Source organism: Phocoena sinus, chromosome 2 (genome assembly GCF_008692025.1).
Source record: "Phocoena sinus isolate mPhoSin1 chromosome 2, mPhoSin1.pri, whole genome shotgun sequence".
NCBI classification, from domain to species: domain Eukaryota; kingdom Metazoa; phylum Chordata; class Mammalia; order Artiodactyla; family Phocoenidae; genus Phocoena; species Phocoena sinus.
The window spans coordinates 63,459,038-63,583,147 of NC_045764.1; the positions used below are offsets into that span (position 1 = coordinate 63,459,038).

The following is a 124,110-nucleotide window of genomic DNA, read 5'->3' on the forward strand; positions in this document are numbered from 1 at the left end:
GCCAGAAGGAGAAGAACGAGAAAGGAACAGAAGAAATATCTGAAGTAGTAAGACTGAGAATTTTCCCCCAAATTGATGTCAGACACCAAACCACAGATCCAGGAATCTCAGAGAATATCAAAAGCAGGATAAATGCCAAAAAACAAAACAAACAAACAAAAAACACTACACCTAGGCATATCATATTTGTTTATTTATTTATTTATTTTTGGCTTCGTGGGGTCTTAATTGCAGCGTTCGGGATCTTTTCCTTGTGGTGCGTGGGCTTATTTGCCCTGGGGCATGTGGGATTTTAGTTCCCCGACCAGGGATTGAACAGGCATTCCCTGCATTGGAAGGCAGATTCTTAACCACTGGACCACCAGGGAAGTCCCTAGGCATATGATATTTTTGGGGTTTTTTTTTCTTTCTTTTTAAAATTTATTTTTTATTGGAGTAAAATTTCTTTACAATGTTGTGTTAGTTTCTTTTGTACAATGAAGTGAATCAGCTATATGTATACCTATATCTCCTCCCTCTTGGACCTCCCTCCCACCTCCGCCCGCCCCCCATCACACCCGTCTAGGTGGTCATAGAGCACTGAGCTGAGCTTCCTGTGCTTTATAGCATGTTCCTGATAGCTATCTATTTTACACACGGTATATATATATATGTCAATCCTAATCTCCCAATTTGTCCTACTCTCCCCTCCCCGCCCTCCATCCACATGTCTCTTCTCTATGTCTATATCTCTATTCCTGCCCTGAAAATAGGTTCATCTGTACCATTTTTCTAGATTCCACATATATGCGTTAATATACGATATTTGTTTTTCTCTTTCTGGCTTACTTCACTCTGTATGACAGATTCTAGGTCCATCCACATCTCTATAGACATATGATATTTAAACTGAAAAAAATCAAAGATAAAGAATCTTGGACTTCACTGCCGGCCAAGTGGTTAAGACTCCACGCTTCCAATGCAAGGGGCATGGGTTTGATCCCTGGTCGGGGAACTAAGATACCACATGCGGCGCAGCATGGCCAAAAAATAAAATAAATTAAATTAAATATTTTTTTAAAAAAGATAATGAACCCTGAAAGAAGCTGGGATGGGGGGGACACCTTACCAATAAAGGAGCAAAGAAAAGAATTACATCTGACTTCTCCTCAGAAACCATACAAGCAAGAAGAGAGTGGAGTGAAATATTTAAAGTGTTGAGAGAGAAAAGACCCTAACCTAGAATTCTGTAGCCTATGAAATTACCTTCAAAAGTGAAGAAGAGGGACTTCCCCGGTGGTGCAGTGGTTAAGAATCCGCCTGCCAATGCGGGGGACACGAGTTCAAGCCCTGGTCCGGGAAGATCCCACATGCCATGGAGCAAATAAGCCCATGCGCCACAACTACTGAGCCTGTGTTCTGGAGCCCACAAGCCACAACTACTGAGCCTGAGTGCCGCAACTACTGAAGCCCACGTGCCTAGAGCCCGTGCTCCACAACAAAGACAAGCCACCACAATAAGAAGTCCACGCACCGCAACAAAGAAGAGCCCCCACTCGTCACAACTAGAGGAAGCCCTCGTGCAGCAACGAAGACCCAACGCAGCCAAAAATAAATTTAAAAAAACAAAAGTGAAGGAGAAATAAGGGCTTTCCCAAACTAAAATTGACAGAATTTGTTGTCAATAAACCTGCCTTGCAAGAAATTTTAAATGAAGTTCTTCAGAGAGAAGGAAAATGATACAGGTCAGAAACTTTAAACTATATAAAGAAAGGAAGAGCATAAGAAAAGGAATAAGTGAAGGTAAAATAAACACTTTCATTTTTCTTATTCTTAATTGACATAGCAGGTAACAGTTTGTTCAAAATAACATCAACAATGTATCACTTATATATGCTTATGTGTATATACACACATATGCTTATGTTTGAGTGAAATTAATGACAGCAATGATATAAGTAACAGTAGAGAGGAGTTAGGATTATTCTGTTATTATTAGGTACCTGCACTACCTGTGAGCAGTAGAGTGTTATTTGAAAGTGGAAGTTGGATTAATTGTAAATGGATTTTGCAAACTCAAGGATAGCCACTATGGGCTTCCCTGGTGGCACAGTGGTTGAGAGTCCGCCCGCTGATGCAGGGGACACGGGTTCGTGCCCTGGTCTGGGAAGATCCCACATGCCGCGGAGTGGCTAGGCCCGTGAGCCATGGCCACCGAGCCTGCGCGTCCGGAGCCTGTGCTCCGCAGCGGGAGAGGCCGCAACAGTGAGAGGCCCGCGTACTGCAAAAAAAAAAAAAAAGGATAGCCACTAAAAAAAGTAATAAAAACAAGAAGTATAACTAGTATGCTATGAAAAGACAGAAAATGGAATCATATAATATGCTCAATTAGGACCAAAAAAGACAAAAATAGAGTGGAAGACAAAGATAGGAACAATAAACAAGGGCGACAAATAGAAAATAGTAACAAACATTGTAGATATTAATCCAATCATATCAAAAATCAATTTAAACATCAATTGTCTAAATATACCGATTAGAAAACAGAGATTTTCAGAGTGAATAAAAAAGCAGCACCCAACTCTATGCTATCTAAAAGAAGCCCACTTTAAATAAAAAGACACACATAGATAAAAGGTAAAGGGATGAAGAAATATACCATGCTAACACTAATCAAATGAAAGCAGGAGTAGTTTTATTAAGTTCAGAAAGAGCAGGCTTTAGAGAAAGTAAAGTTACAAGGGATAAAGAAGGGTGTTACATAACGATGAAAGGGTCAATATTTTAAGACACAGCAATCTTAATGTGTATGCACCTAACAAAAGAACATGAGGCAGATACTGATAAAACTGCAAGAAGAAATAGATTAATCCATTATCATAGTTGGAGACCACAACACTCTTCAGAAATGGACAGATCTAGCAGGCAGAACATGAGTGAGGACATCATCAATCAACTGGATATAACTGCCAACTCTAAACTACTTCATCCAACAGCAGGAGCATTTTTCTTAAGCTCATGTGGAACATTCACTAAGATGGACCACGCTCTGGGCCATAAAACACACCTTAAAAATTTTTAAATATTAAAATTATACTATGTATGCTCCCAGATCATGATGGAATTAAACTAAAATTCAACATTAGAAAGATAGCTGGAAAATCCCCAAACACTTGGAGATTAAATAACACACTTCTAAACAACAACACATGGATCAAAGAAGGAACTTCGAGAAATTTTTTTTAAGAGAAATTTTGAAATAGTGTGAACTAAATGAAAATACAACTGGCCAAAATTTGTAGGGTGCAGTGAAAGCAGTGCTTAGAGGGAAATTTATAGTATTGAATGCATGTATTAGTAAAGAAAAAAGATCTAAAATCAATAACCTATGCTTCCACCTTAGGAAACTAGAAAAAGAAGGGCAAATTAAATGCAAAGGAAGCAGAAGGAAAAAATTAATAAAAATTAGAGTAGATATAAATGAAAAAAATTTATAAAAATTAGAGCAGAAAATCAGTGAAAAGAAATGAACATTTCTTTACATGTGGAATTCCTATTTGCAGGTACCAAAATAATTTTGCTGGCTTTTCTGTTTCTTTCGTTCCTTCTATGCTCATTCCATCTGGTAGTTTTGGGGTTTCCTTACTTTGGCCAAAGGACCCACTCCAGAGTCAGGTCTCATAAGATGGTATTTCAGATTTCCTGTTCTGTTCTGACCCAGTTAATGAACCAATGCACAGCTTGGTTGAGCAAGGTTGTACTTGTATCCTTTTACCTCTTTTGGTCTGTGGTTCCAAATAAGCTACAACCCCAGTCTGTGCTTGGCAGTAGCTTTTGTTTAGCTTCTTTTCTTTGATTTTTTTAAAATTCTATTTATTTTTTGGCTGTGTTGGGTCTTCGTTGCTGCACGCGGGCTTTCTCTAGTTGCAGCGAGTGGGGGCTACTCTTCGTTGCAGTGCATGGCCTTCTCATTACGGTGGCTTCCCTTGTTGTGGAGCATGGGCTCTAGGCAGGTGGACTTCAGTTGTTGTGGTGCGTGGGCTCAGTAGTTGTGGCTCGTGAGCTCTAGAGCGCAGGCTCAGTAGTTGTGGTGCACGGGCTTGGTTGCTTCACGGTATGTGGGATCTTCCTGGGCCAGGGCTCAAAACCATGTCCCCTGCATCGGCAGGGAGATTCTTAACCACTGTGCCACCAGGGAAGCCCTCAGCTTCTTTTCTTAAGTCCCAAGTTTGAGCTAGAGCTGTGAATCTGGCTCTAGTCCATACCTTGAGAAGCATTTCTGGTCCTTTTCACTCCACAGGACTTGTCTTCCTGTCTTCCTGTTCACCTCTGCTTACTTTTGGACTTAGAGCCCATTAGGTCTATGGCTTAACTCAATCATAGCTTTGTGGGTTTTGTTATTTTTCCAGTCTGTGAAAATGCTTGCCTTGTTTTGACCTGGCTATACATATATATGCCTCCCTCACCCCCGTATCCCTCTCCACTTCATCTATCATGTAATGTATCTGGAGCAGAAGGGATGTATCAAAGGGTCATTTAATGAGCTATCTTATTGGAAGTCTACTTAAGTTTTTTAAAGGAATTTTCTACAAGCAAAGAAAGAGAGAAGAAAATAGAGCATTCAGTTTCTAAAGGAGCAGCAAAAGACTATGCTTAAAGATCATTCTCTGATAGTAAAGTAGAAACTTAGTTATAATTATTGCCTATTCTCCTGTAATAGCCAGGGTCTTGATCGTTACTCTCTGAATACCTAGCATCCTCCCTTCTCATTCACACCTGCTTCCTTCTTCTCACCCCACTTAAAACTTCCATTCCCTGAAGAGTCATCAGTACTCAGCTCCCTGTCAATTTAGTCATATAATTATAGTATTCAAACTGAATTATAAATAATTCTTGTGAACTCAGTAAGTTCTTAATTAGTCAATATGTGGGGTATACTTAGCAGGTGAGTGGTGATGGGAGGAGGGGGAGTTGGACTTGACTACATGTCTATTCTTACAACAAACAAAGGCCCAGGAACAGCCTGAAGAGCCTCGGAAATGAGGTCCCTTGAAGTAACGAGACACCAGTCACTCTGCAATAACTAAGATCGCCAACATGGAGAAAAGGAGCCAACATGGAGAAAAGGGTTTTCTAAGGCAGGGTCAAAATGGGGTGTGTGTATATACGTGCTTTTGTGTGTGTCTCTATGGGTGGGTGCACACATGCATGTGCTGCTAAACTCCTACCTTTAGGAATAAAAGCAGAAGTATTAACCTAACAGTCTTCTGGTCATCATCTGGAAATGTTTGGGAATGACTGACCAGGGACCAGGATTATAAGAACTGTTAAGTTTGTTTTCTACAAAGGTTACCAGTGACTCTCTAAATTAAAACAAAAGGATCCCAGGGCTTATCTTTTTTTTAAATTAATTAATTTAGCTTTAAAATTTTTGGCTGTGTTCGATCTTCTTTGCTGCACGCAGACTTTAGTTATGGTGAGCGGGGGCTACTCTTTGTTGCAGTGCATGGGCTTCTCATTGCAGTGGCTTCTCTTGTTGCAGAGCACGGGCTCTAGGCGTGCAGGCTTCAGTAGTTGTGGCTCACAGGCTCAGCAGCTGTGGCTTGCGGGCTCTAGAGTGCAGGTTCAGTAGCTGTGGCGTATGGGCTTAGTTGCTCCGTGGCATGTGGGATCTTCCTGGACCAGGGATCGAACCCGTGTCCCCTGCATTGGCAGGTGGATTCTTAACCACTGCGCCACCAGGGAAGTCCTGGGCTTATCTTTAAGAGCAGCAAGGGGTGAAACTGGACACTATAGTCCATTCCATTGCCAGGCTTGAGAAGAAGAAGAATGGACCTCAACAAACAAAAGAGTAGTGGCAGCTACTAAAGGAATAAAGGACAAGATGAAGGTCAGGGACCTTCTGCATGGAATCTGGTCTAAGTTTAAAAGGGATCGTTAGCCATCAAAAGATCCATGTGATTGCCTGAATTCCCCCACCCTTACTCAGTCTTAAACAGTACACAAAACATGGAAAAAATTTTAACTTTGTCCACGTATATACTTAGGCTGAAGCAAGTCCTTTAGCCTCATTTTGCTCAGTAAAACATAATCTAAGGAATCAAAAGAGTCATAGGCCTATCAAGAATCTGATTGAATGTATGGCCCTCTTCACAGAAAAGAGCATACACAAGTTTCGTACAGAATTTCAGAGTTTATGGGTGCTTGGTTAACATAACCTCTAGCTTAGGGAGAAGCAGTTGGTTTACCTAATAGACTGTAAGGTTTTCAAATTAACAATCTTCATAAGATGTGGGATGTCATGGATTCCCCAGAATCTACCCAGCACCTCTCACCTCCTTTGGGTGGTAGGTGTTATCTCCATTGTTGTTCATTCCATTTCTGGTAATGATCGCCAATTAGATTCAACAATATTATTCAGATGCCTTCCATCCTGGGTATTCCCAAAGCCACACACGATAAAGAGAATTTCAAACAAAATTTGGTGACATTTTTCTACATTGACCATTCTGGTCTATGAAATCCCTGATGCCCAAAGAGAGCTCTGATCCACGCACTGCATCTATTGCTAGTTTCTTTCATTAATGACCCTAAACACTGATGTTTTCTTTTAGAAACTTTTTCTCGGGTGAGTTTCCATTATTTTCTTTATGACTACCATACATATTTTAGATGCAACATACACAAAGGACATTTCATCAGCTTTAATGCTCTCTCCTTCAGCAATATGGCCATGGTATTAGGAGAGCTTCCTCGAATTTGCACAATCATTCCCTACTCAGTGAGCTTCTCCTCCCCTGTTTTAAGACAGGAAGTAGTTGGGTTATCCCATCACCATCACAGTTCTGTACTTGATAGTTTTTTCTCTTTCTCATGTGTAGATTCTGTCTGAAACCCTGACTCAGCATCTTCAGCAGACGATACTGTAGTCACTGAACCAATCCCCAGCCTTGACTTGTCTATGGGAACTGCAGTGACATTTTGATCAAGGGGAGGAGATCTGGAAGTTATGTGGTTGAGGAAGGAGATAATCCCTAGGGGGAGAGAAGAATTCGAGGTGAGTTTCAAGAGACAGATGGCCTTTTGGCTTTTAAAATTCTAACTCATTCTTTAAATACTCAGCTCAAAATGCCTCTTTTCAGTGAAGCCAACCCTCTTTCCCCCAGCAGGCTTCCATTATCCTTCTGTGCTTCCATTTCATTATTGTACTTCTTACATGGTTGGAACGAAGCTAGAACCTCCTGGATGCAAATCATAGTTTCACTACTTTCTGTGTTGTCTTAAGCAAGTTACTCAACCTGTCTGTGCCTCAGTTAGTGGTAGAACAGTTTACTAATTCTAACTTTTCAGACTCCAAAATCCATGCTTTTTGGCCACGTCACGCGGCACGCAGGATCTTAGTTCCCCAACCTGTGATCCAACCCGTACCCCCTGCACTGGAAGCACAGAGTCTTAACCATTGGACCGCCAGGGAATTCCCAATCCGTGCTTTCTTTACCATACCACTCTGTTTTTGATGTATAAGTGTTCTTAACAGGAACAGCTAGTGTTTTTACTTCTCTTAGATTCCACCTCCCTTCCAAGAAGTGATTTCCCCTTCTATCCTTCTAGCATAAAGCAGGGAGGGGACTGACTCACCAGCAAACATGTATAAGAAGTCACTCCCCCAATTAATATGATAGGTCCATAGGAGAGCTGATTCCATGGCATCCCTGGAATGCCAGTGCACCTGTGCCAGAAACAGGATGAGGCAGAGGAGCAAGCAGGAGGCTAGGAGCAGAAGAAAATACGTCATATCCCTCAGTGTCTTCAATCTGCCTCGACAGCCACCCCCAACTCTTCGTCTACTTCCAGACACCATATTGTATAGAAAGGATAAAGAAGATAAGAATTCAAGGACTGACCAAGGTGGGAGAGAGAAGGGGCCTGGCATAAGTTAACTAATGGATGTTTTTGTGTTTTTTTGCAGTACGCGGGCCTCTCACTGTTGTGGCCTCTCCTGTTGCGGAGCACAGGCTCCGGACGGGCAGGCTCAGCGGCCATGGCTCACGGGCCCAGCTGCTCCGCGGCATGTGGGATCTTCCCGGCCCGGGGCACGAACCCGTGTCCCCTGCATCGGCAGGCGGACTCCCAACCACTGCGCCACCAGGGAAGCCCACTAATGGATGTTTTATACAATAAGACAAGGCAGGTAGCTGGCAACTTGATGTAATAATGAAGAAGAGAAAAGGGACAAGAAAAAGAGGATGAAAGCCCACACAGAGGAACTATGTTCCCTCAACAATTTTACCATAGTATTACCCTGCCATCTAGGTCTGTACCTGAGATGAAGCTGAGCATGGATACCTTCAGATCCAAGTTAGGAGTCATTCTTCCTCTTCTAGGGAGGCAAGTTCTGAAGAGCCAGCCAAGAGCAACAAGTATGGTGAGGACAGAGATGAGGAAGAAGGCCCTGGAATATTGGAGGTAATCTGCCAAGGAGATGGAGAAAGGAAAGGCCTGGTTAGTCCAGTGGGGGACCTCTCCTTAAGAAAACCAGACAGAGTCTTAGAGAAGGGAGTGAAGACGAAAGAGGATGAAGCTGAGCTTGCTATGTGGCAACCAGGGCACAAATAAGGATCTTCTTTCCCAGCTCTTCATTGATACTTGGAATTTTTCACTATGAAGGCAAAACCTTCACTTTAGAACTAAAGGTAATATACAAATAGTTCTGGGTACATTAACACATTAACTTAGATGTAAACTAGCTTATAAGAGGTGTGACTCTAACATCGCAACACAAATTTAACCTTTTTCTTGTTCCTAATTCTAATTCTAAAAGTAATACATGTTCAATATCAGCATTGGAGAGACTAGAAAAGTACCTAGAAGCAGCAGGAATTCAGCCACAATCCCACTACCCAAAGACAACCATTGTTAGCATTTTATTTGGCTTCTTTCTGGTATTTTTCTATCCTCTGTACACAGTGGATATGATACTGAATTTCGTGATTTTTGAGAGGATTATATGGTAAGATTTTTCCCAGATCACCTGCTGTAAACATCATATTTAATAGCTACAAGATAGTCTATCATATCAACGTACTTTGCTCAGTGATTTTATCGCTGTTGGAGTTTGTTCCTATTTGTTTTTTCTCTTTCAAATGTATCTGGCGTGTACAGTCCCTGTCAGCCTGTGACTATAAAATGAAGTCACATTTACCTGAACTCCCATACTGTAATGATTTCAAGACCCAATTTACTGGACTGCAGGAATTTAACACCCCACAAATATCTCCTTTTTTTCCTGAGAGTCTCTCAAGGTCCCATCTCACATGTGTTTGAGGACAGGTCTGCTAAAGTTATTTGGCTCCAATGCCCTTACCCTAGTGCCACAACACTCCTTCTCTCTCCTATCTCTTGGCTCCAGAGCTCTGCTCTCTTTGGCAGAAGAGGGAGCATGCCAACCCATACTTTTGGCTACCATATCCCTAAGGAATAGATCCTTCCCTTGACTTCCCCAGCAACGTTTTACAGATTTAAGAAATAGAGTAACTTACAATTACACATAGATGTATGTTTCTGAGATACCACGGATCCGCCACTATCTTCAATATCCTTTATAGCAGGGGTCCCCAATCCCCGGGCACCTGTTAGGAGCCGGGCCACACAGCAGGTGGTGAGCAGCAGACGAGCAAGTGAAGCTTCATCTGCCGCTCCCCATCGCTCACATTACCGCCTGAACCATTCCCCCCCTCGAAAAATTGTCTTCCACGAAACCGGTCTCTGGTGTCAAAAAGGCTGGGGACCACTGCTTTATAGGGTGCCTCCTGGTCTAGCTTATTTTCTGTCTCAATGTAACAAGGGCCAGGTCATCCCTACCACTGAAAATTCTCTAAGCACTTCAGTGTCTAAGAATCCAAGTCCATCTTCCAAGTAACCCAGAGAGAAGAGTACCAAGCTTATCCCAGTTGACAAACTGCCTCTTAAGTCTTATTTTGTTCTGTAGAACACATCACTGGCTAACACAATCGATAAGTGATTTCCATTAAGAGAAATCACACTCCTACCCACAGAGGTCAGGTGCTATGTGGCCCCAACAAGTTAGCCACATTAAAACATGATAACCCAAGGGCAGCACGTTTTCTGAAAACTGGGTCATTCAGAATTAGCCAGTCAGAACCATCAGCCTAGACTGAGCTGCATGAAGCCCAGTGTGATAGGCATCTTTTGCAGTATTGAGCCCCCAGTCCCCCATGGGCCTTAGCAGTCCCTGTCTAGAGCCCTGGATCCTTGCCTATAGATCCCTTGACTATAGCTAGTAGGACCAAGGAAGGGCACCAATTTAACTCTGATCCTTGGATATCTGGATTTGGGACTGCTTGATGCTAATTTCCTCTTTTGCTTGCTTGAACCAAGAAGATCTAAAGCTGGCCTGGTATATCCCCTTTTTCAGGCACTTACATACTAATAAACAGGAAAAGCTGAGCTGTAGAGATAAAATAAAGCATAAACAAAGTTGAGTGACAAAGGAGCTCTGGAGAGACTGAGTGACTGTCTGGCTTGATTTTCTTTGCCTGAGATCACAGCCTCTTCTGGAATTCCCTGAGGTCCAGAAAACTTCCTGCCTTTGGGAGTCTATGAGATGCTTCTGAGTCATTATAAAGAAGTTCGCTCTTTAGCTTATGCTATTTCAAATGGGTTCTGATATTTAGAAAACAAAAGAGTACTAAGATATCCAGTCCAACGTCTGTCTAAGATATGTTACAGTCCAGTCTTTCTTCTACCACGAGGGGAAGAATGGACCTTCACGTTCTTCTTACAATCTTCTCAGTCTTAGCTGCTCACCTCCTGAAAACTCCACAAACAAGATCACTCACAAGTCCACAGGAACAACTAAATATCTGCAGTGCCTCAAAGGAACCAAGTCTACCAGTCATAAAGATACGCAAAAAATTATCTAAGCAAACGAACTAAACACTTAGCTTCAGAGTCTAAAACAGCTGCATTTGGTTGACTTCATAGTCTTTTAAAATTCATGTAACAAAACAAAACAAAGGTGTGAAAGGTGAATTCAAGCCTCTACCTCCTGTAAGAGCAAATCCTATTTCAGCTTTTAAACAGCAATCTTTATAGCAGCTTACCCATTAATAAAAGGCCTTACTTGTATGTCTCAGTAAGAATAGAAAAGATCCTGGATGGATACCCAGAACCCTGGAGAGGAAGCTTTGAAATTTTCTTAGTATTTAGATTCCCTTGTAACCAGTTGGTACATCAGAATAAATCATCCCTACACAGCCTGTGGGTGTTTATTGTGTGATGGTTCCTGGGGTCCTGGCTCTGGACCAAAGACCTATGCTTTCTTCCCCCCCACTCTGCAAAAAGGACAGTTCAAGTTACTCTCTGTGGCAACACATTCTTTTACATTATGGTCTGATCTCACCTATGCTATGGGGGAAATTAGCAGAAAGGTCTGTTCCATGCTGTGACCTAGTAGTAAAAGTGAAGGACGGTGTCCTTTACTCGCATCCTTTCTTCATCCCATTACCAATAGCTACGGCACAGAGGCTATCAGTTATCTAGAACCAGGGGAAGACAGAGGCAGAGGAACAATGGCCTGAAGTAAGTCCAGGACAGAGGAACATGAGCACACATGTACTTGAGCCCACTTGAGATAGCCCCAGTGAAAGTCTCAGAAATGACTGGGGGGCTTCCCTGGTGGCACAGTGGTTAAGGATCCACCTGCCAATGCAGGGGACAGGGACACAGGCTCAAGCCGTGGTCCGGGAAGATCCCACATGCCACAGAGCAACTAAGCCCTTGTGCCACAGCTATTGAGCCTGTGTGCTCCAACTACTGAAGCCCCTGCGCCTAGAGGCCATGCTCCGCAACAAGAGAAGCCACCACAATGAGAAGCCTGCACACCACAACAAACAGTAGGCCCCGCTCTCTGAAAATAGAGAAAGCCCCCGCGCAGGAATGAAGACCCAATGCAGCCAATAAATAAATTTATAAAAAAAAAAAAAAAGAAAAGAAATGACTGGGGACTCCGTGGGAGAGGGGGTTAAATTCTTGCAATCCAGTAGGTAAAAGTTTGAAGTTCTTGAACTTGGGCAATAATCTATTTGGGCAATAATAACATATTATTGTTACAGGCTGATGAGGCCTGGACATACTGATTATATTTGGGGAATTCCTTATGAGATCTGTATTGCAGACTGATTACTGACCCTAGAATTAGGACTAGTTAACACTGGAAACAGGGTGGATACTTGACTTACAATTGTGTACTTAAGGACTCACTTAGTTGACATTCTCCAAACGATTAACAGCTGGCCTCAAAGGTGAATTCAAGGCTCCAAGAAATAAACTGCTTTAAGTGACAACATTTCAAGATTCTGACTCATTAAAGATGTAAACAATAATCTCAAGGCCTGAGGTTTAGCCTGGGTTACATAAATATAATCGCAGCTTAATTTTTATGCCTATATCTCTCACTCCATTTCTCTAGAAATGGAATTAGTGAGTGTAAATCTCTGAATGCACATAATCATATTGCTTTGGTTGTTCCTATTTATGTGTCCTCAGTGTGTATGGGAGTGTGCAGCATTGTGTATTACCATTTACAAATGTCTTTTAATGTCATGGCTGAAAAATCCTATCTCATCGTTCATTTGATTTGCCATTCTTTAATGGCTGACTGAGGTTAAAGTCATTTTCCCCATGTTTATTAGATATCTGTAGTTTCTGTTTTGTGAATTGTTTACAAAAAATTTATTTATTGGGGTATTTGTCTTTTTTGTAATAATAATTTGTATATAATATATATTAAGGCCATTAACCTTTTATCTTTCATATTTGTTGCAATTATTTTCTCTAGTTTTTATTTTCAGTTGAAGATGCAGTTGGATTCTCTGCCTGCCTTTGATTTTAGTTTCTTCCGAAGATCTCGCTTTACGATCCCGCTCCTTAGTTCCAAATATAAAGCGTGAGCCCACACCAAATAAGTGATGCTCCACTTCAGGGTTGGGCCTAGGTTCCCCCTCCCCCCAAATCTGGGACTCCTGTTTATCTGAGAAGTGAAATAAACACTTTACTCATGTATGCTTTCTTTCCCAATACCTGTTCTTTGTGTAAATGTTTCTCTTGCAGATGTTGGGGAAACTCTTTAGTGTAGTTTTAGCTTTCCTGTAAGTCTTAGTTCTGGTTGAAAAACCTCATGCATATGGTATCTTCTAGCCCTAGACATTTACTTTTAAATATTATGTGTTGCAACTTCAGATTTACTTAAATTCACATAAAATTTGACAATTTATTCTATAAATAGCTGGCATTTGTTATACTACATATCTGACATGCATTGAACTTCTCTTCTGTTGCTAGCACAAGAACAAACTGACCTTGAAAGTTAAATCTGATGGAGGTTGAGACACTTTGCTCTATCTCCCAGCTATGATCAATCACTTCTGTTTCTGCGAACCACATTAGAATAACAATCTCTTTGCATCACAGGAACAGATCATAAATGACAAACGAGTTCTTCCCAGAGGGTAAAGAGACTATCAACTCATAATTTGGGAGAGGAAACAACCTGGGGTAGAAGGGAGAAAGGGTACACCAAGGACACCAAAGAGAAGAACGGCCATGTTCACAATCTGGCTGAGATCCCTCCTAGACTTGGAGAGGTGAGGGGCAAAAGATCTTGGAGGAAGAAAGATGAAGGGCCATTGTGGCAGAAAACTCTGGAACTGTGGGGCCTGTGGCATTCAATTTAGTGGCACTCACAGGGTGGCTTGGGTGTGTGGCTCCAGCACAGCTCATGGTTGCATGAGATCCAGAGTCCTGCGTAGAGCTCAAGGCCATCGTTGATCACCAGGAACTGCACCCAGTTCAGTGGGGACATGCAGATCAGCATTAGGAGGCTAAAACCACAGAGGCTGCCACAGAACATTCGGATGTAGGTGTGTGTCTGATCCACATGCTGCTGCAGCCTCTGGGGTGGCATCAAGGCACTCGGATATTGGTTGGTAGGGAGGGTAGGCTACAAGGATGAGGGATGAGGGAGATATTGCCTACCCAAAAAGATAACCCTTGACCCCCAGGGTCTCCTGCTCTTTTCTGCCTCAAGTACCCCCACGTGGGTTCGATTGGTGGATAGCTTTCCCTACCCCTTCTATAAAAAACAAACATTTCTGGGTCATCTTTTCCCTATCTTTAGGACACTCTGTCTAGACCCGCCTTTAAACAAGTCCTCTTCTTCCCATCTGAACTACAATTGGGTACCTCCTCACCCTTTGGTATTTCCGGTACCCCTTGACTTTGGGAACCTTGGGACAGTAGAAGGTAAAGATTAATTGCTCCTTCCTCTCCATCTTGGCAGTCGGTTCACGTTCTAACTGCCACGGAACTTGTCTCAGCATGTCCTCATACACACAGACAGAATCCAAAGGGGTTGGAAACTGGGATCTATGGATCCCATTTCTCCTTCATACTCTGGGTCTGGTCAGACCAAGAAGAAATCATCACGTTCTAAGCATGTGCATGTATGTGTGATGCTCTTCACCCTCCTTCTCGGACTCCTCCTAACTCCTTTATTAAATAGATCCACAAATATTTTGTCACCAGTTGCTGTGTGTCAGTCAGGCTTTGTGATAGGTCCTGGGACATAAAGATAAAAGCAAATAAAAAAGGATAACTGATGTCTCCAGGACTCAATAGTTTGTGGTTATAATTTAAGATTATATGATCTTAATCTACCAAGATATATAAATACAAATATATTTATGTATATAGATATATCTCAGCAGCCCAGAATTCATGTTCTTGCCCCAATTTTAAGTGGAAGACGCCAGGTGTGTCTCATAGGTGGAAGAACCAGTCTGTCAGCCATAGGCCTTCATTCAGCATCCACCTTTGTTTTCCTTTTTTGCTCTGGTTCCCCCTCTTCAATACCCTCTACCCATGAAGCCATTCAAGGGTACAGCCTCTGCCAAGGCCACTGCTGACACAGGGCCTGTAAAAATGCCAGTATCCCTACCCCAGGGGGCTACCAGCCAACGTGCGGAAAGCTACCCCTCAAGATAATACAGCAGAGTTGGGTTGTGTGTGGAAGTGAAGAGGCTGGCCTTTCCCTGGCTCCACAGCAGCAAAACATACACCCAGAGTATCTCAAAATCTCCTTCTTAAACAACTCTCTCAACATTGGTCCTAACTCCTTTCCCCACAAGGGCTCAAAATCAGTCCAAGATGCTGAACAGATGTCATCCTGTTCCACAGCATGAACGTTGATTCAAACAAATGCCCGGCTGGATTACCAACTCTTGTTTTCCTAAGTTTGGGCTGAAGCAGAATGTCCCATCACACTTTTCTCCCAGGATACGCTCTCCCCACCCACCCCAACTGGTTGAAACCTATTCTTTATTTCAGCTGGTGGGAACGACTAGCTAGGTTACGTCCATGCTTTAGCAACATAGTCTTCCTTCTGCAAAAGTGTTACTTGACTCTCTGTCTCCTAGTACTTAGCCTGCTGCCTGAAAAGAATAGTATTTAATGTTGAATGAAGGAACGAGCAATGCATTTTTATATTAAATACAGAGGTTGATACAGAGAACAGAACGTTTAGCACTGTCAGAGGGAAATTAGGGAAGGTTTACTGGAAAAGACAATGTCTTAGCTGGATTTTAAAGGAATTTGACAAATAAACAAGGGGAAGGGAATGTGAAACCAAGAGAATGGTATGTCTCAAGGCAGAAAGCCATGAACACCATGAAGTTCTCAGGGCGCTAGAAGCAGGGTGGTTCTACTGGGTGCAAAATCAAAGATGAGGATTAAGGGTTGCGTATAGAGGTACGGGCTAGATCACAAAGAGTCTTATGCCATGCTATGCAATTATATTGTGAAGTTTTAATTGCTGGGATACTCTAGCCCTACTGGCATGATTATAAGAAAGACTTTTGCAGCTGCATCAAACTGACTTGTATGGCATATCTGTTAGATACACGTGTATGGCTAGAGAGCTAACATAGGCTGTGAACAGACAGGCCTGTGTTTCCATCCTGGTTGAGCATTTACTTAGTTCCGACACTTACTGGTCAAGTTCCTTTGGGAAATTTCCTTAACTTCACTGAGCTTCAGTTCCCTCATTTCTAAAACTGGGATAATAATCATTCCTGTCTCATAGAATTAATGTGAAGATGAAATGAGATAACACACATAACGCTCTTAGCACAGTGCCTTCATAACTGCACAATAAATATTAGTATTGATGGATATTGATATTATTGATAAATATACTATCAATGGTGAGCAATTAATATGTGCTTGCTAAATACTATCTACTATTATTATGTTTTAACTGTCTTTCCAAGATTGCTTGAGCATGGCCTTGGCACAGGCCACCGTGAGATAGATGAAATACTCGTGTTAATGGAAAGGATGCGTCACCCCTCACCCCTCTAGTAGCAGCACTAAACAAGCACATTACCAAAGAGATGATACTGATGTAAGGAGGTCATTTTGTGAACAGTGTCTGATTTGGCAAATGATGCAACCCTCTGGCTATTAAAGGAATGGGTCAGGCACCATTCAACTCCCAGGCCTATTTCAGCACTACCAAAAAGGCAGATGATCAGGCCAGCTTGGAACTTGCTAGGGCCTGGGATGCATATGACAAAACAAGCATTTATTCACAGCTTATGGCTGTGTATATTGTGATTCACCTACTTTAAAAAGCAATTTGGGGTCCCCAGTCTGTGCCACCACCTCCGCTTCCAGGCCGGTGGTGCCCCAGGGGAAGCATGGCCATGGACAGTGGACCGAATGCTTTGAGCACAGAATGATACTGTGTGGAGATGCTGCAGAAACAATATCATGATGGCTATTTATGTTCCCTGCTGCTCCCTGCAGAATCCCAAAGCTCTGCTCTTGCATTGAGGGCCTTCGATGTGGAACTGGCTCAGGCTGATTAAAGACTCGGCCTCTGAGAAAACAATTGGACTGATGTGAATGCAGTTTTGAAAAAAAAACTGTGGACTAAATATACTGTGATAATCCGCCCCATCAGCCTGTGGCTATTGAAATACAGCAGGTCTGCACACCAGCAGAGCAGGCCCTGTTTCTGGGCCCCAGATTGACTTCACAGAGCCCCAGTAAGATGGAAAGCCAGGGCCCCACATGAAGGACTGAGAAGAAAAAGTCGATGGGAAGCTGCTGTCAAAAGACATAATCTGACCAAAAAATGGCTTCTCAAAATCATTGATGAAGGAGAAAAAAGTTTGGATGACACAGCATATCATAATACACAGAAACTGTACAGTTATGCAGAAAACACACAGAGTGCTCTTCCTTATTTAAGACTAGAAGTACTGGGTATAAAGGATCTTGGTGCAGGTCATGCCACAAGTCACCCTGGAAAAGCACAAGAATTGTCATATACGTAAGAGCAATGTCCTATCATAGTGGCCGAAAAACGGTGTTCCTTCCCTCAGATATTTGTGTGTTTGACAAATACAGCACATGGTGTTTCACAAGAGGGTTTTCTACAGAAGAACCAATGATAAAAATGTGAGAGACATAATATACGTCATTACTAGCCGGGCATATTTGTACTTAAAGCATGCTAGGTCCTTCCACAAAGTGAAAGTGAAAACTTCCTGCCTTTCTTCAGGATGCTTTGGAGGACTATTTAAAGAAAATTCAATAGGTGGATTTTGATATATTCTACCCATCTTGATAGCAGAAAAATACATTACTTCCATTATCTTTGTATACTCAGTCATAGAGAAAAAGATATTAAAATAATTTTATGGTACTAAAAAAAAAAAGCAATTTTGGTTAGAAAAAACGTAATGTAACATCTTTGTGATCTTGAAGTAGACCAAGAATTTTTCTTTTTTTAAACAGGACACAAGGGACTTCCCTGGCAGTCCAGTGGTAAAGAATCTGTCTTCCTATGCAGGGGACGTGGGTTAGATCCCTGGTCGGGGAACTAAGATCCCCCACGCTGCGGGGCAACTAAGCCTGCGCGCCACAACTACTGAGCCCCGATGCCTCAACGAGAGAGCCCACGTGCTGCAAATTACAGAGCCCACGTGCTCTGGAGCCTGTGCACCACAACCAGAGAGAGAAAACCTGCATGCCACAACTGGAGAGAAGCCCATGCACTGCAACGAAGAGTCCACATGCCACAACTAAGACCCAACACAGCCAAGAAAGGAAGGAAGGAAGGAAGGAAGGAAGGAAGGAAGGAAGGAAGGAAGGAAGAAAGAAAGGCTAGCTATCAAAGCCTTATTTAAACAGGACATGAAAAAGCATTAACCACAAAGGAAAATTTTGATAAACTGAATTATGCTTAACTTAAGAACTTCTGTTCACCGGAAGATACCATTGAGAGAGTAAAAAGACAATCCACAGAGTGGGGTAAGATATTGCAACGTTTATATCTAACAAAGGGCTTGTAGCAAGAACATATTAAGAACTCTTACAAATCAATAGGAAAGAAAACAACCTACTAGGAGAATGAGCGAAGTCCTTAATTAATGCTTTGCGAGACATCAAAATGGGCAATAAACATATAAAAAGGTGCTCAATTTCATTAGTCATCAGGGAAATGCAAATTAAAACCACAATGCCATATCACTACACTTCCATCAGAATGGCTCAAATGAAAAAGTATTGGTAAGTATGTGGAGCAACTGGAACTCTCATACGCTTCTTTTGGTAGTGTAAATTGGTAGAATCACATTGAAAAACTACTTGACAGTATCTGCTGGAGCTGAATAAACACATGCCCTTTTCAAAGTACGTAGGTACGCAAAAGAAAAGTGTCCTTATGTCCACCAAAAGACATGTATAGTGCTCCCAGCAACACTTTTTATAATAGCCCCAAACTGGGAACTGCGCAGTTGCCCAGAGCAGAAGAATGGAAAATTGTGGTACATTCATACAAGGAAATACTGTACAGCAATATGAGTAATCTACAAGCACATGAAATATGGATAAATCTCATAAACGTAATGCTGAGCAAAAGAAGCCAGACACAAAAGAGTACATATGTATGATTCCACTCAAATGAAGGGCAAAACTGGCAAATCAGTGTTGTCAGAAGTCAGAAATACCCTTGGGAGAAAAATGACTAAGGACTAGGAGGGGACATGCAAGGGACTTTTGGGGTGTTGGAGATGTTCTATTTCTTGATCTGGGCACTGATTACCAGAGTTCTATATTTATGCTATACTTTAATAAAGAGTTAAAAAAATTAGATACATATATCGAGAATCTTTTTTTAAATCAAGAATCTTAAAAATGTATCTTTTGTCTTGGTAATTTCACCTCTAGGAATCTATAAAATCAATATTTTATTGTTATAGCTTATTTATATAACCTTATCTACTAGGACCTGTGCTAGGTGCTTTACATACATTAACTCACTTTTTTTTAAAATAAATTTATTTATTTATTTATTTAGGTTGTGTTGGGTCTTCATTGCATCTTCGTTGCCGCACACAGGCTCTCTCTAGTTGTGGTGAGTGGGGGCCACTCTTTGTTGCGGTGCGTGGGCTTCTCACTGCGGTGGCTTCTCTTGCTGTGGAGCACGGTCTCTAGTCGTAGTTGTGGCTCGCGGGCTCTTAGAGTGTAGGCTCAGGAGTTGTGGTGCACAGCCTTAGTTGCTCCGCAGCACGTAGGATCTTCCCGGACCAGGGCCCAAAACCATGTCCCCTGCATCGGCAGGCGGACTCTCAACCACTGCGCCACCAGGGAAGCCCTGATTGGACAGTTTTATTAAGGACACAGGGCGTGCTTATCTTACTCTTGACTTTAGTGGAATGAACTCTATTGCTTTTTGTTTCATATGTACATTCATTTTCATGTTAAAAAAGTTTCATTCTATTTCTATTTCATCAAGATTTCTAATTTAGAATAGCTGTATCAAATTCCTTCTGAACCTCTAGAATATGGTCTTTCTTTTTAACCTATTTAACATAAACATTGCCTTAATACACTTCATATTGTTTAACTAGTTTTGCATTCCTGTAGTAAAATATGTTTGGACAGGATATATTATTCTTCTGATATACTTCTAGGAGTATTTGTTTTTATAGTTGGCCCAAGAATTATTTAGAATTTTAAAAGTATATCTACATGTTTAGATTTTTTTCTCCCCCTTAATTTTGATACATTATGGTCAAAGAACATGTCCTATAAGATTCAAAAAAGTAATGTTTACCTTTTTGCCAATTTTTCTAAATGTCCTGTGGATATTTAATAACAACGTATGAGACACAAAATTTTAAATGTATTTGTGGGGGATATAAGATTCTAAACCTATTATAGTTAAGTTATTAATGATATCATTCAAGATGTTCCTATTCTTATTTTCTCTGCACTTGATAAAATATTCTCAGAGAAATGTTAAATGTCTCACTATGATTATAATTTTTGCTTTTCTCTTATATTTCTTCTGGTTTTTGCTTTATATATATATATATATATATATTTGTTAGGTGTCTAATGGTTTATGATGCCTCTCTTCTTTGTGAATTGTACCTTTTATCATTAAAAATATTCTTCTTTGTTTCATTTAACTTCTGTGTGTCTTGGGTTTTTTCACATGTTAATAAATGCCTTCCTTGCTCTCTTTTTTGTTTTCATTTTTCCGGTACTTCTCAGACCATTCTTTTAGTGTCATCATTTCGTTTTCACTTAAAATGTCTCTTATCAACAACATTTAGACTGTTCTTTGCTCAATTTGAGAGTCTTCGTCTTTTAATGGGGGGATCTAACCTATTTACATATAGGGTGATAGTTTAGATAGATTGGGCTTATTTCTACTGTCTTATTCTTTGTATTTTTGGTTAATTATATATTCATGTTACTTCTCCTGTACCTCTTATTTTTCCAGAATGATCCAGCTTCTTTTTCTGTAATGATGTGGAAGTCATGTATCCTGTTTCTATCTTGCTAGAGCTTATCTGTCAATTTTATTAGATACATCTAAAAAATTAATTTCAAGGCATCAACAGTAGCAATAAAAAGATAAATACTAATGTTGGAAGAGAGTAATGAAATGGGCATTTTTACACATTATTGGTGGGAATGTAAAATCTTATCCCATGTTTCCAGGTGTTTATAGTGAGGGGGTGGGGAAAGTAGCCCTGATTACGTGGCTTAAACCAGGGAGGGCCTGGGGCTATATCAGTCTCATCCAAGCTACCAAACTGTCGATGAAATTTCCAAATGAAAAGCCAAGTATTCTTGGTGAGAAAGGATGAAAACAGATGTTGGCATGGCAACCAGTACCCTCTACAATGGTCATTGTAGCATTGTTTACAACTGAGAAAACTTGGAAGCAACCTAAATGTGCATCACAGGGACCTGGTTAAATTACGGAACATGCGCACTATTCTTCTGTTCTTCTGGGGAGATCAAGAGAATCTTGATTTGGGAATTCCCTGGTGGTCCATTGGTTAGGATTAAGCTCTCTCACTGCCGGGGCCCCAGGTTCCCGGGTTTGATCACTGGTCAGGGAACTAAGAACCCGTATGCCTCACAGCGCGGCCAAAATTAATAGAATCTTGATTTGCACAGAGCTTTGGAAGATAGTGGGGGGTCTCCAGAGGCATAGATAGGAGAATAAGAAGACCCTGGGGCTAGAAAGTCATGGAAAATTTTGGGTCTTGTGCAATGAATGTCAAGTCATGAGGGAATAGATATTATAAGGAAGTTCAAGTAACTGACAAGCAAAGAGGAAAACTGACCAGAGGAGCAGATATTCAGAGAGGAACAGAAAAGTCATGAGTAGTCAGGCCCTTGATTTCTGCTCTTTCTGAGGTCTGGTTTTCTGCATTTTTGGGTTGTTACGCGTATCACTTCAGTAGACCTCCTTTTCCCTGAAATAACATGAGTCCCTATTCCTTGCAAGCAAAAGGCATGTCATGGAGATAAAATCAACATATTGTGACAGTGTGAGGGCTTATGACAGACCTGTATTTAAAGATAAGAGGCAAGTCAAATTATCTGGTAAGCCCTTTATCCTAATCTACATCTCTGAGCTCAGCCTACTCTACTAGCTGCCATCCCTCCTCTGTGCTCCTTTTGTCCCTCACAAACTTCTCTCTCACCAAAGTCCTCTTTCCCCCTAATTTTTAGCCTTCCTTCCTTTTTCTCTTGACTATTTCATATGATCTCAACTGTCATCTTTGAGCAGATGATGCCCAGAGCTCTCTTTTGAGCTCCCAGCCTGTATTTCCTTGGCCCTGCTGGACATTCCAACTCTGCTGTTCTTCCGTCTCCTCCAAAGCAGCATGTCTCAGAGCTCATTATCTTTTTTTCCAAAACTGGATCTTCCTTTTGTATTCAGTTAATGGCACCATGATTCCCTTGGGAAACCAGACTGGTACACCTTTTTCTCTCCTCTTTCCCTTGTCCCCATCCCTACTTCACCCAGTTAGTTGCTGAGTTCTGTCATTTTGTATCTGAAACATTACTGCATTTGACCCATATCCCCCTTTCCCACTGTCACTCCTTTTGCTCAGATCTGTTTTGTTTTTTAAAATTTTTTGGCCATGCTGCGTGGCATGTAGGATCTTAGTTCCCTGACCAGGGATTGAACCTGAGCCCCCTGCATTGGAAGCACGGAGTCTTAACCACTGGACCGCCAGGGAAGTCCCATCAGATCTACTGAATGTTCCCTCAGGGCTTTAGTTTTTCTAATTATCTGACCATAGAAAACCACCTGTGTAAATATCCAGGCAAATTTTTTTTTAAGTCTATGTGTAGGCTAGGGTTGGATAGATATAGGACAAGGCCAATTATTGCAAGAAATGTATGTCTAGAGTTAGGGAAAGTTGTTAAGAATTAGGGAGGGACTTCCCCAGTGGCACAGTGGTTAAGACTCCACGCTCTCAAAGTAGGGGGTCTGGATTCGATCCCTAGTCAGGGAACTAGATCCCACATGCATGCCGCAATTAAGAGTTCATATGCCACAACAAAGGAGTCCACAAGCTGCAACTAAGGAGCCCACCTACCGCAACTAAGGAGCCCACGAGCCACAACTAAGGAGCCTGCCTGCTGCAACTAAGACCCGGTGCAACCAAAAAAAAAAAAAAAAAAGAGTTAGGGAGTAAGCCTGAAAAGACAGCTAGAAAAATTATACGACTAAATAGGAGAGAAGAGGGGATAAGGCTCAAAATAAAAAAAACTAGACACAGAAATATTTTTAGTATCCCCAAGGAATGCTGTACATGTTTAGTAGTGGTAAATTGGGTAGCATTCTGTAATTCTGGAAACAGCATGGGAGGAGCTGGAGGTAACAGGGTATAGCAGAGGTAGAGATGGCTCCATGTGAATTGGGATGGGTCTAAAGAGAGTCAGGGAGCATAGATAATTTGGACCATCTCCACTTTTGTAAACTTTGACAAATTAAACAAAGCTTAAGTCTCACTGGTCTGGCTAGCCGATGTGGAAGAGGAAAAATGAAGCCATCGATCTCAGGTGAATTCGGGTCTGCATTTCCTGAGGCCCATAGCATGTGAGAATGGTCAGGTTGTTTTAGAGAGCTCTGAGCCAACAGGCTCAGCCTCAACCTCAACCACAGCCTCAGCCCCAATCTACCTGCACACGGCTTTCCCCATTTGATTCCTCCTATATACGTTAACGGATTAATCTGAGCAAATTTCAGCTCTGGTCTTGTCACTCTTCAGCTAAAGAAATTTCACTAGCTTCCCATAGACTCAAGAGTAAAATCCCAATACAATCTTCAGACTAGCTTTCAAGGAAGTATGATAGATGTAAAAGCAATAGATTTTGGCATAGAAGACCTGGGTCCAAATACTGGTTCTGACAACTATCTATGGGGCCTTGGTCAAGTTACTTTAATTATCAGAGCCTGCTTCCTCATCTGTAAAATGTAGCTGATACTCAATTTCACACAGTTGTTGTGAGAGATAAAGAAGATAACATGTATCTAGTACACAGTACCTTGATCAATAATTTCCTCCTTTCCTTACTTCATTACCCAGCTTCAACTTAGTTTTTCTAAAATTATTTTTATCCGTATTTCTCTTTATGCACTATTGGTTCTAGTAAAACAGAATTGCTCACATCCCTGGTATCACTCCAGATTCTTCAGAGATCTCTGCCTAGGTTCGTTTGCCATTTCATTCTATTCATTCAAAAATATCCATTAAATGACTATGATGTGCCAGGTGCTGTTCCAGAACCTGGGGATCTTAAAGTGAACAAGTTAGATGGAGTTTTCTTTCTAGACTGCAGTCCTTCTCCATGGATTGCTCTTTCCTCTACACAATGAAATTCTGTCTTTCGAAATTTAACACAAATGCTTCCTCATTCATTCAACAAATATTTGCTGAACACTTACTATGTGCAGATTCTTGGCTCAGGCAGTAAGGATACCACTGTGGAAAAGATGCCACTCATTCAGCATGTCGTCTGTGGAGAACATGGATAAGTAAAGAGGCTGCAATGAGGGTGCCATAAAGAAACATCCTAGAGGAGATGTCTAAGTGCTTCCCAAAGTTTCTCACATCAGAGCACACACAGGTGTTTGTTCTTGGCTGGAGATGACTGACCAGGATGTCTAGCTACCCCAGGCTCTGCCTGGCCGCCCCAAGGATAGAGGGGAGGGGGTGGTCACTGTCTCAACACACTGGTACTCCATTCACAACATACTTGTTGGTCTGGTCTAGGCTAAGACCTGAAGGATAAGTAGATGCTAAATAGGAGAAGAGATATTCTGGGCCTTTCACTTATTTAACAAGTCTTTATTAAGAATCTACTGTGTGCCAGACACTGTGCCCAGGGCTAGGAATACAACAGTGAACACAGAACCTGCCCTTAAGGAACTTTTACTTAAGGGATACGGACAAATGGACAGGCAATTACAATATTGAGGTAAGTGCTCTGATGGAGATAAGCTCAGAGGGCTATGGGATCTTACCCAGGTGTGAGAAGTCAGAGATTTACAGGGTGGTAAAATTTAACTTTAGACCTTCAAGTAAGTGGTGGGAGTGGGAGGTGGGAAAGGCATTCCAAGGAGAAGGGAATATGGTAGAAGTGAGATAATCACGGCACATTTTCACCTTGCTATCCCCCAAAACACTATGCTCAATATGCCATCTTCATCCACACCTCTATGCTTTGCCCATGCTCCCCTTCCCTGCCAACTCACGTTCTGGAAGCCAGCTCAAGCCACTTCCTCTTTGAAAGACTTCCCCAGGCAAAATTAGTCATTCCCTCCTCTCTCCTACACTGATGACTCTACTTTATGAACCAAAAATCTGGACAAATTGTCTGACAGTGAATTCTTTTTCTGATATGTAATTTTATTAGATGCTATAGATAACGGAAATTAAATCATGTTTTATTCATTTAACAAGCTGTCTTTAGTAAACAGAAAAACAGAGAAAACAACCAGATATTATATACTATATATTATCTGTGTCATTATTTTTGTTATTCATCTACTGTCAAAATTGATGGCAATGTTGTGTATATACGAATCTAAAGAGTTTATAATGTTAAATAACTGTTAATCTTTGCTACTATTTCTATGCTGGGCTCTGAACCTTTACTTGTATTATGATGATTTTTTTTAACTTTTAATGGTTGTTCATTACTTTTCTGATTGTCTGACATACTGTCAGAGAGAGGATAACTGGAATAATATGTTTGGAATCTTCTCTCAACAATAATCTCTAAGTATTTTCATTAGTAATTTTTACAGTCTCCTTATTTGGGTCCAGTTCCTTCATTTTGTGACTCTTCTATGTAAATTACTTCTCTCCTGGTACTGTGCTCTGATAATATAGTGATGAGCAAGGAAGACAGGGTCCCTGACTCAGTAAGTAACTGTGTTCTCAATGATCAGCCCTCAAGCCTCTCGTGTATTAACCCCTCTGCTTCTGAGCAGATCCACTATTTTCTGGATCTACAGCTCTCTTCCTTTCCCACTGCTATAGTTCAAGGTCTTATTATCTTCCACCTCCAATTAAAAAAAAAAAAAAAAAAAGCTCTGCCTAACTGGTTTCTTATCCATCCGACTATTCAACATGAGATTTCTAAAATGCAAATCTTTGGGCTGATTTTCAATTGCCCACAAAATTAAGTCCTGACTCTCGGACTTCTATGTAAACCCCTGCAGAACTTCTCTCTGGGTATAAGACCTGTCTTATCTCTGGGTATTGTCGAACTTGCACCCAAAGTTCAAGCAATGTCTTACTGCTTGCAGTAAGTACAGGACCTACCTGTTCGCGGAGTTTTGTCTGCGAGGAGAGGATCTGGGGGCGGTTACTAGGAGATTATCAACCATTAAAGGAAGAGCCTACACTAGAGGCTGGAAATGGGACGCCTCAAGCTTGCTGTGAAAGTACACATTTTTTCCCCAGTCGTAAGTAGATCCCATTTTTGTGATCTTATAATGCCCTCTCTAGCTGAGCCATTCTCACTACCTAATTCCAGACCCTTTCTGACCTACAGCATCAAAAGGAGCTGTGCTTTTAAGCCTCCATTTTTTTGTTTCTTAAGTTCCCTGGGCCTGGGACGTCCTGTACTTCCCAGCAGGCCTCGCGAGCCCTTATTCCGTGTTCGCGATTCGGGAAACTTTCTTTCTCGCTCGCCCACTCAGCCTCCCCACGTGGGGCTTCTACCCTCTGGTGCGCTTGTAGTTCTGTGACCGCAGGCCTGACACCTGCGGTGGTGCATTTAGCTACTGCTCCACCAGGCCCGTGAACCGCCTGCACCTGAACCATCACCGATGCCCCGCACCATCCACTGCACGCCACAGGAGCTCCGGGCTCACGCCGGGACTGTAGGGACGGGTAATCCGTCCTCCGGGGTCGCTGATGAAGAGCTGCCTCTGGTCACGTGACGCGCCCGTTATCACGCGGGGGCGGATCACCTGACCAGGGTGTCACGTGGCCCGGCCCACTGGGAGAGAGGAGACCGGCGGGCTATGGCAGGCTCCGCGCTCTGGTTTTCGCTGCTGCTGGCGGCAGCGTTCGCTGGGCGGGCGACGGCCCTGTGGCCATGGCCCCAGTACATCCAAACCTCCGAGCAGCGCTACACCATCTTCCCGTACACCTTCCAATTCCAGTACCACGTCAGTTCGGCCGCGCAGGTAGGCTGCTCCGTCCTCGACGAGGCCTTCCAACGCTACCGTGACCTGCTCTTCGGTTCCGTGTCCTTCCACTTTCCCCAACCCATGGGTGAGTCGGACCTGTCCCGTCTCGTTCCCGGGCTCCGAGAGGGCCTTCCTTGGGACAACTCCCCCAAACCTCCTGAAACGCCATTCCTTTGGCTTTTGACCAACCCTCTAGTCTATCTCAGTCCTCTAGCCTCCACTTCCACCTGCCCTTTTTCTCCAGCTGTCCTGTCAGCCTCCCCAAGGATTAGTCCCCCACCTCCATTCACTGAGCTGACTTCTGCGGCCAGGGCTTATCCGGAATCCTGCCCTCGGGCTATGTATTTCACCAAAAATGTCTGCTTTAGGACTACAGTTCATTCAGGATAGCAAATTACTGAAAATACGGTGCCACTAGACATCTGACCATGTTCAAGTGTCGAGGGTCCTAGTGAGGCTGTGACCAGGGCTGGGGAGAGGAGACCAGAGCTGACACTCAAAATTGGTTAAGACAAGACAAGAGAGATAAGCAAAATTACATAAAAGTATCTGACACATAACATATTAGGTAAATGTTTAAACTGTGAGAAAAATCATAGAACGCTTGCATAAGGAAATGTGTTTTGAGCAGCCACTTAAAGTGAAGTGGTGTATGTACAGAAATTGACCAGGACGGAAAGGACGGTATTCGAGGAAGGAAGGCAGGCTTAGGCAGAAGTACAAAGGGTTATGATTGAGCTCAAAGTTCTTGGCTGGTGTGTGTAGTGAGGGTGGGGGGCGCTAGGGAGGGGTGAGGTTGGGGCGAGTGTGGGATTGAAATGAAGAGTCGGGAGTGCTTTGGATATGGGTTTCATCTGAAATAGCAGGGGCTGGTAGTTTTCTTTAAGGCAGCTGCTGAAAATTGTGTTTGAGGATGGTTATTTCACAGCAAATAGAAGAGTAGACTCATGAATAGAGTCAGCAATGCAAACAAATAAAATTCTAGCTTATGGGCTTAACATTTAGAATTTTCTCGAAACTCTCCTGGAATCTAGTTCTCTGGTTATGAGGTATAGGTGTTTATGGAGGGAAGCCATATTTATGGTTGAGCCGTATGGTAGTGTCATTTTTTCTGGCATTTTAAGTATGCTTAAATTATTTTCAAAAGTTGTTATATGAAGGACTTCCCTGGTGGTGCAGTGGTTAAGAATCCACCTGCCAATGCAGGGGATATGGGTTCGAGCCCTGGTCCGGGAAGATCCCACATGCCGTGGAGCAGCTAAGCCCGTGCACCACAACTACTGAGCCTGTGCTCTAGAGCCCACGAACCACAGCTACTGAGCCCGTGTGTCACAACTGCTGAAGCCCGCACGCCTAGAGCCTGTGCTCCACAGCAAGAGAATCCACCACAACGAGAAGCCCGCCCATCACAACGAAGATTAGCCCACGCTCACCACAACTAGAGAAAGGCCACACACAGCAATGAAGACCCAATGCAGCCAAGAAATATAATTAATTTTTAAAAAGATGTTTAAAAAGTGTTGTCATTTGATATGTAGAATTAAAAGTATTTAATCAAAAAAATGGCACTTAGAGTGTGACAGATGATTTAGGGAAAGAAATAGCATCAAAGGTAGTTCTTCACTGGTAAGATGCATTAGGCCAAGGAGGACAAAAGGTATGCTCTTGTGTCCATGGTCGATCACATACTTCTCTGAGTCCTTCATGACAAGTAATAGAATGCTTCACATAAAACTGGCACTCAGAATATGTTTATTTTGGTATAGAAAAGTTAGGGACTGACTTAAATCTGTCTCCTAATTGGTGGTTTGGTATCTGCCTATTCCAGTGCTGGGCACTCAGTGGTTACAGGAAAAATATATGACCCAGTCCCAAGCTTTGCAGTCCAACTGGGGAATATGAAGCAAAAGGATACAGTGTGTTGAAAATGCTTAACAGACACAGGGAACTATATTCAATATCCTGTAATAAACCATAATGGAAAAGAATATGAAAAAGAATATATGTATCGATACATATGTATAACTGAATCACTTTGCTATACACCAGAAACTAACAAAACATTGTAAATCAAATATACTTTAAAATAAAAGGCTTAAAAGGTAATTAGAATGTTTACTAGTATTATATAAATTAGGATAATTTCTATGCTTCTAAAAATTAAGTCTTTACCTGCATTGCTATAGGACTAGAGTTGAATCAAGAAAAGAGAAATAGGTTATGTGACAATGGTGTGCTGTAAATTCCCTAATGAAACAGATTTAGAGACAGACAAGAAACTAAATACAATGTTTATTTCAATTTATTACCTCCCTGTAAATGAATTTGCTCTATTAGTTGAGGGGTCTTATCCACTGACGTAATGAAAGGTGTTTTGGAGGAACATTACCAAAGATAGACAAGTAACTTCTTTCTCTGAGGTTCCTCCTATGGAGTCTTCTCTTTGGAATACAGGTTCCTGGAGAGGCTTTCAAATGACTTGAGCCATAATCCTATTTCTGCAAAAAGAAGGAAGAATCTGTGGAGGAAAACAACATCAACAAAGCCCAAACTGTAGTATATTTCCCTATGGGGTTGGTTTTAGTAAAGAAAACAACATATGCAAGTTAAAACTTAGCTAAAGCTTCTCCTCCAGATAACTTCCTTCCTTGTAGGCTTTGGGCCAGTGTCTTTCTTTCTTTTTTTTTTTTTTAATATTTGAATTTTATTTATTTTTTATACAGCAGGTTCTTATGAGTTATCCATTTTTATTTATTTATTTATTTTTTTTTTTTTTATGCGTTACGCGGGCCTCTCACTGTTGTGGCCTCTCCCGTTGCGGAGGACAGGCTCCGGACGCGCAGGCTCAGCGGCCACGGCTCACGGGCCCAGCCGCTCCGCGGCATGTGGGATCTTCCCAGACCGGGGCACGAACCCGCGTCCCCTGCATCGGCAGGCGGACCCTCAACCACTGCGCCACCAGGGAAGCCCGAGTTATCCATTTTATACACATCAGTGTATACATGTCAATCCCAATCTCCCAATTCATCACACCCCCACCCCAACCCCCCGCCGCTTTCCCCCTTGGTGTCCATACGTTTGTTCTCTACATCTGTGTCTCTATTTCTGCCCTGCAAACCAGTTCATCTGTACCATTTTTCTAGGTTCCACATATATGTGTTAATATTTGTTTTTCTGACTTACTTCACTCTCTATGACAGTCTCTAGATCCATCCACACCTCTACAAATGACCCAATTTTGTTCCTTTTCATGGCTGAGTAATATTCCACTGTATATATGGACCACATTATCTTTACCCATTTGTCTGTCGATGGGCATTTAGGTAGCTTCCGTGTCCTGGCTATTGTAAATAGTGCTGCAGTGAACATTGGGGTGCATGTGTCTTTTTGAATTATAGTTGTCTCTGGGTATATGCCCAGTAGTGGGATTGCTAGGTCATATGGTAATTCTATTTTTAGTTTTTTAAGGAACCTCCATAGTGTTCTCCATAGTGGCTGTATCAATTTACATTCCCACCAACAGTGCAAGAGGGTTTCCTTTTCTTCACACCCTCTCCAGCATTTGTTGTTTGTAGATTTTCTGATGATGTCCATTCTGACTGGTGTGAGGTGATACCTCATTGTAGTTTTGATTTGCGTTTCTCTAATAATTAGTGATGTTGAGCAGCTTTTCATGTACTTCTTGGCCATCTGTATGTCTTTGGAGAAATGTCTTTTTAGGTCTTCTGCCCATTTTTGGATTGGGATGTTTGTTTTTTTAATATTGAGCTGCATGAGCTGTTTATATATTTGGGGGATTAATCCTTTGTCCGTTGATTCGTTTGCAAATATTTTCTCCCATTCTGAGGGTTGTCTTTTCGTCTTATTTGTAGTTTGCTTTGCAAAAGCTTTTAAATTTCATTAGGTCCCATTTGTTTATTTCTGTTTTTATTTCCATTACTCTAAGAGGTGGATCAAAAAAGATCTTGCTGTGATTTATGTCAAAGAGTGTTCTTCCTGTGTTTTCCTCTAGGAGTTTTATAGTGTCTGGTTGTACATTTAGGTCTCCAGTTCATTTTGAGTTTATTTTTGTGCATGGTGTTAGGGAGTGTTCTAATTTCATTCTTTTTTTTTTTACGGTACGCGGGCCTCTCACTGTTGTGACCGCTCCTGTTGCGGAGCACAGGCTCCGGACGCACAGGCTTAGCAGCCGTGGCTCACGGGCCCAGCCACTCCGCGGCGTGTGGGATCTTCCCGGACTGGGACACGAACCCGCGTCGCCTGCATCGGCAGGCAGACTCTCAACCACTGCACCACCAGGGAAGCCCTAATTTCATTCTTTTACATGTAGCTGTCCAGTTTTCCCAGCACCACTTATTGAAGAGACTGTCTTTTCTCCATTGTATATCCTTGCCTCCTTTGTCACAGAGTAGTCAGCCATAGGTGCATGGGTTTATCTCTGGGCTTTCTATCCTGTTCCATTGATCTATATTTCTGTTTTTGTTCCAGTACCATATTGTCTTGATTACTGTAACTTTGTAGTATAGTCTGAAGTCAGGGAGTCTTATTCCTCCAGCTCCATTTTTTTCCCTCAAGACTGCTTTGGCTATTTGGGGTCTTTTGTGTCTCCATACAAATTTTAAGATTTTTTGTTCCAGTTCTGTAAAAAATGCCATTGGTAATTTGATAGGGATTGCATTGAATCTGTAGATTGCTTTAGGTAGAATAGTCATTTTCGCAATGTTGATTCTTCCAATCCAAGAACATGGTATATCTCTCCATTTGTTTGTGTCATCTTTGATTTCTTTCATCAGTGTCTTATAGTTTTCAGAGTACAGGTCTTTTACCTCCTTAGGTAGGTTTATTCCTAGGTATTTTATTCTTTTTGTTGCAGTGGTGAATGGGATTATTTCCTTAATTTCTCTTTCTGATCTTTCATTGTTAGTGTATAGGAATGCAAGAGGTTTCTGTGCATTTATTTTGTATCGTGCAACTTTACCGAGTTCATTGATAAGCTCTAGTAGTTTTCTCGTGGCATCTTTAGGATTCTCTATGTATAGCATCTTGTCATCTGCAAACAGTGACAGTTTTACTTCTTCTTTTCCAATTTGTATTCTTTTATTTCTTTTCCTTCTCTGATTGCCATGGCTAGGACTTCTAAAACTATGTTGAAAATAGTGGCGAGAGTGGACATCCTTGTGTTGTTCCTGATCTTTGAGGAAATGCTTTCAGTTTTTCACCATTGAGAATGATGTTTGCTGTGGGTGTGTCATATATGGCCTTTATTATGTTGAGGTAGGTTGCCTCTCTTCCCACTTTCTGAAAAGTTTTTATCATAAATGGGTGTTGAATTTTGTCAAAAGCTTTTTCTGCATCTACTGAGATGATCACATGGTTTTTATTCTTCAATTTGTTAATATGGTGTATCACATTGATTTGCCTATACTAAAGAATCCTTGCATCCCTGGGATAAATCCCATTTGATCATGGTGTATGATCCTTTTAATGTGTTGTTGGATTCTGTTTGCTAATATTTTGTTGAGGATTTCTACATCTATATTCATCAGTGATATCGGTCTGTAATTTTCTTTTTTTGTAGTATCTTTGTCTGGTTTTGGTACCAGGGTGATTGTGGCCTCAAAGAATGAGTTTGGAGTGTTCCTTCTTCTACAATTTTTTGGAAGACTTTGAGAAGGATGGGTGTTAGCTCTTCTCTAAATGTTTGATAGAATTCACCTGTGAAGCCACCTTGTTCTGGACTTTTCTTTGTTGGAAGATTTTTAATCACAGTTTCAATTTCATTACTTGTAATTGGTCTCTTCATATTTTCTATTTCTTCCTGGTTCAGTCTTGGAAGGTTATACCTTTCTAAGAATTTGTCCATTTCTTCCAGGTTGTCCATTTTATTGGCATAGGGTTACTTGTAGTAGTCCCTTAGGATGCTTTGTATTTCTATGGTGTCTGTTGTAATTTCTCCTTTTTCTTTTCTTTTTTTTTTTTTTGCGGTATGCGGGCTTCTTCACTGTTGCAGCCTCTCCCGTTGCAGAGCACAGGCTCTGGACGCGCAGGCTCAGCGGCCATGGCTCACAGGCCCAGCCGCTCCGCGGCATGTGGGATCTTCCCAGACCAGGGCACGAACCCACCTGCCTCGGCAGGTGGACTCTCAACCACTGCGCTACCAGGGAAGCCCCTCTCCGTTTTCATTTTTAATTTTATTGATTTGAGTCCTCTCCCTCTTGATGAGTCTGGCTAATGGTTTATCAATTTTGTTTATCTTCTCAAAGAACCAGCTTGTGGTTTTATTGATCTTTGCTATTGTTTTCTTTGTTTCTATTTCATTTATTTCTGCTCTGATCTTTATGATTTCTTTCCTTCTGCTAACTTTGGGTTTTGTTTGTTTTTCTTTCTCTAGTTCCTTTAGGTGTCAGGTTAGATTGTTTATTTGAGATTTTCTTGTTTCTTGAGGTAGGCTTGTATAACTATAAACTTCCCTCTTAGAACTGCTTTTGCTGCATCCCATAGGTTTTGGATCATTGTGTTTTCATTGTCATTTGTCTCTAGGTATTTTTTGATTTCCTCTTTGATTTCTTCAGTGATGTCTTGGTTATTTAGTAACGTATTGTTTAGCCTCCATGTGTTTGTGTTTTTTAAGTTTTTTTCCCTGTAACTAATTTCTAATCTCATAGCGTTGTGGTCAGAAAAGATGCTTGAAATGATTTCAGTTTTCTTAAATTTACTGAGGCTTGATTTGTGACCCAAGATGTGACCTATCCTGGAGAATGTTCCATGTGCACTTGAGAAGAAAGTGTAATCTGCTGTTTTTGGATGGAATGTCCTATAAATATCAATTAAATCTATCTGCTCTATTGTGTCATTTAAAGCTTGTGTTTCCTTATTAATTTTGTTTGGATGATCTGTCCTTTCATGTAAGTGAGGTATTAAAGTCCCCCACTATTATCGTGTTACTGTCGATTTCCTCTTTTATAGCTGTTAGCAGTTGCCTTATGTATTGAGGTGCTCCTTGTTGGGTGCATATATATCTATGATTGTTATATCTTCTTCTCAGATTGATCCGTTGATCATTCCGTAGTGTCCTTCCTTTTCTCTTATAACATTCTTTATTTTAAAGTCTATTTTATCTGATATGAGTTGCTACTCCAGCTTTCTTTTTTTTTTGATTTATTTATTTTTAATTTTTGGCTGCATTGGCTGTTGTTGTGCACAGGGTTTTCTCTGGTTGCAGCAAGCAGGGGCTACTCTTCGTTGTGGTGTGCGGGCTTCTCATTGTGGTGATTTCTCTGGTTGTGGAGCACGGGCTCTAGGCGCACTGGCTTCAGTAGTCGTGGCACGCAGGCTCAGTACCTGTGGCTCGCGGGCTGTAGAGCGCAGGCTCAGTAGTTGTGGAACACGGGCTTAGTTGCTCCGCAGCATGTGGGATCTTCCTGGGCCAGGGCTCGAGCCCATGTCCCCTTCATTGGCAGGCGGATTCTTAACCATTGTGCCACCAGGGTAGCCCCTCCAGGTTTCTTTTGATTTCCATTTGCACGGAATATCTTTTTCCGTCCCCTCACTTTCAGTCTGTATGTGTCCCTAGGTCTGAAGTGGGTCTCTTGTAGACAGCATATATATGGGTCTTGTTTTTGTATCCATTCAGCGAGCCTGTGTCTTTTGGTTGGAGCATTTAATTCATTCACGTTTAAGGTAATTATCGGTATGTATGTTCCTATGACCATTTTCTCAATTGTTATGGGTTTGTTTTTGTAGGTCCTTTTCTTCTCTTGTGTTTCCCGCTTAGAGAAGTCCCTTTAGCATTTGTTGTAGAGCTGGTCTGGTGGTGCTGAATTCTCTTAGCTTTTACTTGTCTGTAAAGCTTTTGATTTCTCCATCGAATCAGAATGAGATCCTTGCTGGGTAGTGTAATCTTGGTTGTAGGTGCTTCCCTTTCATCACTTTAGATATATTGTGCCACTCCCTTCTGGCTTGTAGAGTTTCTGCTGAGAAATCAGCTGTTAACCTTAGGGGAGTTCCTCTATATGTTATTTGTCGTTTTTCCCTTGTTGCTTTCGATAATTGTTCTTTGTCTTTAATTTTTGTCACTTTGATTACTATGTGTCTTGGCATGTTTCTCCTTGGGTTTATCCTGCCTGGGACTGTCTGCGCTTCCTGGACTTGGGTGGCTATTTCCTTTCCCATGTTAGGGGAGTTTTCAACTATAATCTCTTCGAATATCTTCTTGGGTCCTTTCTCTCTCTCTTCTCCTTCTGGGACCCCTATAATGTGAATGTTGTTGCGTATAATGTTGTCCCAGAGGTCTCTTAGGCTGTCTTCTTTTTTTTTTTTTTTTTGCGGTACGCGGGTCTCTCACTGTTGTGTCCTCTCCCTTGCGGAGCACAGGCTCTGGACGCACAGGCTCAGTGGCCATGGCTCACGGGCCCAGCCACTCCGCAGCATGTGGGATCTTCCCGGACTGGGGTGTAAACCCATGTCCCCTGCATCGGGCGGACTCTCAACCACTGCGCCACCAGGGAAGCCCTGTCCTCATTTTTTTTCATTCTTTTTTTCTTTATTCTGTTCCATGGCAGTGAATTCCACCATTCTGTCTTCCAGGTCACTTATCCATTCTTCTGCCTCACTTATTCTGCTATTGATTCCTTCTAGTGTATTTTTCATTTTACTTTTTATATTGCTCATCTCTGTTTGTTCTTTAATTCTTCTAGGTCTTTATTAAACATTTCTTGCATCTTCTTGATTTTGCCTCCATTCTTTTTCCGAGTTCCTGGATCATCTTCACTATCATTATTCTGAATTCTTTTTCTGGAAGGTTGCCTATCTGCACTTCATTTGGTTGTTTTCTGGGGTTTTATCTTGTTCCTTCACCTGGTACAAAGTCCTCTGCCTTTTCATTTTGTCTATCTTTCTGTGAATGTGGTTTTCCTTCCACAGGCAGCAGAATTGTAGTTCTTCTTGCTTCTGCTGTCTGCCCTCTGGTGGATGAGGCTATCTAAGAGGCTTGTGCAAGCTTCCTGATGGGAGGGACTGGTGGTGGATAGAGCTGGGTGTTGCTCTGGTGGGCAGAGCTCAGTAAAACTTTAATCTGTTTGTCTGCTGATGGGTGGGGCTGGGTTCTTTGGCCTGAGGCAGCCCAACACTGGAGCCTGCCCAGCTCTTTGGTGAGGCTAATGGCGGACTCTGGGAAGGCTCACACCAAGGAGTACTTCCCAGAACTGTTGCCAGTGTCCTTGTCCCCATGGTGATCCACAGGCACCCCCCGCCTCTGCAGGAGACCCTCCAACACTAGCAAGTAGGTCTGGTTCAGTCTCCTATGGGGTCATTGCTCCTTCCTCTGGGTCCCGATGTGCACACTACTTTGTGTGTGCCCTCCAAGAGTGGAGTCTCTTTCCCCTAGTCCTGTTGAAGTCCTGCAGTCAAGTCCCGTTAGCCTTCAAAGTCTGATTCTCTAGGAATTACTCCTCCGGTTGCCAGACCCCCAGGTTGGGCAGCCTGACATGGGGCCCAGAACCTTCACTCCAGTGGGTGGACTTCTGTGGTATAAGTGTTCTCCAGTTTGTGAGTCACCCACCTAGCAGTTATGGGATTTGATTTTATTGTGATTACGCCCCTCCTGCCATCTCATTGTGGCTTCTCCTTTGTCTTTGGATGTGGGGTATCGTTTTTGGTGAGTTCCAGTGTCTTCCTGTTGATGATTGTTCAGCAGTTAGTTGTGATTCTGGTGCTCTCGCTAGAGGGAGTGAGCGCACGTCCTTCTACTCCACCATCTTGAAAGAATCTCTCCTCCAGTGTCTGTTTTTTTTTTTTAACTTTATTTATTTTTTGGCTGTGTTGGGTCTTCATTGCTGCACATGGGCTTTCTGTAGTTGCTGTGAGCAGGGGCTACTCTTTGTTGCAGTGCGTGGGCTTCTCATTGCAGTGGCTTCTCTTTTCGCGGAGCATGGGCTGTAGGCGCGCGGGCTTCAGTAGTTGTAGCGCATGGGCCTAGTAGCTCCGCAGCATGTGGGATCTTCCCTGACCAGGGCCCGAGCCCATGTCCTCTGCATTGGCAGGCAGATTCTTAACCACTGAGCCACCAGGGAAGTCCCATGGGCCAGTGTCTTTCTTTTTTTTTTTTTTAATTTTTTAAAATTTTTGGCTGCATTGGGTCTTCATTGTGGCATGTGGGCTTTCTCTAGTTGCAGCAAGCAGGGGCTACTCTTCATTGTGGTGTGCGGGCTTCTCATTGTGGTGGCTTCTCTTGTTGCAGAGCACGGGCTGTAGGCCTGTGGGGTTCAGTAGCTGTGGCACATGGGCTCAGTAGTTGCAGCTCACGGGCTCTATCTAGAGCACAGGCTCAGTAGTTGTGGCGCCCGGGCTTAGTTGCTCTGTGGCATGTGGGATCTTCCCGGACCAGGGCTCGAAGCCGTGTCCTCTGCATTGGCAGGCGGATTCTTAACCACTGCACCACCAGGGAAGTTCCATGGGTCAGTGTCTTTCTTAATCCAGCACAGCTTCTGGTTTTGATCTGATCCTGGAATTCAGTGAAGTTCATACTTAACATTTTCTAAAAAACAAGTCTAGTGTTGAGGTTCAACTCCATTCTGAGTCTTCCTCCAAGGGTTAGCTGTAGTCATTAATTGTAAATGATTTGTGGAAGTGTTTAGCATTTGCTACCTGTTTTGTAATTGACAGGTGTTTCTGCCAACTGGAGGGTGTGTGTTGCATGTTGTTAAACCTGTTAAATGGAATTATTTTAGATATTTGAATAAGCCTAGTTTTCTGTTTTGATTATTAAGCCACATCCTGTTTGCAAATCAAAGATCTGATTATCTGGGATTGCACCCAACTAATGTTGCGCCAAATACTTTTTGGGGTGCTTGATGGAGTTGATAAAGCCCAGGTAAAGTGACTAAATCTGATTATGTCATATGACTGCATTCTTCTTTGCTTTTCCTGAAACTAGTTGATTGAATCCATAGTCCTTAATGGTTATTATAAAGTTCCAATCCTGTTCTGATGTTCACACACACATCCATATGAGTTACTTAGGATGCCACTGTCCCTGAACAAAATAATTCCCACCACCCTTCCCCAGCCCTTTTATTCTAGAATGGAAGGAAGATTATTGTATGAGTATCTGCAGCCATTATCAATATTTGATTTGCTCATCCTCAGATATTAAGTGACCAAGTTAATAAGTGGCATAATTCATTATAATTTGAATCTCCTAAAATACCTCCTTTGGCCATTCCTTCTATACTTAACGCCCAGAACATAGTAGATACTTAATTATTTGTTGGCTATATTAAAATTAACTTAAAAGGGCTGCTTTGTATAAAAGTTTGTAAAAATGCGTCATGGTTTTTGTTTATTTCTAAGATCATCAAAAAGATGATTTGCAGGTTTCATTTAGAATTGATTGTCTCTTTCGAGTTTCAAATTTGGAATATAAGCATGTGACTCCACGGAAAGGAGGATCACACTATGCTGTGGTCCTAACTCAAGCTGCCCTTAACCCATCACAGAATTGGAGATGGATTGGAAATGCGTCTAGAGAGTGTAGGAAGAAAACCGATAAGGGGCAGCCTGGCTGGGGAGAAGAGTCATGCTGATCAGTTTTCTCCGCTCTAATTGGACTAGTGGCTGTGTACACTTTAACCTTTCCCATGACAAGGACAAGGCATAGTCCTGCAGAAGACTTACATATATTGTCTTAAAAGCAAAGAGAAAAGAATACAATGCAGGAAGAGAGTTTTGTAGTAGAATTATTTTTCTTGTGAAGGGGTATGCGGAGGACGCAGGGATACGTAAAGAGGAAAAAAAAATACAGTGATTTGGAAAGAATAGGTTGCAGGAGCATCGTTTTTAGTGAGGGGCGAAATAATTGTGTGCCATTTTGAATTCCTGGGCCTAGATTAGCTAGGCCTGCAGTCCTCAACCAGCCTCTCTTCTCACTGCTGAACCCAAGAAGCTCAGCTTGGTCAAGATGTGTGTGGGTAGTCTGGGCCTGGTTTATGAAAAATTCCAGTCTTATTTCCTTGAGCTATCGTTGCTTCCCCCTCACCCTGCTTGAAGACCTATCTCAGTAGAGGACTCAGGGTCTGAAACATGATTTATTCAGGAGTCAGCCAGAGAATGTTTATTAATCACTTCTTTAACTATGTGCCCTTGGCAAATCGCCTAACTTGCAAGCACCTACTGCTGCTTTTTTTTTTTTTATGTGCCTACATTCCAAGCATTTCTGAGGATAACAAGGAGATAATGATGAGTGTTTTTACAAACTTTGGAGGAGGATACACAGCAGAAGGAAGAACTTGGTGATTTTAAAAATGAAACAAAATACAAATAAAACGTCTAAGCCACAGAGCTGCCCTTCCTCCCATCTCCTTCCACTCCACTTCTCACCTCCACACGGAAGAGTGAAGCAGGGCAGCTTTTTCCAGTTGATACCTTCTTTTTTGATTTGTTTTTGTTTTTAACAGCAGGTGTGGGATTTTTTTTTTCTCCTTATAGCTACTCAGTCTTTCTGGGGCATGTTGTCGATTTCTTAGCCTGTTGAAGGCATAAACCTCAGTCCTTTTCCTAATGATTTGTCAACTGAAATAAAAATGCACAACGTGAGAGCTGTGAGTTTCAGTTTTATTTGGGGACTTACTGAGGACTGAAGCCCAGGAGACAGCCTCTCTAATAGCTCTGAGGAACTGCTCCAGAGAGGCAGCCGGGGAGGTCAGCAAGCATATATGTGATTTTGGAGAAAGGGGTACATGCAATCAAGCACACATCTTGGTAGAAGGTTGCTGTTGGTCACGAGGAACAGATATCTTAATGATTTTAGTGCTTTTCTAAATATGGAAAGATGCAAGAAATTGGCTTTATAAAATTTTCTCCTGAAAATATTTAACTATCTGAAGCCGTTTTCCCAGAGTCCAGAGTGCCTCATTCCTGATCTCTGCTCTGAACTCCTGTCAGGGTGTGTTGAAGGTCAGCAACTTTATTGGCTAATCACCCAATTCTTGTAGAGCTGGATGGTGAGTGACATTCTTCAGGTAACAATTATACAGAAGGAAAGGAGTTTTGCTGCCCAACCAATACTTCTTTTAGAAATGAAAGAGGTTACTCTTACGTTTCTGCATTTTCCAAAATTTCTTCTGCTGGCCCTAGAAACAAGTGACAAGATTAGAGTCAATGTGCATCACCAAGAGGTTTAACCAATTGGATGAGAAGCTTTCTCCCACCTTTGTGGGGCCACTGAACACAAGGTCAGCTGTATAATTGTTACCTAAAGAATGTCACTCGCCATCCAGCTCTACAAGGATTGGGTGATTAGCCACTGCAGTCGCTGACCTTCTCAACACACCCTGATAGGAGTTCAGAGCAGAGATCTGGAATGAGGCATTCTGTGCTCTGGGAAAAGGAGGAGGTTGGGTCTGTAGAGGTGAGAGGTGTATATGTGAAGGATTTTCTATGATCTTCCTCAAGGCTTATGGTTCTGTAATCTGTTGTAATAGAGAAATGGGTTTGCTTTTCTTCTCTATCCCTGGCTGTAGTGAATAAGACCTATTACTGGGTCAGGAACTTCTCTCCTTTATTTCCCCTGCATCCGTTTTAAGCTGCTGTTATTGCTTAAGCTCTCTGGCCATGCACTCAACCCTGATCTCTAGCCAGCAGTGGGGTGCTATCGCTGTGTCCACATCTTGAGGTTGGCTGCGGCTTGGGTCTGGTGTGGAGCTCTCTCCTCTGGAAGTGTATGCTCAGATGGCAGGGTGCTTGTCAGCTCGGGTGTCAGTAAGTAGCCTCCCTTTCTTTTGTAAAGCTTTGGGTTGGGAGCAAGGGAGATGGCTCACCAGGTACACTGTGTCCTGGATGAAAAGTTTAACTGCTGTCCTATTCAACCTTGTCCTGGTAGTAAGTAGTAACTAGGAACCCACATTTGTGGCTTTGGTCTTTTGACTAGGGCCACAATCCTAGTTTGAGGAAGCTTCAGAGTTCCAAGCCCATGTCCCTTTTATATGTTGGAGTGTCAGCCTGTTTGCCATACAGGGTGGCACCACACAGTAGTGGAGCCCTCAGGCTTCTGTAAGAAGCTCATGGAAAGCCCTCAGGGAAGCTGCTCTTATGGTGTGGTTATCCCACAAGGCACCCTGCCCCTGGGCTCCTCCAGCCAAGTGGCAAACATGACTTTTTAAGAAAAGGGAAGTAGGACTTCCCTGGTGGCGCAGTGGTTAAGAATCTGCCTGCCAAAGCAGGGGACACAGGTTCGAGCCCTGGTCCGGGAAGATCCCACATGCCACGGAGCAACTAAGCCCACGCGCCACAACTACTGAGCCTGTGCTCTAGAGCCCGCAAGCCACAACTACTGAGCCCACGCGCCTAGAGCCCATGCTCTGCAACAAGAGAAGCCACCGCAATGAGAAGCCTGCACACTGCAACAAAGAATAGCCCCCGCTTGCCGCAACTAGAGAAAGCCCATGTGCAGCAACGAACACCCAACGCAGCCAAAAAATAAATAAATATTTAAAAAGAAAGAAAAAGAAAAGGGAAGTAGAAAATGGAAGGACACTAGCATTTATTGAGTATCTGGCACTTGCTGTATGTTATGCCATCTAACCTTCATAACAGCTCTGTGAGATTGGTGTTATACTCATCTTTCAGAACTGAGACTCAAAGAGGTTAAGTAACATGTCCAGGGTTACACAGCTAGTAGTGGTGGAGCAGAAATTCCAGTCTGGTCTCTTTGTCTACCAAGATTTTGCTCTTTTCGCTGTGCAATTTTAGGGCAGTCTACTCATAAATACTTTTACCAAGCGTTATACCAATTAGCGATTTGGAAAACTACTGGCCTCTGGTAGGATTAAGCCCTGATCAGTAACTTCTGACAGCTAATTGCTTTAATCATTAGCACTCAAATTCTAAATACTTTGATCCCTGGCCCATTGTTTTCAGATTCCAGTAGTATTTCTAGCTGGCTTCCTCCCTTCCATTCATCCTTAGTACAAGCAGTTTTTATTAAGCAACAATAATTTGTCAGTAGCACTGGTTCAAGGAATATTAATGAGCTGCCCCTGTCCTTAAAGAATTTATAGTCGTATTCATACCAGAAACCTACAGTAATCAAAACGGTATGGTACTGGTACAAAAACAAACACATATTTCAATGGAACAGGATAGAGAGCCCAGAAATAAACAGGCGCACTTATGGTCAATTAATCTATGACAAAGGAGGCAAGAATATACAATGGAGAAAAGACAGTCTTTTCAAAAAGTGGTGCTGGGAAAACTGGACAGCTCCATGTAAAAGAACGAAATTACAACATTCTCTAACACCATACACAGAAATAAACTCAGAAAGGAATTAAAGATCTAAATGTAAGACTGGATGCTATTGAATGGGAGAAAATATTTGCAAATGATAATGACCGATAAGGGATTAATACCCAACATATGTAAACAGCTCATACAACTCAACATCAAAAAACAACCCAATATACAATAGCCCGGAGATGGAAAGAACCTAAGCGCCCATCATCGGACGAATGGATAAAGAAGATGTGGCACATATACACAATGGAATATTACTCAGCCTTAAAAAGAAATGAAATTGACCTATTTGTAATGAGATGGATAGACCTAGAGTCTGTCATACAGAGTGAAGTAAGTCAGAAAGAAAAAGACAAATACCGTATGCTAACACATATATATGGAATTTAAGGAAAAAAAATGTCATGAAGAGCCTAGGGGTAAGACAGGAATAAAGACGCAGACCTACTGGAGAACTGACTTGAGGATATGGGGAGGGGGAAGGGTGAGTTTTGACAGGGCGAGAGAGAGTCATGGACATATACACACTAACAAACGTAGTAAGGTAGATAGCTGGGGGGAAGCAGCCGCAAGGCAAAGGATATTAGCTCGGTGCTTTGTGACAGCCTGGAGGGGTGGGATGGGGAGAGTGGGAGGGAGGGAGACGCAAGAGGGAAGACATATGGGAACATATGTATATGTATAGCTGATTCACTTTGTTATAAAGCAGAAACTAACACACCATTGTAAAGCAATTATACCCCAATAAAGATGTTTTTAAAAAAAAAAATAAATTAATTAAAAAAAAAAAAAAACAACCCAATAAAAAAATGGGCAGAAGAAATGAATAGACATTTTTCCAAAGAGGAAATGCAGATAGCCAACAGACACATGAAAAGATGCTCAGTATTGCTAGTCATCAGGGAAATGCAAATCAAAACCATAATGAAGTATTACCTCACACCTGTCAGGATGGCTGTCATCAAAAAGAACACAAATAACAAATGTTGGCAAGGATGTGGAGAAAAGGGAATGCTTCTACACTGTTGGTGGGAATGTAAATTGGTGCAGCCACTGTGAAAAACTATGGAGGTTTCTCAAAAATTTCTATTTCTCTAAAAATAGAGCTACCATATGACCCAGCAGTTCCACTCCTGGGTATACATCTGAAAAAAACCAAAAACACTAATTAGAAAAGATACACGCAACCCAGTGTTCATAGCGGCATCATTTGCAATTGCCAAGATATGAAAGCAACCTAAGTGTCCATCAACAGATGAATGGCTAAAAAAGATGGTGTGTGTGTGTGTGTGTGTGTGTGTGTGTGTAGACACACACAGTGGAATACTACTCAGCCATACAAAAGAATGAAATTTTGTGATTTGTAGCAACATAGATGGACTTGGAGGGCATTATGCTAAGTGAAGTAAGTCAGACAGAGAAAGACAAGTACTGTATGATATCACTTATATGCAGAATCTAAAAAATACAATGAACAGTGAATACAACAAAAAAGAAGCAGACTCAGATATAGAGAACAAACTAGTGGTTAGCAGTGGGGAAGGGGGAGGGGCAGAATAGGGGTTGGGGAATGGGAGGTACAAACTATTGGGTATAAGATAGGCTCAAGGGTGTATTGTACAACACAGGGAATGTAGCCAGGTTACATTATTATTTTGTAATAACCTTAAATGGAAAGTAACCTTTAAAAGTATGAAATCTTTTTAATTAATTTTTTTTTTTTTTTTTTTTTTTTTTTTTTTGCGGTACGTGGGCCTCTCACTGTTGTGGCCTCTCCCGTTGCAGAGCATAGGCTCCAGACTTGCAGGCTCAGCGGCCATGGCTCATGGACCCAGCCGCTCCGAGGCATGTGGGATCTTCCCGGACCGGGGCACGAACCCGTGTCCCCTGCATTGGCAGGCGGACTCTCAACCACTGTGCCACCAGGGAAGCCCTAAATTAATTTTTTAAAAGACTTAAAAGAATTTACAATCTCTGGAAGTGGAAACACAGACATATGGTAAAGTGTGATTTTTGCTGATAACTGAGGTACAGGTGCTTTGGGAACACCTGACGTGTGTGCGTACAGGGGGTACATTTTGAGAAGACTTCCAGTAAGAGCTGTCTAATGAGATCTGAAAGGAGTTAATGGAGGTGGAGTTATTAATCCACACAGAAAGAAATGCATGTAGGAAAGGCCTTTAGGAACAAGCTTCCGTGACATATTCAAGAAACTCAAGGTCAGTGTGGTCAGTGTGAAGCACGCACTGAACTTGATGGATCAGCAAGTTCTGAAGCTAGTGAGGTGGTAGATGCAAGGTCATGAAATGGCCTGGTGAGCTCTGATGAAGAACATGAACTTTATCCTAAGGTCAAGGAAGGCCAATAAAAGCCATTAAGCAGGATAAGTGATGTGACTAAACTCTGGCTGCATTGGGGATTGGTGGGGAATGGGACTAGAGGCAGGAAACCCAGTTAAAAGGCTCTTATAGTGGTCTAGATAAGAGATAAGAGTGGCTGAAGTGGGTTGACAGCTGTACGGACAAAGAAAGCTAGAAGGACTGAAGAAAAACTTAGCAAGTGGATGTCCATTGACAGATAAATGGATAAAGAAGATGTGGTATATATACACAATGGAATATTACTCAGGCACAAAAAAGAATGAAATAATGCCATTTGCAGCAACCTGGATGGACCTAGAGATTATCATACTAAGTGAAGTAAATCAGACAGAGAAAGACAAATATCATATATGATATCACTTATATGTGGAGTCTTAAGAAATGATACAAATGAACTTATTTATAAGACAGAAACAGACTCACAGACATAGAAAACAAACTTATGGTTACCAAAGGGGAAAGGTGGGAGGAGGGATAAATTAGGAGGTTGGGATTAACATATACACACTACTATATATAAAATTGATAATCAACATGGACCTGCTGTATAGCACAGGGAACTCTATTCGATACTCTAATAACTTATAAAGGAAAAGAATCTGAAAAAGAATAGATACGTGTATATGTATAACTGAATCACTTTGTTGTACACCTGAAACTAACACAACATTGTAAATCAACTATACTGCAATATAAAATAAAAAAATTTTTAAAAAGAAAAAAAATTCAGGAAGTGGAATGCTTGAAGGTGGGGGTTATGATGGAGAGGGGGTGTGAGCATTGGCTCCAGATTTGTGATTTAGTAATTTGAATGTGTTCAGCTGCCATTCACAAGGATAGGGAAAACAGTAGGAGAGCAAGGGAAGGAGGGAAGGAGTGAAAAGAGAGAGAGACAGAGAGATTGATTAAGAGCTTTAGAGGCAGATGGGAATGATTAAAAGTCAGTTTGATTTTGGACCTGTTGAGTGTGAGGTGTCTGTTTTCTAGCAGACAGTTCGCTATATGGTACTGAACTAGCCTCCGGATGGAGAGGAAGACTGGAGACCGGAATCCAAAGTCTTGGGTAAATAAAGAAGTGACAGGAAGTTGCAGAGTGTCGTGACAAGGAGAGGCTCAAGATTTTACAGCTGAATGTCATGAGCCACAGAAGAGAGGTTGTTGTTGTTGTTGCTGCCCTCGATGGTAGAGGGTGGATGGGCTGGAAGCAGCCCCATAGCTCAGCCCCAGAATGTGAGAGGAGCTGCCGCTCAGAGCAAGTGGTAGGGGCAGCAGTATCCTGGGGAGAGCCAGGCTTCCATTAAGGAGGAAGTAGAAAAGGCTGTGGGTGTTGGTAATTGAATAACCATGGAGTAAGGCTCCAGAGGGTTGGCAGGGATGGATGATGTGTAGTACAGGTGGCTTGGTGGGGAAGAGGAAACAACCCTTAGAGAGATGGGAGTGTGGGCCCAGAAATGAGCAGAGGTGTTTATGTACTGGGCAGAGTGACAAAGGATGATAGCAATATGACACAGTAGACTTCCATGACTATAAAACCATGCCAAGGAAACAAGTTCCAGAGGCAAGCAAAAGTTCATGTATGTATGTGTATGTACGTATATATATATATATGTGAGAATTTACTATATGACAAAGGAAGCATTTCCAATCAAAAGTGAAAAGATGTATTAGTCAATAAATATGTAGGGATGACTGGTTATCCATTTGGAAAAATTTTAAATCTTTACCTCATGTCAAGCACAGAAGTAAATTCCAGGTGTATTCAAGATCTAAGGATATGCCGTAAAACTATTAGAAGGAATCAAAGGAATGATTCACGTAGTCCCAGGGTAGAGGAGGTCTTTCTAAGCAAGCCAATAAAGGAAACCATGAAGGAGAAGACTAACAGATTTGACTACATACAAATTAAAGCAAAAGAACCCATAGGTTAAAGGACAAAATGAGGCAAATATTTGCAACCTTAAAAGACAAGGTTAAAATCTAGAAACAGCTCTGCAAATCAATAAAAGAAAATTACCTTTAAAAAAAGTGCAATGGGGCTTCCCTGGTGGTGCAGTGGTTGAGAGTCTGCCTGCCGATGCAGGGGACACGGGTTTGTGCCCTGGTCCTGGAAGATCCCACATGCCGCGGAGCAGCTAGGCCCGTGAGCCATGGCCGCTGAGCCTGCGCATCCGGAGCCTGTGCTCCACAACGGGAGAGGCCACAACAGTGAGAGGCCTGCGTACTGCAAAAAAAAGTGCAAAGACAAATGAACTTATGTACAAAACAGAAACAGACTCATAGACATAGAGAACAGACTTGTGGTTGCCAATTGGGGTGGGTGGAGAGAGGGATGGATGGACTGGGAGTTTGGGATTGGTAGATGCAAACTATTACATGTGTTTGGATATTACATATGGAATGGATAAACAAGGTTCTACTGTATAGCACAGGGAACTATATCCAATCTCTTGAGATAAACCATAATGGGAAAGAATGTAAAAAAAAGAATGTATATGTATATATGTGTATAACTGAGTCATTTTGATGTACAGCTGAAATTAGCACATTGTAAATCAACTGTACTTCAATAAAAAAAATGTTTCTGTTGGAAAAAAAAAGTACAAAGAATATGACCAGTAAATACAAAGCAATGCTCAAATTCAATCATTATTAAAGAAATACAAATTAAAACAATGCTGTATTTCTTTATCAATCAGGCTGGCACAGATGAAAAAGAAGTGACATAGTCTAGTTTTGGAAGGATGAAAAGATGGGCCCATGTATTTTGGCTCAGATAAACTAGTAAGTAATTTGGAAGAGTAATTGGCAGCATCAAAACTAAAAACTTTAATATTTTTGGCCTAGAATTTCCACGTCTAGGAATTTTCCTACCAAAATCTCTCACAACTGCTTTAACAAAGAATATATATATGAATATTTACTAGAGCATTGTTTATAATATTGAAAACTTAGAAGCATTCCCAAATGTCCACAAAGAGGAGAGAAGTTAGGATTTTCACCTTTTTAAAAATAATTAATTAATTTATATTTTTGGCTGCATTTGGTCTTCGTTGCTGCACATGGGCTACCTCTAGTTGCGGTGAGTGGGGGCTACTCTTCGTTGCGGTGCGCGGGCTTCTCATTGTCGTAGCTTCTCTAGCTGTGGAGCACGGGCTCTAGGCACGTGGGCTTCAGTAGTTGTGGCACATGAGCTCAGTAGCTGTGGCTCGAAGGCTCTAGAGCGCAGGCTCAGTAGTTGTGGCACACGGGCTTAGTTGCTCCACGGCATGTGGCATCTTCCTGGACCAGGGCTCGAACCCGTGTTCCCTGCATTGGCAGGCAGATTCTTAACCTCTGCGCCACCAGGGAAGTCCCCCAGATTAAGTTTTAAAAGTAGAGGAAAAAAGAAAACTTTTAACTACAACTTTTACAAAAGAAGACAGAAAGGAGAATATTCAGGATTCACCTATGGGCTAGATGGATTGTATCAATATTTCTGAGTAGGTATTAGTAGTCTCTGGTGGGTGAAGAATCTTAGGACTTGTGGGAAGAGGCACCATGGTCTAGACTGAATCCAGCAGCACTATGGAGGGGCTCCAGGCTCAGGGCAGTTGGATTCTCAGACTCCCACTCTACAGGGAGAAGTCTGACAGGGGTGGTCTTGCCTCTTCCCTAGACACACCAATGCTCTTGTGTATCAGCTGCTTCCCAGGCTTGGAATACCTTTTCCCCTCTTGGTACCTGGCAAACACCAACTCAGTGTTCAAGGTCCTGCTCGTAGGTCCCCTTCCAAGGTTAAGCCTCCCTCTCTGCCTCCGGAAAGAGGCAACTATAATATCTACTGTAGCCTTTATCACACTGTTTTGTAATTGTTGTTTATATTCGTCTCTCCCACTAGACTGTGAACTCCTCAAGGGCAGGGACCAGGGCTTGTTTTTCCTTTTAACTGCCTCAGCACCTAGAACAGGTCCTGATGCACAGTAAGTGCTCCATGTATCGTGGTTGGAATGAGTGGGAAATGAATGATTCCAAGGGCTGTCATTAGGCCAAGTACAGGGAGAGGAAGCCTGGAGGCCACGCATATGAAGCTGGGAGTGGCGGGGAGGGGGAGGGTGGGGGTGGGGGCAAAGTGGGCGTGGAGAACCAGCGTTGGCCCCAGTGAGCAGAGTGCCAGGACTGTGGGGCAGGATAGACCTGAAAGAGTGGGATGTGCCAAAGGCTGGATTGACTTCCCTAGTTTCCACTCCAGAAGCCAAACCACATGCCACTTTATAACCAAAGCGAGTGGTGTTTTCTTTATGCTGCTGAGATTCTGTGAATTAAACACACTGATATGGTGGAAATGTTTTGATTCACAGAGGAGCAGGGTGGGTCGAGGGACAGGCTATTATGCACTGAGGTAAAGACGTGGCTTCTGGGTACCCTGTTGCCGGAATGAGTTCTCCCTTCCAGAGAAGTAGAAAGACCTGAATCTTCGGATTTGTGGACCTAGGAGTTTTCAGAGCAGTGTCTGAAAAGGCTCTTTCTGGATGTCTGGGTGTCTTTTTACTATTCCCCACCCCAGTCCCAGAACTTCAGAAATACTAGGTTTGGGTGTATAAAAGTAATCTCTACATTAACTGTTTGCCATTTATATCTGATTATTGTATAGCACAATCATTATGCATATGTAGCATTAAATATGCATTTAAAAAATTCTAGTGTCATTCATTTTTTTTCCAGCAAACATTTATTGAATGACTACCGTGTGTCAGGCACTGGGAATACAAAGACACTGAGATTGGTCCCTGCTGTTGAGGAACTCACAGCCTTGGGGAGGAGACAGACAAATAAACAGCCTATATTAAGATATCTTTTATGAAAAATGTATGTATATGTTGCTTCATGATCACATAGGAAGGTCTCTTAGGAAAGGGTGGGGGACTGATAGAAAGTTTTAGAAAAGGAAAAGCAGAGCTGTTTCTTAATCAGGTGAGATGTGGAGGCAATGAAAAGTTTGTTTCAATTGGAGGAAGCAATACATGCAGAGAAAAAGAGGGAGAAAATGTGGCATTTTCAGAGTTCTGTAAAGAGTTCATCGTGCTCCTGTGAGAGTTCCCCCACAGGAGCAGAGAAAGGTGAGGGTCGAGTTCATATAATCATCCAGCAGATTCTGCACTTTATCCTGAGAGCTGTGGGGAACCATTGTAGGCTTTTGAGCAGAGATTTTCATTATCTGATTTTCATATTAAAAGATCACAAAGGATAAGAGATGGAAATGGGATATATATGGAGGCAGGGAGAGCAACTGGGAGATTTTTTTTACAGTCCAGGTGAAAATTCACAAGAGGCTAAATTAAGGCATTGACCCAATGTGGGTGGGAAGATGGTGGTGATGTCAAGAGCCAGGAAGGATTCTGTAGTTATAACACTTAGTTGGGTCTTTCTTTTTAACTGCTGTAATCTCAGTGTTTAGCACAGGGTTTGGCACATAGACAGTCAATAAGTATGAGTGAATAAACTTGCGCTCTACTCAGAAGGATGGAAGAAGGAAGAGGTTTCTGGTCTGGGTAAATCAGTAGATGGTGCTGTTATCAAACTGAGAGAGAAGGTCAGCCAGGAAGAGGAATGAAGAGTTAGTTCAATTCCGTATTTAAGATTTGAAGTGCTTTTGAGACATTTGAGTGGAGGTACTGTATGACTCTAGAGCTCCAGAAGAGTTGGCATGGAAAGGTAGATCTGAGAATCATCAGTCTACCATGGGAGTGGATGACATTGTCCGGAGAGCGTATAAAGTAAGGAGAAAAAGAGAAGTCTGGAACCCTGGGGATACCAGCACGTAGGGGTGGGTGAAGGAAAAGGAGAATGAGGAAGCATGTTCAAGGAGTTAGGAGGAAAACCAAGACAGAGCAGTGTCCCTTAAGCTAAGGGAGTTTAGTTTCAAGAAGGTCAGGGCTGTCTGCTGTCTGATGCTGCCAAGAGGTCCTGAAAGTGTTAGTACCATGCTGCCTCTGTACAGCAGGGATTTTTGTCTGTTTTGATCACTGTTGTATCCCCAGCACAGAATAGCCTGGCTCATGGTAAGCGCTCAGTAAATAACTTGAATGAATGAATGAATTTGTTAAAAAGGATCCCTTGAATTTAGTTGCAGAACTACAGGCCCTTGGTGAAGGCATTTTCAAAGGAGTGATGGTGGAGGAAGCCAGATTATAGTGGACTGAGGAGTAGAAAGGAGGTCAGGAAGTGGCTACAAAGAGAGGACTAAGGATGGCCAACTTGATGAGCACCTCTCGTGTGCCGGGCACTGAGCTAAGCACTTCACACGCTTTAACTCATTTAATCTTCTCAACAGCCCAATGGGGTAGGTACTGTCATGATCACCAGATGGGGAACCTCCAGCTCAGAGGGGAAATAACTTGCTCAGGGTCCCACAGCTAGGAGTGTTAGAACCCAGATTTGAGCCCAGATCTGTCTGACTTTAAAATTCAGCACTGAACTGCTCAGGTTCCATTTCCTCTAGAGTTTCTTTTGTAACTGGAAGGAGAGAGAGAGAGTGACTGTTTGAGATGACCTGGAGTCAAGACTAGGAAAGACTTGCAAAGATTTTAATGCCGATGGGAGAGAATCAGCGAAAAGAAATAATTTGAAGGTTTTTGGGGGAAAGGGAGATAACTTATACAAGAGGAGCCTGAGGAGAGTTGCAGAGCACAGGTGAAGGGAAGCCCCTTCCACCAAGGTAGGAAAAGGAGACGGTGAAGACCAGGTGTGAGTTGCAGGTATTTTTGTCAGGGAGGAGCGGGGAAGGTAGAGGTGGATGATTGCTGATTGTCAGCTGAGAGTAAAGGAGGTTGTGATCCAGTTGTGGACTTGAAGAAAGTGGTACCAGTCTGAAATAGCTGTTGCAGAGAATAGAAAAAAGCAGTGGTGGAGAAGCAGATTTTCACGATTGGCATCAGGGGCCCAGCCAAGATGAGAGACCAGGATAGGTGCACGGAAGGCAGATGTTAGATTGATCCAGGTTGAGGGTTTTGCCCACTGTGTGCAACCGAAGACAGGGACAGGCTGTTGAGAGTACTGGCTAGATTGTGTTTGAGGTGATGGGTCACCACATCTAGGGTAGCAGTGAAGGAAGTGAGGATGGGAGAGGATTGAGAAAGGGAATGGAAGGATCATAGTACTGGCATCTGGACAAAGTACAACAGCGGGATTTTGGTAGTAAAAGGGTCTAGGATTCCCTTGTTCTTGAGTTCCACATCCAGAGCTGACCTGTGATGAATAAGGCTAAATTGTGCTAAAAAGAGGGCACAAGGGTAGAAGACTAACTGTGGTTATCTCTTCAGAGAAGAAGAGGGGTGCCAAAGATAACCTTTTTTTTCTTTCTGCTGTAAACACTTCTGGGCTGTTTGAATTTTTTTAACTTCTTAAATTTAAAAAAATACAAACTTTTCAATGAACCCAAAGAAAAGAGCAGGCGTCCATGAAAGTGGAGACGGGAGCAGTGGTCTAGAATGGGACCCCGGAGTATGTGACCTGTCTGTGGAATCACAAAGTCCTGGCTCTGAGGAGCTGCTGGGACCTGGTCCCACCCTGCCATTGTTTATCAGGGAGGAAGTGGGAGCCCCGAGACTCGCTCTGCTTGGCAGCAGCAGGGCCAGAACCAGAACTAACCCTTCCTGATCTCCCAGCTCAGTGCTCTGTTTTCCATGCTGCTTCCTGAGCACTTGAGGCTTCAGAATTTCCTGCTGTCCCGCCCGGGCTCATTGCGAGCGTTCCCGTGCGATTGCTGGTGAGCAGGCTCTTTGCCAGACCCTGCTTCCCACACCTCAGTTCTTCCCAGCGCAGGGTGTGTGGGTGTTTGTAGAGGCGGCTGGCTTGTCCCCTGCCTATTTCCTGTTCTCTTCAGAGTGGCAACTTGGAGGCGGAAAACCACAATGATGGTCTCTATTTACATCCTTTAAATGACCCAGTGTCCCTCCTGTTTTGTCAGCTCTCACATCACTGTGTCCCCTGGTCCTTCCTCCTCAGAGCTTGTTTAAGCAGCAGCCATGACTCTGTGTCTTCTTTATCAGCCCAAACCCACATGAGTCACTGAGAGCACTTAGGACGGGGCTTCTTCACCATGAGATTGGTGGTCAGGGGTGGAGGGATGAGCCCTTAAATTAAGGGCATTGTTCTAGGGGAAAAATCCTTTCATTTTTGTCAGATCTTCAAAGGAGTCTGGGACCTTCCCCACTAAGAGACCATGCATTTAGAGAATGGAGTATAGGTGTGTTTTAGAAAAACAAAAATATAATAACAACAGCAGTTAGATGTTTTCTTGTCTTCTAAGTAAGTTCAGATAAACCTGGTGTTTGTGCAGCCTCTCTCATCATCAGGACAGTGACCGTGGCAGTTGCATATGAATAGCTGTGATTTCTCCTCAGTTTGGTAGACTGAGGTCCAGAGGATTCAGACTATACAGCTCAGGACTTTTGTCCTCTTTTGCATGCCCGCCTGGGTAGATGTGCACATGAGCTCCCACACAATGATATTGGGGCTCCACAATGTGTGGGGTCAGGTGGGGATAAGGAGACAAGGGATGAGGCCGTGGTTGAAGGAAGGGATATTCTTTTATAGTTTTCTTCACGCCTGCCTCTCAGTGAAGTCCTCCTTGGTCTTTGGGGTTTGTAGAGATGGCCTGTCTGCTTAGAGAGCTTGGGATGGCCCTGCACATTCTGCTTTGAGCGTGCTCTCTGCCCTGAAAGTCTGGTTGTCCTCCTGTGTTGCGGGGATGAGTCTTCAGGGTTTAGAATGGAGTTGTGAGTTGGCCTGTCCCAGAATAGCCTCAGATTCTCTTCTGCCTCCAGGGTTTAAGCAGGTATTAGTGTGGGGCAACAGGGTATTTACAGGCAGGGGAAAGAATATGTCTGCTCATTGTGGTGGGAAAGGGCCCCTGATTGACTTGCTTCCTGGCTGGCCTGAAAGCCAAGATGTAGCCATGAGGTGTAGTGATCAGGAGATTTGAGCAGGCTTCCTTGAGATGGTTCAAGGTGCCTGGGTCCCTTCTGCCTAGAGTTAGATAACATTTGGGATTCCAGTTTGGTTTTGAATCCTCTCTCCCTGCTTTTTGCCAGGCCATCCTACCCCTGACTTTATAGTTCCATAGGAAGTCAGGGATGTTGTGGTGCCAGTGGGGATGAATGTGGCTCCAGAAAAAGAATAAGAGAGTGGGAGTTCACTGAGGTTCAGGCTTGGAGTGGTACAATCAGAACCACCCTGAAGGTCATGGAGAAGAACCAGTGGGAGGGTGGGAAGAGACAGTACATTCATGTTTTGGCTTTTTTTTTTTTCCCTGCGTAGACTGGGATGTGTTAAACTATATTAGATAGTATATAGTTGTCTCCTACTGGGTGGCTTTCCGCTGTTGGGAAGAAGTCTGCCTTGGACAGAGAACCTGTTTGGGAAGAGGAAGGAAGGAAGCAGGATGGGCTGGTGGCCACGTGCCTTTGCTGGAGCGCCCGCTAGGTCATCTCAGGCCTCCTTTGCATAGGAGATCCTCCTGTCATCTGCTTCATCTGCTCACATTAGCTCCTCAGCTCTTACAAAGTTGGAAGCTTTCATCTGGAGCCCTCCAGAGCAGTGCTACTTCAAGTGCCCGTCTGCAATGAGATGAGAAGCATACGCACCAGAATGTAAAACTGTTCCCTTCAACAAGAAAGCCTTGTTATGAAAAATTGTTAGACCTAAACAGTGTGTTTGCTCTGACATAGTTGCCTCACATTCTGGAGTCATGTAAGCTTCCTATCTGGTGACCCACCAGTAACACCGTCTGCAGATCAGCAGCTAATCTGCAGACCACACTTTGACTAGCAGTACTCTAGAGCCACCTTTAGTTCAGAAGCCGTTGTTGAGGTCTTGGAATCATGTGCTTGGCCTCTACAAGTCAGAAACAGAGAGCCCGGTTACAGAGAGCTGCTGCCAGGTCAGTCATACACGGGCCAGGCGGGTTACTAGGGAGAGCGGAGCACGACCGAAGTGACCAAGTTGAACAGATGACTAGGCAGTGCCAAGGGCAGATCCGTCCCCTCCCCCTTACCACAGGCACACAGGCTGAAGGGACCAGAGCCAGCAACCCTTCTGTAGGGCCTTAGTTTTGCCTGTTGTTTCTGGTGGCAGGTCAGCCTCACTGAGTTCATCCTGTCCTTGCAGGAAAACGGCATATGTCAGAGAAGAATTCGTTGGTTATCCTTGTTGTCACTCCTGGATGTGACCAGTTTCCTTCTTTGGAGTCTGTGGAGAATTGTAAGTACCGCCTTGTTCCCTGTTCGAGAAGAGAAAGCACTTGTTTGGAGCTGTAACTCCAGATGGCCTGGTCTAAGTTACGGATGCTACGCCTGGAGCCCTCCATGAGTGTGGGGACCAGGGCTCACCAAGTGCCCAGAGCGGTCAAAGGTGAATTTTTCTTATGCAGTCTAACCAGCATCTGACAGTTGGCTGTGAACATCACACTGGCTATTCACTGAGTCCCACAGGACACCTGCCTTCTGGACTGAATATAATCCCACTGGCATTTTAGGAACTTGTACACTTTGCTGATTTTCTCTAAGAGACCCTACCCTGGGAAGAGAAGGAGTTTTCGGCCGTTTGAACCGAGATGAAGTCAAGGCGTTGGTTCTGTGGCTGCCACCGACCTCTCTGAGCAGCAGCATTTGGGGACGTCTCAGTCTGCAAAGCGAACATTCAGGTCTTGGCTTCTTCCTTACATTCCTGATGGGGTAGCTGAAGCTTGGAGACAAAAGGACAGGAGGGTGATTCCAAAGGCTCTGGGAATGTCGTAACCTGGACTCACCCCTCCAAGCATCCCTCTCCCCTTCATACTTGGAGCTAAAGCCTGGCAGGAATTATGTTTCCGGTGGGGAAACTGACCCACAGGGTGGGTGGTGCTTTGTAGAGGAATCTGTATCCACCTGCCCCTCCTCACACACTGTCTTCCAGGGCCTCGGAGCCACTGGGTGACCACCCTCCCACTGTGGCCCCAGGCCTGAGTGCAGCCTTGCTTGCTCAGGGAACGCCTCCCCTTTGAAAGAAAAAACAAAATGTTAGCTTTTTTTTTTTTTTTTGGCAGTGCCATGCGGCATAAGGGATCTTAGTTCCCCGACCGGGGATCAGACCCACGCTGCAAGTGTGGAATCTTAACCACTGGACCACCAGGGAAGTCCCTTGTTGTTATTTTTTGTTTTATAATATATTGCATTTTTATTCCTAAATGAAAGAGAACTATCCATATATAACGGAAAACTCCGCATGGGTGACAGCTTATCTTTTTTTTTTGAATTTTATTTTATTTTTTGATACAGCAGGTTCTTGTTCATCTGTTTTATACATATTAGTGTATATATATCAATCCCAATCTCCCAGTTCATCCGACCACCACCACCACCACCCCTCCCTGCTTTTCCCCTTTGGTGTCCATACATTTGTTCTCTACATCTGTGTCTCTATTTCTGCCTTGCAGACTGGTTCATCTGTACCATTTTTCTAGATTCCACATATATGTGTTAATATACGATATTTGTTTTTTCTCTTTCTGACTTACTTCACTCTGTATGACAGTCTCTAGGTCCATTCATGTCTCTACAAATGACCCAATTTCGTTCTTTTTATGGCTGAGTAATCTTCCATAGTATATATATACCACATCTTCTTTATCCATTCATCTGTCAATGGACACTTAGGTTGCTTCCATGACCTGGGTATTGTAAATAGTGCTGCAGTGAACATTGGGGTGCATGTGTCTTTTTGAATTATGGTTTTCTCTGGGTATATGCCCAGTAGTGGGATTGCTGGATCATATGGTAATTCTATTTTTAGTTTTTTAAGGAACCTCCATACTGTTCTCTTGTTGTTATTTTCTAATCCAAGGATTTGCACAGAACATGTGATTGTAATCTGAGGGCAGAAATCCTTAACCAAATGGAGTCATTTCTGTCATTTCAGACACCCTGACCGTAAATGATGAGCAGTGTTTCCTCCTCTCAGAGACTGTCTGGGGCGCCCTCCGAGGTAACAAGATAGGGCTGACACTCGGAGAGAGAGAAGGATGATGTGGGAAGGTCGGCCCTGGTGGGGTAGGGGTCAGGACTAGGGGCCCAGCAAACACCCCCACCTTAGGAAGCTTGCTTTATGGACCAGTTGGAGTGTTTCCCCAGCTCCCTGAAGGGAGTATTCTTACAGCTGTCTCCAGAAGTTGACAGGTGTCAGCCTGTGCGGGGGCAGCCACTCCCCTGGGCAGGTGCTCTGGGGAAGCAGGGGGCAGGCAGCTGGGGAGAGAGGCCCACTCTGCCACAAGCACTGCTTGTTCAGCTCTCCTTTCAGACACATGATTGGAAAGGTTCTTTAAAAACTAGATCAAAAGGAATAGATAAATGTCAAAAAAGAGGTAAAGAGTGGTAAAATATGTAGAACTCTGTTATTTGGGGAGAAAATGAGAACTTTGCTAGCTAACGAGTGATAGGCCCCCCTGCCCTTCTTCTTGGCTTACTGAAAAGGTATTCGGTCCCTAGATACAGACTTAGCCAAACAACTCGACCGCTTCTGGTAAAAGGTCTGCTGGTGAACGATGAGAGAAATTCTCACTGAACTCCAAACGTTGTTTTGGTTTGTCTTTGTTCCCCAGCTTCTCCTCCCCTCCCCTGTGTTTTGGAGAAACAGCATGCCAACTCCCCTTTGTAGTTTTTGTGTGGGTGTTAACTATTAGGCAGGTTAAGGTAGGGGAGATCTGGGACCCCGAGTGCTAGGCGTCAGAGTCAGACTGGAGAGAAGCCCAGATGGTACACTGGAAGCCCGCCTCAAATGAGCTACTGAGTGACCATGAAAGTCTCACAAATTCTTAAATTCTGAAAATTTAGGATTCTGGGAATCCTTCACAGGGCTTCTGCTGGATTTTCAGAAGTGAGGCCCCAGCTGTTGAGAACATCTAGTGCTCTGGACTCAGCATGCCTGCCCTTGGGCTTTGCTGGAATCTAGGAGTCTGTGTCCAGTCTTCTGGGGCAGTTGTTGCCTGCCACACCTCAGCTCCCTATAGCTGGTTCTCTTCTCAGGCTCTGAAGAGGAAAAGTGGAGGCTTCTTTTTCTTCTGAGTCCAGCTGTGGACCCACAAGTTTCTGACTGAGTTTATGAAACTCAAGTCAATGATCACATTCTCACAATTCAGTCTGGGAGAAGTGAAGGGGCAGCAGATTGGGGACCCCTTTTTCTCAGCTCCCTTAGCTCCTAATGGGTATTATCCATGGAAAGCTTTAACCCCTTATGAGCTGGCCTGTCCCTGCGTCTGTCCTCATGGGCACACATCTTGGCCTCTCTTCTTAATATCTTTGTAAATTCAAGGCTTAGGAAGTATAGATAAGAGGCGTGTGGGTTAGTGTATTGCTAGGAGGGGCACAAAAACCCCTCATGCTGCCACCTCCCCAAATAAAATACAGAGTAAAAATAGATACTGGCTTCCTACTATCCCCTTTTCGTAACTGTTGAGAAAACCATCAAGCCTACACTAGATCCCCTCTCACTGTGTGCCCAAGCACTGTGCCGTGCCACATGGGAACCTTCCAAATGGTTCCAACTCTTTACCTACCTCCCTAAGTCTTTATATCTGCCTCTCTACTTCCCTGCAGGTCTGGAGACTTTTAGCCAGCTTGTTTGGAGATCTCCTGAGGGCACGGTGAGTGTGGGCCCTCAAAAAGGGCTCCTTTTAAATCTCTGGGGGACACACACACACACAAAAAAAATCTATGGGGTTTACTCCCAATGTTGAGAGTCCTGGAAATATCTTATTTTACCTTAAACAGAGTCCTGGTGGCTTGAGATGGCCCCAAAAAAGAGTATTCAAGGAGATATGGATGGAAACTGGTTTGGTAGATTTTGCCAGTTGGGGTATAACTTAGCTCCCCTGAGTCACTGTTTAGAAATGACCTTGAGACCACACTGCTTTGAAGAAAATATTAACAGTCAGTGAAAATTTGGAATGTGTGGGCTGAGTGGTATGTGGGACACCTGTGTTTGGCTGGCATGGGACAGTTGCTCTCTGGACAGGTACCTGCTTATGGTCATTGAGGTAGAGGTGTGTGGTGTTTGTGGAGACAGTTACCCTGCAGAACAGTCACAGGTTGGCTTTTCAGGGATCTTGGAAGACTTTTCTCATCCCCCTCCACCCCACTGGTGAATTTCCTTTGAATCTTAACATGTTCAGTGTTTGGTCCACACAGTTCTATATCAACAAGACGGAGATTGAGGACTTCCCCCGCTTCCCTCACAGGGGCTTGTTGTTGGATACGTCTCGCCATTACCTGCCACTGGCTAGCATCCTGGACACTCTGGTACGCAGGCCTTAAGGCCTTCTTTGCCCTCAGGGTTCTGGGGTAATGGGACAACAGATAGATCAGGTGCCATATTCTTAAAGAGTTACAGAGAGAATGTGCATAACTTAATGAGCTCCCGGGAAAAATGTAAAAGATGACCTGCTCCAAGATTCAAAAAAATAACAAGAGTGATTTAAACCTACCCCATTTGGCTACTGAGGACCAATGTCCAGGCTATCTCCAGCGATGCAGGAAGTGGTTTGGGGAATTGACTAAGCAGAGCTAACTTTAGTTAGTACAAAGCCATAGGAAAGAGATGTTCAAAAGCCTTAGCTGGGGATGTTCCTCACTGTCTTGAATTTGATGGGCAGTCTTACCTGACAGTTGCTGATCTAGCTCACGTGTCTAACTTTTCCTTTGCTCTCCTGATGGAACCAAAGAAGTGGACACATCCACCAGTTTTGGCATCTGAGATTTATGGATTATGGGGCTACTAAATTCACAACAGACCTCACCGTCTGGATAAACACTAGTCAGACAACCCAAAACAAATGGCAGGAGGAAATACTAGTTTTCAGGGTATTGTGGGGCTTTCTGAAGACCCCAGGGTACCACGGAGCTGCAGCCCTCCTCTCGATGTGACCATAACTCATCCCCCAAAGAGGAGATACTACTTCTGTCAGCCATCTTCGCATGTGCAGGGTCTTCCCCTTCCCTCCAGGCCAGGCGCAACCCGATGCGAAGGTTTGATAGGGAGAACCCGTGAACACTTAGCAGGAAGCTGGGCAGGTCGAGCCTGTTAACGTGTGTGGAGCAGCCTGCCAAGCTTGGGGCTGAAGCCGGAGAAGTTGTACTGAGTTAACTGTGCGTGCTCTGACCTACAGGATGTCATGGCATACAATAAATTCAACGTGTTCCACTGGCATCTGGTCGATGACTCTTCCTTCCCATATGAGAGCTTCACTTTTCCAAACCTCACGAAAAAGGTATGCCTTAATTTCGTCCAGACCAAGTTGATGGCTTGAAGTCTGAACCTGGCTATGGCGCCCTGCTGGCAAGGACACCAGCTCTCCTCCTAACCAGCCAGTTTTAGGGACACACTGACATATAGGGGGCGGGCACTGGATTTGGAGTCAGGAGACCTGAGTTCAGGTCCAAACTACACCATTAATTTGCTCTGTGACCTTCAGGAGAGAATCTCTCCTGGTCCCATCTTCTTTTTATTTATCTATATTTGGTTAGCTGGGCATAATAACTACCTTATTCATCTCACTGGCATCATGGCACTGAGATAAGACAGTAGATGTGATAGCTTGTGGGAAATTATGATAAAGTTCCTTGAAGACCCCTGATACCAAAGGGCTCTTGGTAGATTTTCTGATATCCAGGGGAGTCCAGAAGGCATTTTGAGTATCCTTTCCTCTGCCAGCCTTCAGGAAATGAGGTCCTGAATGGTGTTTTGTGCCTTTCAGGGGTCCTACAACCCTGCCACCCACATCTACACAGCACAGGATGTGAAGGAGGTGATTGAATATGCGCGGCTTCGGGGTATCCGTGTGTTGGCAGAGTTCGACACTCCTGGCCACACTCTGTCATGGGGACCAGGTAAGAATAATGTCTGGAGGTGGAGGGAGGCTACTGATTCCCCTCAACGGGACTTTAGGATATTGGCTTTTGGATGTAGCATGCCTCAGCCTTGGTCTCTGGAAGAATGTTTTCCATCAACTTTTTCCACTGGGAATTTAGATAGGCAGAATTTACTTTGGGCGAAGGAGGCCGCTTCTTACTATTAAAATATGGGCAGGGACTTTCCTGGTGGCTCAGTGGTTAAGAATCCGCCTGCCGATGCAGGGGACACGGGTTCGAGCCCTGGTCCAGGAAGATCCCACATGCCACGGAGCAACTAAGCCCGTGAGCCACAACTACTGAGCCTGCGAGCCACAACTGCTGAAGCCCGTGCACCTAGAGCCTGTGCTCTGCAACAAGAGAAGCCACCGTAATGAGAAGCCCATGCACCGCCACAAAGAGTAGCCCCTGTTCTCTGCAACTAGAGAAAGCCTGTGCACAGCAACAAAGACCCAATGCAGCCAAATAAATAAATAAATAAAAAGGGCAAATTCTTCTCAGACGTCCTTGCCTCACGATGCCCTTGTAGGCTGTTGTGCTCTAGCGTGGAAGAAAGATTTTGCCAGTTTTGCTGCATCAGGCTCTCTGCTTTTCTGCCCATAGGCTACGTGAGGGCAAACTTTGGGACCAAGGGTGACCCCTGCTGGAAGAGTGTGTCAAGGCAGGAGTATGTGTGTGACCGTTGTCTGTGTATGATTGTGGACATACTAGTATTTCTCTGATTGTCACTAAATGCTCATAATTACCAGTGTCTGTGAATGCCTGAGTGTTCCTGTCTGTGTGCACGTAATGTCTGAATGTGATTGTCATCATGTATGTGACTGTATGTGGGGTCTGTGTATTTGTGACACTAGTGTGAGGTTCTCTATTGCCTTAGGTGTCCCTGGATTATTAACTCCTTGCTACTCTGGGTCTCACCCTTCTGGCACCTTTGGGCCAGTGAATCCCGCTCTCAACAATACCTATGAGTTCATGAGCACGTTCTTCTTGGAGATCAGCTCTGTCTTCCCAGATTTTTATCTTCACCTTGGAGGAGATGAGGTTGACTTCACCTGCTGGTATGAGCCCTGTGAACTTCCCATCCTGGCCTGATGAACTGCCTCCTCAGAGTAGAGGTTAGCCCGTGAGAAGCTACCTGTCTCAGGTGTTCCTCATCTGTCTCCATCCTGATGGCTTAGATCTTCGGCCTTTTCTCTCTCCACCTACAGAGAGGCCCTACCTGATTTTGGCAAGGCTGTGAATGTGAAACTCTCCTTTCCTCCTGTCATAGCCTTGAGATATTTACAGAAAAACCAGCTCTGGGCACAGAACTGTCTTGGAAAAATCAGGATAGAGAAAATCCCTTCTTTTGGCAGCTTAAAATAGTCTGGTTGAAGAGACAGGACACATATGAATTCGAGGTTAATATATGACAGTGTCTAGTTAGTATTATGTTGTAAGCTTCCAACCCTCAGATCTGCTTAGCTCAAAAGAGGCTCAGGGGCTTCTTGGCGAGGTGGGCACTAGCGCTGGATCTGAGGAAAGAGTGGAGGAGGGAAAAAACAAAATGTAGACCTTGTGGGGTAAGGGAGCTGCAATGGGTGACAGACAGCAATGCTTGTATCCAACTGGAATAAAGAATAAATATTAAGGGAAAAGCAGACTATGCCCAGGGTGTGGGAGGTAAGAGACAGAAGCCAGAATCCATTGTGCCGGAGCCCCAAGCCTAGACCTCAGAACCATATGTCATAGCCCAGAGAGATTGATATGTGTTCTCTTTGAGGGTGAACTTGAAGCTCTTCAGATCCAGACTCAGCCTTTCTCAGCCTATGTCAGTGGCCCCCTTCATTTAACTTTGTTTAGCCACACCTCCCAAATTTGTGGCCTCTTGAGATCCTCAGTCAATTGGTTTTTCAGGTGAAAAAACGGAGTTGTGGGAGGCCAGGTGATACATCCCCAAGCTCTGGGCTTTGAGGATGTCAAAAGAATTAATCTTCATTTTCTTTTGGGATTCAGGAAGTCCAACCCAGATATCCAGGCCTTTATGAAGAAGAAAGGCTTTGGTGAGGACTTCAAGAAGCTGGAGTCCTTCTACATCCAGACGTGAGGAAGGAGGGAGGGAGGGCAGGATCCCTGGGGGTCAACTCCTGTGACGTCCTCACTTTCCATAGCAGGACCAGGACCTGCTGGACCACTCTCTGGGCCCCTGAAAGGGTCCTTTGTCATGTCCTTTCATTGGAGTGGTTGATTCCCAACTGGTCAGTCAGGAATGGGCCCCTAAGCAGGCTCAGCCCCCAGGGCACTGGCACCTGTAGCACAGAGCCTGTCTGAACTGAGCAGACATTCCCTTTACTCTCTAAGGCTGCTGGACATCGTCTCTGCCTATGGCAAGGGCTACGTGGTGTGGCAGGAGGTGTTTGATAATAAAGTAAAGGTGAGCCAGGGGCAGAGAGAAGGGGCCACCCTCGGTGCCTCCCCATGGTCTCCCATCCCTTCCCTGCTCCTGTGCGGGTACAGAGGTCTGAGCCCTGGGTGTGGGTGTCAGGGCCTCCATCTGTCTTCCCTCACTATGAACTGAACGAGTTATTTCTGCTGCTAGGTTACTTGGGATTCCTGAGACTGGCATGATGGGTTGGGTTTTCCTGCCTGTGTCATAGACTAGGATCTTCCAGGTCTGCGAGCAGGGCTACCTTCTCCTTCATTGTTGAGCACTAAGATCCCAGCTTCCTGCCACGTCAGGGGCTCTGCAGGAACCTCGTCCCGTCCTCAGAAGCATCTGGAGATGCTTGGACATGGTAGCTCCTGATCTGTTGAGTCTCCTGGGCCCCACTGCTTGTCTCCCTTAGCTCACAGCTGGTGTTACTATCTCAGTGTAGACAGGGAAGCTGCAGAAGGACTGGGGGAGAGGCAGCAGGGAGCTCTCCTAGGGCCTGTGGGACCCTCGGCCTCTGCACTGGGCTAGAAGCTCAGTTGTTAGGAGTCACAGAGAAATGCTTTGCTGCTGGGGAGCAGAGGCAACACACACCCCTTGGCCTGGGTTGCTTGCATAACACTGTGGCCCGGGAATCTCCTACTGCCCTTTGACCTTTCCTGACAGGTTCAGCCAGACACAGTCATCCAGATTTGGCGAGAAGAGATGCCTGTAAGGTACACGAAGGAGATGGAACTGGTCACCAGTGCCGGCTTCCGGGCCCTGCTCTCTGCCCCCTGGTACCTGAACCACATAACTTATGGCCCTGACTGGAAGAATATCTACATGGTGGAGCCACTGGCATTTGAAGGTAAACAGGGAGCTCTCCTTGCTGCCAAAGGCGGCTGAATGGGGTACAGGGCGGGAGGCAGGAGATTCTGGGCTGGACATTGCAGGTCAAGAGACGAAATGACCTATCTGAGGAGTGGGCCACGTTGGGAAGGCGGTAGAGGCCTGTGGTTGCTTGTTTTCCCTCAGGTAGTCCTGAGCAGAAGGCTCTGGTGATCGGCGGAGAGGCCTGTATGTGGGGAGAGTATGTGGACAGCACAAACCTGGTCCCCAGGCTCTGGTAAGGGCTATCTGGGGACGTGGAGGGTTGGGCCTGTGGGCGTGGGCTCTCCCTCACAGGCTCAATCCCATCCAGCGTCCCCCAGCTGAGCACCCTCCTTTCAGGCCTGGGAGAGAAGGGGCATTGCAGTGTTGCCCCTGTTTGTACGTAAGTCACCTCCCGCCTGACTTGCATATTTACTCCTCCAGCCCATTAGATGTGTCAGACGGAGACTGTTGTCCCCATTGCACAGATAGAGATAAGGAGTCCTGGAGAACATGTTGAAAGAATGTTGCTTTCGGGATGGCTTGCCCAGGATCCAACCCTGAAGTGCATCGCCCTGTGATAAGACTCCTCTATGCTGTCTCCTCAGAGGCTGCAGCCCCTCACCAAGTCTGGTTGGGTGTGTAGAGTTTACATTTTGAGAACAGCTGCTCGGCCACTGTTGTATCCGTGTTCACGACGCCTTTAAGGCGTACTCTGGTTCCCATGTGTTTGGGAGAGGAGGAGATGGGATCACGATTCCCATTTTGCTGAAGATAGAGCTGGGCCCTGGAAGTCCCTGTGAGCCCTCCAGCCGGCTGTCACTCTGATTAAGGTGTTGATCACGTCCCTTGGCCCCGAGCTAGTCCAGGGTACCTAAACAAGAGGCTGTGGGTATCCAGCACCCTTGCCAGGAATCCAGGGCCCAACCTGGTGCATGTCCCCTTTCCTGCAGGCCTAGAGCAGGGGCTGTTGCCGAGAGGCTGTGGAGCAACAAGATGTTGACCAACCTGGACTTTGCCTATAAACGTTTGGCACACTTCCGCTGTGAGCTGCTGAGGTACGCAGGCCGTTGGCAGGTTGGGGGCTGAGGAACCCTACTGACAGGAGAAGAATACTGATAATAGCTAACACTTGCAGGGGCATACTGTGTGTGGCAAGCCCTGCGCTTAGCCCTCTGCCAGCATTGCTTCATTGAATCTTTACCATAACCCTATGAGGGGGATGTAGTTTTATCCCCATTTCAGAGGTAGGCAGCTGACGCACAGAGCAGTTAAGTAACTTGCCCAAAGTTGCTCAGAACCAGGATATGAACCAGGCTGACTTCAGAGTCTGCGCTCGTAGCCATGGCCATGATTTTATGGGTTCTCATGACACCTGTGCCCCTGTTAGGATGGGCCTGCGTAAGATGGTCATTTCCCTGATTCATTCACTTACTAGGTCTTGAGGCCCTAGGGGAAACAGCCTAGTAGAGAGGGGAGTCCCAGGCTGAGAGCCAAGCATGGTGGGGTCTGAACCTCAACTGTCTGTAATTTACTGGGCGACTTACCATCTCTGAGCACATATCTTATTTGGGTAATAAAGGAGGCATGCCTAGAGGTACCCTAAGGAGATTGGTCAGGTCCTGGAACTTGTGAGGCTGAGACCTAAGGATAGGATTTCATGTCCACACCCTGTGCATGGGCTGGACAGTGCCTCGGTTCCCCCCCTCACCACATTTACAGAGTTTTAGAGCCATTAATGGGGGCTCTGTGGGCCAGGAGCACTGGGCACCCCTTAGGCATCCAGCTTTTTTCTAAAGAGACTGAGTTATTTGGAGCTGGGGCACAGAAACAGGCAAGTTAGAAATACAGAGGTGTTCCTCAAGGTTCCAGGGTGTCCCTGTATCAAAATCACCTGGGGCACCTGTTCAGATTGCAGATTCTTGCCAACACACGGCCCCACCCCAAGCAAGAATCTCTGGAAGTGAGACCCCCCCCAAGGAATTTTGGTGTCTAGTGGCAGTTTGAAATCCACTGAACTGGGGGAAGGGGAGACCATTGGTTGGGGTGGAGAAGGTGTTGCTGGGGCCCAAGACCGGCCCCCTTCCGAGGGGCTCATCTCGCCCTGTTTCTTTACGTCCTCTCACAGGCGGGGTGTCCAGGCCCAGCCCCTCAGCGTAGGCTACTGTGACGTGGAGTTTGAACAAACATGAGCAAGTACCCCAGGCACCGAGGAGGGTGCTGGCCCTAGGAGAGCGGTAGCGGGGCCAGGCTTCCACTGTACCCCCTGCCAGGGGACGGGGCCCCTTGCCCACGTGCCTGTGTGCCTGGAGACAAGGGGGCTGGTGTTGGTGCTGGTGTCCAATAAAGAGTGATGTGGCGTTTTTCTATAATGAATGTGGATTACCTGTGTGAAAAAAAATGTGAGTGGCCCTAGGGTAAGGGAGCTGCCAGAACTGGCCTTCCACCCCTGAGGGTGATAGGGCTCAGCAGGGCCCCAGCCAGGCTGGGCTCAGTATCTGCCCCTGGAGGGATCTTATAAGTTGAGGGCTGGGAATGAAACCTGTAGCCTTTGTGCTGTCCTGCTCCGCCTGAGTTATGATGCCTCTCCAACCCCACACATAGTCCAGACACATACCCCATCAGTAGACTCATCACTTAGACCTCCAAGGCTTCTGTAGACAGAAGACACCATAGGGGACCAAAGAATTTCTGGGAAGCAGCAGGGGCTTCAGCCCCAACCTGGTCACAGAATAGCCCCTCCCCAGTGCATACTCACGAACTTCCCTCCCCTAGAGCTTTTCTTCTGCTTTGGGTTACTTGTTACTTCAATTGCATGCAACCATTATTAAAGACTGAACACATACTATGGTCCTGGCACTGTGGTAGGTGCCAAGAATTTGAAGAACTTAGTCCCCAGAGGCCCTGTTCAACTCCCCAAAATGGCAGCAACTTCCACCCCTCCTCCCACCCGTTTTCAGTCCAGTAGCATCTTCTCAGAGAATTGACAGCACAGCTGAGACCATGACAGGGAAGCCCCTGGGGGACCAAGAGGTGGGGATGTGGCTCTGGAAGAGTGTCTTTGCACAAGCTGACCAGTTTTCCCTAGGAGAACTGGCTCATCGTGGACCCAGACTTCCCCCTAGTGGTTTCATGTTCACAAGTGACAGTGCAGCCCAGAGGCTGGGCAGTAGTGGACAGCAGCTGTTTTAGATGAGGATTTCTTTGACCATTTTTTTTTTCTTTTACCTGGTCTTGGGCTGGAAGGACAAAGGAGAGGTCCCAGGCATTTCTTTCAGAAAGTTTCCAATCTAGTGGATACAGAAACTTGGGGAAGGCAGGCCTGAGAAGGGATCTCAGTAAAATTTGGTCCTTAAATAGCATCCTTCAGTCCCTTGATCATGCTCCTCTGGGGACTTGGTTGGACATACACCAGCCTGGCCTTCTTGCACTGTTACCATAGGGGCAGGTTGGGCACCTTCTACCTGCAGAATCCTCTAAGGAAGGGGTATTCACACAGCCCAGATGAGCCGAGCCCAGGGCTCTGGCCTGGAGAGACATGAGTTAAGGCTCTACCATCTGTACCCACCAAAGCAGCACCCTTACTCTCTATTACCCGGAGAAGCCTTTGGGGTAGTCCCAGACAAGGACCTGCAGAAATGCTGCTATACTTCAAGTGCCCCTGCTTCCTTTCTGATCATAACTGGAATATTGCTATTGTTTGGGATAAAAAGATCAGACACTAAGTTGTAAGTCTCAAGTCAATGAAGGAAGAGACCATGAAAACACTTGTATTAAAGCAGTAAAGGTCTATGATTTCTTACTCGTCTCGTAAACATTTTCTTTAATGTTATTTTTACAATTAAAAAAATCAGTGTGGCCTGATCAAGTGGTGGGATGTGCTGATCCCCAGCCTCCACCACTGCATCTCTGGGCCCACTGATCATGACAGCATTTACCTGAAGGTCATCATCAGACCTTGAACTGCTGACAGGTCAGAGACAGTGCCCGTAGCAACCGCCCAGTCGGTTCCGATGTACAGAATCACTGCTTCCTCACCTCATCTCCCTTAACCTGTCCCACCCTGCGCTGGGCCAGGCTCCTCTGGCCCGCTTGTGTTCTCTGTTCACCACCAGGGGGCGGGGAAGTGCCTGAACTGATTTCCTGGCTCTAGTTATCTTTGGGCACAAAGGGTCCGCCCCTGCTCTCCTCTGAATCTCCTAAGGATGCAAAGCAGCCTTAATGGGAATATAAGTAAAGGAGTGAATGGAGGCTGGGAGGACATTCACCTCCTTGGTAGGAGTTGAGGCAGTGAGCCAGGTACTCCTCCCTTCTTGGAAACCTGATGTTTTGAGGTGCACCTCTGTGGATTAGCATAGGGATAGGATAGCAGAGGACTTGGGAGCACAGGTGCTCCATAGCACTAGTGATGGGGGACACAGCAAGGGGTGAGGAAAGCCAAATGATACTTGGCTTTCCAAGGGAAAGGTGAAAAAAGGATTCTATGATATAGATTGAATTTAACTGATATCAGTGTAGATGTACACGCCTAGTGGCAACATTGCTAGCACTCTAAAGTTGAGATTTTTATAGTTTTTGTCAATATCACTTGCAAGATTAATCAGTACAGGCTGTGACAATTGTGTATCGTGCTTTTTTTTTCCACTAAGAAAGAAAATAAGTAGGAATTGTCTTAAAATCATTCTGTATTTTTTTCCTTTATAAACATTGAAAGTTTGAAAATCAGTGTCCCTTTATACTGTTAATAAATATATAAATAATATAAATACATAGTAACTACCTTCAGTGAAACATTTACTTGTTGATTTTTTTTCAATACTGTTGATTCTAACTATATATAAATCTTCACAGTTGTTTTTAAAAATCCTTTTTGAAGTAGCCCTGTGTGTGTGTGTGTGTGTGTGTGTGTGTGTGTGTGTGTGTATTTTCCTGCATTTTTCAGTGAGGTTTTTAAAAATGGAAATGTCCATGAACCTTGCTTATTTTCACAGTAATAACCATATTCTAACCACATCCATGTTAGGTCTTCCCTGCCACAGTAAGAACTTTTATTTAATGATTTCAAATGTTTCAAACAGAATACTGTAGAGAATAAAATAATACACACAGTATAACCACCACTCAGCTTTATCACATCTCAATAGTTGTATTTACTTCAGATTTTTCTTTTCAAGAAATGAAACATTATATATGTCCCCCTTCCCGGTTCCATTCTCTTGCTTCTCAAAATAACCACTTCCTAGCTTTTATTTCAAATCTTACTTCCTCTGGAATATCTGATACTTAGCTATGATTTTTCTTCATTGTTAATAAATTCTTTATGGCTCACTTCATAGCAAATTAGGAAGGGATGTTTTGGGAAGCCACTCAGAAAAGGGGTGTGTGTGTGTGTGTGTGTGTATAGATAGACCAGCTGGCAGGCAGACATGGGAAGAGGGACATCTGTGCTGTGCTGATGTGCTGCTGGACTTAAGAGAGGATGTTGGGGGCATCTGGATAATTATTTATTATGAAAGAAGATATTTATTTATGAGGAAAATATTCAGAGAAAAGTATGCAAATGTTTGTGTATACTCACATAAGTCAGAAATCTGAGTGAAGATATTTAGGGAAATCCATCCAGGGGAACAAAAATGCTTTGTCATTTTCTTTTAAAAAAATATTATTTATTTATTTATTTTGGCTGTGCCCGGTCTTCGTTGAGGCACGCGGGATCTTTTTGTTGTGGCATGCCGACTCTCAGTCGTGGCATGCATGCGGGATCTAGTTCCTGGACCAGGGATCGAACCTGGGCCCCCTGCATTGAGAGCGCAGAGTCTTACCCACTGGACCACCAGGGAAGTCCCTGCTTTGTCATTTTTATGTGCTTGCTGTGTCAGGCGCTGTTATAAGCACTCGATTGGATGTTAGTTTATTTAATCCTCATCCCAACCAGTGAGGTAGGTATCAATATTATCCTCACCTGACAGATAAGGAAACAGACATAGACAGTTTAAATGATTTGTTCATGGTTAGATAACTAGGCTGAGTCGGGATTTGTGCTCAGGGACTGTGGATCCAAGCTCGCCTAGTTAATTCTAGCCTGTCCTGCGGCCTGCCATCAGCCACAGCCCCAAACTGAACCAGACATCTTCCTGCTCTTGAGCTCCATGTTCAGACAGACACACAGATAAAGCTGGGTACTCAACTATGTCTGGGCTCAATTTCCTCCCACTTTTCAAACTCTTCCTTACAAATGGTTCCTTTCAGCACACACACGTGCACAATCTCCCTTGTCTTTTTTGTAATTTTTTTTTGGCTGCGTTGGGTCTTCGTTGCTGCACGCGGGCTTTCTCTAGTTGTGGTGAGAGGGGGCTTCTCTTGGTTGCGGTGCGCAGGCTTCTCATTGTGGTGGCTTCTCTTGTAGCGGAGCACAGGCTCTAGGCACGTGGGCGTCAGTAGTTGCGGCACACAGGCTCAGTAGTTGTGGCTTGCAGGCTCTAGAGCGCAGGCTCAGTAGTTGTGGCACACGGGCTTAGTTGCTCCGCGGCATGTGGCATCTTCCCGGACCAGGGCTCAAACCCGTGTCCCCCTGCACTGGCAGGCAGGTTCTTAACCACTGCGCCACCAGGGAAGCCCCATCTCCCTTGTCTTTAAACAAAAACTCTCCAGCCTGCTTTTTCTCAGTCAGGTTGCCTGAACCAACTGCAAGTTTGGCTCCATTTCTCCACTTCTCATTCAGTCCTCATGGCCTCACTGAGGCCAACAATAACCTACATGTTGCCGAGTCAAGGGACATTTCTCAATAATAATGAAAACGTTACTTGACCTTTTCTTGTATTTTGAGATTTTGATCACTCCTTTGATATTCATTCTTCCCAGACTTCTTTGACACCATCCTTCCCTGAGTTTTCTCCTACATCTTTCATGATTGTTTCTCAACCTGCATCACTGACTCTTCCAGCAAACTCACATCCCACAACCAATCATGTTTTTAAGGGTCTGTCCTCTTTCCTCTTCTATACTTTCTTCTCAGTGATCTTGTTTACATATAACCAAATCTTTAACTATATGTATAGATCTAGATCTAGATCTATATCCTCTGAGCCCCAAACTCATCCACTTCATATCACCCGAAGCTCATGTGCCAGACAGAATTCATCACCTTTCTTCACAGCTCCTTACTCTACTCCTGTACCACTCTTCTGCCACTCATTTGAGCCAAAATCTGGGAATCATCCTTAATCGCTCCCTATCTGTCACAATTGCCTTCTAATCTGTCACCAAGTCATGCCCACTCTGTATCAATAAATCTTAGAGCCATTTACTCCCCTCCATCTGCACTGTCACCATCTTTTTATAAGCACATAACATCTAACCCTGAACTTGGAAGAGGCTCCTGATGCACCTGCCTCAAGTCATCTTTTTAAGCTGCAAGTCAGGTTATGTCAATTTCCTGCTTTTAATTTTTCCAAATTGCCCCCTTGTCTAATGCACTTAGCAAGGTATGTTAGTCTCCGACTTCAAGATGATGTGTCTCTTGAGCTCTCCATCATCATTTCCTGACGCTACCTGCATTAGTCAAGACTTCTGTAGTTGCAGGGAAACAACTCAAATTGGCTTAAGCAAAAATAATGAACAAATAAAAAATAACATTGCCTCATGTAACTGCATGCCTCATGTAACAAGAGTCAACAATTATATGATCCTAGGAATAAATCTAATGAAAGACATATAACAACTTTATAGAATAAATTATTAAAATTTTCAAAAACACCCAGATGTCTTTGGAAAGAAGACCCAAATATAGATATGTAACATGTTCAAAAATGAGATGACCCAATATTGTAAAGATTTTAAAATTATTTGTAGATTCATTGGGATTCCAGTTAAAACCAAATTTTATTTTTATTCTTAATCTACTGAATAACAGTTTGTTCAAAATAATAACAGCGATGTTATTGATTATGATACCTTATGGATAAGTGAAATAAATGACAGCAATGTTGTGAAGGATGGGAGGGGGAAATTGGGAATACTCTATTATAAGGTTCTTGTACTACTCATGAAGCAGTACAGTGTTATTTGAAAGTGGACTTGGATAAATTGTAAATGTATTTTACAAACCTTAGGGCAACCACTAAAGTGAAAAAAGAAGTATAACTGATATGATAAGGAAAGAAGATGGAATCATTAAAAATGCTCAATTAAAACGATAAAAGGCAAAAAAAGACTAGAAGACAAAAATGGAAACAACAAACAAGGGCAACAACAAGTATATCAGATAATAATCCAACTTTATCAATAATCACTTTAAACATGAATGGTCTCAATAAAACAATTGAAAGACAGAGATTGTCAGAGTGGATAAAAAAGCAAGACCCAACTACATGTTTACAAGAAACCCACTTTAAACATAAAGACACGGAGGGATTACAAGTAAAGGGATGGAGAAAGATGTTTCATGTTACACTAATCTAAAGAAAGCTGGCATAGCTATATTTCAGATAGAGCCAACTTCAAGGAAAATTGTCAAGGGAAAAAAAGGGACATTACACATACTACCCAAAGCAATCTACAGATTTAATGTGATCCCCATTAAATTATGCATGACTAGAACAAATAATCCTAAAATTGATATGGCCCGTAAAAGATACAGAATTGCCAAAGCAATCCTGAGGAAAAAGGACAAAGCTGGAGGCATAACCCTCCCAGACTTCAGACAATACTACAAAGACAATACCAATCAAAACAATGTGGTATTGGCACAAAAACAGACATATAGATCAATGGAACTGAATAGAGAGCCCAGAAATAAACCCACACACCTATGGTCAATTAATTGTTGACAGAGTAGGCAAGAATATACAATGCAGAAAAGACAGTCTCTTCAGCAAGTGGTGTTGGGAAAGCTGGAAAGCCACATGTAAATAAATGAAGTTAGAACACTCCCTCACACCATACACAAAAATAAACTCAAAATGGCTTAAAGATGTAAATAAAAGGCATGACACCATAAAACTAGAAGAGAAAATAGGCAAAACTTTCTCTGACATAAATCGTAGCAATGTTTCCTTAGGTCAGTCTCCTAAAGCAATAGAAATAAAAGCAAAAATAAACAAATGGGACCTAATCAAACTCAGAAGCTTTTGCAGAGCAAAGAAAACCATAAACAAAATGAAAAGACAACCTATGAAATGGGAGAAAATATTTGCAAAAGATGTGACCAGCAAAGGCTTATTTCAAAATATATTGTATAAACAGTTCATACAACTCAGTAACAAAAAAGACAAACAACCTGGGCTTCCCTGGTGGCGCAGTGGTTAAGAATCTGCCTGCCAAGGCAAGGGACACGGGTTCGAGCCCTGGCCTGGAAAGATCCCACTTGCTATGGAGCAACTAAGCCCATAAGGTGCGCCACAACTACTGAGCCTGAGCTCTAGAGCCCACAAGCCACAACTACTGAGCCCACGTGCCACAACTACTGAAGCCTGCGCACCTAGAGCCCGTGCTCCACAACAAGAGAGGCCACGACAATGAGAAGCCCGTGCACTGCGACAAAGAGTAGCCCCCGCTCTCCACAACTGGAGAAAGCCTGCGCACAGCAACGAAGACCCAACAACAGCCCAAAATAAATAAATTTTAAAAAGACAACCCAATCAAAAAATGGGCAAAAGACCTAAATAGACATTTCTCTAAAGAAGACATACAGATGGCCAATAGGCACATGAAAAGTTGCTCAACATCACTAATTATTAGAGAAATGCAAATCAAAACTAAAATCAGGTATCCCCTCACACCAGTCAGAATAGCCATCATTAAAATGTCTACAAATAACAAATGCTGGAGAGGGTGTAGAGAAAAGGGAACCCTCCTACACTGTTGGTGGGAATGTAAATTGGTACAGTCACTACAGAAAACAGTACAGAAGTCCCTTAAAAAACTAAAAATAGAGTTGCCATAGTGGGAACAAATCAAAGATTGCCATTTTCACCTCTCATATTCAAGATTGTACTGGAGGAGAATCACAGTTCCTAGTTTTCTGAGTTTTATGAATTCAACTTTGGTACTGCTTACTGAGGTTGTGTACTTTAGACATTTGCATAAATTAATAATACAGCATATGTGGGGATTCCCTGGCGGTCCAGTTGTTAGCACTTCGTGCTTTCACTGCCAAGCAGCCAGGTTCAATCCCTGGTTGGGAAACTAAAATCCCACAAGCTGCGAAGCGTGGCAAAATAACAAGAACAACAACAAAAACAAACAGCATATGCTAAAACAAATTAAAGTGCCTAAGGTAGAGCTTTTATATTATACATGATCATTATGAGTGTTGCCACTATGAAGGGGAAAGAACTCTGATCAGAAATGTGGATTCCATCAATGTCTTATTTTTTATATATATAAAAAGAGAAAACTGGACTAGATGTAGCTACACTTTGTTGGGCCCTGTAACTGTGATTATTTCCTTGATAATTTAAAAAATATAAAAGAAATATCAAAACACTTTAAAAAAATATTGTACTGGAAATTCTAGTCAGTGCAATCAGGCAGAAAAAAAAACTACAGACTAAACAGGAAGCAGTAAAACTGTCTTAATTTGCAGATGACATGATTCTTTATGGAGAAAATCCAACTGAATTATACTTTTATATACAAGCAGGAAACTACTATAAATTGCAATTTTTAAAAAGATATAATTTGGGAATTCCCTGGCAGTCCAGTGGTTAACACTCCACATTCTCACTGCCAAGGGCCCAGGCTCAATCCTTGGTCAGGGAACTAAGAACCCACAAGCTGCATTGTGTGGCAAAAAAAAAAGATACAATTTATAATAATATCAAAATTTTGTACTTTGACAAAATATACTTTGTTCAAGGGGCAGAAATCTCAGTTTTGTAAGATGTCAGTTCTCTTCCAAATTGATCTACAGATTCAGTACAATCCCAGGAAAAATCTCAGCAGGCTTTTTTTTTTTTTTAAGAAATTGACAAATTGATTCTAAAATTTATATGAAATGCAGAGGTCCTAGGATAGCCAAAACAACACTGAAAAAGAACAAAACTTGGAGGTCCAACACTAACTGATTTCAAGAATTATGGTAAAGCTATAGTAATCAAGGCAGTGTGATATTGGCATAAAAATAAAGAAATGGGATAGCCTCATCCACCAGAGGACAGACAGCAGAAACAAGAAGAACTACAGTTCTGCAGCCTGTGGAAGCAAAACAACATTCACAAAAAGATAGACAAAATGAAAAGTCAGAAGACTTTGTACCAGATGAAGGAACAAGATAAAACCCCAGAAAAACAATTAAATGAAGTGCAGATAGGCAACCTTCTAGAAAAAGAATTCAGAATAATAATAGTGAAGATGATCCAGGACCTCGGAAAAAGGATGGAGGCAAAGATCGAGAAGATGCAAGAAATGTTTAACAAAGACCTAGAAGAATTTAAAAAACAGAAGAATTAAAGAATAAACAGAGATAAACAATACAATAACTGAAATGAAAAATATACTGGAAGGAATCAATAGCAGAATAAGTGAGGCAGAAGAATGGATAAGTGACCTGGAAGACAGAATGGTGGAATTCACTGCAGCGGAACAGAATAAAGAAAAAATGAAAAGAAATGAAGACAGCCTAAGAGACCTCTGGGACATTAAACGTAACAACATTCACATTATAAGGGTCCCAGAAGGAGAAGAGAGAGAGAAAGGGACCCGAGAAGAGATTATAGTCAAAAACTTCCCTAACGTGGGAAAGGAAATAGCCACCCAAGTCCAGGAAGCACAGACAGTCCCAGGCAGGATAAACCCAAGGAGAAACACGCTGAGACACACAGTAATCAAAGTGACAAAAATTAAAGGCAAAGAAAAATTATTGAAAGCAACAAGTAGAAAACAACAAATAACATACAGAGGAACTCCCATAAGGTTAACAGGTGATTTCTCAGCAGAAACTCTACAAGCCAAAAGGGAGTGGCACGATATATTTAAAGTGATGAAATGGAAGAAGCTACAACCAAGATTACCCGGCAAGGATCCCATTCACATTCGATGGAGAAATCAAAAGCCTTACAAACAAGCAAAAGCTAAGAGAATTCAGCACCACCAGACCAGCTCTACAACAAAGGCAAGGGACTTCTCTAAGTGGGAAACACAAGAGAAGAAAAGGACCTACAAAAACAAACCCATAACAATTGAGAAAATGGTCATAGGAACATACATACCGATAATTACCTTAAACGTGAATGAATTAAATGCTCCAACCAAAAGACACAGGCTCGCTGAATGGATACAAAAACAAGACCCATATATATGCTGTCTACAAGAGACCCACTTCAGACCTAGGGACACATACAGACTGAAAGTGAGGGGACGGAAAAAGATATTCCATGCAAATGGAAATCAAAAGAAAGCTGGAGTAGCAATACTCATATCAGATAAAATAGACTTTAAAATAAAGAATATTACAAGAGAAAAGGAAGGACACTACGGAATGATCAAGGGATCAATCCGAGAAGAAGATATATCATAAATATATATGCACCCAACACAGAAGCTCCTCAATACATAAAGCAACTGCTAACAGCTATAAAAGAGGAAATCGACAGTAACACAATAATAGTGGGGGACTTTAACACCTCACACCAATGGACAGATCATCCAGACAGAAAATTAATAAGGAAACACAAGCGTTAAATGACACACTAGGCCACACAGACTTAATTGATATTTATAGGACATTCCATCCAAACACAGCAGATTACACTTTCTCCTCAAGTGCACACAGAACATTCTCCGGGATAGATCACATCTTGGGTAACAAATCAAGCCTCAGTAAATTTAAGAAAACTGAAATCATATCAAGCATCTTTTCTGACCACAACGCTATGAGATTAGAAATTGATTACAGGGAAAAACACATAAAAAAAAACAAATGGGGCTTCCCTGGTGGCGCAGTGGTTGAGAGTCCGCCTGCCGATGCAGGGGACGCGGGTTCATGCCCCGGTCCGGGAAGATCCCACATGCCGCGGAGCGGCTGGGCCCGTGAGCCATGGCCGCTGAGCCTGCGCATCCGGAGCCTGTGCTCCGCAACGGGAGAGGCCACGACAGTGAGAGGCCCGCGTACCGCAAAAAAAAAAAAAAAAAAAAAAAAAAAAAAAAACAAATGGAGGCTAAACAATACATTACTAAATAACCAAGAGATCATTGAATAAAACAAAGAGGAAATCGAAAATACCTAGAGACAAATGACAATGAAAACACGACAATCTAAAACCTACGGGATGCAGCAAAAGCAGTTCTAACAGGAAAGTTTATAACAATACAAGCCTACCTCAAGAAATAAGAAAAATCTCACATAAACAATGTAAGCTTACACCTAAAAGAACTAGAGAAAGAAGAGCAAACAAAACCCAAATTTAGTAGAAGGAAAGAAATCATAAATATCAGAGCAGAAATAAATGAAATAGAAGCACAGAAAACAATAGCAAAGATCAATGAAACTAAAACCTAGTTCTTTGAGAAGATAAACAAAATTGATAAACCTTTAGCCAGACTCATCAAGAAAAAGAGGGAGAAGACTCAAATCAATAGAGTTAGAGGGCTTCCCTGGTGGTGCAGTGGTTGAGTCCGCCTGCTGATGCATGGGACACGGGTTCATGCCCCGGTTCGGGAGGATCCCACATGCCGCAGAGCAGCTGGGCCCGTGAGCCATGACCACTGGGCCTGCCCATCCAGAGCCTGTGCTCCGCAACGGGAGAGGCCACAACAGTGAGAGGCCCGCGTACCAAAAAGAAAAAAAAAAAAATTTCCAACAAAGAAAAGTCCATGACAAGATGGCTTCACAGGTGAATTCTATCAAACATTTAGAGAAGAGCTAACACCCATCCTTCTCAAACTATTCCAAAAAATTGCAGAGGAAGGAACACTCCCAAACTCATTCTTTGAGGCCACCATCACCCAGATACCAAAACCAGACAAAGATACCACAAAAAAAGAAAATTACAGACCAATATCACTGATGAATATAGATGTAGAAATCCTCAAAAAAATACTAGCAAACAGAATCCAACAACACATTAAAAGGATCATACACCATGATCAAGTGGGATTTATCCCAGGGATGCAAAGATTCTTCAATATATGCAAATCAATCAATGTGACGCACCATATTAACAAATTGGAGAATAAAAACCATATGGTAATCTCAATAGATGCAGAAAAAGCTTTTGACAAAATCCAACACCCATTTATGATAAAAACTTGCCAGAAAGTAGGCATAGAGGGAACCTACCTCAACATAATAAAGGCCATATATGACAAACCCACAGCAAACATCATTCTCAATGGTGAAAAACTGAAAGCATTTCCTCTAAGATCAAGAACAAGACAAGGATGTCCACTTTCACCACTATTATTCGACATAGTTTTGGAAGTCCTAACCATGGCAATCAGAGAAGAAAAAGAAATAAAGGGAATACAAATTGGAAAAGAAGAAGTAAAACTGTCATTGTTTGCAGATGACATGATACTATACATGGAGAATCCTAAAGATGCCACCAGAAAACTACTAGAGCTAATCAATGAATTTGGTAAAGTTGCAGGATACAAAATTAATGCACAGAAATCTCTTGCATTCCTATACACTAACAATGAAAGATCAGAAAGAGAAATTAAGGAAATAATCCCATTCACCATTGCAACAAAAAGAATAAAATACCTAGGAATAAACCTACCTAAGGAGGTAAAAGACCTGTACTCAGAAAACTATAAGACACTGATGAAAGAAATCAATGATGACACAAACAGATGGAGAGATATACCATGTTCTTGGATTGGAAGAATCAACATTGTGAAAATGACTATACTAACCAATGCAATCTACAGAGTCAATGCAATCCCTATCAAATTACCAGTGGCAATTTTTATAAAACTAGAGCAAAAAAATCTTAAAATTTATATGGACACACAAAAAAACCCCGAATAGCCAAAGCAGTCTTGAGGGGAAAAAAAACCGAGCTGGAGGAATCAGACTCCCTGACTTCAGACTATACTACAAAGCTACAGTAATCAGGACAATATGGCACTGACACAAAAACAGAAATATAGATCAATGGAACAGGATAGAAAGCCCAGAGATAAACCCATGCACCTATGGTCGACTAATGTATAACAAAGGAGGCAAGGATATACAATGGAGAAAAGACAGTCTCTTCAATAACTGGTGCTGGGAAAACTGGACAGCTACATGAAAAAGAATGAAATTAGAACACTCCTTAACGCCATACACAAAAATAAACTAAAAATGGATTAGAGACCTAAATGTAAGACCAGACACTAAAAAACCCTTAGAGGAAGACATAGGAAGAACACTCTTTGACATAAATCACAGAAAAATCTTTTTTGATCCACCTCTTACAGTAATGGAAATAAAAACAAAAATAAACAAGTGGGACCTAATGAAACTTAAAAGCTTTTGCAAAGCAAAGGAAACTACAAACGAGATGAAAAGACAACCCTTAGAATGGGAGAAAATATTTGCAAACGAATCATCGGACAAAGGATTAATCCCCAAAATATATAAACAGCTCATGTAGCTCAATATTAAAAAAACACACAACCCGGGGCTTCCCTGGTGGTACACTTGTTGAGAGTCTGCCTGCCGATGCAGGGGACACGGGTTCGTGCCCCGGTCTTAGAGGATCCCACATGCTGTGGAGCGGCTAGGCCCGTGAGCCATGGCCGCTGAGCCTGCGCTTCCAGAGCCTGTGCTCTGCAACGGGAGAGGCCACAACGGTGAGAGGCCCGCATACCGCAAAAAAAAAAAAAAAAAAAAAAAAAAGCCCAATCCAAAAATGGGCAGAAGACCTAAATAGACATTTCTCCAAAGAAGACATACGGATGGCCAAAAGCACATGAAATGCTGCTCAACATCACTAATTATTACAGAAATGCAAATCAAAACTACAGTGAGGTATCACCTCACACCAGTTAGAATGGGCATCATCAGAAAATCTACAAATAACAAATGCTGGAGAGAGTGTGGAGAAAAGGGAACCCTTTTGCACTGTTGGTGGTAATGTAAATTGATACAGCCACTATGGAGAACAGTATGAAGGTTCCTTAAAAAACTAAAAATAGAATTACCATATGACCCAGGAATCCCACTACTGGGCATATACGCAGAGAAATCCATAATTTAAAAAGACACATGGAGCTTCCCTGGTGGAGCAGTGGTAGAGAGTCCGCCTGCCGATGCAGGGGACACTGGTTCATGCCCCGGTCTGGGAGGATCCCACATGCCACGGAGTGGCTGGGCCCATGAGCCATGGCCGCTGAGCCTGTGCGTCCGGAGCCTGTGCTCCACAACGGGAGAGGCCACAACACTGAGAGGCCCGTGTACTCAAAAAAAGAACAACAACAACAACAAAGACACATGCACCCCAATATTCATTGCAGCACTATTTACAATAGCCAGGTCATGTAAGCGACCTAAATGCCTACTGACAGACAAATGGATAAAGAAGATGTGGTACATATATACAATGGAATATTACTCAACCATAAAAAGGAACAAAATTGGGTCATTTGTAGAGACATGAATGGACCTAGAGACTGTCATACAGAGTGAAGTAAGTCAGAAAGAGAAAAACAAATATTGTATATTAACGCATATATGTGGAACCTAGAAAAATGGTACAGATGAACCGGTTTACAGGGCAGAAATAGAGACACAGATGTAGAGAACAAACGTATGGACACCAGTGGTGGAAAATGGTGGGGGGACGGGTGGTGGTCATGGTGGGATGAATTGCGAGATTGGGATTGACATATATACACTAATATGTATAAAATAGATAACTAATATGAACCTGCTGTATAAAAATATAAATAAAATTAAGTTAGAAAGAAAGAAAGAAGAAAGAAATGGGTCAATGGAATGAAATAGAGTCCAGAAGTAATCACGTAACATAAACATACAATTAATTTTTGACAAAGGCAATTCAGTAAAGAAAGGGTAGCCTTTCTCAATAAGTGCTGCTGGAACAAATGGATATCCATATGTAAAAAAATTTTTCTTAGTTAACTTGATCCATAACTCATGCCATACAAAAAAATTATTTAACTAAAAATGATTCATAAAACTAAATGTAAAACCTGATACTATAAAAACTTCTAGAAGAAAACATAAGGGAAAAATCCTTGTGTCCTTGGTTTAGGCAACAGTTTTTAGATATGCTACCAAACCCATTAAATAACAAATTGATAACTTGGTCATCATAAAAATTAAAACTAAAAACTAGTATTGAAAAGTCACTGTTAAGAAAATGAAAATACAAGCCACAGACTGGGAGAAAAATCTTTGCAAAGTATAACTGACAAAGAACTTGGAACTACAATATCTAAAGAATTTCTGGGACTTCCCTGGTTGTGCAGTGGTTAAGAATCTGCCTGCCAATGCAGGGGACACGGGTTCAAGCCCTGGTCCGGGAAGATCTCACATGCCATGGAGCAAATAAGCCCATGCACCACAACTACTGAGCCTGTGCTCTAGAGCCCGCAAGCCACAACTACTGAGCCTGTGTGCCACAACTACTGAAGCCCGCACACCTAGAGCCCGTGCTCCGCAACAAGAGAAGCCACCACAATGAGAAGCCCACGCACCACAACGAAGAGTAACCCCCGCTCTCCACACACAGAGAAAGCCTGAGCACAACAATGAAGACCCAGCAGAGACAAAAAAATTTTTTTTAATTATATAAAATAAAAAACCAGAAGAAAACCATTAAGAAAATAAAAGAAGCTCTTAAAAAATCAGTATAAGTAAGAATTAGAAAAATTCAGAAATGTGATAATTGGAAAAAAATAAGATTTTAAAAAGTAAGCTTACAAAACTCAGGAAAAAGAATAAACTAAAAGTTATTTCTGAAATGAAAAGTAAACTAGAATGGGGGCTTCCCTGGTGGCGCAGTGGTTAGGAATCCTCCTGTCAATGCAGGGGACATGGGTTCGATCCCTGGTCCAGGAAGTTCCCACATACTGTGGAAAAACTGAGCCCGTGTGCCACAACTACTGAGCCTGCACTCTAGAGCCCACAAGCCACAACTACTGATCCCATGCCATGACTACTGAAGCCCGCGTTCCTAGAGCCCACGCTCCACAACAAGAGAAGCCACTGCAATGAGAAGCCTGTGCACCGCAATGAAGAGTAGCCCCCACTCTCTGCAACTAGAGAAAGCCTGCACGCAGCAATGAAGACCCAATTCATCCAAAAAATAAATAAATGAATAAAAATCTAAAAAGAAAAATTTAACAGAGCCTCAGGGACCTATAGGATTCTAACAAAAGATCTAACATTCTTGTCATCATAGTCCTGGAGAAAAAGGTAAAAGAGATGAAAAAGTACTTGAATGGCTGAACACTACCCAAATTTAGCAAACCCCAAACAGGATAAAGGCAAAGAAATCCACTTCAAGACACCTCATAGTCAAACTTCTGAAACTAAAGACAAAGAGTAGAATTGCAAAAGCAGTGAGAAAGAAATGACACCTTACGTATCAGAGAAAAACAATTCGAATGATAACAGATTTCTCCTCAGAAACTGTGGAAGGCATAAAGAAGTGGCACATTTTTTAATGTGCTGAAGGAAAATAACTGTCAAGCCAGAATCCTGGGACTTTCCTGATGGTCCAGTGGCTAAGATGCCACTCTTCCCATGCAGGGGGCCCGGTTTTGATCCCTGGTTAGGGAACTAGATCCCACATGCTGCAACTAAAAGTTCACATGCTGCAACTAAAAGAACCCACATGATGCAATTAAAAGAGCCCGCGGGACTTCCCTGGTGGTGCAGTGGTTAAGAATCTCCCTGCCAATGCAGGGGACACGGGCTCAAGCCCTGGTCCAGGAAGATCCCACATGCCACGGAGCAACTAAGCCCATGCACCACAACTACTGAGCCTGTGCTCTAGAGCCCATGAGCCACAACTACTGAGCCCGTGTGCCACAACTACTGCAGCCCGCATGCCAGAGCCCATGGTCTGCAACAAGAGAAGCCACCACAGTGAGATGCCCGCGCACCACAAAGAAGAGTGGCCCCTGCTCTCCACAACTAGAGAAAGCCCGCATTCAACAGCAAAAACACAATGCAGCCCAAAATAAATAAATAAATAAATGTAAAAAAAAAAAGAGTTTGCATACCACAACTAAAAGAGCCTGTATGCTGCAAAGATCCTGCATGCTGCAACAAAGGTCCCGTGTGTCGCAACTAAGACCCAGCACAGCCAAATAAGTAAATGTTTCTTTTTAAAAGCTGTAATCCTGTATTCAGCAAAAATAACCTTCAGGAATGAAGGGGAAATCAAGATATCGATATTTTCAGATGAAGGAAATCTTAGCGAATTTGTCACCAGAAAAACTATGTTTAAAGGATGGCTAAAGAAGTTATTAAAATATAAAGGAAATGATAAAAGAAGGAATTTTAGACTATCTGGAAGGAGGAAAAAACAATGGAAAGATGAAAATATGGGGGGACTTCCTTGGTTGTCCAGTGGTTAAGATTCCATGCTCCCAATGCAGGGGGCACGGGTTCAGTCCCTGATCAGGGAACTAAGATCCTGCATGCCGCACAGTGCAGCCAAAAATTTTTTTTAAATGAGATTTTTAAAAATGATGAAAATATGGGTAAATATAATAGGCTTTATGGGTCTTCTTGAGTTTTCCAAGTTGTTTTTGAATAATATTGATGTGGTTCTCAAAGTATGTAGAAGACATAGTTAAGACAATTATATTATAAATGAGGGAAGATAAAGGGACTTAAGGTAGGTACACTTTCTATACTTCACTTGAACTGGTAAAATGTCAACACCAATAAACTTTGATGTGTATGTATAATATACCTAGAATAAGGAACAAGTAATCCTTAGGAAGATAGTAAAAAAAAAAAAAAAAAAACAGAGATATGAAGGACAGAGGGAACAAAAAGAAGACAGAAAATTAAGTGGCAGATTTAAGCCCTAACATTATTGATAATTACATTAAATGTAAATGGTCTAAATACAACAATTAAAGGACAAAGATTGATGGCTTGAATTTAAAAAGTGACCCAAGAATATCTTGTCACTTCAAATATAACAGTATAGGTAGGTTGAAAATAAAAGGATGGAAAAAGATATACTAGGCAAACATTAACCAAAAGAAATCAGGAGTGGCTATATTAATATCAGATAAAGTAGATCTCAGAGCAAGAAATTTGTCAAGAACAGAGAATGATATTACATAATGATAAAAGTCAATCTTAAATATGTATGCATCAATCAACAGAGTTGCAAAATATGTGAAGCAAAAACTAATAGAACTGAAAGGAGAAATAGATAAATTAATAATTACAGTTGTAGACTTCAATATGCATCTCTCAACAGGTGATAAAACAAGTAGCCATAAAGTCAGAAAAGATACAGAACTCCACAGCACCATCAACCAACAGGATCTAATCATCATTTATAGAACAATGCACCCAGCAACAGCAGAATATACATTCTTTTCAATCACCAAAAAACCCACATTTACCAAGATAGATCATATTCTGAGGATCACAAAACCTCAACAAATGTAAAAAAAATTGAAATCATACAGAGTATGTTCTCTGACCACAATGGATTCAAAAAATCAGTAACAGAAAGATAACAGGAAAATCTCCAAACACTTGGAAACTAAACAATACACTTATAAATAAAATGAGGACGTTTCAAAGAAATTTTTAAAAATACATCAAGCTCAGTGAAAATGAAATGTTCTGGCAACCCATTCCATAATCAGGTAATTACAAGGAGTAACTTTTATTAAAAGTCAAAAAAGAATTTTAAAAAATCAGTTTATTTTTGAATTTGAATTGTTGTAAGAACATTTTATTGATTCCAGTTGCTACTGCTGCTCTTGAGCAGTTTCTTAGAATAGTCAATGGAATTGACAGGTTAGCAATTTTACTGAAAGAAGGCAAGAAAAAATTAATGAAATAAACATATAATTTATTGTATTACTTCTCTGAACATCACTGACCCATCAAGAGAATACTCAGACATGAGCAAGAGTAATAGAATTCTATCAGGTCTGATAGTTTGCCAACTTTCAGTCATATAAAAACAGCTTTACACATTTTTTTTTTTTTTTTTTTTTTTTTGCGGTATGCGGGCCTTGCGGCCTCTCCCGTTTCGGAGCACAGGCTCCGGACGCGCAGGCTCAGCAGCCATGGCTCACGGGCCCAGCCGCTCCGCGGCACGTGGGATCCTCCCGGACCGGGGCACGAAACCGCGTCCCCCGCATCGGCAGGCGGACCCCCAACCACTGCGCCACCAGGGAAGCCCTTTACACATATTTTTCATTTTTATTATGAAAGTGTATTTGTGGAAATAAGAAGTGAACATATTTTATTTAACCAATTGTAACTTGATTTATATCTTTTAAATATTTAGATACACAGTATGTCTGTTTTTCATTTCTTCTCTTGCCCTGGGCCCAGCAGATGTTAGGGGTGGGCCTGATCCTAACCTCCTTGACCCTCAGACCCTCAGCTTCCTTTTCCGGAAAAGGAAAATAACACTCCTGAGCTCACGAATTCGGATGAACTAGGCACCTGAGCAAATATGGCTAATGTAAGTTCCCTCACTCTCCTGAGGAGGAATTCATGTTCTAGGAGTGTTTTGGAGTCTTTGTTTTGTTTTTCTTTATTTAAAATTTTATTTTTATTTTTTGGGGTATGCAAGGGAGTCTTGTGGGTAAGGAAGTGGTTGAAAACACCGAAGGGAGAGTTGTGTGATAGGGCGGGGTGGGATCCGCTCCGAGGAACTGGCTTTGGTAGTGGGAATGGAGAAGAGGAATCCCCATCCGCCCCCGCAGGAAACGCTCCAGTGATTGGAGGTGTGTGTGCTTGTGTGTGCCGGTGTGTGAGGAGGGGGTTAGCTCTGACTCCCGCAGACATCACCACGCATGACGAAGCTACTTCCCCTCACGCGGTCCAAGGCGCACACGCGCGATCCACGGCCACGCCTGCACACACTCGACACACACAGTGTAACCGAGGGTCCGGTTGCCATGGCGAGCAGGAGCGCGAGAGCCCTGCCGCCCCGCCCGCCCCCGGCCGAGCCCGGTCAACTCCATCTCTGATTGGCCGCTGCTTCCTTATTATGCAAATCATTTGCGTAGACCCGGCGGCCAGCTGCCTTACGTCATCAAACACTGGGGCTGGGGCTCGGGGCTCAGCTCCGGGAGAGCTCGGGCGGGAGCCCAGAGAGCGAGGCGCGGGGACCTGAAGCTAGACCCCAGCATCCCGCCGCTTCGGCCCGGGCCTGCCCCGCCCCCTGCCCCGCCCTTTTCCAGCCCGCCCCACCCTTTCTACGCCCCTCCATCCGGACCCCGCCCCCGGTGCAGCCCCCCGCCCTCGCTGCCCGTGTCCCGCCCCCTCCCCCCCTGGCCCTCGCCACTGGTCCAGGGAGGGGACGGCGGGACAGGCGGGACCGGCGGGAGGGCGGACCGGGCGGGGATATGGCCGCGGCGCCCGGAGGGTCTGCGCCGCCCGCCGGCCCCGGCCCGCGCCTGGGTTTCAGCACCGCGGACAGCGGCGTCGGCATGAGCGGGCTAAACCCGGGTCCTGCCGTGCCCATGAAGGACCACGACGCCATCAAGCTCTTCGTGGGGCAGATCCCGAGGGGCTTGGACGAGCAAGACCTCAAGCCGCTGTTCGAGGAGTTCGGCCGCATCTACGAGCTGACGGTGCTGAAGGACCGGCTCACCGGCCTCCACAAAGGTGCGCGGGGTCAGCCCAGCCCAGCCCAGCCCAGCCCAGCCCTGCCCAGCCCTGCCCAGCCCCATTCCGATTAGAGTGCGGCCCAGCCCAAATCCCAGCCTCAACCCCAGCCCCAACCCTAGCCCTATCTAGAGCCAGTCCAACACCAGTCTAATACCAGCCCACTTCAGCCCAGTCTTCTTCCCAGATCACAGAACCCCCAACCCAGAATTTTCTCTCTGACATCCTCCCTCTGATCATCACTCTGGTCCCGACATGTACTCCACTCTAAACTCCAACTCCCTTCTCTTCACGTCTCACATCGCAACACTCCTCGCCTTTCAGCTGGACTTCCCTCTATCTCTCCCATCAGACATCTCAAATCCTGGAATTTGGAAACTTATTCCACCTTCTAGGTCTCTGACACCTTCAATCTCCCAAACCCTGGACCCAATCATTCCTGAACCACCATCCCTCCACCCCCATCTGGGGCCACCCCACTCAGGCCTAACCACCTTCACACACATTTTGGGCTTGCACCCCTCATTCTGGCATCCAAGACCAGTCAACCCCCAGAACCTTCTTTTGATTCACACTGCCAACCTAAAATCTCACAGACACAAACTCTCCGCTTCTTCAGAACCCATGCCTGTCTAAGTCACAAAATCCAATTCCCCTCCCAGGAGGCTCTCAGCACCAAATTCCGCCTTCATGCTTAACAATAGCCCCAATCTCTCCTACTCCCATCCAGAATCCCACCACTGTCTTCCTTTTCTGATTTGAGTCCAGAACTCTGATCTCAGCTGGGAACTCCAGCCACCTTGTGCCCCCTCATCTCAGGCTTCTTCTCAGCTGAACCTACACTTCTTTTACCCTCTAATCTTCCCACTCCTGTAACACATATTTGTCCCTTCCCAATCCTCTTTATGGCCTCCTGCTTTCCCTCCCTCACAGGGTGGTCCTGGACCAGAGCCTGTGGACCAGAGCCTCAGGGTGGGTCAGGTTTAAGAGGCAGAAAGGGGTCTTCTCCCTGCCTTTGCTAGAGAGAGACGCATCAGGTCCTATCCAGCCACACCCCTTTCCTCCTGTAGGAATAGGGAGGAGGCTTGTTTACATGCAGAAAAGTCTGTCCAGGCTGGGCTGGAGTAAGAGAGCCAGAGACACATTCATACATGGGCAGGGGAAGGAAATTATTTCAGAAGAAACACCTTTTTCTCTCCCCACCTTCACCATGCTGCAGTTTCAGGGTTTGGGGAGTGGGGGAGGGTCCCCAACTATCCTCCGTGATCTTTCCAGGAGAGAAGTGGTGGGTCCTGGGTAACAGTTAAATGTACTTTCCTAAGGGCTAAGAGCTGGAAACAGGCTGCCACCTTTTCAACTCAGAGGCTTTGGAGAGTTCCTAGGCACACTAACATAGAGACTCCAGGAAAATGCCCATAGAAGATTTGCGAGCAGCTATGAAGCAGTGCATCTTCCACCCTCCTGGGTGGGGTCATTTTTAGAGGGGCATGAAATGACAAGACCATACCATCCAGATTCCTTCTAACACAGTCCAGCTGCCCAGCTGTACATCCATCCATAGCAATTTATTTTCTTATTTTCTAGACATTTATTTCAGTATGAAAGTACAAGCTAATCTTTCTGAGCCATCTGTACAGTAAGGGAAGTGTATAGAATACCTTTAATTCTCACTCAAACACCATCGGAGTCTCTGAACTGTTCCCTCATCCTTTCTCTCTTTCTCTCTACACTTAGTTATTCTTCCTGGTTTTTTTTCATTCATCTGTCCTTCAAGCCATGCTTCTCTGTCTTTTTATCCCTCATTCTTCCACTCCCTTTCCCAGGTAGTCACACAGGGCTCCTTTAGGCAGCAACTAGGCCCTCGAGCCTTTCTGAGAGGCCCCCAGCCCTGCCCAGTTCTGACATCAGCTAATATGGCTTGGTGGCAGTAGATGGAACAGAGATGTAAGCGGAATCAGGTGTTTGGTGATTTATCCCCAAACCAACCCACAGCTCTTGAAGGCAGGGTTGCCTTGCAAGATCACTGAGGAGGGTCTCCAAGTCAACATATTCTCCACCTTCTCCCCAGCAACAGTGATGTCCAAAAGCCGGGGTGACTCGTTTTCTTTTTGATGGCTGAGTACCACGGGGGGCAGCCATAGTGCTTTTAAAACAAGCTCAGCCTAGGAGTTTGGAGATTCCAAACCCTATCCTGCCACTTGTATACTCTCTGGGCTTCAGTTTCCCTATTGATATGATAAGAGTTTGTCCCAGGAGTTTTCTAAGGTCACTTTAACCCAATGAATGGCAGATATCCGCCCACCTTAAGAGGGCAACCACATAGGAGACATTGGAGAAAATGTTCCCATTTGCCTTTGAAGTCTGCTGAGTTCTAAGTGGAAAACTGCACCACACTCCTAATGGCTTCCCACATCCACTTTCTCTTCCTTCAGTCTTTCTCCTTCCTACACTCAGAAGGCGGTTTTTGAAAACACAGACCTAATGTCACAACCCTTTAGTGGCTCTCCACTGTTCTTAGGAAAAAGTTCAAAATCCAGACTGAGGTTATAGATGAGCTGATCCCTGCACACCCCACTGGCCACTCTGCCCCTAAGTTACCAATCTCCAACCATACTAGCCTTCCATCCATTTCCCCAACACACTGAATTCTTCACTCAGTCATCATATGTACTATTCTCTCTGTTTGAAATAATCGCCACACTTTTTGTTACCTCATTAACACCCTTTTGTTATTGAGAATTCAGTGTGTTCTTTGAGACATTCCTCAACCTTGTGGAGTTAGATACATCCCCCTCATGATCCTTTACATGATCCCCCTTAAGGCAGGAAATGTATCTGTCTTGTTGCCATTTTACCTTCAAGCCCTCATAATGTCCCACCATAATAAGTATTCAATAAATCTTTTCTGAATGAGTGAGTGCTCAATGACTTTTGGAAAGGAAGAAATCTTGGCCCTGTGCTTCTTAGCAGGCTACAGGTTCTGAGGCTGGACAAAGAGAGGGTAGGACTGATCCTTTGGCTCAACCCCGACTCCTTCTCTCCCCTGTATCTACTGGTTCTTTTAGAGAAGTCAAATTTGGGGCACAATAACTATTTAAGAGGCCCTATCTTGAAGTCCTGGGAGAGCTGACAGATCAAGTTCCTTGGATAGGATTGGAAGTCCCTAGAAGCTCCTACCCATAGGACACCCTTAAACCAGTCCCATCTTCCAAGCCCCAAAATTATCCCTTCCTCAGACTCAAACTAGGAGGAGGTGTTAGTAAGGAGTTCTGGGGTCCTGGGGTCCCAAGCTTTCTCCTCCTCTTCTGTCTCCTCCCATCTGAAACTGAGTTGGGAAGGAATTGAGGCTGATTCTGAGAGACTTTGGGAGTATGAATCCAAAAAGGAAAGGGGAGGCTGGGGTTAAAGCTGAAGGCAAAGCTGCTTAGGGAGGTCTAACCCTAACAGGATTTATGGCCGGAGTTGGGAGGGGAGATGTGGGATTGTATTAGCATGTGACTGGGTGTGGGTACACATGTTCCGTAGGCAAGAGGCCACGAGCAATTGAGAAGGAGCCAGAGCCTGGGACACAGGCACACGAAGCCCCTCCCTTCAGAGAAGGTGGGAGGCAGAGAAGCCTTCTCAGAAGTAGTGTCCTTGTTTAAAGGAGAGTGGCTTTGAGTTTGTCAACTTAATGGGGTCTTTCCAGGAAGAGTATCTGGGGGTTTCGGGAAACCCCCTGAGCCAGCCTCTTCCTCCCCAGGCTGTGCCTTCCTCACCTACTGCGCCCGGGACTCTGCTCTCAAGGCCCAGAGTGCACTGCACGAGCAGAAGACCCTGCCAGGGGTAAGTCCACCAGGGTTGGTGGGGGCGGGAATCACCTCAGGCTGGGGACATAGGCCCTATGTGCATGCCAAAGCAGCATATAGGGGCTGGGCTGGGACCAGGAACTAGAAGAAGAGTCATCTTTCCAGGAGAGGACTTACCTGTACCCTTAACAGCTACAGGTTATGTGTTATGTTCAGTCTTCTGGTCCAAAGAAACGGGCTCAAGACTCTTGGGCTAAGTGTACCACGCCCATAGTTAGGGAAGGCATTACTGTTGTGAGCTATGCTAGAGTTTGTCCATGTTGGCTAAAATCATGATTTTTAGGTGTCATTTGTCACTGGTGTGAGCATATATGCAGATACATGGAGGAGAGGCTCTGCTGGTCTGGAATCCCACTTCCTCCAGTTCTAGGGTCCTTGATGGCACTTCCCTCTGGTCCTCTTCCTGTAATGTTTTTTGGGGTGTCTTGACTCACCAAGATTGCTTTCCCTCCACACCCCAAACACGTAGCTAAAGTTAAGAGAGATCTGATTCCACAGGGAGCTAGGCTACTGTGTATCAGTGGCACTTGATATGGCCTTGGCTAATGGCTAATCACTGGACAAAAGGCAAAGTGGGACCTACTGTGGAAGGAAGAAAGTGGTGATTGTTAGGAACTAGTGTGGCTTCACCAAGAGCAAGTCATACTACACAGCCTCATTCTTTCTTGTCCAAGGAGTGATATGTCTAGAACAAGAATGCTATTCAAATGTCCCAGGCAGGCCAAACATGGGACACATATCCACTTCCAGGCGTCAGATTTAAGAGGGTCATTAGCCTACCATAAAGATACTAGGATGGGATGGGAACATAAAATATATCATGGAATGATAATTTGAAGAATTGGGGACATTTAGCTGGAGAAAATAGGGTTTAGTGGGGGCTGCAATAGGGAGGCATCATAACATAATAATTAAGAATACTAGTTTTTTGAGACTCACAGACTGGATTTGAATCCCAGCTCTGCCATTTACCACTTCTGTGTCTTCAGATACATTACTAGAAAATTTCCTCATCTATAAGGAGTAGGTTATACTAACACTTAGCTCTCTGGACTATTGTGAGGATTCACTGAGGCTTAGCAAGTGCCTGGCACAGAGTAAGATCTTGATACATATTACTGTTGGGGCGGGTAACCGCTTTCACATCCTGAAGAGGGATTTGGTTTCCTATGGGTGGCCTCACAGAGCAGTGGGGTATAAAGAACAGATGCGCTAATTTCAGCTCCATGTAAAGAAGTCATTTCTCTGCATTGGAGCTCTCCAGCAATAACGCAGGCTTTACTTAGAGCCGATCAGGCTGTTATCGGGGTGTCAGATCCTAGAACCAATCCTTGTAATTGAAGGAACTTGAGCCTCGCTCTTGAAGACTCAGTGTCAAGTTAACACTAACTTATCACCCTCCCCAATCCTCTGTATGCAGGCTCTGGAGTCAGACAGACCTGGGTGTCGATCCAGGCCCCACCACTCACTGACTCTATGACCTTGAGCAAGTCTTTATCTCTCTAAGCCTAAGCTTCCTCCTCTGTGAAATTGAACTTGTAGGGTTGTTATAATAATTAAATGAACTAAGTCATGTAAAGTGCTTAACACAGATCTTGGCAGACAATCAGTACTCAATACAGGTTAGCTGGTGGTAGTAGTAGTAGTAGTGGTGGTGGTAGTAACAGCAGCATTACTAGGAGTAATAGTAGAAGTCATTACTCATCCAACCTTGGGAGTAAATGACTTCTGTCACTAGAATTGAGTCAATGATACGAACAGTAACACTCCACATGGGAAACATCATGGTAAAGGTGCAGAGACAAGAGGAACAGATGGGTGTGAAATGAGGCTGGGAGTGTAGAGGAGGGGGACCTCATGTGAGCAGGGGCCAGACCAGAAAGAAGATCCACAGAGGGCAGTGGCTGAAGAGGAAACTTTGAACTCCAGGCTGAGGGGTTTGGACTTTATCCTGAAAGCAAATGAAAGGCACTGAAAAAATTAATATGAACTTTGGGAGAACAAATCCCCTCCTTAGGGACTTCCCTGGTGGTCCAGTGGTAAAGAATCCGTCTTGCAATGCAGGGGATGCCAGTTCAATCCCTGGTCGGGGAACTAAGATCCTACATGCCGCGGGGCAACTAAGCCTGCACGCCACAGCTAGAGAGAAGCCCGTGCACCAGAACAAAGAGCCTGTGCACTGCAACGAAAGATCCCGTGTGCCGCCAACTAAGACCTGATGCAGCCAATAAATATTAAAAAAAAAAAAAAATCCCCTCCTCAACCAGCCACAGGGCTCCACAAGAGATGGGGTACCTGGGGTACTCTATGAGGCTGAGGGCACCTGAGATAAGGACAGTGAAGCCCTATACTACTGGGACAATTTCTGGGAGAAAAAAGAGAAATAATAATAACTAACATATATTGATACCAGACAGTGTTCCTAGCACTTTCCAGGTTCAAATTCATTTAATCCTCTATGAAGAAGGTATTGTTATTGGCATTCCCATTTTACAGGTGAGGAAACTGAGTCATAGAAAACAAGTGACTTGCCCAAGGTCATGTAGCTACTAATGGGAAGATGTGGGCTTTGAATGCAAGTAGTCTGGCTCCAGAACTCATTCACTTAACCACTGCACTGTTACCTGAGCCAAGCTGGTGGCAGATAGGGGTCTAAAGTTCTGGAGGGGATGGTGACTGGGTACATCTGCCCCCTCTCACCCTTTCATCTACAGGCTTCAAACATGGCCTGACTTCCTCTTGTACTGCCAGGATTGGCTTATTCACCCTCCTCAGCTTAACAAAGTGAAAATTAATATTTAATTATTCTCCTAAATGAAAATCGATGGCCCTGTTGGCCAGCCCCAGCAATGGCCGGGTCATCAATCTTTCCTCTGGGCCTGCCAGGGGCAGCAGTAGCTTTAGTCACCTGGCCTCAGGCCCACCAGCATGGAGAGGAGGGTGCCCAGCTCTCTGTAGGCACTGGGTCCTGGGCACACCTGCCATCTGCTGGAGAAGCAGGGACAACACTTCAATCTGGACTCTGACTGGAGGCAGGCAGGACTGTCGCTGTGGGACTAGGAAAGGCTGTGTCAAACCTAAAGAGAAAGCCTGAACCGCTAGGAGAAATTTCATGTTATCTGCTGGACTGGGACCTCCCCTCGGCCCCCCTCCACGAGCTCCCTGCTAATTTCTGTCACCTATCAAAGCTTGACTCCCTACTCAGGACTTCCTTCAAACCTCAGTGGTCTGTCCCATCTTCTACAGCTTCTTCCCCATGAAGCTAGAGTTACTTCTTTCAGCCTCACTTTAGGCTCCAGAATCCACCTGAAGAAAGTGAGGCCCAACCTCAGCCCCACCTTCTGGGATTCAGAAGGTTCCCTCCTGCCCCCGCACTTGTCTCCCTCCATGTTCATGCTCTCCTTTCCCCTGGGCATCCATCCCTTCAAACACCATGAAGGAGACAGACATAACTGAGTACATTTGCTTTTGCAGGTTGTGCCTTGCACAAAACAGCTTGAGTGGAAAAGGCAAACAGGGCCTGAAATCCAGCCATGCTCTATTGACCAAGCCATGCACATTATCACAGGACTGTGTCAGCCCAGAGGAAGGGGGACATTTTTCCTAATTTGCCCACAGGGTTGCCTCTTTGTAACTCACACAAAGGCACTGTATGTGCTAGCAGCTGCCCAGTGCATGAGCTGGCGCCTTTGCCCTCAAGGAGCTTCCAGCCCAGAAATAACTTGTTGCACCTCAGTGGGGTTTAACCTCTGGGCACGTAGAAGAAGCATCGGGGTGGAGAAGGAGGAGATGCTTCACAGGCGAGATGCTGTCTGAGCTGAATCATGATCATATCATACTTCATGATGTTTGAAGGCCTAGAAACCTAAAAGACAAAAGTGTCTTCTGGAATTCTGGGGACAGTCAGGGAAAGTGCCCAGCAAAGATGTCTAAGGCTCCAAGTGAATGGAGAGTATCATGCATGTTGGGCAGCACGGGAGGCAGGACTAACAGGTTTTGGCTCCCAGTCTTAGGATCTCGGGCTTTACTGGGCAGCTTGCAATGGGGAACTGTGGGTGGATTTTGAGCAGGGAAGAGTGAGGGACTGGTACTGAAAGATCACTTTGGCTACAGCGTGAATGCTGGGGTGGAGAGGATGCAATGCTGGAGGCAGATGACCCTCTGGAAACACTTGCTGAGAGCATGTGAGTGATGATGCTGGCCTGGAGCTGGGGTTAGGGTAGGAACGGAGAGGAGAGGATGGACTTGAGAACTATTTAGGAAATCCATATAGATTCTAGAACGAATGGGACTTGGCATTGGGTTGAATTAGAGGAAGGGGGTGAGGTAGAACAAAGTACTGAAAATGGTGGTTTCCTTTTTATCTGCTCCACTCTTTCTTGCACCCATGACACCTCTCTTAGACCCATCAGTAGTCCCTTCTTTGGGGAGGTTCCAATAAGCATTCTTCCCATGGTGAGGGGAAGGGGCTGAGGGCATGAGTGCTGAGTGGAGGGAAGAGCTGTGATCAGGACAGAAGAGCGTGACGAGGGCAATGTGGACCCCAAAGGCAGGAATTTTTGGCAAGTCGAGCAGGGAGAAGGGGTAAGATCTTGCCTTCCCTGCTGCTTACAGGGGCAGAAGGCCTAGGACCCCGTACGTGTCTGTCCTGCCTCTGACCTTCTCCACTCCACTGCTTGGAGTAGGTTGTCCTCTCCTCTTTCTGACATACTCTCCCTTGATTTCCCCTCCAGGGCTGGGCCCTGAAGCAGAAATGTGCCTGGACTTGGGAAAGTCTCAGGGGAATAGGTGCTCAGCCAAGGGCAACAACTCCCGTGAGGTCCCATGACAAGTTCTTGGCCAAGGAAGCAATGCCCTCTTTTCTTCAAAGGGGAAGAGTGATTACTTGACCCCGCTTCCACATCCCTCCCCTGGCTGTGGCAGGAACGAGGCAGGGTAGGGTTGCCCAGGTAGCTCATGTGGGCAGCTCTCTTTCTCCTTTAGCCACACAGAACATACCTAAAAACCGGGTGTCCTCCCTAACCACTTCCCAGTGGAGACTGAAGGCCCAGAGCCTGGGGACCATTACTCTTCTCAACTCTGTCATCACCATCTTGGGCTCCTCCCCTGAGGACTTCCCCTGCACCTCCTAACTCCCAAATTACCAACTTCCCCAACACCTAAGCCATAAGCCTGAGAGTCAGCCAAAATTGCCTCCTCTCCCTCAGTCCCCACATCCAATAGAACTTTAGTCCAGTTCATTCTTCCTGAACATCCCCTGAATCTGTCCATTTCCTTCTGCCCTAGTCCAGGTCACCCTCACCCTCACTTGTATCACTGATCCTCCTGCCTCTAATCTTTCCCTTTCCAATCCTTTCTCTGCATAATGACAGCTCATGGGATCCTTCATAAGACAGATCCCTCCCCCACATAATATCCTTCCCTGGATCCCTATTGCCTTTGAAATACAACAAAGTCAAAGTTCCTTGTCATGGTTTTCACAACCTGCCCTGATCTGGCCCCTGCCTACCCTTCAATTCCATATCCTTCCATTTAAAACCCACACAAACAAAAACAAACAAACGAAAAATTTATTACATCTGGTGCACCTACTAAGATCTTGCCTTTGTCATTTTCACCACACCCCTTCAAGGTGGGATCCTGAGTGCCCTTTTACTAGTGTGGATACTGAGGCTCAGAGACCTTAAGGAAGTTGTCAGAGATGGAGCCAGGATTTAAACCCATGTCTATCTGACTTGGCAGCAATCTGTACTACCCTAGCTCCCTCGGTGTCAGGTGCCCACCAGAAAACTCTTGCTCCTTCAGACTTGCATCTCCCTCTCCGTACCCCAGACACCTGGAGTGTTCAGCCTCCAGCCCCACCTCTCCCACGATCTCCACATGGCCCAAATGACCCCAGTGCTGCAAGACCCAGCTCAAACCCTGCCTCCCCCATGAAACTTTCCCTGAGCCAGCCTCTCCAGCTGGAGTCAGCCTCTCCCACAGCACTTTACCTTGCACGCCTCCCAAGGTCCTGGTCCCTCTGTGCCTCGTTATTTGTGTTCATGTCTTAAGAACGGAGCTGAGTGACACAATGCAAAAATCATGGACTTCAGTGTCAGGCAGACCTGGAGGCAAATCCCAGCTCAACCACTTACCCACCATGTGATCTTGGACAAGTGATTTAACCCCCCTGAGCCTCAGCTTTCTCATCTATACTATGGGAACAATGGCACTATCTTGCAGAGTGGTTGGAAGGAATTTAGAGACAAGGTATGTAAAGTGCCCCAGGAAGGGCCTGGCACATAGTGGGCTCTCTGGAAATGGTGGCATTATCTTCCCCTCTTATACGCCGTTGAGGACAGGGTCCTAGGGTCATCGCTGTCTCCCCTGAAGGGCCCAGCCCAGGGCTCTTCACAGAGTTCTGGACATACTGGCAACATGCCCGAGTGGTAGAAAGTCTAGGTGCCCAGCCTCCGAGACCTGGACTCTGCCAGGTCCACGTGGGACATTTATGTACCACCTAATGCCCGCTCTCCATCAAACAGTGGTGGAGAGGGGGAGGGGGAAAAGGGACATCCTCCAGAGCACCGATGAGCTCCACCTCCCCAGAAACCCAGCCAGGGAGGCAGCCGCCACGGAAACCACTGCTGTTACATGTGCTCGTCACTCTAGGCTCCAGTGAGAAATTCGTAGGATCTATTTAAGAACTAATAAAATAAGGATGGTCTTGCTCACCCTCACTGCCCCCCACCCCAGGCTTCTACCCTTCTGCCACACTCCTCCCTACCTTTCCTGCACCCCCCCTTCCTGACCCCTTATCCCCTCATTTCCTTCCCATCTCCCCCAGTATTTCTCTCTTTCCTTGCCCTGTGTAGGTCTGTCTTATTCTCTCATCATTTCTGTCTTCCTATGTCTCTTCATCTCTCCCTGTGTCTCTGCTCTCCATGGCTCTGTCTTTTTTTTTTTTTTTTTTTGCTGTACGTGGGCCTCTCACTGTTGTAGCCTCTCCTGTTGCGGAGCACAGGCTCCGGACGCGCAGCCTCAGCGGCCATGGATCGCAGGCCCAGCCGCTTGGCGGCATGTGGGATCTTCCCGGACCGGGGCACGAATCCGTGTCCCCTGCATCAGCAGGCACAGTCTCAACCACTGCGCCACCAGGGAAGCCCGGCTCTGTCTCTTGGTCTCTCCTCCACAGTCACAGGTGGCCATGCCCAGGGACGGGTCCTGTCCTCCTGGTCCCTGGTGCAGGCCATCCAGACCTGTCCAGCTCGCCCTGATCTCCTTGGATTGATCTGTCACCCCTCTAGACTGCAGCCCGAGTCCTGTCGGTGTCTCGGCCCTCACCCACAGCCTGGTACACTGCAGGTGCTCCACCACCAGCGGGTGGGTGTGTAAGAGCGCGTAAGAACCTGAGCCCTGGGTGGGAGGAGGATTGCTCTGGTTCAGGCGTGGCCTGTTTTCCTTTCCTTTCCTTTTTTTTTTTAAGCCCTCCCCCCACCCCTCCCCCAAATTTGATCCAAAGGAAATTGCTCAACTGTGACTGCCAGGGTGTTACTATGGTTACTAGGTAGCACTTGTGGCTATGGTAACAGGAAGCTGCCTGTTGTCTCCGCAACGAGCACACTGGTAGGGGATGGAGTGGCCCCTGATTGGTGCAGAAGCATTGCATTTCCTGAGGGGAGGGGGTCAGATCATCACCTTCTCAGGCCAGATGGCCATCAGTACCCCTTCCTCCATGAACAGGAAGGCTGCTCTTCTTTCCTTCCGGCACTCAGCTGTCTGCCCCCCAACAATAATTCCTCACATCCTACGCATCCAGCTCTTGGCTGTTTACAAAGACCTTTTGCATCCCCATTATGTCATGTGATCCCCACAACACCCATGAGAGGAAGGTGAGATGGGGATTCAATCGTGAATTCTCTCAGGGTGGTTGGGGGATGGGAGTGGGTGGGGTATATATGGAAATCACCTAGGAGCGTTTACAAATTATACAATCCCCCAACTTAAGAGTCTGATATGGTACCCAGGTGATTCTTATCTACCCCTGATCAGGGAACCCCTGAATTAGAAGGTGAAATTGGTTGGTGGGGGAGGGTATGGAGGGAGGAGTCAAGCTGCTTTCCTGGTTTATAGCCTGGATGACTGGATCAGGTTTGGGCAAAAAGATAAGCTCTGGTTTGGGTGTGTTGAGTGGAAGGTGCCAGTGGACTTTCTAGGCGGGGTGTCCGGCAAGAAGCTGGGCACATGGGTCTGAAGCTCAGGAGGGAGGTAAAGGCTGGAGACGCAGAGCTCTGAGTCATCACTGTGGGGACAGGAGCTGAGGCTGTGGGTTTGGATGAGATTAGCCAGGAAAAAAGGGAAGAGTGGGATGAGTAGGGCCAAGGATGGTGCCCTGGAGAACTCCAGCATCCTCAGGGGAAGGGGTCCCAGGGAGGGGACTGAGAGGGTGAGGGTAGAAACTGTGGTGACATAGAAGCTTGGGGAAGGTTTTTCTCATTTGACAAGTTGAATCTGAGAGAGGATGGCTTACTCGAAGTCATACAACCATTAAATGGCAGAATTGGGGATAGATGGCCCTAAATCTGATTCCCAGATTGTTTAATCTAAGTGACACATAGAAGTATATTCTCAGTTTTAGACACAGAACACACATCTGCCCTCCTACCCAATTCCTCGCACCCAAAGCCTTTAAGGAAGTCCAGGAGCCAGAGGGACAGGCCGCACATGGTCCCTACACAGAGCCAAGGCAGGAGAATCTTTTTGACCCCCACAGTCCCTCCTCTGCTTGCCCCTGAGCTTCCTATCGCCTAATCCTTCAGGCTTCAGCACCTTCTAAATTCCTGCCTTTAAGGGATGAATCTTGGAGAAAATCTATAATCCCTGTGTGAGAGTGGTGGGGTGTAGAGTTCAAAGGGGTGAGGGGTTAGATCCTGAGGAGTCCAGGGGTGGAGAAGCCGGGGCAGGGCCAGGCAGTCACGCTGACTAGGTGTGTTGGTCCGATGTCTTTCAGATGAATCGTCCCATCCAAGTGAAGCCGGCTGCCAGTGAGGGCCGAGGAGGTAACTTGCCTGCCTGCCGAATCTCAGGGTATCATCCATGTCGGGGATGGTGGGCCCACTTCTGGAGTCAGGCCTACCTAGGGTTTATTACTAGAGCCTCCCTGGGTAAGGGGGGCAACTAGGGAGGGACCAGATTATTTAGCACCAGACAGCTCAGCCATCCCAGGTCAGACTGAAGAGGGATGGGGTCCCAGCATCCCCAGACCCAGAAGAGGCAGGAGATAGAGGCTGGACATAGAGGAAGGGAGTTCTTGCCACCTTGCCCCTGAAGAGAGTTCATTCCTGTTTTAACAGGTGGAACTTCCAGGTTTGTTTGAAGAACCAGGTTAGAGTTATTCTCCTTTTCCAGATCTTCTGATTACAGAGAACTCAGTCCAGTCTGGGTTGGAGCCATTCATTCCTTCATTTCAGTTGCCTTGGGAAAAAGATGAGGCTCGTAAGACAGATTTTGTAGGCCATATTAAGGAACTGAACTCTATGCTGAGGACCATGGAAAGTCTTCAAAAGTTTTTTTTTTTAGCTGCACTGTTTCCTAGTGCAGAAAGACTAATGTTCCTTAAGAACAGGAGGGTTTGAGAGCCTGTGATTTTTTTTTTAATCTTTATTAGAGTATAATTGCTTTACAATGTTGTGTTAGTTTCTGCTGTACAACAAAGTGAATCAGTTATATGTATACCTATATCCCCATATCCCCTCCCTCTTGCGTCTCCCTCCCACCCTCCCTATCCCACCCCTCTAGGTGGTCACAAAGCACCGAGCTGATCTCCCTCTGCTATGTGGCTGCTTCCCACTAGCTATCAGTTTTACATTTGGTAGTGTATATATGTCCATGCCACTCTCTCACTTTGTCCCAGCTTACCCTTCCCCCTCCCCATGTCCTCAGTCAATTCTCTATGTCTGCGTCTTTATTCCTGCCCTGCCACTAGGTTCATCAGTACAATTTTTTTAGATTCCATATATATGCGTTAGCATACGGTATTTATTTTTCTCTTTCTGACTTACTTCACTCTGTATGACAGACTCTAGGTCCATCTGAGCCTGTGCTTTTTGACAACCAGCTGAGTTCTGGCCGGCTTCCATACTGGAAAAGCAATACTAGCTTCTGGTGTCAGTTCTTGGTGTCTTTCTTGCCCTTGGGTGTTAAATCATTCCAAGAAATCTGCCTGGAGCCCTCCCTAACATTTGCGGACTCCCTCTTAAATAAGACTTTCTCCTGAGGGAGACGCAAGAGGGAAGAGATATGGGAACATATGTATATGTATAACTGATTCACTTTGTTATAAAGCAGAAACTAACACACCATTGTAAAGCAATTACACCCCCATAAAGATGTTTAAAAAAAAAAAGACTTTCTCCCCACCTTAGGGAGGTCAGCCATGGCTTTTTATTAGGTAAAAGAAGCTGCCCAAGATCAGGGAGAGAATGGAACCCAATTGACAGACATTTATTGACTCCTAATAATTCTGCACATCCTCTCAGACTTCAGGCTCAGTGTCCACACCTACAAGGGACTCTAGTAGCTTCATAGCTCCATTGTGGAGTTCTTTCCTCCAAGAAATCCATTCTTCCTCCTTTTAGATTTTCTGATTTTGGTCTTTGATTCTCCACTTCTGGTCAAGATGTTATCATCCCACTTTGTCTTAAGGAGATATTTCCAAGCTTCCTCCCTCTCCTCCAAACACAAATCCTCCTTTTCCATCTCATTCTTTCCAGACTGGTTTTTGAGAAGTTCCAGGCTGCATATCAAACCTCTGGTCCACTTGTCCCAAGAATTTCTGCTTCTTGGGAAACTGTTAGGCATCAGGGCCAATGTTGGCCAACTTCTCAGCCCTGCCCACGAACCCTAGACAGCTGAGAGGTCACCTAAGAGTACTTGAGTGAGCTAAGAAGCAGACAGATTGGGCTGTAGTTTGTTCAACCATCCAACCAATATCTTTTGAGTAACTTACTCCACATTAGGAATGCAAGGCAGACCTGGCACCTGGCCTCGTGGAGCTCTGGAGCTATAAGGGGATATAAACAGTAAAAGAAAGCTATCATCCAGTGTGATCAATGCTTTTCAAGCCCTGGGGGATTGAAAAGCATTGGGGAAAACATGGGGCACCTTAGTCTGGGAGGTCAAGGTGGGCTCCCAGAGGTGGTAATATTTAAGCTGAGATCTCAAGGATGAACAAGAAGTAGTCAAATAGAAAGAGGAGGAGCAAGGGAGCAAGTATTTCAGGTGGAGGGAAGAGCATGTACAGAGCTCAGAAGAATATAATGCAACTTGGAGTCTGGTTCAGGAACTAAATCCAGGATGCTGGGGGCACACTTGCTGCTTGGAGTCCAACACCTCTTGCCAGGGTGAGGGCCACTGCCCAAAGGAGGCCTCCACGTTGATTATGCTTCTGCTTAGTCTAGTCCAGATGTCTTGGTCATCTGGGCTCCCAGCAGTGGCATCAGCATGAGTTTTATCATTTGCCTCCCCATTTTTGTACAGGTTTTTCAGGTGTAATATCATTGACATATTCTGTACATATGGCATTTCACCTCTACACCTGTTCAGATTCCGAGCAGCTCAAGAGAGCAGGAAAAGAAAATCTAGCTGAAAAGAGGTCTGCCTGGCAGTAGAATTCATAATTTTAGTAGTTATGTATAACATAGCTATTTCTTGACAAGTGATGGCTTTTTTCTTTCTTAACATCTTTATTGGAGTATAATTGCTTTACATTGCTTAAGTGATGGCTTTTAAAGAGCATATACTCCAAAGGCATCTGTGGATAATCCTTCTTGCAGTTTTGGATGACCAGATCTCTCAATTCTTTCGTGTTGCCACTCAAAATCACCAAATGTTCCCTGATACACATTTGGGAGACAGGAGGCATATGTACTAAGTCTTGCAAAACAGTTGGGTCTTTACAATTTACAAGTATTTTACTACCAACTGATCTGTGTTAGATACTAATCAAAAGGTGTTTCTTCTCTTCAATGCTATTATATATCTCTTCAAAAGTGAGTTCAGGGCTTCCCTGGTGGCGCAGTGGTTGAGAGTCCGCCTGCCGATGCAGGGGACACGGGTTCATGACCCGGTCCGGGAAGATCCCACATGCCGCGGAGCGGCTGGGCCCGTGAGCCATGGCCGCTGAGCCTGCGCGTCTGGAGCCTGTGCTCCGCAATGGGAGAGGCCACAACAGTGAGAGGCCCGTGTACAGCAAAAAAAAAAAAAAAAAAGTGAGTTCAGCTCTCTGCTGAATTGTAACACAAATTAATGCTTTAGAAACTCAACTTTTAAAATGGTATTGAATTTGGTTTTGAAATGTAACATTTGACACCAATGTAAGACAGCTTGTCTCATCCAAGTCTTATCTCTGTTATCCCAAACATTCTATAAACCTTCAGAGTTAACGGTCACACCTGCCCTGATACAGTTAAGCCTTTGAGCTTGCATATTTTAAAATTATTCCTGAAATTAAATCCTTTGTTTACAGTTGATTAATAATGATTTTTACATCTGACAAAAATACTGTTATCAATGCAGACATAATCAAGGGGGTATCAAGGCAAACGTAATCTTCCAAAATTTTGCCATTTTTTTTCTGGAAGGGATTATTAGATTTTTCTTCCCATAAAACAGGGATCACTAACTCAAATGCTATAGGAGCCAGGTAAGGAACCCTAAATGGGTGAGACTGTCATGACATAATGAAAGTTTCTGTTTTAATTATATTAAATTATATTAAATGTTGGCAACTAATTCAATTTTTAAAAGTGGGCCAGCATTGTGACAGCCTAACTAAACCTATCAGGTTTGCTTCTTCGGTCCAAAGACTGCCATTTTCTTTCCCATCTGCCATACAGGAGTATTATATTATGTACACATGCATGAGCTTTTTGACAAAAATAGTTACTTTACATTCTGTCTCTTGAATTTTCATGCCAATGCAACAGAGTAGTATTACTCTTATTTTTAATCACTAGACATGAGGTTTGTGGTTGAAATGACCTATATTTTATTTTCTTATAACTTCTATTATAGGTCTGTTTTATTTTCACTTCCAGCCAATGCTGTAGAAATCAAAGTGTTAGCACAGCAGGGGAGAGCCTGAATAGAAGTAAAATTGTTTTCATTGAAAAAAAATGTTTAAAGCAAATTTATAAAAATATTTTTCATAACACCTTGGAAAGGTACAGAGACATCCTGTCTTCTTCCCGCTATAACATTACCTACAACATCATTGTTCTTAAAAGCATCCATTTGTTCCTAGGAGGAGACCAAACGGCTCCTCCTAAATCTGAAAGATCATAAGACTCTCTGTATAACCATGCTCTACAGGTCACAGATAGTCTCATGAACTTGATTCCCCCCACAAGCTTCTAGAATAGGTAGGGCAGGAAGAGCTATTTCCTCCAAGCTTCCAAATAAGGAAACAGAGGCTCTGAGGGCAAAGCCATCTCTGACTTTCCCCGTCTGACTTGGAGTCCCCTCATAGGCACTTCGAAATAACCTATATTTTAAACACACTGTATGTTGCATTACTTTTAGAAGTTACTGGTAACACTTGCACATTCAATGCTTACAATGCAATAATAGCAACACAAGATCTGCCCGATAGAAGGTCTGGGGCCCTCTTCTTTCATGGTCATCCCTTGCAGCCTTGATGGCACTCAGAGTGCATCCAAGTCTTCATGGACTATATTATAGTAGCCTTTTAATGTATGCCAGCCCTATGTGTATGTTTATACATATATATTTATACATATGTTTAATGTATCCCAGTTCCCATAAATTCTGCAGTCAAGTCCCACACTGTTCATATACTCCATGCTCTGTGCCTATATTTTACATCCTGTGGCATTGAACAGTACACTTTTTTATTTTTTCAATAAATTTCTTTATTTTTGGCTGTGTTGTGTCTTCGTTGCTGAGCACGGGCTTTCTCTAGTCATGGCGAGTGGGGGCTACTCTTCATTGCGGTGCACAGGCTTCTCATTGTGGTGGCTTCTCTTGTTGCGGAGCGTGGGATTTAGGGACGCAGGCGTCAGGAGTTGTGGCACATGGGCTCAGTAGTTATGGCATGTGGGCTCTAGAGCGCAGGCTCAGTAGTTGTGGCGCACGGGCTTAGTTGCTCCGTGGCATGTGCTATCTTCCCCGACCAGGGCTCGAACCCGTGTCCCCTGCATTGGCAGGCGAATTCTTAACCACCGCACCACCAAGGGAAGTCCTTTGAACAGTACACTCTTAAAGGAAAATTAATCTAATTTTCCAAAGTGAAATTATCTCATAATATACTAAAGGCGCCCATTTCTTTTTTTATATATAAATTTGTTTATTTTATTTATTTATTTATTTTTGGCTGCATTGGGTCTTTGTTGCTGTGTGCGGGCTTTCTCTGGTTGTGGTGAGTGGGGGCTACTCTTTGTTGCGGTGCATGGGCTTTTCACTGCGGTGGCTTCTCTTGTTGCGGACCATGGGCTCTAGACACGCGGGCTTCAGTAGTTGTGGCTCACGGGCTTAGCTGCTCCGTGGCACGTGGCATCTTCCTGGACCAGGGCTTGAACCCATGTCCCCTGCATTGGCAGGTGGATCCTTAACCACTGCGCCACCAGGGAAGCCCACGGCACCCATTTCTAATTAAATATACATAGTGCCAAAAACTTTTCCCTCAGCATTTGTGTTTAATTGAATGTGAACATTAAAATGTTTGCCTGAATGAAAATTCAAAGTTCATGTATTTCAAAATGTTAAATTAACCTCAAATTACATGAGGCCAGAGCTAGGGATCCCTAAATCCCTCAGACAATGGTAACTAAATAGATCTATTTTATCTGCTCTTCAGCATGGAGACTGTGGTTGATTTTTCCTAACTTAGATTATCTCTACTATGGAAACACTAAAAATAAGTTGAACTGTAAGTACCAATCATATAGGGAAAGTATTTTTTAGTTCTAAGGCAAAATCTTCAAAATCACTGAACTCCTGTATTTTCTTTCCTATCCTTCAAATTTTATAACATAAAATCAATAAATTCATAAGTCACAATTGTGATTGCTCTTTCCCCAACTTGGCTGTATTTTTTACTTAGCAAATATTTACAGATCCAAGATGCCTACGGTACAGAAATAGTTTAAGTAATAAATCCATGCAATCTTTTCACTTTAAGGGTTTTTTTTTTTTTTACTTTAAAATGTAAAACTTTCTCTGAGGTAATGCCTCTGTTTTTTAATCTTCACATTTGGTTTAACTCAAAAGCCAATTATCTGTCATCACATCAACCCTCCTAAAACCATTCTGTAATTGTTTAATTTCTGCCTGAATTTGCAAGGGTTTGTTTAAATATCAGCCTGGATTTTGAGTAATAAACATATATTACTATCTAACTAAGTAAGCCATCTTTTCCAATTTTTTTTTCTAGGATTCTATTCTATTCAGTGTTTAACATCCAGACTTTAAGTTAAAGTTAAATTTTGAGCTAGAATTTTCAGAATTTCTTAATACTGGGACATATTCTCTGGCCTAAATCAGACACGGATCTTAGCAACAACTGTTCTATTAGTCAGTTGACACTCATATCTGTCTTTGATCCTCACACTGAATTAATTCTAAAAAGTATTCTTCCAACTAAAACCTGACTGGATAAGGCTCACAGTACTGCCTAAGACCTGGTAATGTCAAGTTAATGTTTCACTTCCTGAAATGCATTCTACCTCCGAAGGAAAAGAGTGGTGCTTTCCTTCAGTTTGACTCAGAGTGGATCACCCAGAGCTAATTGTTGTAACACTTTTAGGCCATGGCTGTGGCTGAACCTCTGACAAGCCCTTCAGGTACAAGTGTATAGCCCACAAAAGAAAAATGCATCTCCAGAGGCTGAGATCTTCTCTCTTAAGGGAACCTGAAAGCCCAGGCTTGGTCTACCTTTCTTACTCGCCTCCTGGCTCTCCTGGATCAGGATGAAGGAACAGTGGAGTCTCTGTTCTTTCTTAATCTAAGTCCCTATTTTTCAGGCCTCCTCCTTCACTGTATTTTTTTTTAATTGGGGTAAAACAGACATAACATCATCTTTACTCTCTTTACCATTTTTAAGAGTACAGTTCAATACTGTTAGCAATACTCACATTGCTGTGCAACCTCCAGAACTTTTTCATCTTACAAAACTCAAAGTCTGTACCCATTAACCAATAACTCTCCATTTCTCCCTCCCTCCAGCCCCTGGCAACCGTTTTTTTGTGACTGGCTTATATCACTTAGCATAATGTCCTCAAGTTTCATCCATGTTGCAGCATGTCAGAATCTCCTTCCTTTTTTTTTTTTTTTTTAACGTCTTTACTGGAGTATAATTGCTTTACAATGGTGTGTTAGTTTCTGCTTTATAACAAAGTGAATCAGCTATACATATACATATATCCCCGTATCTCCTCCCTCTTGTGTCTCCCTCCCACCCTCCCTATCCCACCCCTCTAGGTCGTCACAAAGCACCGAGCTGATCTCCCTGTGCTATGTGGCTGCTTCCCACTAGCTATCTGTTTTACGTTTGGTAGTGTATATATGTCCATGCCACTCTCTCACTTCGTCCCAGCTTACCCTTCCCCCTCTCTGTGTCCTCAAGTCCATTCTCTACGTCTGCCTCTTTATCCCTGTCCTACCCCTAGGTTCTTCAGAACATTTTTTTTTTTAGATTTTTCCTTCCTTTTAAAAGCCAAATGATATTCCATTGTACATATATACCATATTTTGTTTATCCATTCATTGGTTGATAAGACATTTAGGTTGCTTCTACCTTTTGACTATTGTGGATAATACTAAGGTGAACGTGAGTGTACAAATATCTCTTTGAGACTCTGCTTTCAATTCTTTTGGATATATACCCAGAACTGGTATGGCTGGATAATATGGTAATTCTATTTTTAATTTTTTGAGGAACCGCCGTACTGTTTTCCATAGCGGCTTGTACCATTCAACATTAGTGCACATACATACATAATTTCTCCACATTCTTGCCAGCACTTATTTCCCCCCCACTTTTTTAAAATAGCAGTCATCCTAATGGGTGTCAGTTGATATCTTGTAGTTCTGATTTGCACTTTCTTAATTATTAGTGATTTTGAGCATCTTTTCATATATTTGTTGGTCATTATATATCTTCTTCGGAGAACTATCTATTCAGATCTTTTGCTCATTTTTAAAAATTGAATTATTTTTGTTGTTGAGCCATAGGAGCTCTTTATATATTCTGGATATTAAACTTTTATCAGATATACGGTTTGCAAATATTTTCTCCCATTCTGTAGGTTGCCTTTTCACTCTGGTTGTGTCCTTTGATGCACAGTAGTTTTAAAATTTGATGTAGTCCAAAATTTCTATTCTTACTTTTGTTGCCTGTGCTTTTGGTGTCATATCCAAGGAATCACTCTCAAATGCAAGGTCATGAAGCTTTCCCCCTGTTTCTTCTAGGAGTTTTATAGTTTTAGCATTTATGTTTACATTTGATCCATTTTCATTTAATTTTTGTATACAGTACAGTGTAAGGGTCCAACTTCATTCTTTTGTATGTAGATGTCCAGCTTTCTTAGCAACATTTGTTTAAAAGACTGGCACTCTTGTCGAAAGTCAATTGACCACATACATGAGGGCTTATTTCTGGCCTTTCTATTCTACTCCATTGGTCTAAATGTCTCTCTTTATGCCAGTACCACACTTTGATTACTGTAGCTTTGTAATAAGTTTTGAAATCAGTTAGACTGAGACCTCCAAAATTCTTTTTCCCCCCCAAGATTATTTGGCTATTCAGGATCTCTTGAGATCCCGTATGAATTTTAGGATCGATTTTTCTGTTTCTTAAGAAAATGCCACTGAAATTTTGATAGGTATTGCATTAAATCTGTAGATTGCTTTGGGTAGTACTGACATCTAACAACATTAAGTCTTTCAATTCATGAACATAGGATGTCTTCCATTTATTTGCATCTTCTTCAGTTTTCTTCAGCAATATTTTGTAGTTTTCAGGATACAAGTCTTTTGCAGCCTTGTTTAAATATATTCCTAAGTATTTTATTCTTTTTGATGCTAAGTGAAATAGTTTTCTTAATTTCATTTTCAGATTGTTCATTGTTAGTCTATAGAAACACAACTGATTTTTTTGTTGATTTTTAAAAATAAATAAATTTATTTATTTATTTATTTTTGGCTGCGTTGGGTCTCTGTTGCTGTGTGCGGGCTTTCTCTAGTTGCAGTGAGCGGGGGCTACTCTTTGTTATGGTATGCGGGCTTCTCATTACGGTGGCTTCTCTTGCTGTGGAGTACGGCTCTAGGCCCGCGGGCTTCAGTAGTTCTGGCATGCGGGCTCAGTAGTTGTGGCTCGTGGGCTCTAGAGTGCAGGCTCAGTAGTTGTGGCACACAGGCTTATTAGCTGCTCCACGGCATGTGGGATCTTCCCAGACCAGGGCTCGAACCCATGTCCCCTGCATTAGCAGGCAGATTCTTTTTTTTAAAAATAAATTTATTTATTTATTTATATTTTTAATTTTTGGCTGCGTTGGGTCTTCGTTGCTGCGCGCAGGCTTTTCTAGTTGCGGCGAGTGGGGGCTACTCTTTGTTGTGGTGCGTGGGCTTCTCATTGCGGTGGCTTCTCTTGTTGAGGAGCATGGGCTCTACATGCACGGGCTTCAGCAGTTGTGGCTCGTGAGGTCTAGAGTGCAAGCTCAGTAGCTGTGGCACATAGGCTTAGTTGCTCTGTGGCACATGGAATCTTCCCGGGCCAAGGCTTGAACCTATGTCCCCTGCATTGGCAGGCAGATTCTTAACCACTGCGCCACCAGGGAAGTCCCTGTTGATTTTTTTAATAGGATAACTTTGCTGAATTTGTTTCTTAGTTCTAATAGTTTTCTTTTGGAATTAAAGCCATACTTGGGCTTCCCTGGTGGCGCAGTGGTTGAGAGTCTGCCTGCCGATGCAGGGGACATGGGTTCGTGCCCCGGTCCGGGAAGATCCCACATGCCGCGGAGCGGCTGGGCCCGTGAGCCATGGCCGCCAAGCCTGCGCGTCTGGAGCCTGTGCTCCGCAACAGGAAAGGCCACAACAGTGAGAGGCCCGCGTACCGCAAAAAAAAAAAAAGCCCTACTTGATACTCATCAGATCTGATCAGGAGACTTTGTTTCCCCTGGATATTTCCTTCACTCATTTCCCAGTCTTCATTGGATCCTTATGCTGCAGTCATCACTGAGCATGTCAGAGCATCAAATGCTGCCATCAATAGGATCTCCTGGGTTGGTATTTGGATGGAAAGGTGGACTGGTAATTTTAGGATGTGTCTGATGGTTGGTACCCCAATGCGATTTCTTGTCCCTGCACTGTTTCTACAATCATGATATCCCACCAACATGGTAGTGAGTGGTTGTGGGGGGGCTTAGAAGCCAGAAGCTTGGGACTCCTTTGGGTCAACTTGGGCAGAGCCTTCTTTCTTGAACAGCATCTTGATACCTTTCCTGAGGAAGATGGAGTGGACTGACTCTGACTCTGGGCTTCCAACCCCATCATTTGCTACCTTAGAATCCCTGTATGATCAGCTGCGCAAGACAGCTTTATGGAGATGAACCTCTAGGGTCCAAACAACTTGATTTGGGTTCAAAAAAGCATTTGGTAGAAGAGCAAGGAGTATACACAAGTGGCCATCATGAAAATGCAGTTACACCGTTCAACTGTGTGTCTTTCCAACTATGTCTCAACTCCACACTGATGCTATCTTCCAATTCCATCCACTCCAGGAAAGTTAAGCCTCCCAGTTTGAATTTCCATCTTTCTAGGGACCCACACACCACTCATGGAATGATTTTATTCAGACATCTCTGACCTACCTCTTACAGAATCCTTTTCTACCAAACTGGTATAGTTTGACCTAGAGGATATTGCATTTTCTGGGCTAAATCCCATCATCTCCATCTCTCTGGGAGCATGCGTCGGCCCTGAAAATCTTCAGGGGTGTGGATTTGCGGGCTACTCTCAGGAGTCTAGCCTGTAATTCTCTTTGACCAGGTCTCTTAAGAAACTTATCCCACCATTTCAGGACCATCTGATGCTTATATTCACTGTGACCCAGATCATCCTCCTGTCAAACACCATGAAGGTCCCTGTAAAGTGGCAAAGAGGACACCAGGATTCAAGGTGACAGCTGTGAAATGGGCAGCATAGAGATTAGCCCATAGCCCAACCTCATTTCAATTTCAAATTCTGTACAGCCCAGTAGTCTAGAACCATAGAGTCAGTGCCCTATCATGGAAATGGAAATTCTTAATTTGGGAGACTCTCACTGGAACAGAAGGATCAGAGAATTTCATGGTCTGTGACATGAGCTGTGACTGACCACCATCATCAGAAAAGAGCAGAAAGAGGAAGAGCAGATGAAGGATCGGACCACTGTTCACACAAACCTCTTTACTGTCCTGGGGGCTCCATCTCAGCCATGACCTCTCTCTTCCTACCTAGGGCTACCTGGATGCTGTTCCATGTGGCATGACAGCTTACCTAGGTGCTGTCATCATCTTGCAGACCCTACCCAATGTCACAGCTGCACTATAAATTAGGGCATCATGAAGCCCTGAGACTCTGGAGACCCTAGGATCTTCTCCAGCCCCTCCTGGGCCTCTTGTAGACGCATGGGCATAATTTAGTTTCATAGCTCAGAACAATAACAATCTCAGAGGGTTTGATTCCCTGACCAAATAGGGCCTGTCTTCCAATGTCAAGGCAAAGCCACCATCAGATTAGTCAAGAGAATCATGAAAGACCTTTCCTGACTTCTCAGGTTCCTGAAGAGAATGATCTCAGATGCCTCTTCATACACCATGTGGAATTCTATTTTCTATCTTTTAGGTCAGTGGTTTACAAAGGACTTTCCTTGGAGCCCCCTCTAGGGAGTACCAGGGGAAGATGAAGCAAGAGGAACTCCAGCCCTCCTCCTACTTTTCTGGCTTTTCCAAGCAGTTCTACTTTTCTCTTACATTTTGAGCTTCATCCTAATATTTTTGTTAGAACAATGGATTTCACAGCTGTTTTAAAAGGTTAGGAAACCAGTGATCCATTCCAAGGGCACTATTCTGTGGCTGACCCTCCCAGGAGTGAAGTATACCCACTGGTTTGTACTCTCACCACAGAAGGTTGGTACCTCTACTGGAATTCTGGCCACAAGTACATTATCTATCCTTTCCCCATCAGGATTTCTGGGCAGTAATCCTCTGGACAGAGGGCAGGATTCTGCTGAAACACACTCTGTCTGTCCCATATAAGCCACAGTTCCTGCTCTCCATACAGACACAGCATTAACAGGCAGGCGACAGATACCAAGGTACCCCGGGCAGCCTAGGCTGAACCCCACACCATCCAGGTGAAATATGGACACACACACATAGCCTTGTTGGAGATTCCCTCCACTGCTAATTTCGGCCTTTTCACTTTCCTTTTCACTGTCACCCAGGCTTCAGTCTATGACCTTCACCAGCCTTGTTTCCTTTGCACTCAGGATCCAAGGACCCCCATCAGCCTGGCCAAGATTGTCAAAGAGTGAAGGAGTTTGGGATGGGTTTTCTTGGGCTTCAGGATCTCAGAGGTGAAGTCTGAAGCCAGATTCCCACCCACTCTTTCTCTCCCAACTTGTATTACGCTGATGAAGCCCCATCTCAAAATCAGAGACTTACCTTGGTGCAGATGAGAGAGGCTTTGACAGCAGGACCTGTGGGCTGGGCTCCTCTATCACACACTCCTGGATAGTGCTCCTGAGGCCCGACTTGCTGGATGTACAGCTAAGCCCTGGTTTCCAGCCCCAGCTCTCCAGCTTTCTCCAAGGTCATGGGGCCCAGCTTACGGCCCCTCTCTGGGCATCTCTACCATTCCCATAGGAAGGGTGGACACAGGGAAGGATCCTCAGGTGGCCATCCAGGTCTATAGGCAGAACCTGTTCTCCCATAGCATGAACACCTGGGGAGAGATCAAGGCAGGAAAACAGGGGAAGTCAGAGAGGAGGCAGCAGGGCTCAGTGAGGGCCCTGGAAGCTCAGTGAAGGAATAAGGGAGGTAAGGAAAGGGGTCATGAGTTCAGTAAGCATAGTGGGCAAAATGCCAATGTTGGAGGATCAGGAACCCAAGCTTCCTGTTCTCTTTAGGCCTTTGGGAGGGGCACGCAGGTTGAGTTGGGTGCTGGAGTTGGGGATTCATCATTCCAGTGCTCATGGTCTGGGGTTGAGGCAGTGCAATGAGACAACTGCTTTCTGTGCTGTTTTTTTTTTGACCCAGAATCCTGGACTCTAGCCACTGCCATCAGGCTTATCGGGAGGGTGTACTTATCTTCTCCAGACCCAGTATGAATACAAGGACTCCTCTGAGGACTCCCCTCCCTTAATAGGGCTGAAATGGTCCAAAATAGCATTTCCCAGACTCTAAGAACAGAAAGGTCAAACATATAAAATGATGCATGTAGGGCTCTATCCAACCAAAAATATGGACTGAATCACTTCCCACAAGAGCAACAATGAGTTCCAGGACCCAGGTTTTCCTGATGGAAGTCTGGAGTTTCTCTCCTCCAGATCTGTCTGTAGGTCATCCTGCCCCTCAAAGAAACCCAACCTTGTGGCCCCAAGTGAGTAGGGCCTGCTCACTCACCTCTTCCCAGAGCTAGACCGTGGTTAACTACCTTCCTAGGCTCCTCATGTTACTCTGGGGAGTCCAAGAGGTCTTAGGGTTCCCAGGTGACTCCTGGATTTGTCCCCAGAGGACCGAAAACTGTTTGTGGGTATGCTGGGCAAGCAGCAGGGTGAGGAGGACGTCAGACGCCTGTTCCAGCCCTTTGGCCACATCGAGGAGTGCACCGTCTTGCGGAGCCCCGATGGCACCAGTAAAGGTGACTTGAGCTGACCCCTGGATTTCCTGATGACCCCGCCTCACTCCGGACCACATGACCCTTTGGCCTCTGTGACCTGAGCCACCTCTATCCTGCCCCAGGCTGTGCCTTTGTGAAGTTCGGGAGTCAAGGGGAAGCTCAGGCGGCCATCCAGAGTCTGCACGGCAGCAGGACCATGGCGGTGAGGGCGGGCGCCGGGGCCCGGGGTGAGACCAGGGGTCTGGGGACTGGCTCCTCTTCCCCACATGCCGGGGAAAGGGCCTGAGGAGCAAGGCCCTCGGCCCAGGGCCGGGGCTGAGGTCTAGACCCGTCCTTGCAGCCTTCCCTGCCTTACCCAGGGCGCCTCGTCCAGCCTCGTGGTCAAGCTGGCGGACACGGACCGCGAGCGCGCGCTGCGGCGGATGCAGCAGATGGCGGGCCAGCTGAGTGCCTTGCAGCCGGCGCCGCTGCCGCTGGGGGCCTGCGGAGCCTACACCACCGCTGTAAGCGCCTGGCCCGGCGGGCGCGAGCGGGCAGCGGGTGACGGGGGATGGGGCGCCGGGGCAGATGCCCGCCGCTGGGCCCTCCACACCCGGCCTTCTTCCCTCCCAAAGATCCTGCAGCACCAGGCGGCCCTACTGGCGGCGGCGCAGGGCCCGGGCCTCGGCCCGGTGGCCGCAGTGGCGGCACAGATGCAGCACGTGGCGGCCTTCAGCCTGGTAGCCGCGCCGCTCTTGCCGGCTGCAGGTACTGCGCGCAGGGGGCGGGGCCCGAGGCGGGGGCGGGGCGAGGCGGGGCGAGGCGGGGCTGCGGCCTGACTCTTCCACTTCCTCGCCACCTGCAGCCAATTCCCCGCAGGGCGGTGGCCCCAGCACGCTTCCGGGTCTCCCGGCGCCCATCGGGGTCAATGGATTCGGCCCCCTGACCCCCCAGACCAACGGGCAACCTGGCTCGGACAGTCTCTACAATAACGGGCTCTCTCCTTACCCAGGTGGGCCGCCCCCACCCGCTCCGCCCAAATCTCCCCCAAAACGGAGTGGGGAGCGGGAATCGGGGGGTGGGGGTGGGCGGGTGGCAGGGCCTGGTCTCCTTGAGAAGGGACTCCTCCTCCTTCCCTGCTGCCTCTCACAGCCTCCCTCTACACTCCCTGCGTTCTCACCTTACCCTGCCCGCCCGCCAGCCCACCTTCACTGTGGGCCTTGCGCCCCTCTCTCCCCAGCCCAGAGTCCCGGCGTGGCTGACCCCCTGCAGCAGGCCTACGCTGGGATGCACCACTACGCAGGTTTCACTTGGCGCTACGCGGCCTGGGGGGTTTGAAGGGCCCCAGAAAGTAATAGGGAGATTTGGGGGTGGGGGGGTTAGGCTCTGTGCTGAGGAGTCCGACCCTCCTTTCGCCCACCCTTGGACCCAGTACGACCTTTCTAGGGGTGAGGGTTACTGTGCACTGGCTGAGTTGGTCAAAGGTGGCCAGGCAGGTGGGGCCCTGATTGGGGGTGGCTCCTGGGGGTCACTGCCCACTCCCACCTCTGTCTCCAGCAGCCTATCCGTCGGCCTATGCCCCAGTGAGCACAACTTTTCCCCAGCAGCCTTCAGGCCTGCCCCAGCAGCAAAGAGAAGGTGAGGGACAGGGGTCTGGAGATCAGGGCCTGGTGGGGCTGGACTCAGGATTCCTCCCCTGAACCAGCCTGCTCCTGTTCCTGCAGGCCCCGAAGGCTGTAACCTCTTCATCTATCACCTGCCTCAGGAGTTTGGTGATGCAGAACTCATCCAGACATTCCTGCCCTTTGGAGCCGTTGTCTCTGCCAAAGTCTTTGTGGATCGAGCCACCAACCAGAGCAAGTGTTTCGGTGAGCTGAGCCCCATCCCTAGGCCTCTCCCACTCCCAACTTCGAGATTCCTTACAGACCCTAAGACTGTACCTCCGGAAGTCAGTGACTCCTAGAAACTGAATGTATAGCGCTCAACAGAGTCACAGACCAGTGATGAGGCTAAGCCCAGACAAGGGACAAGTCTATTTCAGGTTCACCTGGGAAGGTCAGGTGTCTGGTAGATCTTCAACCAGGTTAGGCTTTAGAGTCTAGCCAGGGCAGGTGGAGTCTGGGTCTGGGACCAGAGATCCCCTCCAGCTGCAATTCAGAGGACCAGAATGGGGGCTGTGGAGAGAGAGAGTTTTCCCACACCAGGGAAAGACAGGGAAACACCCCATCAACACACTACCTGCCTCCCCAATACACACACTCAGAATTACCTCCTGTCCTTCCAAGAATCACACGTTTAGGAAACTCAGGCCACTTGCCTGTGTAAGTACGAGCATGTGTCCGTGTGTGTGCACACGTGCAAACACTGGAGGGTGGAGGAGTACTGATTGATGGAACTGGCCTGAGAGGGCAAGGAGAAGGGGCTGGTCATAGAGAAAGGAGGCCCTGCCACTCAGAGTTCCCAGCTAACCTCTCTGCACACACCCTCCAGGGTTTGTTAGCTTTGACAATCCAACCAGTGCCCAGACAGCTATTCAGGCCATGAATGGCTTTCAGATTGGCATGAAGAGGCTCAAGGTCCAGCTAAAGAGGCCCAAGGATGCCAACCGGCCTTACTGATCTACTCTCACTGACCAGCCACAGAAAGGTGAGTCCTTAGTGGACCCCCGGCAGATGGGGCCTGAGTGATGGAGGTGCTCTCAGCTTTGATATTCCTTTTGGGATGCTGGGGGCACCGACCCCTGAAAAAGTCTGGGAGAGAAGAGCCAGGAGTTAGGAGGAATCCTCAGTCTGAGGCTGTGTTTTTCCTTCAGTCTAAGGACTGAGATAAATTAGACAACATTCCTGCCCCCACAGTCTGGGAGAGACAATTACAGTAAGATCCAACCAGTTCGCTCCACTCCAGAGACAGCCACAGGGGACCATAGTAGAGAATTCCTGTGTGGGGAGGGCAGGGGGGTGGAGAACGAGACTCGAAAAGTAGGTTTATGCTAGCTCGTGAAGGGTCTTAAAGGCCATGAGTTTGGACTTTATCCTGAAGATGGTAGAGGACCACTGTGGAGTTTAAGCAAAGAAGGGACAGGATGTAAGGGCTGGGATAATGGCAGTGAACATGGAGATGAGGAGAGAAGCAAATACACTGAAGATGCAGGATCTACAGGGTGTGGTGGTGATGGGGAGGGCTATGACAAGCTCTCAGGTTTCTGGCAGGGCCGGCTGCCTGCGACTTTTAGAGATTGCTGTCTCAGAAGATCCACAGGACCCTGCCTCACTTGAACTACCCCCAGGGAGCACTCTGGAGGGAGTGCTGGGCTGAGGTCATCTGCCCAGGACCCAGGGTCTGGCTTCAGTGGAAGCCTGAGGTCCAGCCACTCACCTGAGCCTGAGGTCCAGCCACTCACCTGTCACGGATAGGGCAAGCTGCTCTTCTTGTCTTGCCCTCCAGAGTGATTTTTTCCTTTTTTTCCCTTTCTCTCTCCTTATCAATTAATACCCAACATTGGAAACTGAAGAGTGAGAAGAAAGGAAAAGAAAAGCACAGAAATGCTTGAGCAGCCCTTCCTGAAGGAGCAGCCACAGATGGAGGTGGACCCAAGGCCAGTGCCTGGGCTCAGGCCACTTTAAGGATTGTTTTCACCAAGTGGGTTGTTCTGTGCCTGTGATGTAGAGCTCAGGCTGGCAAGGCAGCTGGGGCTGGCTGAGGAGTGACTGTCTAGGGGAACCAGCAGAGGGCCTTGGGGGGTGCCAAGGGCTTCTCCACAAGGGAAGCCCAGATTTACTTCTTTCAAAATCATATCATTCCTTAGAGTTTAGGGACCAAAGGACTATTGCTTTTTAAAGAATTATATATATATATATATACATATATATATATATATATGTATATATAAATTAAAACAAAGAAACAAAAAAATCACAAGAGAAACAAAAAAGACAGTATAGAGTCTAATAAAAGCTGCCTTTAAATACCCCTAGGAGGCAGGGTGAAGGAGACCCTTGAAGGCCCCAGCCTAGGCAGAGGAAGGGTGTGGAAAGATTGTTCTGTGTCTCATTCCCTCTTAACGCCCCCCACCTCCACCTCACCACCTTTTAAAAATAATGAAGGACTTGAGGTCTGGGCTCATATGCAGGTAACAAGAGAGTTATTGAAGCAGTGAACCCACAGTTCCCAAACTCAGAGAGCATCCATGAAGAGGCCTCAAGGAGGAGCTCTGGCCTGCCCTGCTCTTTGCCACCCCGAAAAACCCCTTAAGCCAGCAGGGGTGGGAACCTGCCTTTCCTTCTTGACAGCCTTTCGCATGGAACCACTGCTTCCTCAGGCAGGAAGAAAGGGAGTTTGGACTGCCCCAGCCTTTCCCTTCCCCATCCAGTTAGACAGAGGCCCTGCCTTTGGCTGAGCCGAGACACCTCCTGTTTCCCCTCACCTTGAGCCAGCTCCAGTGTCCCCTTGCTCCAGACCACCTTCTGTCTCTAAGTTTGCCCACCAGTAAAGTAGATTCAGGATATATGTAGAGGGCTGTGACAACAGACTTGGAAGGTTCGCTACTGTATATACTGCCATTGAGAAGGGGATAATTTTCAATATGTAGAAGCTTCAGAATTTAGAGGTCCCTCTTTACCCAGGACCTGGGAGGGAAGTAGATGTTTTGCCAAAATACTTCATCATTCCTTTAAAAACTACATCTTTCCTATGCAAGAGTGTCTCAATGTGCTTATCCAAGGTGCTTCTAGATGGTGAGCAGTGTTCAGCTTAGAAGTGGTGTGTGCTCTGTCTGTCTGTCTTTGTCTGTCTGTTGTATACAGTGGGTACCATATAAAGCTGATCGATGGTGGTGCTTCCTGCCTGCTTCTGTGAGATGGGCAAAAGATTCAGCTTAGAGCACCATGACTCACTTGCCTTGGTCAGCCTTTCCTGGGCCTGCAGGGCCTTGCACATAACTTTTCCTAGGAGGATAATTTTCCCTCTACCCCACAGACCTGGATCAAACTAGTCTGGGGCCCCAGCTGTGTGGTGGGCACTCTGGTCCCTAGATGTTGCTGAGACTGGAGGCCTCTGATCTGATATCACATCAGACAATAAAGCATGTGGGGGCGGGGGCGGCGGGTTCCTCCTTAATAAGAGTTTCTAAGAAAATTTGTTCCCACCTGTTCCTCTGTCTTTGACTCGTTTTTGAAGGGAATGGAATGAAAAATAACATTGCCAGGTAAGGTGTGGTAGTTCACAGGGCTGACACGTAGACTGACCACCCTGGACACAGATGGGAATGTTAACACCTGCACATTCAAACAGCTGTTCACATGGAGGCATAGAGACCCGTCACTGCTAGGTGCTAAGCACTCAGAGTTGGGGGAAGGACGGTCCGATAATGTAGTTATAATGAGGGCCCCAGAGAGTCTGTGATAGCAAGAACAGTACCGAATTCAGACTTGACTGGTAAGGCAGGTCAGAGAAAGGTTTACTGAAGAAGATGAAGGAGGGGAAGGGTCTTCGAGAATGAACTGGCACATATGCACAAAGCCATTTGGACAGCCGCATCATGCTGATAAATTATTAGCAAGAAATCATAATGATTACCGTTTATTCAGTGCCAACTATGGGGCAGACAGTGGGCACCAAGATAAGACCCTTTCCCATTTCTAACTCTACCCTGAACCTTAACTCATCAAGTCACGTCAAGACACAAACCAAAATGGCATTTGAAGTATCTTGTTCCATGGTTAGGGGCTGGCAGACCATGTATAAATGCTGCAGAGGTTGGCAGGATCTAGATCAGGGGTCGGCAAACTATGGCCTGTGGGCAAATCTGGCCTACAGCCTGCTTTTGTATGGCCTACAAATAATGTTTTTTTACATTTTTAAAGGGCTGTAAAGATAAAACAAAAAAGAATATGAGACAGAGACCATATGTGGCCCACAAAGCCTAAAAGATTTATCTGGTCCATTAGATAAAATGTTTGCTGATCCCTATAAGCTCATGGAAGACGTGTATAATGTCTAATGAGTTTAAGCAACAATGGTGTTTGTGTCTCTGTTGTGTGTGCATGTGTTAGTCCAAATCCTTTCAGCTGCAAGTGTCAAAAACCCAACTCAAACATGTTTAAGCCAATAGGAAACTAGTTGGCTTGCTTAATTGATAAATCAAAGGATGTATCTACCTTTAGGCATGGCTTGATCTAGGGGTTCAAATGATGATGTCTCCATCTCTCGGCTCTGCTCCCTTCTATTTAGTGGCCGCGCTAGTTCCAGCTCTAAAGACCTTGGGAGGACTTTGGCCAGAATGGACATATGGCTACCTCTAGGGTGGAAGAGTAGGCCACCGTAATTGACAACTTCACAAGGACTGTGTGGAGGGGAGAACTGGGTCTTCAAAAGAAGGGATGATGGGCAGATAAGCAATTTGCATCCACAGTATTCCTCCCCTTTATTGTTCACCTTCCACCTATACTTTTCTTGACAAACATACACTTTCAAAAATGTGCCTGCCTAACAATGCAATGTTCCTAGGCTCAACAAAAAACAGTCACCCACTTCTGAATAGGAGACAAAACAGAATCATGCCCAGTTGCTTTATTGAGCCCTCAGTCCAGGGTCCCTTTGTGATGTGCAATTCTTGATCAGGTCTGGATATAATTTCTTGTGATTTTGCAATCTCTGGCTTAAAGATAAATTTAGCTACCCCTACATAACCAATATGGAGAGAAATAGGGTAACCATTTAAAAAAAAACAAAAAAAACCCCTTCCATTTGGAATAGGGGAGAAGAGAAAACAATAGTCTCTAATCTATAGCATATAGCACATCCTTCTGGACAGTGGAGCAAGTTTCTTCATCAACAAAACTAATCGCTCTTGGTCCTTTCCACTGGGAAATATCTCCCTCCTTTATGGACAGCCCTGAGAAGATACCTCTTCTGGAATTGAATCATCTCTTTAGACATGGGTTTGGACCTAAAGATTGCCTTAGAGATTATGCCTTCCCACATCCCTGATTGCCTGGTGAGGATTCTCTGGACAATTCCTTTCAAACCAAGTGATTTGATTCCTGGGCTCTCTGTGAGCTAGTAACCATCGTCAAGAATCTTGCTGAGTTCTTGTCCTTGAGTCTGGATCTGGCCCTTGTGGTTTCTGTCTCTTAGCAACAGGTCACAGTTGGCCCATTCCCCTCCCCCTCAGCTTCATGGTTTCCACGATAGCCTGTCTGTGATAATAAGTCAACCTTAATCTGCTCAGTGCCCTCAGAGAGAGATTACCTATATAACACTTGGTTGGCTCACGCTCCAGTGACCCTGACTAGATAGTCAAAATCCCTAAGTGGTACTGGCTCCTAGGTCTCAGCCCCAAGGCAATGCTTAGGACAGGAGTGAGGCAACCACACAAGCACTCACTCTGGACAATCTGCAGCTTGCTCCACTCCTCGCCCTCTGGCTATGGTCCATTATTACACTAAGGCCACATCACCAAAGCACTCCTGAGAAGAGTCTGTCAGTGGACATTGAATTGGGGGGCCCTCTGAGAACTTGTTTAACTTGGGGACTGTGGGCAGAGTCTTCAGCCTTCAGGAGGGCCCCCAGAATTTCTCTCTGTCTCTCTGGATGCAACCTGGGTGTCTTGCATACAGAGAGAAAAGACCTTTGGTCTGAGATGGGACTGACAACCTCTGACCTCAGAGCAGCTCTGGATCTACTGTGTGCTCTGACCAGACCTGGGGTCTCACCTCTGCCTCAGTGGAACAGAACATGCATGTAATACCCTCCAAAAGAGGGTACTAAGGTCAGGGAGGTCACAGAATCTCTCTTTATCTTTTCCAGCTTTGTTTGCAATCTTTGGCATCCACTGTCCTCACTGTACCTGCCTTCACTGTGACACAGCCAAATCCAGCAGGGATTCAGAGGCTGTCTTGGGTCTCTGCGCCTCCCTCAGCCAGTATATTTGCTCAAGCATGTTACACAGTCCTGTGTTCTTTGGGAGAACCAATGAAGGAATAAACCTCATGGGCTCAGGAAGCTCAGAGCCAAAGCGGATTCTGTAGCTGCCCTTCGAGCTTGAGCCACGTGAGGTCCACAAAGAGTTGACCAAGTCTGCGCCAAGTGCAAACTCAGAAAGGGTGGAGAGCTACTCTTTTTCTCCCCAACCCCGCTTCAGACACTGCCATCACAGACAGTATGGCAGCCTGGGCTGATCAGAGCCTTTGATTGGCCGTCTGTAGAGGGGACTTTGAACGTCCATGCTCTAGCCTGCTGCCCTCTAGCGGCCTAAGAGCACAGAGACCCAGAAGGCAGAGCAAGCTGCAAGCCTGGGTTTGACTCTTCCAAAGGTAAGTCTTAGGTACCCAGGAGAAAATGCAGGGAACCACAGAAAGAGCCTGAGAAAATCAGCCTCAGCTTCTTCTAGGGAGTATGCCAGAAATGGGCTGACCCTGCACCCTTGCCACCGGGCCTCTGACAGGAATCCAGCAGCCTGGGCTGGATTTCCTGCATGTGAGCAGGAAAAATCAGTTGCGCCCTCAGGACCTTCTTGCTACCCCACTGTTGGGACTCAGTGTTGGGATGGGGGCTTTGATTGCAGCTCCATATCTTAACGCAAGTGCTCTAGAAAGCAGACTCTGAGGCAAGGACTAAAGTGCTCACACTCTTTGGGGAGACGGAAGCCCAGGATAATGAGAGGGGAGAAGAGACATGTGGCAGGGGAGAAAGATGTGAAGCAACGCAAGACAACATATTACTGTGGTGGCCACTGTTTCACATGAGCTGTGAGGAGAGAACAGGTGACTTGACAGGACTGTTTGCTAAAGCACATGGTGTTTGCAGGGAGAAACTGCACCTTAGAACCGTTCACCAGGAGGAGAATTGAGAGGGAATTTTCCCATCTGTTCCCCTCTCATCTGTTTTCTACTGGCCAAGGTGCACCTCACGGAGAGCTAACTCCACTGCATTTCTGAGTTGCATCACCCTCTGGGTGGCTGCTTGGGAGGTTAGATCCCATGCCTTCCATGTGGTATTTCTATCACAAATGTGGAAGTGGAGGGGCTACTTGGCACGGGTGGGGTGCCAACCAAGAGAAAGAAAGACGGAGGTGGCCCAGGAAGCCCAGAAAGGTGCATGAGGGTTGTGACCAATACATTTCACTCTCTCCCACAGGATTCACAGCCAGGGTCCCCAGGCACCAGAACCCCCCAGGACTGTCTGAATTTTAAGTAAAATAAACATTATTTAATTTGGGAGAAAAAAGATGCATTCAGGTGTGGCTTGGAGCATCAGGCTTTTTCTCTAGAACTTCCCAGGCCCTAAGCTTCAGTATCTCCTGCTTGATGTCCCACCTCTCTGCCTTTGTTCTCACTCATTTTAGTTTGGGGTAGAGGATCTGGCTTTTATAATCTGTAAGACACATGATTATCTGACCCTTGGCAGTCTAGCTAGTAGGCCAAAGGCAATAAAGGCAACTCTAAACAAAGCTGCATATGGTCTGGTTATGCCAGCATGGAAGCAAGCTGAACTGCAGTTCCTTGCTAGAAATCTTGCGAGAGGCCAGCATACGCCAACATCCAGACATTTGTCCAGTGTGTCCCTGGAGTCTCCATCTAGGATGGATGCCTGACCCAAAGCTCCACATAAAATAGAAGATCATGGGGCTTCCCTGGTGGCGCAGTGGTTGAGAGTCCGCCTGCCGATGCAGGGAACACGGGTTCGTGCCCCGGTCCGGGAAGATCCCACATGCCGCAGAGCGGCTGGGCCTGTGGGCCATGGCCGCTGAACCTGCGCGTCCGGAGCCTGTGCTCTCAATGGGAGAGGCGGCAACAGTGAGAGGCCCGCATACCACAAAAAAAAAAAAAAAAAAAAAAAAGAAGATCATGTAACCACCTGACCTGATACCACATAACAGGGATTTCTAACTTCCCACTCAAGGATGGGCAGATCCCCACACTCCCTCCACTTCACTTCAGTTCCACCAGATATACATTCTAGAGTCTGTTGATTGCACACACCATTCCATTTGTGTATCAGGTCTGGTTTAATTACAAGCGACAGGAACGAACCCAAACCAGCTTATGCAAGAAGGGAGCTGAGAAGTGTAGTGCTATTACCAACCAGGCAGGGCTGAATTCAAGGGCTCAAACAAATGTCATCAGACCTCTCTCACTTCATCTCTCAGGGCTCTGCTTCTCTTCGTTCCTTGTCCCCTTCTCTTTCCTGCCATAAATATACTTTCTCCCTGTGATAGAGAGCTGGGTGCCAGCAGCTTCAATCTCATATGCTCCTGGCACCATGGCCTCAAAAGCAAGAGAGTTTAAGGGGAAGGTTATGATTGGCTCTGCTTAGGTGACAAACCCTTACCTGAACTAATCACTTTGGCCAGGGGCATGGAGTCCCCCGCCTGGCCTGATGGGTCATGTATCCACCTCTGGGTGGTGGAAAACGGGAGGGAGCAGAGGTGGCACTGTGACTGTCAGCCCCACTAAGTAGTCATAGAATGTAAAGACATGTCCTGCATGGTCTGTAAAAACATGTAGTTTGACCTGGCTGGAGCGTAGGATGCAGGTGAGGGAGGGCTGAGAGCCAGGTAGGAGCCACAGCCATAGAAGGGGTACATATTTTATCCTGGAGGTGGTAAGGAGCCATTGAAGAATTTTAACAGAGGAATGACATGATCAGCTTTGGGTTTTAGAAAGATTCCCCTAGGCA

At 44.8% G+C, this 124,110-nt stretch overlaps 3 protein-coding genes and 1 pseudogene across 9 annotated transcripts; 3 read left to right on the top strand and 1 right to left on the bottom strand.

Moving 5' to 3' along the window:
- Nucleotides 1-6,169: 6,169 nt before the first annotated feature.
- TMEM202 (transmembrane protein 202) lies at nt 6,170-26,833 on the bottom strand. Of its 4 annotated transcripts, XM_032623112.1 has the most exons (5): nt 14,250-14,330; nt 13,744-13,999; nt 8,301-8,450; nt 7,618-7,749; nt 6,170-7,013 (listed from the first exon to the last, which is right to left on the bottom strand). In XM_032623112.1, exons 1-5 carry the CDS (start codon nt 14,328-14,330, stop codon nt 6,817-6,819), a joined length of 816 nt encoding a protein of 271 aa, XP_032479003.1. In that variant the 3' UTR covers nt 6,170-6,816. The 4 variants fall into 4 exon arrangements, 1 of the variants encoding a protein (XP_032479003.1); XR_004348516.1 differs by lacking the exons at nt 7,618-7,749; nt 8,301-8,450; nt 13,744-13,999; nt 14,250-14,330 and adding exons at nt 24,335-24,405; nt 26,715-26,833 and having other exon boundaries at nt 6,932-7,013; XR_004348514.1 differs by lacking the exons at nt 7,618-7,749; nt 8,301-8,450; nt 13,744-13,999; nt 14,250-14,330 and adding exons at nt 24,335-24,405; nt 26,220-26,833 and having other exon boundaries at nt 6,932-7,013.
- LOC116749115 lies at nt 16,900-17,752 on the top strand (annotated as a pseudogene).
- A 57-nt stretch (nt 26,834-26,890) lies between the features above and the next one.
- HEXA (hexosaminidase subunit alpha) lies at nt 26,891-67,744 on the top strand. Of its 4 annotated transcripts, none has more exons than XM_032623108.1 (14): nt 26,891-27,179; nt 54,910-55,002; nt 56,698-56,763; nt 58,371-58,417; nt 58,962-59,072; nt 59,939-60,040; nt 60,527-60,659; nt 61,558-61,738; nt 62,676-62,762; nt 63,021-63,093; nt 63,757-63,940; nt 64,108-64,198; nt 64,896-65,000; nt 66,071-66,314. In XM_032623108.1, the coding sequence occupies exons 1-14, from the start codon at nt 26,927-26,929 to the stop codon at nt 66,132-66,134; spliced, it is 1,590 nt and encodes a 529-aa protein (XP_032478999.1). In that variant the 5' UTR covers nt 26,891-26,926; the 3' UTR covers nt 66,135-66,314. The 4 variants fall into 4 exon arrangements, with proteins under 4 accessions (XP_032478999.1, XP_032479001.1, XP_032479000.1 ...); XM_032623110.1 differs by having other exon boundaries at nt 26,898-27,091; nt 66,071-67,744; XM_032623111.1 differs by having other exon boundaries at nt 26,901-27,179; nt 54,910-55,444; nt 66,071-67,744.
- Nucleotides 67,745-86,463: 18,719 nt separating this feature from the next.
- CELF6 (CUGBP Elav-like family member 6) lies at nt 86,464-118,580 on the top strand. The gene is made up of 13 exons (XM_032624161.1): nt 86,464-86,725; nt 90,468-90,550; nt 99,566-99,614; nt 113,347-113,475; nt 113,577-113,656; nt 113,814-113,957; nt 114,069-114,201; nt 114,299-114,445; nt 114,674-114,736; nt 114,991-115,071; nt 115,158-115,301; nt 115,924-116,079; nt 116,945-118,580. Exons 1-12 carry the CDS (start codon nt 86,464-86,466, stop codon nt 116,049-116,051), a joined length of 1,443 nt encoding a protein of 480 aa, XP_032480052.1. The 3' UTR covers nt 116,052-116,079; nt 116,945-118,580.
- The last annotated feature ends 5,530 nt before the right edge of the window (nt 118,581-124,110 follow it).

What these genes read in the sequence shown, in the direction of transcription:
- CELF6 (XM_032624161.1), top strand. Translation starts at nt 86,464, where the DNA reads ATGGCCGCGGCGCCCGGAGGGTCTGCGCCGCCCGCCGGCCCCGGCCCG. An exon ending in ACGGCAGCAGGACCATGGCG is followed by an intron (nt 113,657 to 113,813) that starts GTGAGGGCGGGC and finishes TGCCTTACCCAG; the next exon opens with GGCGCCTCGTCCAGCCTCGT. An exon ending in GCCGCTCTTGCCGGCTGCAG is followed by an intron (nt 114,202 to 114,298) that starts GTACTGCGCGCA and finishes CGCCACCTGCAG; the next exon opens with CCAATTCCCCGCAGGGCGGT.
- TMEM202 (XM_032623112.1), bottom strand. Translation starts at nt 14,330, where the DNA reads ATGGAGAGGAAGGAGCAATTAATCTTTACCTTCTACTGTCCCAAGGTT. An exon ending in CATGCTCAGCTTCATCTCAG is followed by an intron (nt 7,750 to 8,300) that starts GTACAGACCTAG and finishes TTCTGCTCCTAG; the next exon opens with CCTCCTGCTTGCTCCTCTGC. An exon ending in CTTCTTATACATGTTTGCTG is followed by an intron (nt 7,014 to 7,617) that starts GTGAGTCAGTCC and finishes CTCTCCCCCTAG; the next exon opens with GGATTATCTCCTTCCTCAAC.
- HEXA (XM_032623108.1), top strand. Translation starts at nt 26,927, where the DNA reads ATGGCAGGCTCCGCGCTCTGGTTTTCGCTGCTGCTGGCGGCAGCGTTC. An exon ending in CACTCTGTCATGGGGACCAG is followed by an intron (nt 60,660 to 61,557) that starts GTAAGAATAATG and finishes CTATTGCCTTAG; the next exon opens with GTGTCCCTGGATTATTAACT. An exon ending in TGTTTGATAATAAAGTAAAG is followed by an intron (nt 63,094 to 63,756) that starts GTGAGCCAGGGG and finishes CTTTCCTGACAG; the next exon opens with GTTCAGCCAGACACAGTCAT.